This window comes from Lampris incognitus, chromosome 5 (genome assembly GCF_029633865.1).
Source record: "Lampris incognitus isolate fLamInc1 chromosome 5, fLamInc1.hap2, whole genome shotgun sequence".
Lineage (NCBI taxonomy): Eukaryota > Metazoa > Chordata > Actinopteri > Lampriformes > Lampridae > Lampris > Lampris incognitus.
In genome coordinates, this window is record NC_079215.1 from 21,859,081 (window position 1) to 22,003,259 (window position 144,179).

At 43.5% G+C, this 144,179-nt stretch overlaps 1 protein-coding gene across 1 annotated transcript; it reads right to left on the minus strand.

Moving 5' to 3' along the window:
* Nucleotides 1-5,095: 5,095 nt before the first annotated feature.
* On the minus strand, nt 5,096-84,718 carry LOC130112903 (zinc finger protein 721-like). Its single transcript, XM_056280426.1, has 15 exons — nt 84,473-84,718; nt 67,740-67,841; nt 67,499-67,573; nt 65,127-65,275; nt 64,358-64,609; nt 62,505-62,563; nt 62,271-62,399; nt 61,687-61,912; nt 60,720-60,965; nt 60,026-60,607; nt 42,998-43,096; nt 40,913-41,865; nt 20,401-20,575; nt 8,708-8,830; nt 5,096-6,148 (listed from the first exon to the last, which is right to left on the minus strand). Exons 1-15 carry the CDS (start codon nt 84,700-84,702, stop codon nt 5,457-5,459), a joined length of 4,092 nt encoding a protein of 1,363 aa, XP_056136401.1. The 5' UTR covers nt 84,703-84,718; the 3' UTR covers nt 5,096-5,456.
* Nucleotides 84,719-144,179: the final 59,461 nt, after the last annotated feature.

Sequence of the window (144,179 nt, forward strand, 5' to 3'; positions counted from 1 at the left end):
AGCGGCTCCCCTAAATGATTTTTAAGTACACTTTGCAAAGTTAAAATTAAACTTGTTAATGATAGGCAACAATTAGTAAATAAAAATCCTAGAGACCAACATCAGTGACCAGTCTGAATTGCATTGTCAGCAATATAGTTTATCACATATGACAATGTTGTTTACCTGCCCTGCAAGAGCCAGCTAGGCATCAGCTTATATGGCGTTTGTGAAGACTTTGCCCCCTCTCAAATGCAATATTTTGTTTGTTTGTTTTTTCCCTTTAGGAGCAGTATTTATCATGCTTTTTTGCCGGGTGACGAGGCTTAAACAAAATCCTTAGAGAGCAGTTATCAATCTGAGAATATCATCTGCATTTATATTTTGTTTATAATTGTATACCCTTGTTTAGAAACTAAACCACTTTCGACGGAAAACAATGATCCATTCTGAACGGAACTTCGCCCTTCTCAGTGCAGGCAAATCGGGTTTGTTTCTCAAGATCTTAAGAGACTGATCGCGCTGTTATTTGCGAGTGGATATGATCTGTCCTGACGTCACCAATACGGCTGCATGGGTTGCTGTGGTAACGACGTAGGCATCAGCAACTACGTACGCTGGTGACACTATTTACCAACACGGCAGCATGAGAAATGGAGATCCACCCTCTCGCCCTCCAAACAATCGCGCTATCAAGTCGTTGTGTTGAACTCTGTCGCACCAGACAAACTCAACGACGGAGGAGGCTGGTGTCATACATTGCGACGTTAAGTACCGAAGTCATGGCGGGCTTCACTGGATTGACCTCATTGTTGTGTGTCGCGTTGCGAGTGACGCAAAAGACAGTTTGAAATCCTATTTGGGCGGCCAGAACATGTTACTGAGACGCACCTGTAGAAATCCGATTGGAATAGTGTTTCAAACAATGGGGGGGCGGGGGGGTTGTTGTTGTTTTGTTTTTTGTTTTGTTTTTTTGCTTTCCAGACATTCTAAAATCAATCTGGATACGCCAAAAAACGGATTTGAGCTGGAAGTCTGAACAAGGCATTAGACGCTGGTTGCATGCCAGCACACATGTAACCTCAAATTCTTAACTATCTTAAAAGCAAATTCTTTAAAATTATTCAGCTTTCCAAGAAAAAAAAGGCAATACATTTTGATTGGACAGAATTATACAACACACTTATTAATGGCAAATTACAATCCTTAAAATCTTGACCAAAACAAATTCTATTTTGATGTTCTACCACTGACATAATCAAGATTTCTGGGATGTATGGCATTCCCTGAGAAAATGAGCAAATTAAAATCAATGATCTGAATCAAAATCTGAAAGTTTATAAGTGTTAATTAAGTACAGCAAATTCAAAGGTTTGCATTTTCTATATCAACATAAAAAAAGAAAGAAAAAAAGACACTGACATAAACTACAACCAAAAGAGAACCACGCAGTTTGGGCTTTTTGCATTTGTGAAAGTCAACATTTGTGAAAATTAGCAACTCTCCCAAAAAGTGAAGCAAAATTTCAGTGAGTCAAGACAAATCTACATGCTCCTACAATCACACTAACACAAATGAACATCCCACAAATGCCAAGCAAAATATTCAGCCCCACCTTTTTTATCCTTTTATTTTAAAGATCAATATAGCATGTCTTCCATGTAACTCGATAGAGGCAATGACGGGCAGATGTTAGCAAATTTTACCATGTACATTGGTTCCAATTCTTACCTTTGTATCATAGCATACTTAGACGGTTCTAGGGTCAATACAGTTGTAAAACCAGGTAAAACAGAAATGTATGGTTTGGTTCTTCAGTATTTGCTGGATAAACAAAAGCGATATTAAACCACAACTAATGTCCAAGTTAATAATAATCATAGCGTTTAATATTGAAATTAATCTTGAGTAGCCACGTTATTAGGTACACCTATTTAGTACCAGGGAGGACCCCCTTTTGACTCCAGAAGAGCTGAATTTTTAGTGACACAGGTTTAACAAGGTGTTGGAAACATTCCTTTGGGATTTTGGTCCATGTTGACTCAACAGCATCATGCAGTGCTTGCAGATCTGTAGATCACACATTCATGCTCTGAACCAGCGGTGGCTAACCATGTGCCATGGAGAGCCATGTGTATGCAGGTTTTCATTCCAACCCGACTCCACACCAGGTGATTTCACTGATACATTCTTCCTCTTTGGTTGAAGGTTGCTAATCAGTGAAATCACATGGTGTGGAGTCTGGCTGGAATGAAAACCTGCATACACATGGCTCTCCATAGCACATGGATAGCCACCCCTGCTCTGAACCTTCTGTTACTATTTATCGAAAAGGTACTCTACTGAATTGAGATCTGGGACTGTATAGACCATTGGGGAACACTGAACTCACACTCATGTTTGTGAAACCAGCTTGAGATGACATGTGCTTTGACATGAAACACAAAGTAGCCAATGGAAAACAGACTGTGGCCATAAAGGGATGAACATGCTTGACAACAATGCTTAGATACACTGTGTTATTCAAATTGGTATTAAAGAACCTAACCTAATGTTTTCCCTACACCATTACAAAACCACTACTAGCTTGTACCATTGACACAATACAGGATGGATTCATGCTGTTTATGCCACATTCTGACCTACCATCTGTGTGTGGGAGCAGAAATTTAGATTTTGTCAGACCAGGTGACATTTTTTGGAGTTCAATTGTCCAGTTTTGGTGATCCCACTCCCACTGTAGCGTCATCTTTCCATTCTTAGCTGACATGAGTAGTATCTGGCATAGTCTTCTGCTGCTGTGGCCAATTCACTTCAAGGTTCAACATGTTGCACATTCAGAGATGTTCTTCTGAACTGTTCTAAAGAATATTTTATTATTATTATTATTTGCGGCCTTCCTGTCAGGCCACTGAGTGTAAATATTCCAAAACTGATGACATCTTTTCATAAAGAGGTCTGATATATCTTGCTGTTGCACCTACCCTGATGAGCCAAAACATTTTGACCACCTGTCTAATATGCCGTTTGTCCACCGTGTGCTGCCACAACAGCACTGACCTGCTGAGGCGTGGACTCTACAAGACCCCTGAAGGTGTCCTGTGGTTAATGGCCCAAAACATTAGCAGCAGATCAAAGAAAGTTGAATCAGTTCATCTGGATACAACGTTTATTGACAGATACGTTTCATCACTCAAATAAGTGACATCTTCAGTCTAAACTGACTGCAGATATCCTCACCCTTATAAACAATACCGTACAATACAGTTGCCTAACGACCGAAACCAACGACCAGTTTCATATGTAAATATGGGTGTGACCTTTAACTAGAATTTCAAAGGCCATGTGTACCATTCACAGAGGATTAGGGATTGTTGCAATCACAGCATTGGAAAATGGCGACAGATGTATAATGACTGAAACCAACGACCAGTTTCATATGCAAATATGGGTGTGACCTTTAACTAGTTTCAAAGGCTATGTGTAATATTCACAGAGGATTAGTATTCAACCACATCAAGTTCACCTGGGAGGATGTGAAAAATGACAGGTTAGCCTTCTTAGACTGTGAAATTGCAATTGGTGATGGGGGACATTAAATTGTTGATGTTTACCACAAACCAACACATACTGATCAGTACTTAAGGTTTGACTCTCATCATCCACTGCAGCACAAACTAGGAGTCATCAGGACACTGTACCACTGAGCTGACAACGTCCCCACTGACACAGCGGCCGGGTAAGGGGAAAAATCCCACATTAAACAGGCCCTGGTTAAGTGTGGTTATCCTAACTGGGCATTTGTCAAAGCCAGGAAGACGCCCAAAGAGTGCATCAGCCAATCGAAGAGAGGAGGACAACAGCTGCGTAAGCATAAACGTAAACCAGTGGTGATTCCGTATGTGGCAGGAGTGTCAGAAAAGCTAAGATGCGTATTTTCAAAACACTGCATCTCAGTTGCTTTCAAACCCCCAAACACACTGTGCCAGAAGTTGGCCCACCCCAAGAATTGGGTCCCCTGGCATAAACAGAACAATATAGTGTATGCTGTTAAGTGCCAGGAGGATTGCTATAACTTGTACATGTAACTTGCCATGAAGGGGTGTACTTGGTCTGCAACGATGTTTAGGTAGGTGCCACATGTCAAACTGACGTCCACATGAATGGCCAGACCCAGGGTTTCCCAGCAGAACATTGCCCAAAGCATCACAGTCCCTCCACCAGCATGTTGTCTCCCCACAGTGCATCCTGGTGCCATCACTTCCCCTGCTAAACAGCGCACAAAGTCATCCACATGATCTAAAAGAAAATGGGACTCATCGGACCAGGCGACTTTCTTCCACTGCTCCAAGGTCTAGTTCCGACGCTTGCGTCCCCCATTGTAGGCGCTTTTGACACTGGAAAGGGGTTACCATGGGCACTTGGCAGCTACGCAGCAGGATGCGATGCACTGTGTGCTGTCTGTTCGGACCAGATAGGATAGCCTTCGTTACCCTCGTGCATCGATGAGCCTTGGGCACCCAACACCCTGTCGCTGGTTTGTGGTTTGTCCCTATTCGGACCACTGTTACTCAGGTCTTTAATCCTGCCCATTTCTCTTGCATCCAATACATTGATTACAAGAACTACTTGTTCGCTTACCATCTAATCGACCCAGACCTTGACAAGTGCCCTTGTTTGGAAATGAACGTTATTTGGTTTGCCTGTGAGTGGTCATAATGTTTTGGCTCATCAGTGTATAGTCACCATTTTCATTTCATGTTGAGTAAAGTTAGCAGTTGTTTGTATGGTTATAACCGGAGAACCAAACAATGAAATCCAGTTTCACTTATAACCTAGCCTACTTTCATTTCATCTCAATATCTTGCCTAAAAATCATTCTTTACCCAATTTCCACACACACAATTAAGTTTGAATGACAAATTTGGCAAAGAAAAAAAATTAAACAGACTGTAAATGATGGTAATTTGTACTACCACAGATCTTTATATTTGTGCAGTATTTCAATGCAACTAACGTAGATAAATGTGATAAACAGGAGATAATAGGACTGCTATTCTACTTGTAATTTAAAAACAGTTTCTAAGGTTTTAGAGAACTCTAGTCTTTGGTGGACATTTAATTGTTTTCTCTAATGCTGTTATTATTTGATTATTGAACATTAGCTAACCAAACAATTTAGCCAGACACATGGGATTTGCCTGCTGCCAGGTTATTGAGCCTTTTGACCCTTTTGGAGCATAACTAGCTAGCTTCCAACTGTTTTCTTTTTTTGGGTACCTCGTCTGGAAAAACATGTTGGCAAAGCATAATTTCCGGGCAAAACAGTGTTCTCTCGTTGGCTTTTCAGAGGTGCTTCTTGCAACCAATCCCTTTTTTTAATTCATATTCTTCTTATGTTTTGCCTAAAATCTTAGAAACTGTGATCTTTAGTTATTTGTGGTTCTAGTTTATATATCCTAGCCTAGTATTTTCAGTCATTTTGCTCTGTCACACGTCTCATCACCTGGAGAAGCAGTGTCACTCTGTGAGGAATCTTCTTCGTTTTTCATAATAAATGCTGAATCTTCCTCAGTCTGAACCAGGTCATGTTTTCGTTTGTGGAGTCTAAGGCTTTGAGAGCGACTAAAGCCCCTCCCACAAATGTCACAGCCATAGGGCCTCTCTCCTGTGTGGAGCCTGAAGTGGTTCTTAAGGCTTGATGCTCGAGTGAAACTCTTCTCACACTCAGGACAGTCAAACTTTTCCCCCAAGTGAATTTTCAAATGTTCCCTCAGGCGACCAGACTGGTTGAAACTTCTCTCACATACAGAGCAATGATAGGGCCTCTCTCCTGTATGTGTGAGGCGGTGCCTGTTCATTGCCCCTGAGTGTGCAAAACATTTCCCACAGTCAGGGCAAGAAAAAGGTTTCTCTCCTGTGTGGACTTTTTGGTGGCCTTTGAGCTGACCTTTCTGGGTAAACTGTTTCCCACAAAGGTTGCACTGATAAGGTTTCTCTCCTGAGTGAATTCTCATGTGTATTTGCAGTGCAGACAACTTGTGACAGTCTCTTCCACACAATCCACAGCAGTAGAAGCTCTTGGTCATAATTTTCTGCAACTTCTGGTGTGCTACAGGGGGAGGACTGCCCACCTCAGTATCAGCAACATCATCCGTAACCTCGGCGACTGTAGGAACAGAAATAGGAGTGTGAAAGCAATACATTAAGCAACATTTAACAGAAAATAAATCCATTATTTAGAAAATTATTCCCAGTTAAATGTCTGGGAAACTGGATTCCAATGGTAGGTACTATATCCCCCATATGTGACAATTCAGTGCCCTGTTAATATTTCTTGCACATTTTTAACAGAATGAAAACTATTAACCTGAAATAAACTTTGATTGTTATGATCTGCTCAGAAAAAGCAGACAGGTAGGTGCTGTGCTTAAGATGACATGCTTACCCAAAACATATCTTTTTAAAGTGCGTTTACCAAGGGCAACCCCCCTCTACTTTCTGTGACTCAGCTGTTGATCAGTTATGGGTTCTGTCATGTCAATGTGTTTCATTATCATTTTACATTTTTTTCACTCTATTAGGTTTAAATTTGTATTTTATTTTCACCCACATCACCCCCATTTTCTGCAAGTTTTCCTGTGCAATGTAATGATAAAAGACTGTTTAAAGTAACATGAGGAACATCAGTGAAAAGAGATCCTTACATTCATCCCTGCCCTGGGTTAGCTATTTAATAAACATCAAAACACATTAATGATGCCACATGTGAACTAATGTGTAAAACTGCACAAAAGCCCTCATTGACCAATGGACAGAGGTGCACATAACTGGTGCGCAGGTGCGCATGCATGGTCAAAATAAATGATGCACAGCAGATAATACAAAAAGAGGCGTTTTTGCATACCAACATTTTTGGGACACAATTACTTACTGAAACAACAGGATTTTCTCCATATATCACTGGTAAAAAAGTAATTGTGACAAATGTGTCAGTTTTAATAATCAGTTGTTAATCGTTCAACTTTTAGCCTTTGTTCTTGATTAAGTGGTGAGAAGTTGATTCGTTTTTTTTTCAAGTTAGCAAGGTTAACTGTTAAACGTTGAGGGCCAGCAAATAGTTAGCTTACGTTACAACTAGCTTAACATTACCTTTTTTGATAACACTTTCTATGAAGCTTGCATCTATAATGCTCTATAAGGGCATTAATAATATCTTATAATGTAGCTATAAGTCATTGTAAGATTCATTATAACCATGTATACGCCCTAACAACACCTCATAACCACCTTTATGATACATTATGTCAATCAATTATGAATGGTTATAATTTAAAATGGATTTATGCATTATAAATATGTCATCATTAGCCTGTTTATCTGTCAAATGTCATAATGCATCATAGCCAACTTGTTTTGCTGAAGTTTTGTAGAGATGCATAATGAGACTTCAGTGCTATTTCAGTCATATGCCATTCATAGTAAACCAGATTATAACCATGTACGTATGTCTATACAGCACCCAATAACCACCTTAATGACACATAAGGCATTATAGGGCATTATAAGGCATTATAGATGCAAGCAAGGCAAGTACAGGAAAGAGAGTTTCAAATGCTGATGCTGACAGGGAAAAGGCGGATGTATTGAGAAGTCTAATTCATGAGTTTGAAAACAGATGTGAATCACTTAAGTCATGTGATCAATTTTTAATTTTTGATCCTTCAACTTGGCTTCAAGAAATGCAAGCTCGCCACAGTTTTGGAAACACAACACTTACTAACATCCTCCAGAAATATGAGGTCAGCTTGTCTGTGGACAGAGGCTCCATTCTAAGAGAATGGATGTTTAAAGCAAGCAGGAAAACGTTTGGCATCCTCCTCTGTGTATAACTTGGTCAACACAGTGAAGATAAGTAATCCAGATAGTTACTCCAACATTCATAAAGTCCTTCTGTTGTCCCTTACACTGCCCTTGAGCAGTGCTGCACGTGAGAGGGGATTTTCACATCTCAATAATAATAAAAAGCAAGTACAGATCCTGCCTGTCAGACTCTCGCCTCTCATCCCTGATGCACATCCACTTGTCTAAGATGACAACAGAAACTTTTGACCCGAAGCCAGCTGTTGACTTATGGATGCAAACAGCTAATCGCAGACTCAACCAGGGAGACAGAAGTAGGCCTAAATCTTCATCTGCCTTGTTTGAAAGAGAGGAAGACGGTGAGAAGAGCAGTCAGGAGGGTAGTGATAACGACAGCTTGTAGGATAACCGTGCTGCGTACACTGATCATCTGCCTTGTTTGAAAGAGAGGAAGACAGTGAGAAGAGCAGTCAGGAGGGTAGTGATGACGACAGCTTGTAGGATAACCGTGCTGCGTACACTGAGTACCAAGCAACATCTCCAGGTGCTCCCTTGAGAACCAGACCAAAATAGTTATGTGCACCCCTGACAATGGAGCCTTTAAAATGTCAGCATTCATTGATCCTCAAGACCTGATGTAACTTTCCTATTAGCTTAGTTTAGATGTGACAGGAAATGGGGATGGGTAACCAATAGCCCAGCAACCTTTTGATCTTTCAATAACTACTACTGTCTAACAGCAGTACAGACCACATTTCACAGATGTGAAGGAGTAACTTGATTACATTGATAATATGTATCACTGTAATGCACAGTCACATTTAATATTAACAACCCTGTAATGTTTTTACTTTCTTCAGCTTACTATTGACAAGTTCTTCTTCTTCTTTCACTGTAATTTGAATTTCTGTGTTGCTCTCTTGGTGTTGTTCAAGCTCCCCTGGCATGGAATTTTCCTCACTAACTGGGATTTGGTCAAGAATTTCGGCTGTTGGGAAAAAAAAACAATCAGTCCAAGAAAGACGCAACCCAGGGATTAAAAAAAAAAAATCTGACTGACATTTTTTTTCAGGCCAAATGATTTTTTTTCTTCAAATTTTAAAAAAATGTAATTGATTTCGAAAAGGTTGGTACATGACAAGTTAACATATCAAGTGAGACATTTCACCGGTGACATCACTAATGGCTACAGCACTAGTCATAATCCAAAAAAGGATGCCCCCAGGCAAACAAACACAGGAATCACTTTTAAGGATCATCAAACAATGTAATATAATTTGAAAAAAATGATCCCTGATTGGTCCCTTATTATGGTTTCTATCAGTCATCCTATCAGCATGGATTCAGGCCAAGTCATACATACTCAGTGCATGTTTTTAATATATAATAATAATAATAATAATAACAATCATTACATTTATATAGTGCTTTTCTAGACACCCAAAGCGCTTCCAATGTAGCGAATTAAGGGGGCAACTAGGAAACCGCCACAGCCGGGAATCAAACCCGGATAACCCGGACCACAGGCGACTGCGCTAACCAGTCAACTAAAGGGTCCAACCCAAATTTTTTTATCTTATTTTAACACTAAACAAAACAATGTTTTTGTTTTACGTGAGCCCCTTATCACTCAACAGAAAAAGATTAAAAAAAAAAAAACTAACACCAGCTTCTGCAGGGCTTAGGCGCTGGGGTGGCTTGGGGATGGGAGTGGTTTGGTCGGGACGGGGAGTTTGGGCATTGTGCATTGTGAAAATATGCATTTTCACATCATCTTGGACGATTATCATTACAATATTTATAAAAACACAACATAGGTTGTTGTTTTTCACAGTAGACTCAGACATTAGTAAGAAAAGCAAAACAAATATGCTCACTGATGAACTAAGTGCTATATCCTAAAGTAATTCTTCACATTTTTGTCAGTGACTGGACTGTACGCCATGCAAAATAACACTGGTAAAAAAGATTTATAGAGCATGGATTTGAGCTGCAATTTTCTAGTCCCCCCATAGCCATTTGACAATGTAACAGCATTTGGCTGCTAACCAAAGTTTCTGTTCGGTTGGTCGTCTGTTGACAGTTCACTTTCCCAGTAGCCAGTAGTCAGCTGACAGTTACTGTAGTGAATCAATTCCTTTCTCACTCTCATTCCTCTCGCATAATTTAATTTTCTTAATTTTTTTATTTGATTTTCACAATTTAATTTTCTCTGACAGTTAACTTTTCAGGCTGTCTTTTTGAGCTCATCATCTGTGACAGACGTATTTCTTGGCTGTTTGACAGATTTTCTCCCTGGTTCATTTCCACAGTAAAGATGTCGGGAGACGCTAAGAACTCATTTTCACTTGTCATGAATTCATTTCCTCTGTAGTAGCAAAACACATTACAGCAGCCTTCTGAAACCCCTTCAGGTTAAACTGGACTAATGAAACAGTGTTGACAGACTGAAAGACACGGATCAAATGAAATGATGAAAGAAAACAGATTAAAAACACTAGCCTAGCAACATTAAGGCTACAAATAACCCATAATGCATCACTCTGTAAAATACCAGGTAAAATACACTACATTCAAAAACAATATTTGCTGTATTGAAGGAACATGTAATTGTCTAGTCCTGAAATATATGCCTCACTTTTTTAAAGCCAAGTTTCAGGAAAAAACATTTTTTTTGGTCTTTTAATAGGGTGTATCTTCTCTCTCCAGAGCGCTAGAGAATTCTAGGCATAGTTTTTGGCGGGGCCAGCCCTACACATGCGGTTGTCTGTCAGCGAGTGCCTGAAGGAGTGATTGGTCAGCCGACCAAAGACATCGCGGACATGCTAGCGAAGGTATTAAATTGCTGCTTGTGGATCAGAATCAGGATCAGAATACTTTATTCATCCCCAAGGGGAAATTGGGTTCTATTACAGACACTCACACTCTAATAACTAAAAACTAACAAGATACAAGATAAGAAAATAGAAACAGAAACAAATAGAAATAAAGATAAAATAAGAAATAGAAATAAGGATACTACTGACATGCCTCATTGCAAAAAAAAAAAGCCCAATTCACAAACACAGGCGCTAATAGCCACACAGTGTGAGTGAAGATTATTAGCGTCTTCAGACAGTTGGTGGTTACTGAAGCGTATTTATAAGGGGTGTCATACCCAGAACCCAGCCACTGAGGATGCACAAGCCAGTGCATTCTTAGTGCCGGTCCCAAGCCTGGATAAATGGGGAGGGTTGTGTCAGGAAGGGCATCAGGCGTAAAATCTTTCTGATCATAAATCGGATTTCCATACTGGATCGGTCGAGGCCCAGGTTACCAACGACCGCCACCGGTACTGTTGGCCAGCAGGTTGCCAGTGAAAACTATGCTACTGATGGGCGAAGAAGAAGGAGAGGGAGAAGGCATGTCCAGAGGTAGCAGGAGAGGAGGAAGGGTAGGAGTGTGGAGGTGAGAGTCGGAACTTTGAATGTTGGCACTATGACTGGTAAAGGGAAAGAGCTGACTGATACGATGGAAAGAAGAAAGGTAGGTATATTGTGTGTGCAAGAGACCAGGTGGAAGGGGAGTAAGGGCAGGAGCATTGGAGGTGGGTTCAAACTCTTCTACCATGGTACGAATGGGAGGAGAAATGAGGGAGGGGTAATTCTGAAGGAAGAGTATGTCAAGAGTGGGCTGGAGGTGAAGAGATTGTCAGACAGAGTGATGAGTATGAAGCTGGAAATCAAAGATGTATTGCTGAATGTTATCAGCGCACATGCCCTGTAAGTTGGGTGTGAGATGGAAGAGAAAGAAGAATTCTGGAGTGAGTTGGATGGCGTGGTGGAGAGGGTACCCAAGGAGGAGAGAGTGGTGATTGGAGTGGACTTCAATGGACATGTTGGTGAAGGGAACAGAGGTGATGAGGAGGTGATGGGTAGGTATGGTGTCAAGGAGAGAAATGTGGAAGGACAGATGGTGGTGGATTTTGCGAAAAGGATGGAAATGGCTGTGGTGAATACATATTTCAAGAAGAGGGAGGCACACAGGATGAAGTACAAGAGTGGAGGAACGTGTACACAGGTGGACTATATCTTGTGTAGAAGGCGCGATCTAAAAAGGATTGGAGACTGCAAGGTGGTGACAGCGGAGAACGTAGCTAGGCAGCATCGGATGGTGGTCTGTAGGATGACTTTGGAGACCAAGAAGGGGAAGAGAGTGAAGGCAGTTCCAAGGATCAAATGGTGGAAGTTGAAGAAAGAAGACTGTTGTGTGGAGTTCAGGGAGGAGTTAAGGCAGGCACTGGGTGGTAGTGAAGAGTTGCTGGATGGTTGGGCAACCACTGCAGAAATAGTGAGGGAGACAGCTACGAAGGTACTTGGTGTGTTATCAGGACAGAGGAAGGAAGACAAGGAGACTTGGTGGTGGAATGAGGAAGTACAGCAAAGTATACAGAGGAAGAGGTTGGCAAAGAAGAAGTGGGATAGTCAAAGAGATGAAGAAAGTAGACAGGAGTACAAGGAGATGCAGTGTAAAGCGAAGAGAGAAGTGGCAAAGGCAAAGGAAAAGGCGTATGGTGAGTTGTATGAGAGGTTAGACACTAAAGAAGGAGAAAAGGACTTGTACCAATTGGCTAAACAGAGGGACTGAGCTGGGAAGGATGTGCAGCAGGTTAGAGCGATCAAAAAGATGGAAATGTGCTGACAAGCGAGGAGAGTGTGCTGAGAAGGTGGAAGGAGTACTTTGAGGGGCTGATGAATGAAGAAAATGAGAGAGAGAAGGTTGGATGATGTGGGGTTAGTGAATCAGGAAGTGTAGTGGATTAGCAAGGAGGAAGTGAGGGCAGCTATGACGAGGATGAGGAGTGGAAAGGCAGTTGATCCTGATGACATACCTGTGGAGGCATGGAGATGTTTAAGAGAGCTAAATTGTTTAACACAATCTTGGAAAGTGAGAGGATGCCCGAGGAGTGGAGAAGAAGCATATTGGTACCGATTTTCAAGAATAAAGACGATATGCAAAACTGCAGCAACTACTACTACTACTACTAGACTGGAACGTAAATGGCGAAAATCAAAATTGGAAGTTTTTTACCTATCGTGGCATGAGTGTTTATTGAAATACAAGCGTGCTTTATCTACTGCAAAAACATCGTATCTCTCTCACTTAATAAATATTAATAAACATAACCCCAGATTTCTCTTTGACACTGTATCTAAACTTACTAAAAAGCAGTCGTCTATTAGCTGCTCACCATTCACAGCCCGTGAATTTCTAGATTTTTTCTGCAATAAGGTTGAGGAGATCTTAAACAAAATTAGTTCTTCAACTCCATCTACTCCTGCAGATCCTGTCATACTAAATTCATATCTACACAATGAGTCATTGTCAGTTCCAGTTATTACAGCTTTTGAGACTATCTCACTTGATACTTTGACTAAGTTCGTGTCAGCTTCTAAACCAACTGCTTGCCTACTTGATCCCTTACCAGCAAAACGTTTTAAAGACCTCTGGCCTTTTCTTGGACCTACAATGCTAGACATCGTTAATTTATCTCTTACTACTGGCATTGTTCCCAGCAGTTTTAAGACAGCTGTGGTTAAACCTCTACTTAAAAAACCGCACCTTGATCCAGGGTCTCTTAATAACTATCGGCCAGTCTCTAATCTTCCATTCTTCTCTAAAGTACTAGAGAGAGTTGTGTATCAACAACTTTTGACCCATATAAAAGAAAGCGATCTATATGAACCTTTTCAGTCGGCTTTCAGGCCCTGTCACTCCACTGAAACTGCTCTGACCAGAGTGGTAAATGATCTTCTACTGGCGATCGACTCTGATTCCACTTCTGTGCTTCTACTACTGGACCTCAGCGCAGCCTTTGACACCATTGATCACTGTATACTTTTGGATAGATTAAATTGTAATTTTGGTGTCTCTGGCTTAGCTCTCTCTTGGCTTAAGTCCTACATATCTGGAAGAACACATTGTGTCTGCTATAATAATATAATATCAAAATTTTCTGACATTAAACATGGTTTACCACAGGGCTCAGTACTTGGCCCTCTACTTTTCTCTCTTTACATTACACCTCTTGGCCAAATTATACGCAGTTACGGAATAAATTCCATTGCTATGCTGATGATACTCAGCTGTATGTGCCTATACGGGCTAGATGTGCCTAGAGGCCTGCTTGGCTACTGTGAAAAACTGGATGTCACTTAACTTTCTGCTTTTAAATTCAGATAAAACCGAGATGCTAGTCATTGGCCCTGCTAGACACAGACACCAATTTGATCAAGTAACGATAACAATCGACAACTCTGTGGTTTCACAAAGTGCGGCAGCCAAAAATCTTGGTGTTACGTTTGATCCCAGCCTTTCCTTTGATAAGCACAGTAAAGAAATCACCAAGACTGCCTTTTTCATTTACGTAACATATCTAAAATTCTGTCTTTTCTCTCCATGGCTGACACAGAGATTCTAATACATGCATTTGTTTTATCCAGACTTGATTACTGTAATGTTCTGTTCTCAGGTCTGCCACATTCTAGTACTAAAAGTCTTCAGATGGTTCAGAATGCTGCTGCAAGAATCCTAACTAAAACTAGGAAATTTGACCATATTACACCAATTCTTGCCTCCCTTCATTGGCTTCCTATCCATGTTAGATCAGAATACAAGGTGCTTCTGCTGACTTATAAAATCCTAAATGGGCTTGCTCCATCCTACCTGTCTGATCTCCTTAAACCTTACATGCCATCTCGAGCACTTCGTTCTCAAACTACAGGGCTCCTGTGTGTACCCAAAGTTAAAAAGAAGTCAGCTGGTGGCAGGGCCTTTTCCTATCGGGCTCCATTTTTGTGGAATAAACTGCCTGCTGCCATCAGACAATCGGAGTCTGTTGAGTCCTTTAAATCCAAACTTAAAACTCATCTTTTTGCCTTAGTTTACAATTAGTTGCCTTTAAGTTGAGTGCGTCACAACCTGTACTGGATGGCGGGTTGGTTTTCTGTCTCAATGAATTTACCAACCACTCTTCTGCCGACGAGATTATCGAGTATAGATTACAGAGTATAGATTATGACGAATTGATGACTTAATTGATTATGGCTAATGACTATTGCAAACTGTTCTCTTCTCTAACATGTCTTTTCTCTCTCTCTGAAAGATGTCTTCTCCTTTCTCTTTTTCTGTGTTGGAATGGTGTCATGTGAGTCTCTCTTGCATGCATGTGCAGTCGGTTCTCCTCCCAGGTCTCCGTGGTGATGGTGGCCGCCATTTGGATGCTGCCTGCCCTTCCACTCCTCACCTAAGTTTTTCTTATTACATGATGATGCTGGTCGCGTGGCTTGGGTCCTGGACTGCTCCGTTGGCACGTGGACATTGCTTGGCATCCTGTGCATCATGTTCTTCATAAATTTTATGTCCATTATAATTCTGTTATCCTCTTTCAATGTTGTATTATGTAAATTGCGTGAACACAACATCCATTGAACGCTGTCCATCTTGGGAGAGAGATCCCTCCTCTGTTGCTCTCCCTGAGGTTTCTTCCTATTTTTTCTCCCTGTTAAAGGGGTTTTTTAGGGAGTTTTTCCTTATCCAATGAGAGGGTCTAAGGACAGGATGTTGTGTTGCTGTTAAGCCCACTGAGGCAAATTTGTAATTTGTGATATTGGGCTATACAAATAAAATTGAAATAAATTGAAATAAAATACTTTCGGCTGCTCCCGTTAGGGGTCGCCCGGTGGATCATCTGTTTCCATTTCTTCCTGTCTTCTGCATCTTCCTCTGTCACACCAGCCATCTGCATGTCTTCCCTCACCACATCCATAAACCTTCTCTTTGGCCTTCCTCTTTTCCTCTTCCCTGGCAGCTCCACATTCAGCATCCTTCTCCCAATATACCCAGCATCTCTCCTCCACACATTAGCTGAATACTACTCCTTTGACAATAATTCCTTTCTTGAGCACAAAGAAAAGCCTCTCGTCAATGACAAAGCACCCCATATTTTTGAACACCTTTGGGGCATGGCAGGAGTCCCAGACAATTTTGGGAATAGATGTCTCATTACTAAGAAAGACCCGTTTATGGGATAACCCCAACATTCAAAATCTTATAGCTGATGGAACATTAAAGAAATGGGTCAATAATGGGCTGAAAACTGTTGGAATGGCAATATACTGTCTACATTTCAACAATTATCCATCCATTATCTGAACCGCTTATCCTGCTCTATCTCCCAAATTTAATTTGCCAAGACACAATCTCTTTAATACCTTCTTTAATAGCCTCTAAAATACCTTCAAATCAGACACTGGGTCCAAGATAATTCTATAGATTTTCCATTTATTCCAAATGAATCCCCCCTAAAGGATCATTTGCTTAACACACCAGCCTCCTCCGCTAGGGAACTGATATCCTCATTAAACAACATTCTAAATAGAAATCGACCAATCTATGATAGGTTGTCTATTAAACACAAATGGGAAACAGACCTAGAATGCAACTACAGTTACCCTGATTGGCAAAATATTTTGGAAAGATCTCAGACAGTTATAGTATCTACAAAACATAGGCAAATACAATTTTATATTTTTCACAGAACATATCTCACCCCACACAGGCTATACAGGATGGTGGGAATATATCCGCCATGTGCCAGAGGTGTAAGATAACTGAAGGCAACCTGCTCCATATGCTCTGGAGTTGCCCTTACCTGGAAGAGTTTTGGAAGTTCATTATAACCACTGTTTCAGATATCATAGTGTACAAACTACCATATGATCCCAGAATTTGGTTATTTGGTGATGTTGACATGCTAACAGTAACTCCCCATAAGAAGTATTTCATATTACTTGCCAGCAAAGCGGGGGGGGGGGAGATTATCCTTATAAATTGGAAATCAGAAAACTCACCATCACAAAAGCACTGGCTGAATGAACTTCCATCATATTGCACTCCAAAGAAGATTCTGTACAATGTCAGGAGAAAACCGGCAATATTTAATAAAGTTTGGGGCGCCTTCTTGTACTCTCTCCCTTCAATAAATCCACTTAGTTGATTCACTTATTAGAACTGCTGTAGTATTTTTCTTCCTTAACATATCTTTAAAGAACTTGATTTTTTTTCAAGAACAAGGGCGATGGGCAGAACGGCAGCAATTACAGAGGTATAAAGCTAATCAGCCACAGCATGAAGATATGGGAAAGAGTAATAGAAGCTAGGTTAAGAGGAGAGGTGACGATTAGTGAGCAGCAGTATGGTTTCATGACACAAAAGAGCGCCACAGATGCGATGTTTGCTTTGAGAATGTTGATTGAGAAGTATAGAGAAGGCCAGAAGGAGTTACATTGTGTCTTTGAAGATTTAAAGAAAGCATAGGACAGGGTGCCAAGAGAGGAGGTGTGGTATTGTGTGAGGAAGTCGAGAGTTGCAGAGAAGTACGTAAGAGTGGTGCAGGATATGAGGGAAGTGTGACAATGGTGAGGTGTGCTGTTGGAATGACATATGGGTTCAAGGTGGAGGTGGGATTACATCAAGGATCGGCTCTAAGCCCTTTCTTGTTTGCAGTGGTGATGGGCAGGTTGACAGACAAGATCAAGCAGGAGTCACCGTGGACTATGATGTTTGCAGATGACATGGTGATCTGTTGCAAGAGTAGGGTGCAGATTGAGGAGAGCCTGGAGAGGTGGAGGTACGCACTGGAAGAGGAATGAAAGTCAGTAGGAGCAAGACGGAATACCTATGTGTGAATAAGAGGGAGGACAGTGGAATGGTGAGGATGCAAGGAGTAGAGGTGACGAAGACGTATGAGTTTAAATACTTGGGGTTAACTGTCCAAAGTAACGGGGAGTGCAGAAGAGAGGTGACGAAGAGAGTGCAGGCAGGGTGGAGTGGGTGGAGAAGAGTGTCAGGAGTGATTTACAACAGAAGGGTACCAGCGGCATGCCGGCGCAGTGGTTAGTGTGGTCGCCTCACAGCAAAAAGGTTCTGGGTTAAAGCCCCGGGGTAGTCCAACCTTGGGGGGAGTCGTCCTAGGTCGTCCTTTGTGTGGAGTTGCATGTTGTCCCTGTGTCTGCGTGGGTTTCCTCTGGGTGTTCTGGTTCCCTCCCACAGTCCAAAGACATGTAGGTCAGCTAACTCGATCATACTAAATTGCCCCTGTGTGTGGGGGGGGGGGGCTGGCGGCCTGTCAAGGGTGTCTCCCCACCTGCCACCCAATGACTGCTGGGATAGGCTCCAGCATCCCCGTGACCCTGAGAGCAGGATAAGCGGTTAAGATAATGGATGGATGGATGGGGTACCAGCAAGAGTTAAAGGGAGGGTTTACAACATGGTTGTGAGACCAGCTATGTTATATGGTTTGGAGACAGTGGCATTGACGAAAAGACAGGAGGTGGAGCTGGATTTGGCAGAGTTGAAGATGTTAAGAATTTCATTTGGAATGACGAAGAAGGACAGGATTAGGAACGATTATATTAGAGGGACAGCTCAGGTTGGACGGTTTGGAGACAAAGCAAGAGAGGCAAGATTGTGATGGCTTGGACATGTGTGGAGGAGAGATGCTGGGTATATTGGGAGAAGGATGCTAAATATGGAGCTGCCAGGGAAGAGGAAAAGATGAAGGCCAAAGAGGAGGTTTATGGATGTGGTGAGAGAGGATATGCAGGTGGCTGGTGTGACAGAGGAGGATGCAGAGGACAGGAAGAAATGGAAAACGATGATCCGCTGTGGGGACCCCTAATGGGAGCAGCTGAAAGTAGCAGTAGCAGTAGTAGTAGTAGTTGACTCACCTACAGCTGCGCTCCCACTCATTGTTTTGACCCTGGCTTCCCATTATCCAACTCTATCAACAATGCCCAACACACATTTGAAACCACTGCTCCTTGCTAGAGTTGAATCACAAACCTTAAACCTTTGCAGGCAAAACAAGCTAGCCAGTAGGGATGGAGAAAACTCACAAACTTGAACTTGATCTGTAGCATCGCTTGCATACAATAGCTAGGGGCTTGCTGGAATCCTTTGCCTTTCCTGGATAATTCGCCTCAAATGTGAAGTAGCTGATATTTTCTGTTTTCTTTGTCAATCAAAATCGGTTGCGGAGGCAAGGCAATCCGTAGGCTACTTGCCGTCTTTAGTTTAATAAGCTACATTAACAACATGACAACAAGACCAAATGGAGCACGTGACGACTTGAGAAGTGGGAGCTCGATGTGGACTTCTGTGTGTGTGTGTGTGTGTGTGTGTGTGTGTGTGTGTGTGTGTGTGTGTCTCAGAGCAGAGCAGGTGAGAAATATGGGAAGTAATTGTTTTGGGGAGCTCTGATAGATCGCCTAGTAGTTAATTCTAAGCTAAAGGAAAATAGAAGAATGTTGAAATAATTTTCCAGGACAACACAAGATTTTCCAGGACATTCCTAGTTTTTCTCTAATTTTCCATGTGTTTTCCATGACTGGAAAATTGGTCAGCTATTTTCCAGGTTTTCCAGGACTCATGGGAACCCTGATAACATATTTGTTAAATGCGATCCAGAAACATCTCACTTTGGTAATAAAATTAAGAGCCAAGCATGGTGAGACTTGTATGTTACACCGGTCGCCAATATCCAAAACAAAGTTCAACATAAATGAAACGTTCAATACATATGTGTAATAGTGTTTGATGTTTTTACATTATTTATCATACATCATTCATCATACATCATTTGGCTCTTATTCCTGAGTTGAGCCAAACGACCTGGCTCACTAAAAAGAGCCGGATTTCCCGTCACTATAACTGGACTGTCTTCTATTTGGTCTAGCAAACTTGTTAGCAGCGTTGGTATAATCAAAAATGCTTGCTGTGACATGGCACAAAATTTGCTTGGTCATTTTTGAGGCACGCGATCAAACCCGCAAGGAAAGCAAAGCGAGATTTCGCTTCACGTTCGGTTAAAACACACAGTCAGGTGGAGCGACAAGCGGAGCACAATCTCGTGGAAGTGTCGCGGTCGTGCTCATCTCAAGCACAAGCCCGCACACCCCAGAGTTAAATTGTCTTGAACTTTTTTCTACGTGACGCGCAGTGGCACCCCTCAAAATGGATAGACTGATCCTTGCTGTGTGTGAGTTAGTTTTGTTATTTAGTTATAAACTCTTTCTTTCAATATTTCTATAAGATATATTGTAATATGTTACTAACCTATAAAAAAATACAGTTGTACCGGCAGGGATACACTAGACTACAGAAACCGTTTCCATGGTTACCATGCGTAGAGTGTCTGGTATTTACTCGCGGAGCGCTTCTGAGGAGCCTAGTGAGACCCCACGGACCATAGCGGGTATGCAGGAGGAGTGTCATTTATCGACTGAAAATATCATTAGAGGCTGAGAAAAAAATGCTTAGGCACTGCGCCTGGGTCTTGTAAGGAAAACCCTGCACTGATCTCATATACGGCCTCTCTGGAATCCAGCTGACGGAAATCTGTGGTAACGAAGGAGAACTTTAATCCCTGCGGAACCATTATTAAGATCTGAAGAAAATAAATTAAATTTTTTCCAGTACATAACAGAATAATTCATACATAGTCTCATTTTTACTTACCACATAAAGGCTCCTCTTCTTCCTCTTCTTTTACTATGACATTCATTAGTGGACTAGAAGAGTCATCCTCCATCAGGTCTTCTGGTTTATCATTCCATTGTGATGCTTTGTCACAGTTAGGAACCTCTGAGGAATGGGCCTCCGCTTCATTTGGTGCATTCTCATCAGCTGAGACCTACAGAAACAGATAAGCAAGAATTTGGTTACCGTATTTCCCGGACTACAAGTCGCACCGCAGTAAAAACAGTGTTGTTGCAAGGAAAACACACACACACACACACACACACACACACATTATATGTATAATCCAGTGAGTCAAACAGGCCTGTACTGTCTCATAAAGAATTTACTTGAATCACTGGATTATTTTGTTCCTTATTTATTGAGCTCTTTTCCTACCGTTGAGTGTTTTATATATATATATTCCAGTGAGTCAAGTAAATACTTTATGAGACAGTACAAGCCTGTTCCATGCCATAAGCAATCATCAGCTGTCAATAAAGCGACATGGGAAAGGACATACCATTTAATGCCTCATCGTGCACATCACATGCACAACGTCCAATGGGGAAGGAAGAGGTGCGACATTCAAAAATTCAAAAACACATGATGGCTAATGGTCCAATGGGGGGGGGGGGCGCTTGGTATTTGTCTACTGTCATGATTTATTTATAATTACAAAATAGGTGCTTATATCTATGTCAGCAACTGCTGGCCAATTCATTCCTGTTATTCAATGTGGACACTCCTGGTTTGCAAATGATAAAATATTTTTTCAGTTAGACATAGATTGCACATTTTACTGCTGGTTGAATATGCCCTGTTCTTTGAGAGGATTTTCCAGGTGGTTGAATAATTAATGTTTCTGTCCGCCAACGACCAAATATAATAGCTTAAAGATGTTACATTCTTTAAACGGTTGTTTCTAAAGCTACACGTGTGCATTAAACCTCTTTTTGAATGTTCCCTCTGTTAGGCCAACGTATGTCTATATTTTGCCATTGTCATTTCTCGTCACCGTAGCTTGGTAGATAACCCCTTTCGTCTGGCATTTACTTTTGAGGGGGCATGAGTCATTCACACGGCAGTTGCAGTTGGGGGAGTCCAATTGTGACGAAGGTGTCATTGATTTGTTCATGATTCTTGTGTTGTGGGACGACATTATTATTCCTGAATGTTAGGCATGCAGCTGTAACTAATTTTGATGGTGTTCCTATTGAATATCTTCCTCAGTTGATGCTCCGGGGTAAAGCACTTATCCAAAAGTTCAAAAAACTGCTTATTGATGTTTGTGGCCACGGTGTAACTGTAGGGTGGCTTGTACCAGGTGATGTTTCGTTTTCTGCTACGTTTGTTGATTTGTTGGTAGTCTGTTTAATGGTGGGTTGTACTTGAGCCTAAAATTGTAGCCGCTCTTTTGTAATGCATCTTGGTATGGGGGTGTAGCTTCATTGAAGATGGATTCATTAGGTGATAATTTTGAGTCTTCTATTAATGCTTTCTGGGATGTTCTGTATAGTACATATATATATATATATATATATATATATATATATATATATATATATATATATATACACATACATACATACACACACATATATACGTGTGTGTGTGTATGTATGTATGTATATAATATATATATATATAGAGAGAGAGAGAGAGAGAGAGAGAGAGAGAGAGAGAGAGAGAGAGAGAGAGAGAGAGAGAGAGAGAGAGAGAGAGAGAGAGAGAGAGAGAGAGAGAGAGAGTGTATATATGATTGCTTATGGCATGAAACAGGCTTGTACTGTCTCAAAGAATTTACCTGACTAACTGGCTTATTTTGCTTCGGTGTATAAGTCGCATTTTTATATGGTGGTACAGTAGTGATGCGCGGGTCAGGATTTTTTTAACACCCGCACCCACCTGACGCATTATGAAAGCCAATCCGAACCACCCGACCCACTAAAATATGCGTCAATTAACCACCCGAACCCGATCCGACCTGCAAACCTCCAAATTTAGCCCAGGCTAGCAAAGTGAGCAGTGTTGTACTAGTTCGTTTTGGGCTGTTTGCCCAGCATAATACACTGATTGCAAGGCATTGTATCTTAGCCTAATAGTGTCTGGGTCCAGGCTACTAAATAAACAGACGAATTGTTCCAAACGATGTTCTTTATTGCTGAATAGCAGTAAAACAAGTAACTCAAATAACGCTTGGATACAACGTGGATACAACGTTTACTGACAGATACATTTCATCACTTGCTTTTATTTATGCTGTTTTTGTTTTGCTCTTACTTGTTTGGTCTTACTCTTGTTTTTACTTTGTTGTGAAGCACTTTTTGGCATTGTTTTAGAAAAAGTGCTATATAAATAAATATATTATTATTATTATCTGTGACCTCTCGAGTCTAAACTGACTGCAGGTATCCCCACCCTTATAAACAATACGACATAACGCATAACGACTGAAACCAACGACCAGTTTCATGTGCAAATATGGGCGTGACCATTAACTAAAGTGTTAATGGCCAGGTGTACTTGTCACAGAGGATTTGGGAATGTTTGCAATCACAGCATTGATGGCGACAGATGTACGCTTAGCCCCCTGCCCCCAATTCAGGGACGATCGTCCCCTCTTAACATGGATGGCCTCTTAACATAGTCATGCCCATATTTGTATATGAAACTGGTCATTGGTTCCAGTCGTTATGCAATTGTATTGTTTATAAGGGTGGGGATACCTACTTATATGGTGTGCTATAAAGCCCCTTGAGGGAACGTTGTAATTTGTGATATTGAGCTACACAAATAATATTGACTTTTTTTTTGCTGTGGATCCCCCCCTTTTTTTTTCCCCCCCTAATTGTGTCCAGCCAATTACCCCGCTCTTCCGAGCCTTCCCAGTCACTGCTGTACCCCCTCTGCCGATCCAGGGAGGGCTGCAGACTACCACACGTCTCCTCCGATACACATGGAGCCACGAGCCGCTTCTTTTCACCTGACAGTGAGGAGTTTTGCCAGGGGCACGTAGCACGTGGGAAGATCACACTATTCTGTCCAGTTCCCCCCAACAGGCGCCCCGACCAACCAGAGGAGGCGCGAGTGCAGTGACCAGGGCACATACCCACATCCGGCTTCCCACCCGCAGACACGGCCTGTAGGGACTGTAGTGTCTGTAGGGATGCCCAACCAAGCCGGAGGCGGACTAGACCGCTACGCTATCCGCATGCCCCATCCATCCATATCCAAACCGCTTATCCTGCTCTCAGGGTCGCGGGATGCTGGATCCTATCCCAGCAGTCATTGGGCGCCAGGCGGGGAGACATCCGGGACAGGCCGCCAGACCATCACAGGGCCCCCACACACACACACACACATTCACACCTAGGGACAATTTAGTACGGCCAATTCACCTGACCTACATGTCTTTGGACTGTGGGAGGAAACCGGACCACCCAGAGGAAACCCACACAGATACGGGGAGAACATGCAAACTCTACACAGATGACAACCTAGGATGATACCCAAGGTCAGACTACCCTGGGGCTCAAACCCAGGACCTTCTTGCTGTGTGCCACCGTGCCGCCACCGAGACACCCTGACTTGACTTATTCTTTTAGAGAAAATGAAGATGAGATGAGAAAATATACCGTCCAGTTTGTCTAATAGTGTCGCAATAGTGGATCCAACAGACCGTTCCACATCAGCAGCAGCCAACGGCACTCCTCTGTATATCACTTCGGTATTTTTTTTTTCCACCCGCATAACCCTATTCCTAAACACACCCTAACCCTAAGCAACCTAACCAACGGAAGCAACGCATAATGGTCAATCAGAGGCAGAGTTCCCAGAATGTGGGTAGGAAAAAAAATTAGGTATATCAAACACATCTCATATTAGATAAATGGTTGTGATAGGCCCAATCCATGCCAAGTTGGCTGGAAATGTCTGAACGGGAGGGTGGCCAGAATGACTTGACATATACACTCACTGGCCACTTTATTAGGTACACCTTGCTAGTACCGGGTTGGACCCCCTTTTGCCTTCAGAACTGCCTTAATCCTTCGTGGCATAGATTCAACAAGGTACTGGAAATATTCCTCAGAGAGTTTGGTTCATATTGACATGATAGCATCACGCAGTTGCTGCAGATTTGTCGGCTGCACATCCATGATGCGAATCTCCCGGTCCACCACATCCCAAAGGTGCTCTATTGGATTGAGATCTGGTGACTGTGGAGGCCATTTGAGTACAGTGAACTCATTGTCATGTTCAAAAAACCAGTCTGAGATGATTCGAGCTTTATGACATGGCGCGTTATCCTGCTGGAAGTAGCCATCAGAAGATGGGAACACTGTGGTCATAAAGGGATGGACATGGTCAGCAACAATACTCAGGAAGGCTGTGGCGTTGACACAATGCTCAATTGGTACTAAGGGGCCCAAAGTGTGCCAAGAAAATATCCCCCACACCATTACACCACCACCACCAGCCTGAACCGTTGATACAAGGCAGGATGGATCCATGCTTTCATGTTGTTGACGCCAAATTCTGACCCTACCATCCGAATGTCGCAGCAGAAATCGAGACTCATCAGACCAGGCAACGTTTTTCCAATCTTCTATTGTCCAATTTTGGTGAGCCTGTGCGAACTGTAGCCTCAGTTTCCTGTTCTTAGCTGACAGGAGTGGCACCCGGTGTGGTCTTCTGCTGCTGTAGCCCATCTGCCTCAAGGTTCGACGTGTTGTGCGTTCAGAGATGCTATTCTGCATACCTCGGTTGTAATGAGTGGTTATTTGAGTTACTGTTGCCTTTCTATCAGCTCGAACCAGTCTGGCCATTCTCCTCTGACCTCTGGCATCAACATGGCATTTTTGCCCACAGAAGTGCCGCTTACTGGATATTTTCTTTTTCAGCCCATTCTCTGTAAACCCTAGAGATGGTTGTGCATGAAAATCCCAGTAGATCAGCAGTTTCTGAAATACTCAGACCAGCCCGTCTGGCACCAACAACCATGCCACGTTCAAAGTCACTTAAATCACCTTTCTTCCCCATTCTGATGCTCGGTTTGAACTGCAGCAGATCGTCTTGACCATGTCTACATGCCTAAATGCATTGAGTTGCTGCCGTTTGATTGGCCGATTAGAAATTTGCGTTAACGAGCAGTTGGACGGGTGTGCCTAATAAAGTGGCCGGTGAGTGTATATGTGTGGTTTTCATAGTATCTGCCAAACAATAAAAGGCAATACACTGTTTGCTGTGATTGATTGCACTCCCTCACAACATCACTACAGGTAAGCATACAAAAATAGTCAGTTTATTCAGTATTATTATAATAATTTTTACATAGTCACATTCACACCACAGAGTAGCCACAAAGACATGCAGTCACCTTTTTTTTTTCAACAGCACCACACTGGAGACATCAACACACCCCAAACTAACTCCTCCCCACTGAATGACCCTCATCATCAATTTACTACAGCCTCAGTTGAGTGAGAGTGAGAGTGAGAGTGAGAGTGAGAGAGAGAGAGAGAGAGAGAGAGAGAGAGAGAGAGAGAGAGAGAGAGAGAGAGAGAGAGAGAGAACGAGAGAACGCAGGGTGTGAAGAAACAGCCAGGGTGCACTAACAACCCATGTTTGTATTTTAATAAAAAACAGAAAAAGTAAACTGTGAATTGGACTGTCACTGAAATATCATGCAAAAAATAACCAAAAAGAAAAACACATATGTAACGTGCATGGATAAGTAGACACGTTGGTCCTTGACTAATGGGTCCGACCTGCAAACCTCCAAATTTAGCCCAGGCTAGCAAAGTGAGCAGTGTTGTACTAATTCGTTTTGGGCTGTTTGCCCAGCATAATACACTGATTGCAAGACATTGTATCTTAGCCTAATAGTGTCTGGGTCTAGGCTACTAAATAAACAGACGAATTGTTCCAAACGACATATGACTTGACATATATATTTGTGGTTTTCAGAGTATCTGCCAAACAATAAAAGGCAATACCTGTTGGCTGTGATTGATTGCACTCCCTCACAACATCACTACAGATAAGTATACGAAAATAGTCAGTTAACTCAGTATCATTATAATAATTTTTACACAGTCACATTCACAGCATAGAATAGCCACAAAGACATGCAGTCACCTTTTTTTTTAACAGCACAACACTGGAGACATCAACACACCCCAAAATAACTCCTCCCCACTGAATGACCCTCATCGTCAATTTACTACAGCCTCAGTTGAGCGAGAGAGAGCGAGAGAGAACACAGGGTGTGAAGAAACAGCCAGGGTGCACTAACTATCCATGTCTGTATTTTAATAAAAAAGAGAAAAAGTAAACTGTATCAAAAGACTGTCACTGAAATATCGTGCAAATAAGAACCAAAAAGAAAAATACACGTAAAAATCAAAAACCAAAAAATGGGCCCCAGACACACAACAAACTCACAAATAGGCTACTTTCCACACAAAACACACTCAAATATGCAGAGAGGACACGACGCGCACACAAGGCACTATTGAATAAAATTCAGCGACACACTCTTCCAGCCGAGAAATACAGACATATGCAACACTATTTAGGCTATTTATTTTTTCCCCCCTTTTTCTCCCCAATTGTACTTGGCCAATTACCCCACTCTTCCGAGCCTTCCCGGTCACTGCTCCACCCCCTCTGCCGATCCGGGGAGGGCTGCAGACTGCCACGTGCCTCCTCCGATACATGTGGAGTTGCCAGGCGCTTCTTTTTACCTGACAGTGAGGAGTTTCGCCAGGGGGGGTGTAGCGCGTGGGAAGATCACGCTGTTCCCCCTCCGAACAGGTGCCCCGACCGACCAGAGGAGGCACTAGTGCAGCGACCAGGACACATACCCACATTCGGCCTCCCACCCCCAGACACGGCCAATTGTGTCTGTAGGGACACCCCACCAAGCCGGAGGTAACACAGGGATTCGATCCGGCGATCTCCGTGCTGGTAGGCAACGGAACAGACCGCCACGCTACCCGGACGCCCCTTTATTTAGGCAATTTAAATGAGAAACCTGTTTTAGAGCTATACATTTTTCACCATGAATTAACACGCCCTACTTTAAAATGTAAGAACAAAATATTTATAAAGCAGTTACACAGCATGATGTCTCATACTATTATTACAAATACCTACGTTTAAATAATCAATATTATTTTATATGTATATAGCATATATACTTATCATTATATATTTTAATGTGAACCTATTTTTGCAGTTTTTAACACACAAACACAGATCTGGTTTATTCCTTAATTATTCAATTTTACAGCCTATGTATTTTATGTCAGTCCCCCCCCCAAATACACACAACTGTCATATACAACGTGACCACCAAATGGAGCGGTATTCTATCCTATTCTACTCTATTCTATACTAACAGGCCGTTCTAATTAACTCAATAACTGCATTTAGACATCTATCCATTCATTATCCAAGCCACTTATCCCAATCGAGGTCAAGGAGATACTGGAGCCTATCCCAGCAGTCATTGGGAGGCAGGTGGGGAGACACCCTGAACAGGCCGCCAGTCCATCCCAATCATGTCTAAATGACACATGGCGGCATGGTGGCCTAGTGGTTAGCACTGTCACCTCACAGAAAGAAGGTCCTGGGTTCGAACCCCGGTACTGTCCAACCTTGGGGGTCATCCCAGGTCGTCCTCTGTGTGGAGTTTGCATGTTCTCTCCGTGTCTGAGGTGGGTTTTCTCCAGGTGCTCCAGTTTCCCCCACTAGTCCATGGGCCAGACGATATTTCGGTACACTCAAGGTGGCAAAACTTACTTATAATTTTTGAAAGGATCCATGTCTGTAGATGATATTTTGGTATGATAACCATTCCTGAGTGGCAGCTGTATCACAGTTATCAGCTCATGAAGTTAACCACCCGCTAAACTAAATTGCATTTTAGACGCTGGTGCATATCCTGGTTTAGCCTCATGGTCAGGACATTTTTCAATGTTCTATAATATTGTCTTTGGTATCATTTTAAAGGGGACCTTCTTAGCTTTCATTCAAGCCCTGTTGTGGATATTTCTCACAAATATAGAGCTCACTTGAGCTCTTCAACCCGTCAATAACACACATCTTTCTGCAATTTTCGCTTAAACTATATACTTTCTTTTAGCCCTGTGGCATCTAGGAATATCAGGGACACAAAACACAAAAACTGGAATACTAACAGGACTGTAAAGATTGAGGAAATGTATAATATACCCATACTATTTCATTGTGTGAGGTGATTGTGAGCCTTAAATGAGAACTAGACCAAAGCCAGTTAGGTCACAAACTGGTCTCTATACATTTGTTTAAATACACAATCAAAATACATGATAAAAAGGAATACCATAGTGAGGTAATGAACTATTTTAATATTTTAAACAACATTGACATTTACATATACTTAGTCAATGATACATGTAATCCCATATCATTAGTGGGTATATGTAATGGTAATGGGTAGGGTAATGGGTATATGTGAATATGGTTACATTATTTTTATCAAGCTCTGGGTAACCAAGTCCAGAATCAACATCCTGTGCATCAATAGACTACTACCACAGTAATACCATCAGAATCATCACACTGTCATTCATCAAACTGCTCGTTTCTCTCATCATCTGACTCCCCAAGTTCAAAGTCCAGTTCTGGACCATCCTGCTGTTTTTGGTTACTGCAGGTCTGTAACCTGCACATGTCTGTGCATGGAAGTCCATTTGACAGGCACATGCAACTTGGCATTTTGCATGAATGCACACACTTGCATGTTAGCATTTCCAAGACCACATCTGGTGCAGGTGGGGAGCGCATCCAGTAAATGGCCAGCTTGCCTTCATCGTCTGTCCATCCATACTCAGTAGGGCTTGGCACCACAGGGTTAGCCTGCAGACAGCACTTCCATATTGCTGCCTGATAGTTGGCTCGTTGAACATGCATAAAGAGACAGTCTCTACATGGTGGCAGCTGGCTGGACTCAACCTCTCCCCTTTTGGTGCAGAAGAGCTGGTAACGCAGTTTGTTCACCTCAGCAGTGCTGCTATTAGCAACATACATCCGACAGGTGAACTGCTCAATTTTCTGGAACAGCTCATCACTCACATTCCATGTCTGTCCCAGTTGACTAAAAGTCTCTTGGCAGGAAGTGTGCTTTCTCACTATCTTCAGGGCATTCAGCTTCCCTCGACCAGCGAATGCACTGACAGTGTCGCAGCCTGTGAAGGCATGTAAGCCAATTAGGCTGTCACAGATGCTGTCTCCAAGTGAACTTGCCAGTTTGGTGATGTCGACAAACCGTGTGCGGTTCTGAGTCCCACGCTTCTGGTAGATGGGACAGGTGATGTCCTTCTGGAAGCCAAGACAAAGCACCATGACATCAGTGTCCTCAGCTGTGATGATAACTGACTTTGAGCCCGCATTTGCTGCATGCAATGCATGCAGGAGCAGACGGGTGTCAGCTTCTTCATGTGTGGAGTGCAGTTCTGCTGCTTCCTCACACCCATCTTCTGTCAACTTGTAGCAGGTTTCCTCACAGGTCATGTACAACACCTTGCCATGCAGCATAGCTCTGTATCGTGGGAGTTTCCACTCTTCCACCAGAAACTTGATGAGACTGGTCTTGTTGGAGGAACTGCAAAGAAATTTTCTCCACTGCTGGACGTGGTGTCCCCCTGCAAGATTCTTGTACTGGAGAGTGATGTCTCCACCCCGGTTCAGTCGTTCAGCATCTTTGATCGAAGTCTGGTGATAGACATCAAAAACAACATCAATCCTCCCACTCTGTGCTACCTCATGGAGGACCTGGGCTGACTCTGCCACCTGTGCAAAGGTTTTGTTGTTGCCATTCATTTTTTGGACCAGGCTCATCCCATCAATGATGGAAGTAGATGGGATTGGGATGTCTTCTGCAGGAGATACATTCTTTTCAAGCTCTCTGGCAAGTGCAGCCTTGTTTGTTTTTCGTAAGGACCCATCAGCATTTGCCAGTGCCCATGGTAGTGGGCCCAATGGGTAGGCAAGGACATCCTTCAGATTCACCTCCCTGCTTTCAGCCACCAGGATCATGTGACTGAAAAGGTTTCTATCTGCCTTCAGAACCACATCCTGTGCTTTCTTTCCATGAGCTTGTTTTGTGCTGACATTGGAGAATGTTTTCAGACTTTGCTTGGTCATCTTGTCGTGGAATTTCACAGGTGGTGGGTCTGCATCTAACCTTGTTTGCTGGAATGCTTGGTAGGCCTCTTCTCCTTTCTCAAGAGCTCTCAAGAGATCTATGGTCACATCAGGTGGAGCCATGTTGCCAGTGGAGAGGCTAACCAAATCAATCTCATCAGGGGACATAGGATTGAGCCAGTTATTCTCCATAAGGTCCATGAGAGACTGGACATCTGCTTCATCTCTCTTGATCCTTGGACTCTGTAGATCTGGATGAGACCATTTGCACCTGCCTTGACCTGTCAGGTCTCTCAGCTGTCTGAGGTACATGCTTCTATACTCAGCTGTGAGATAATATTTGGTCACAGCTCCTGGCTTCAAGCTGAATCCCTTTGTCCCTCCAGCTGTTTGGGTGTCTTTGTTCACCGTTTCTTCTATAGCTTGGTCAACAGGGATTCGGCCAAAGGGATTGGTGGAGCCCAGTTGGACTGAGAAGCCTCCTTCCATGAATTCTGTGTACACATCTGGGTGTGTGATGGGCAGCTCAGACATCTGGGCGTAGTAGTAGGGGAGGTAGCGTGCATAATTCATCCTGTCATAAGCAAAGCACCATGGGATCATTGCTCGAATGCTAGCCAAGTGTAGCATCCAGTCTCCCTCTCTGGATGCTCGGATGAGCCCCAACAAGATTTCAACCATGTCCAAATAGGACCTCCAGAAGTTCGAGAGGCTGCCGTTTCCACCTCTAAGGAACTCACGGTAGACTTCAAATAGATCCATGATGCGTGTACAAGAGCTGTTCTCGAGGACCTCCTTCAAAGCATGTTGTGATACTTCTTTCCCAAGGCTGTCAATGGTCTTCAGTGTCTCATTCAGGTGAACCATGTCATTCCTGTGAGTTTCTTCCAACCAGGACAGGAAACCATTCAAGGTCAGTCGCATGAGAGCCTCATACAGGAGCTTGTGTAGTCGCACTGCCCTGTTGTACTTGCGGCCATCCATAACACCAGCAATTGAGCCTTCTGCAATCATGCCAGACTCAATGCAGAGGTCTTTGAGTCCAGCATCTTGGAAACGCTTTCCTATTATTGCCAACAGTGTGCAGATGGTGTGGAATACCCCAAGCCTAACGATGATATCATGGAACTTGTCATGGTGTTTCCATGTGATCTCGACAGCCTTCGCATACAGGGCTTGGTCAAAGACACAGACAATCTTCCTCAGGCCTAAGCACTGCATGATGCTCAGTGACTGGTTAAGCACCTCGTTGACAGTAGACATTTGTGTCGCTGGAGCATTGATGGTAGGCAGATAGCCTATATTGTCGGGGATGACCGTCATCTCTCCTCGAGTCAGGATGTTGAAGCCTGTCCAGCTGCTGACTGACTGTTCTTCTTGTTGTGACATGCGTGCTAGGGTCCAAAGGAGTTTTTTCTCTCTGGCAAGCTTAGTATTGGCTGCAGTATCGGCATCTGACTTTTTGCTTTGTGGTGGCCCTACCCGTTGTCCAGCATTGTAAGTTGGTAACATTGGTGGGGGTCCATCAATGCTTCTCTTCTTTGTTTTGGGAACAGTGGGCATGGGTTGGACAGGAAGTGGGTTGACTGGCTTTGCTTGCACAGCAATCCCATTGACTCTGTGAGATGTTCCCTCACCACTGACAGTTTCTTCAAGACGGTCGATATTGTCCCAGGCTAAAGTTGTGAATATGCCAGGATGGATGTTAGCTGGAAGGGCAATGCCACTCCCTGATGACGAGAGTTTCTGGAGACACAGGGCAGTGTTGATCTCTTCCATCTGTGAATAGGACACACTGTGACCAAGTCGGTTGAGGATGTTTATCAACTCTACATTTCCTGTCAACGATTTGACACTGAATGGCAGAACAATGCGCTTGGAAGGCTTGGTATTTCCACATGTCACTGCATATACTATGTCATGGCCAAATGACTGCAGAAGGCACTGCACTCTCTGGGATGCATGATCAGGATCATTTGAGCCTGCGAGTAGAGAGTACAGGAAGATAATGAGCGACTCTGGAATGGTAGGACATTCTGCTTCTGGTTTGACTTCAGGCGGCCAGGTTTGAGGAACATCTTGACTTTTAATGTCTGCTCTCAATTTGATGGCTGCTTTGGCTATAACATCTTGTGCACTGACACTTTTCAGGGTCTGCAGCTCCCTTTTGAGAGACTGATTTTCTTTGGCAAGTTCCCTCATGGACAAGTTATCGGGATAGAGGAGGAATTTTCCTTTCTCATCAGGGAATATCTGCAAGGCTCCAGCAAACTCACTCTCCAGGTTTCGCCTTATGTGCTTCTTGGTTGATTCCTTGACTTGGGCAATGCCTTGGGAGTTCATTGAAGCTACCAGTCTAGAAGAGAGATCAGTCATTGTCATCACTTGAGGATTGCCAAAAAGCTCCATCCTGATGAAGAGGAACAGCTCTTTGTATGCCTTATTCACAGCAGCTTCATACTGGGCTGCAGCATCATCATCTTCATTGCTGGCAACCTCTCCTTTGGAAACCTCTTCTTTGGTGTAAAGTCTATAGCATGACCTGTGGTAGTGCCCTTCAGCTGCTACAAGGTCTCTACTCACAATGGCAAGGATTCTGCTGTCCCTTTTCTTTGTGGCTGCACTCCTGATCTTTGCATCAGCTCGCAGTTCTCGACACTGCACCAGTACTTCTCTCGTATTCTGTCTCTTGGAATATTTGCTGTTTTTATGACAAAATATGCACTCTGCATCATAAGTCCTAGATGTACTTGGAGCATGTCGAGCTACTCTCTTAGATTGTTTCTCTTCAGCAGAGACACAACTTTTCTTTTCTTTTGCAAGGAGGCCATCAAGAATTTGCTTCATAGTGAAGATACTGCGACACTTTCTGTGGTAGTAGATTGCTGGAATCTGTCCCTCAGGAATGTCTTTTGCCAGTTTCAAAACTGGTGCATGATTTCGTATCTGAGCTGCCCTGAGCAGAGTTCTCCATGAGTCGACACTTTGTAGTGAAACCAGCTTATCTGTATCATCAGAACAGTGGATAATGCACTCCACCCGTGGGCGCTTTGGTATTGGGTAAAAACTTGCTTGTTCACCAGTGGCCATATTCAGTCAGTTTTCACCTGCCACATACAAACAAATACATGTAACTTAGGTGTATGAACACTACTAAAACAAAGTTTACTTTGCTTCACCAGCATCATATTACCATTATTTATCTTACATAGCCACAAATAGATACATTACCTAGTTGCTATGCAACAGCTGTATTTTGTCCACATGAGGCCGCTAAAATCAACACAAGATGAAAGTTCCTCGTAGCCACTTTAACTAATCATATTAACATATACATTAAAAGAACATGCTAACATTATGGGAAATTAGCTTACAGTCTTCTCCATAGTGAGACAAGAAGATAGATACCAGTTGCCTCTATATGTGTTGAGTAGAAAGCTATCTGGCTGCACGTTAGCCTAGCTTAGCACAATGAATGGAAGTACACAGTATTGGTTATCCTTGGTTGTTGGCCAACTAAGAACTGTCCCAGAGTTTAAGCTAGGCTAATCAGTACCAGGGGTGTTGAAATGCTATATTTGTAAAAATCTGGGGAAATACACAATCGTGAGAGGCACAGAAACAGGTTTCCTGAAAGAAAAATGAAATAGCTGCTCATTTGGAAAGGTTATCATGTATTATTTTACTTCTGTTAGTGTACCAAATAAAATGGCACCAGTAAAGTTGTGTCACCTTGGGTGATATCGATATCTGGTCTGACCCATGGACTAACTGGCTTTGGTCTAGTTAGTTTCTTAGTAATAATGCCCTTCTAATTTAAGGTTCACAATCACCTCACACAATGAAATAGTATGGGTATATTATACATTTCCTCAATCTTTACAGTCCTGTGAGTATTCCAGTTTTTGTGTTTTGTGTCCCTGATATTCCTAGATGCCACAGGGCTAAAAGAAAGTATATAGTTTAGGCGAACATTGCAGAAAGATGTGTGTTATTGACGGGTTGAAGAGCTCAAGTGAGCTCTATATTTGTGAAAAATATCCACAACAGGGCTTGAATGAAAGCTAAGAAGGTCCCCTTTAAAATGATACCAAAGACAATATTATAGAACATTGAAAAATGTCCTGACCATGAGGCTAAACCAGGATATGCACCAGCGTCTAAAATGCAATTTACTTTAGGGGGTGGTTAACTTCATGAGCTGATAACTGTGATACAGCTGCCACTCAGGAATGGTTATCATACCAAAATATCATCTACAGACATGGATCCTTTCAAAAATTATAAGTAAGTTTTGCCACCTTGAGTGTACCGAAATAGGAAATTTTGGGCTCTGGCCCATGGACTACACCATCAAAAAGACATGCATGTTAGGGTTTATACTCCTGTCTGTGCCCTTGACTGAGGCATGACAAGACGAACTGGAGTTGGCCCCTGGGTGCTGCACGGCGGCTGCCCACTGCCTCTAGCTACACAGCTAGGATGGGTTAAATGCAGAGTGTAATGTCCCCATGGGGGTCAATAAAGTATCTCAAAATAATTATTTTTTTTAAAAATCAACAAAACACGACATCAGTACAGAGTATCTTTTTTCATTATTCAACTTCACTTAATCCATTTTCCATATCTAAAAAACTATCCTATAGACCTAATATCTCAAAACTCCACTATCCTTTGTTAACAACACTTAGAATAACACACTGTCCAGATTACCAACAATACCTAAAATAAAACGCTGGCCAGCAATACAAAAACAACAGTGCTTTAATCATTCCTCACAAACCACAACTCTCACCGTCATCACTCGAGAGAGACCCGGACCACACACAGAACAGAGTTAGGCCAGACTCGACCACAGACAATAAAAAAGAGACTAAAAACGCCTCTTTACCTTACTTTAAATGCCGCAGCGCCAGTGGATCAAACCAGACCCCGCCACTGTGGCTGTCAGCCTTTCCGGAGATATGTCTTGATGCATGCTCAATAATCCAGGTAAGAAAACCAAAGAAGGTTGAATCAGTTCATCTGGAAACAGCGTTTATTGAATAATAATAATCAATAAACGTTCAACCTTCTTTGACCTCCGGAGATACTGACATTTATCACACTGGGTGCCAATGAAATGTGGAGGAAAAAATCTGGGTTCTTTGAGAGTTGTGGAAATTGAAGAACAAGCAAACACAAAATGAAACTTTTAGTCAATCTTTACTGAAATTATTCAATTACGAGGTTAGTTTCCCAAAATAATACAAAACCAAACTGTTAAAAAAAAATCTGACAAGTTTCTGGTGCACACCGGGGAAGATCAGATGAAATTCCAAGAGCAGTTTCTAAGGCAAACCTTAAATACATTTCCAACAATCCTCTTTCACGTTCTTTCAACTTTTTGGCCATTTGCCAAAGTATGTCTTGAAATCTATTGTGTAATGCAAAGTTTCCGTTTTAGGTTCTGAAATATTTCCTGTTTCATGTAGTTTCACCTAAAAAGAGATAATTTGTACATGCGTGCACGTGTTTGTGTGTGTACTGAGCTTGTATCTATATGTGAGTGTATTTGAGACAGATATACACAGGTCTTGTGTGTGTATGTGTAAAATGTATGTGTGTGTATGTGTATGTTAGTGTATAAGATGTGTGCATCAGTGTCAAGTCAATTTTACTTGTATAGCCCAATATTACAAACTACAAATTTGCCTCAAAAGTGTGCATGTGATGACGGAATGGAACTTGATCTGTGAGGAAATGACCACAAAAAGTAAGAGTGTGTGTGTGTGTGTTTAATTTACAAGGATGTTTATGTGTAGTGTGTCTGTGAGAGAGGCAGAGAAAGACCATTTTAGGGATGTCCCGATCCGATCCACGGCATCGGTATCAGGTCGATACTGGCCCAGAATGCTGGATCAGATATCGGAGTGGAGAAAAAAATATGATCTGATACCTATCCAATTTAAACAATGGGGAAATCTAGCTTAAACCATCGCCTAAATGCTTGCATAGTGTATCTTCTTCTTCGTCGTCTTTTTCTTATTCGTCTTCGTTTTGGCTTTCTTCATATTAGTGCTTCCTGTGCCACGTACTTCCGGTTAAGCGGCGAAGCGTGTCAAGCGGTAACAACAGTGGTAGCCAATTAGTCGCATGTGTATGAGCGTTCAACCTAAAAGAGGGGGAAAAATCCAACAGTCGAATGTAAAATTTGCAATGCAAATATTTCGAGAGGTGGCAGCACTGTTGGTCGGTTTAACACCACAAACTTAATTATATATTTGGAAAAACACCACACGGAACAACACCAGGAATCTCGGCATGCAGCGGCTGTAAAGATAAGCGAAACGCTGCCCCCATACAGCAACAAGGCGAAATCGATAACGGACAAATCAGTTCAATTATTGTCCTGGACGACCAGGACAATAAACTGATCTTTCGATGATTGAAAATGTGGGGTTTCGACGCTTAATTGAGCACCTGGAGTCTCGCTACACTTTGCCCAGTCGCCATTATATAACAGAAAAAGCCATCCCTCATGCACAACGAAGTTTGCAATTTTTTTCTCCAAACTCCTGGAGAATGTAGACGCAGTTAGTTTCACAACAGAGCTCAGACTCAGACGTGAGTCCAACGTCCTTGTTGAGTCTGACCGCGCATTGGATAGACTCGGATTTTACCTTTAAAAAGGCGAAGTTGCATGCCCGAGAGTTTCGTGGCTCACACACGGGATTCCATTACAACTGCCGTTGATGAAATGCTGCGTGAATGGAAGATTAATTTAAACCAAATGCATGTAGTTTTAAGGGGTCATGCAAAAAATATGAAGGCGGCTATGGATCAACATGGCGTGGCGAGTTTAGGATGCTTCGTGCAGCTAATTAGAGTATGACAGACTGTTGTCGTAGCGCAGTGTTAAGGGACGCATTGGCCAACGGGAGAAAATTGGGCCACTTCAAACACTTGCCCCTTGCTTATTCACGGCTAGAGGACGTCCAAGTAGAGCTAAATATTTGTAGCTAATTGTCTGCAGCAGGAGAGCCAAACTAGGTGGAACAGCACCCAGTGATCGAAAGCCTCATTGCACAGAAACGGGGAACTGTCAGCGTATATAGCTGAATACGACCTGAGAGCCACACTTAACAGCAAACCGGTGGGGCCTATAGGAGAAGGCTTCCATGGTTCTGGTACCTTTTGAGGAGATGACAAGGGAGGTGAGCGCCTCCTCCGCATCTGCAGCTGATGTCATCCCCACTGGGTGTGTCCTGAAAATGTATTCTCAGTTGGGAAAACGAGGCTGACCAGGGGATTGAGACAATGAAAAGTACCCTCCTTGACGCAGTCAACAGACATTTTAACGACGTGGAATCTGAGCCATCATACTCGGCTACAACTCTGCTGGATCCACGTTACAAAGACAGGTAAGGGAATTTCTGTTAGCCTAATCTGATTCAACGGTGTGTGTGTGCGCGCGCGCGCGCGTGTGTGAGAGAGGGAGAGAGAGAGAAATGAGTAACAAATTCCTCACACCTCTATATGGAATTTCCACTATTATTTCATTATTTTCACAAAACACATATCAAGAGCAGACAAATAACTTGATATTATAGAAATTATTTGACTATTGATATTTGATATATTTTATCATACCAGGTACTTCACAAATGGAAAGGAAGTATTAATGGCAGAGGTAGGGAAGATGGAGGATGTGTTGAAGACTACACCTGACTACACCTGAAACTACAGCCTCCGAGCCAGCAGACCAGGCTGCAGGCACAACTACCAGCAGCTTTGGCAGCGTCTGATGAAATCCTGGAGGAAAGCATGGTATTACCTACCAGGATAATACAAGTGCTGACCTACCTCAGTGAGGCAACTACTCCACAGCCGGACAATCCCTCGCTTTACAGGAAAGCCAACCAACTTCGACTGCCATTCTTGGCAGCCATGGCAGCTAAAATTCTCTGTGCTCCCTGCACAAGTGTAGAGTGAGAGTCTCTTTAGCACAGCCTCAATTATTATTGATGTAAGAAGGAGCAGGCTGACAGCGGAGACCGCTGAAAAGCTTATGTTCCTAAAGAAGAATCTGCCCCTCATGGTTATGTGAGCAAACTTAATATGTTCAAGAGCTTTGCTATAGAGAAATAGCACCTGTGAAAGTGATTTGTTTTATTTTTACTACAATTGTTAAAAATAATGCAGCTAGGTCAGTACGGTCAGTTTAAACCGTGTTTGTTAATGTTATGTTATTTATTTGGAATGATACATATTTAAGTTGTGTTTTACAGTGCCATTTGCACATAGCTGCACTGTGAGGGATAGTTTTGTATGTTTTTTTACAATGCTGAAGTTTAAATTGTTTTGACTTAAAACCTGTTGGTCACTTAAGTACTGCAATACCTGTGTTTGTTTTTTTTTCGTAGTGTTTGAATAAAGGGTGGCAGTCTTTCATAACCCACTGTTGTTATGGACTATATACTGGGGAAGTATTTGTTTGTTCTCCATTTGAGTGAGATGTTTTTAGGTTGGTAATTGGCTATCATAAGCATGGCATGACAGATGAAGATGCAGAGGACAGGAAGAGGTGGAAACAGAAGATCTGCTGTGGCGACCCCTAACAGGAGCAGCTGAAAGTAGTAGTAGTAGTGCAAGAGTAAAACAAAATATCGGATTGATATCAGTATCGGCAGATAGCCAAAGCTGTGGTATCGGAAGGGAAAAAGCAGTATCAGGACAGCTCTACTAACTACAGTAACTAAATAACAGATCGATTATAAATCTAATATGCATAAACCATAAACCGATCCTCTTCATATGCCAGAGCAAATGTAAAACGGAGCTTGCTGCTTCGCCTGGTTCCCAGACTAAAAATCAAGTATACAGCCATGCAATCTCCGTATACAAACATTGGCAGTAGGTCATACTGAAGAGCTCAGCGACTTTCAACGTGGCACTGTCGTAGGATGCTACCTTTCCAACAAGTTAGTTCATCAAATTTCTGCCCTGCTAGATCTGCCCCGGTCAACTGTAAGTGCTGTTATTGTGAAGTGGAAACATCTAGGAGCAACAATAGCTCAGCTGCAAAACGGTAAGACACACAGGACCACAGAACGGGACCACTGAATGCTGAAGTGCATAATCATCTGTCCTTGGTTGCAACACTCACTACTGAGTTCCAAACTGCCACTGGAAACAACGTCAGCACAAGAACTGTTCATCTGGAGCTTAATGAAATGAGTTTCCATGGCCGAGCAACTGCAAACAAGTCCAAGATCACCACACTCAATGCCAAGCATTGACTACAGCTGGTGTAAAGCACATCACCATTGGACTCTGGAGCAGTGGAAACAGTCTTGACGGATGAATCTGGGGCCAGGGGAACGCTACCTGCCCGAATGCATAGTGCCAACTGTAAAGTTTGGTGGAGGAGGAATAATGGTCTGGGGCTGTTTTTCATGGTTTAGGCAAGGCCCCTTAGTTCCAGTGAATGGAAATCATGCACACAATGATATTCTAGGGAACTGTGCTTCCAACTTTGTGGCAACAGTTTGGGGAGGCACTTTCCTGTTTTACCATGACAATGCCCTGGTGCACAAAGTGAGGTCAATAAAGACATGATTTGCTAAGTTTGGTGTGAAAGAACTTGACTGGCCTGCACAGAGCCCTGACCTCAACTCCATCAAACACCTTTGGGATGAATTGGAATAGCAACTACGAGCCAAGCCTTTCCACCCAACATCATTACCCAACCTCAATAATGCTCTTGCGGCTGAATGGGAGTGTATCCCCAAAGCCATATTCAAAATCTAGTGGAAAGCCTCCCTAGAAGAGTGGAGGCTGGTGGAGTTAGGGATTTTATGTGGAGTTTGGTGTGGAAGAGCTGGATTGGCCTGCACAGAGCCCTGACCTCAACCCCATTGAAAACCTTTGGAATGAATTGGAACACCAACTGCAAGCCAGGCCTTCTCGCCCAACATCAGTGCCCAACCTCACTAATGCTCTTGTGGCTGAATGGGGGTGAATCCTTGCAGCCATGTTCCATAATCTAGTGGAAAGCCTTCTCATAACAGTAGAGGCTGTTATAGCAACAAAAGGGGGGACCAACTCCATATTAATGACCATGGTTTTGGAATGAGATGTTCAACAAGCACAAATGGGTGTGATTTTTGGATGTCCACATACTTTTGGTCATGTAGTGTAATAAAATACATAAATAAGTAAATCAAAAGTAAGACAATTGAAGAAAATCTTTCCAGCCAGGCAGTGCCCAGTAGAGAAGTGAGCTGCAGCTGAGAATCTCACATTTAACACTGATAGAAAATCACATGTTCATTACCTCAGAGCTAATGTCCTTGGCCACCTCTTGCTGAGAGGATTCTCCACGAGTAGCTTGAGTTGAGCTTGAAATGGGGCTTGTGGCGGGTCCATTCTTGGCGTGAGTACAGGACCGTTTGTGGTTTCTTAGAGTTCCTGCTAAAGAAAAGTTCCTCCCGCAGTCTGTGCAGGTGTAAGGTTTTTCGCCTGTGTGAATCCTGGTGTGCCTGCGTAGTTCTCCCGGGGCGATAAAAGACTTGTCACACTGGGTACAAGAATAAGGTTTTTCTCCTGTGTGTGTCCGCATGTGTGTTGTTAAGGTCCACTGCTGCGCAAACGTCTTACCACAGTCAGAACAGCGGTAGGGTGTAATTCCAGTGTGGAGACGTTCATGTCTCACCAGCGTACCTGACAAGGCAAATTTTTTGTCACAGTAGGAGCACTGGTAGGGCCTCTCCCCTGTATGAGTTCTTATATGATCTCTCAGCTCTGCTGCTGAGTTACAACTCTTGTCACACTCAGAACAAGGAAACTTTTTCCTCGTGAAGCCAGCGACAATTTCGCAGTGCATTGCATCTAGGTGTGTTTTCAAGTGCCAATGACGAGAAAAGCTCTTCGGACAAATGGTGCATTGGTAAGGCCTCTCGCCGGTGTGTGTCCGCCGGTGTAGTCTCAGTTCCCCTTGGCTGGCAAACTTCTTCTCACAGAAAGTGCAAGGGAATGGTTTTTCTCCTGTGTGAACACGTTCGTGAATCATGAGCAGTCCTTTCTCTGGAAACCTTTTCTCACACATAGAGCAGGGGAATGGTCTTTCTCCCGAGTGAGTCCGTAAGTGGCGCTGAAGTTTAGAGGCGTAAGGGAAATCTTTCCCACACACAGAGCAGGTGTGTGTTGACTGTGCTTTTCCATTCTCACTTTGACCAAATGTCTTTGATGATGGTGTCTCCTGATCCCCGTTGCCGGAGGTAGCACTCTCTTTTAGGGAGAAAAAAAAAAAAAGACAAGTGAGCAAATGAACATTAGTATGTTCTTGAGAGCATGCAAACAAGGAAGATAACTACAAAAACTAACCAGTGCTTCCTTAACCACAAATAAACTTCATATTCATTGCCACTCTTCAGCCGGTAATTCTTCCCTGGCATTGGCATAGTTTGTTTCCTTTTTCAAACTTTATTCTCCAACAATAAATGTTTTAATGATTTTACCTGCGGTTACTTCCCCCCGCTGCTCCAGAAATTAATAAGTTAATGTTTGGTGTACATTGCAGTAAATATTTGTAGGTGCTGGCCCCTGTCAAATACGTGCTATCTGTCTCTGGCCAGGTAGCCTCATAAATGTAATGTTGTGAGACTGGGAATACATCAAAATGCAACTTTTCTAACTGATCTTATTCTCTCTTTAGTCTGCATCATAAATCTAAATGGCTGCAAATTTGGGTCCCTGATAGTTGCCATGCCTGCAAACAGACCTAGCAAATTATGAGACCAAAGAATTGAACTAAATTATGTTATATGTGCCATAAAATTACAGCTCGTGTGAATCAATGCTCTTTCCCCTCCCCCTGACATGCGTGCACACACGCACGCACGCACAAACACACACACACACACACACACACATTAAAGTGTTGACAAGTTGATACACACCTTAAGAAATTAACAAAAGACTAAAATAAGGCAATTACTTGTTTCATTTACTTTTGTTTCATGAAGAACATTCTAAAGGGGTTCGTAAATCTTATTTGCAATTGTCCAATTAAAATAAAGTTCAAGTAGTTATACAAACTGATGAGAATGTTTTGACAGAGCTTTTTTTTTTAAAGTTTGAATTCCATTGGATTGTATGAACAGAAGTGTATTTTTGGAATGCTGAAACAACTGCAGGATTATTTCCATGGTAACCTTGTTAGATAAAGGCTGCTCCAACAGTTAATTAGCACTGCACAATAATCTACATTACTGACATAGAACCAAGTTCTTGCAGTCAAAATTCAAGTAATTTCTTCACTAACCATTTAATTGCCCATTATCAATTTCATAAAAAGCTTCCATTAAAATGACAAAAAACTGGAAATATTGACCTTTGTTGTTTAACTTGAGTTACTTACCGAGATGGGAAAATTCCACCTCCTCTCCGTCAGAGTTGATAAGGCCTCCTATTTCTTGCTGATCCTCTTCAACCAGCACCAGAGCGGGGCTTAATTCTTCTGGGTTTTCAGAGCTCATTTTTCAGATTATGAACAACCTTGTAGAGTACAAAGATAAAAGTGAATGATCATGAGACACGGTGTAATTTGAAATAAATGGCCTGAAATTAGATTTTGCCAAAAATCATGTAGTGGCATCAGAACTCTCCTGCCAATCATCTTGGACATGTTAAGACTCACTGTTAGAGCATTTATTCACTTGACTGTTTGCCAAGTAACAAATAATAATACAGCTGAGCAAAAAAAAAAAAAATACACAGGGTCCAGGTACCTCTACAAAGAAACATCATAACTATGATTATGCTTTGATTATTTGGGTTTATTTAAAAATTTATGTTACTGTGACTTAGAGCAGCATTTTCTCTTCACACTAGCCCCTAGTATAATAAATTTAGGAATGTCCTTAAGATTTCTTTGCTCACATTACCTGATCAAAAACCAGATGGTTTTTAGCAAGCTGGTTAACCAGCAAGCTAACTTGGCAAAATAAGTGATGTTAATGTAACAGCCAGCAAAAAAAAAAAGACCTCCAAAAAGGTTGCTATTGAGAGCTGAGAAACTTAATTTGCTGAGTCTTTTCTCTGAACATCAACATAGTTCAACAGGGTTATCATTTAAGCCTTCAAAAACCATGATCTTTTTTGAAAACAGGAAGGTCACAGTGTTCTTCATTTGTTTAATGTTTACTCAGAATGTTTTTTATCGGACCAAATTTTGATTTGATGTGGAATTGCTCTTTGCAGTTGACACAATAGACCCTAACCATCTGTTAAATCCCATTTATATATGCCACCTAACCTGTAAATCTCCTCACTATTGTACACGTCAGGCTCATGTGTGAACACAAGCCAGAACAGATGTTCTGTACAAGTTGTATGGGCAATTTGCAAACTCAAGACCTTGCAACAAATGCAGCAATGTAACCAAATGACAACAGTTTGAACATAAACTGTCAAGACTGCCGGGTTAAAAAGCTTTTACGGGAGAGAGTGAACCAATCACATGGCATGTATTCCCAACTTGCCCAAGGCCCATACTGGTTACCCGTATTGGTTATCACTATCTGTATACATGCACACAATAGTCCACATAATCGCGCATATCTTAAATCAGATTTTCTTTTAGGTAAATTGATTAGAATTATCTTTATATCCCAATGACTTTACCTGCATGTATAAAATTTATTTTAAATAGTATAATTAAAAGATAGCTCAAAAGAAAACTAATGGATAGAGGAAATAAAGGTCTATATTCTTCACTATTCTGGATAATACCCCAGTGTCTCGGCTACTAAAACCAGGCTTTTGATAAGTTAGGCAATTATCAGGGTTACAGAAAAGTGCATGTGGGATTTACTAGTACCAATTCTTTATAACATTATTTCATTATCAAGAATAAGCTCTGAAAACTGGTATGCATGCAAAGACTGCTTTGCCATTAACATGGGCAAGGACCATCAGCTCAACTTGGGGAGATTCAGAGCTCTGAATCTAATTCCTTTTAGTGCCCTGCAGTCATCCATTAGCAAAAAAAAAAAATCATAGCTAAAAAAAAAAACGTCATTTTGCAATAAAGACTTTTTTAACTACCAATGTACTGTGCCTTCCAGCACGGTAGATGGACTAAGATCAATTTAGCTAAATGAAACAGGCAAAACTAATAGGCAAACCTTCCCTGTTTATTAAACTCTTCTGTCTTCTAAATGGGCCCCAAATTTATTTTTTTTCTGGATATTTGAAGTGAAATATGATAATTATCAACCCATAACTGAAACTGAAATACAATGGGTTTTTTTGTTTTGTTTGTTTTTTTAATTGCATAGGGTAACTAGTTTTCAATACTGCCTTTTCTTCACAAATGTGCAACTGCAACCATTAGATTAGGCCTAGAAAAAGGATACACTATAACAGAAGAATACTTGTAACCTCCATTATCAACTGCATCAAAGAGGGATCTGACCAAGGATATAGTTCACATTATGGAGAGTGAATGATTAGTTATGGCTATCTAGCTTGAATAAACTGATACATGGTTTAAAGCTACATCATTTTAACAAATCTTTAAACATCACCAATGTGCTTCATATTTTTCCAACAGCTTGATAGGTTATGATGAAATAAACATAAAATCCAAACTATAGCAACACCAGGGTGAGCAAACGGGGGGGGGGGCAGTGAGCAGTGACAGATATTTCAAGCCCTTCTATTTAATTTAGAATGGTTATCATTGCATATTCAAGCTGTATGAAATGTTGGGTTACATGATTCTTATGTTATTCCTATTGCCAAGGACAGTAAAATTAAAATATCTGTGAGCATTTAAATAGTCACTCCTAATGATGGAACAATAGTGAAACCTGCAATTTCATCATTCACTATGCGGGGCTGTTGTGTTACTTGGTAAGTTATGACAGGGGAAGTGTTAGTTGACTCAGAATGTCTGAGTTTACATTGTGAGATGGTCCACATTTCATATTGGCGTTATCAGTTACAAATCAATAAACTGTATGCTGAACATGCCAATGGTGACTTATACCCAGAAGTGCACATAACTGGTGCGCAGGTGTGGTCAAAATAAATGAAGCGCAGCAGATAATACAAAAAGAGGCGCTTTTGCGTAACATTTCTGGGACACAATTATATACTGAAACAACAGGATTTTCTCCATTTATCACTAGTAAGAAAGTCATTATGACAAATGTGTCAATTTTAATAATCAGTTGTTAATCGTGCAAATTTTAGCCTTTGTTCTTGATTAAGTGGATGCTGTTTTTTCCCAAGTTAGCAAGGTTAACTGTTAAACTTTGAGGTCCAGCAAATAGTTAGCTTACGTTACAGCTAGCTTAAGTTAAATTTTTTCTCTGGTTTAAGGATTTTCGTCCAATCATCAAAATGTCCAAGAAGCAAACTACATTAAGTAAAGCCTTTGGTGTTGCACCACCTCCCAAGAAATGCCAGACTGAACCTGTACATAAAAAAAATGTGCATTCGCGGAAAAGTGGCTGCAGAAAGTAGCCTGGCTCCAAACAGATGACGACCGCACAGAGATCCATCCATCCATCCATTATCCAAACCACTTTTCCTGCTCTCAGGGTCGTGGGGATGCTGGAACCTATCCCAGCAGAAAATCCCAATCTTGCAGATAAAAGCAGCGCCTTTTATAAAGGGAGAAAAAAAAATTCAGTCATCCATCTTTTGAAAAGCACGAAACAAGTAAAGAGCACATGAACATGGTGCAAACAGGTGCAGCCAAGATCAGAAATCCACTTGTCCTCTTGACATGTGGCAGGACAAACTGAACGAAGAACAGCATCAAGCACTGTGTAATATTCTTCTGTTGGCCTTTCACAACGTGAAATATGCATGCCCGCAGCATTCATATGAGGAGGATATTGCGCTTTTCAAGAGGCTTGGAGTTAATGTTGGGAGAGCACATCATTCACGTGAAGGGGGGACCTGCATCACGCAGAGCATCGCACGGACAATAAGCTTAGAATTGAGTGACAAATTGAAGGCAGCTGAATTTTGGGGTGTGCTCTTTGATGGATCAGAAGACATCAACACAAGTGGAGCAGGAAATTGTGTACATTGTGTCTGTGTCTAGCTACAGAGAGTTTACCTCACATTTCCTTGGATTAATTAAAGTGGGTGTGAGCCGAGCGGCACAGGACATAGTGAACTGACTGGAGCAGCTCTTCCATACTTGTGGTATAGGGGATCAGTGGAAGACGAAGTTGGTCTCGGTGTGTACAGACAAAGCAGCAGCCAACGTTGGGAGTTTACAATGGGGTCGTTCCCAAATTATGTCAGATGGTCGCAATTGGGGATTCCCTTGTGCATATTCTGTGTACTGCCCACACCCTCAAGAACTGCACAGTCAGCTGATTGCATGGTACCATACTGTGACATTTCATCGCTCCGTTGTCAAGTTGCTGAGCTTTTATTTAGGGAGGGGGCGCAAAAAATAAAACAACAAAACAGAACAACTAAAGAAGATACGTGATGAGAATGGCACTGCTTTTGTGAAACTAGTCAAGTTTCACAACATCAGATGGTCTGCATGGAGGCAGCAGACTCTTGAAAATATAGAGGCTACTACCTGCCATTCAAATTCAAGTGGCTACAAGTGATGACAGTGACCTAAAACATATCTGCACAAAGCGTTTTCAGTGTTTCCTAGCCAACATGCTTGACACTAGAAACATTTTACAGTTCACCTCTCTCAGGTTCCAGCAAAATAAATTGACTATTGTTGAATGCAAAGATGAGCTCATGGCAGCTGCTGGACAGCTGACACTATTGCTCGACAGTGAAGGCAAGTACAGGAAAAAGAGTTTCAAATGCTGATGCTGACAGGGACAAGGTGGATGTACTGAGAGGTCTAATTCATGAGTTTGAAAGCAGACGTGAATCCCTTAAGTCATGTGATCAATTTTTAATTTTTGATCCTTCAACGTGGCCTCAAGAAATGCAAGACCTCCACAGTTTTGGCAACACAACACTTACTAACATCCTCCAGAATATGAGGCCAGCTTGTCTGTTGACAAGAGACTCCATTCTAAGAGAATGGATGTGTTTAAAGCAAGCAGGAAAACGTTTGGCAGCCTCCTCTGTGTATGACTTGGTCAACACAGTGAGGATAAGTAATCCAGATAGTTACTCCAACGTTCATAAAGTCCTTCTGTTGTCCCTTACACTGCCCTTGAGCAGTGCTGCACGTGAGAGGGGATTTTCACATCTCAATATAATAAAAAGCAAGTACAGATCTCGTCTGTCAGACTCCTGCCTCTCATCCCTGATGCACATCCACTAGTCTAAGATGACAACAGAAACTTTTGACCCGAAGCCAGCTGTTGACTTATGGATGCAAACAGCCAATCTCAAACTCAACCAGGGAGAAAGAAGTAGGCCTTCATCCTCATCTGCCATGTTTGAAAGAGAGGAAGGCAGAGAGGAAGGCAGAGAGGAAGGCAGAGAGGAGAGCAGTCAGGAGGGTAGTGATGACGACAGCTTGTAGGATAACCGTGCTGCTTAAAGACTGAGTACCAAGCAACATCTCCAGGTGCCGCATAAAGACTGAGTACAGAGCAACATCTCCAGGTGCTCCCTTGAGAACCAGACCAAAAAAAGCTATGTGCACCCCTACTTATATACCATCTTCCCCAATCTATTAATTTGCAGTTGAAGACTTTATTCTAATCTTTTACAATATTTGCGCCACAGTACGAGTTCTTATATGATTTCTCATTTCTGTTAGTTATTCTGATCCTAGAACCCTGCAGACTTTACTCATGTCTGTTTCAAACCTTAGTTCCTTTGAGATGCTAAATAAATCCCTTTAGGTAAACTTTTTCCTCCACAAAACAGTGTGCCTGGTGCTGATTCTGTGTCTTGCTTAGGGGACACTCAAACAGAGCTAACGCTCTGCTGCGACTGGGGCTTGATCCCAGGCCTTCTTGTCTTAAGGACAGTACCTCTTTCTGCTTTAAAAAAATATTTTCCTCACCAATAACTCAACTCTGAAGAGGAGTTATTGCTTCTGTAATTAACAGAGTAAAATGCCTCAAGACGGCTGATTTAATGGGGGATAGGTCGTCTGAGGTAGCAAGCACACCTGGAAACCTCAACAGGCATTTTCAACAAGAAGCCTTACGCCTATGCCTATCTATGTTCAGCTGGCTATGGACTGGTACAATCTCATATTACGCATCATACATCGGACTGCAAGTTAGTTGACTAATATGTAGGTTATGATTGCACCATAAGAGAAATAACAAGGAGGACCGCACCGAAATAGATCAGTGTGTGACCTTTCAATTCTGTCTCATTCATGATGCAGCGTCGCTGACCAGCAACTACAGTAGCTGCCCAGTGTCTTTGAGCAAAATGGCATTAACCTGAGATGCTATAGTCGCGCTAACAAGGTTCGCTTACTTAGCTGCTTTTATCAATTTTGTTTTGCCATCAACCACATCAACTGTCATTGTCCATTACTAATAAGCGATAAGACACCGATTTACCACAGTCAGAGCCGAAATTAGTGTTAGATTTGTTCTACAGCACTGCAAATGTCGAATCTTGACTCCTGATAGCTACGTAACATCAGCTACGAAGCTAACTAGCTAACGTTTTACAAGACAATAGATCGCAGACCAACCTAAATGTGGATATCCCTTAGATGGAGAGTATTCGCTCCAAATAAGCGTGACCACAAAGTACACTGATATTTCTACTAATTTATCATTCGTTACTCAAACAACTTGTTAAATCTATATTAACCAAAGAACGCGTTCACTAGCTAACTAGCGTTAACTGTCACATCTGACCAGCTTTACCAGTTAGCCAACGCCAAAATCGCTTAGGTACTTCCGGTTAACTTTTTTCCCCTCTCAAATTAAAAGTCCCACCCATACCTTTATTTAAGCATGAACATTTCATTGCAAATAACTTCGGGAACTATTTAGGCACACATAGCCGTCATTCCCATAGGGAAAACCTTGATGTGATGTGTTTAACCTGCTGACCAGTCTTGAAATCACGCTATGTAAGCATTCATACCTGACTATTTTAAAAGTGAAATTGGTTCTGATGCAGAATCAGAAATCAGGGCCAACAATTCTTTTTATTGCCATATGCATTACATGCAGTAAACCCTGCCGCTGCAGTGCATTCTTAGTACCGGTGCCAAGCTCGGATAAATGGGGAGGGTTGCGTGAGGAAGGGCATCCTTTGCCAACCTTTACGAAATCAAATATGCGGATCATAAATCAGATTTCTTTACTGGATCGGGCGAGGCCCGGGTTAAAAACGACCGCCACCGGTACTGTTGGGCAGCAAGGTGCCGGTGGAAACTGTGCTATTGTTGTCAAAAGAAGGTTGAATCATCTGTATACGTTTATTGACAGATACGTTACAGCACTCATCTAAGTGACCTCTTCAGTCTAAACTGACTGCAGTATCCCCACCCTTACAAACAGTACAGGTGCATAACGGCAGAAACGTTACGGAATCACCACTGGTTTACGCTTAGGCAGCTGTTGTCATCCTCTCTTCGATTGGCTGGTGCAATGTTTGGGTGTCTCCCTGGCTTAGACAAACACCAGATTGTATGATTAACTCGGTGACATATAACATCTCTTCTTACATCTTAAGTTTCTTGCATCTATTCTTAACCCGTAGATGGGCAAAGTGAGAGACAAAGTGAGAGACAACGTGAGAGACATCATTATGGAGAGGGATGAAACAATGGTCTCTTATGATGTTACGTCTCTCTTCGTGTGCGTTCCTGTTGATGAAGCAGTGGACGTAGTCCGTATGAAATTACAGGACGACCCCACCCCTAGCAACAGGGCCCCCTTAACACTGACCAAGTGTGTCTGCTCCTGAAGCTGTCTTCAGTCCACATACTTCACATACAGGGGGCAGTACTATAGGAATAGACACGGGTGTGCTATGGGTTCCCCAGTGTTTATGGAAGAAGTGTAAAAGAGGGCTCGGATGTCCTATCCAGGGACACCACCGAGCCATTGGTTCGAATTTGTGGAAGACACCTGGGTTAAAATTAAATCTCAGGATGTACCACATTTCACCAACCACGTTAACTCTAGACAACCACATCAAGTTCACCAGGAAGGACATGAAAAATGACCGGTTAGCCTTCTTAGACTGTGAAATTGCAATTGCTGATGGGGGACATTTGATTGTTGATGTGGACCGTAAAGCAACACACACCGATCAGTACTAAAGGTTTGGCTCTCATTTTGAATCTCATCACTGGAACACAAACTAGGAGTCATCAGGACGCTGTACCACCAAGCTGACAATATTTCCACCGACATAGCGGCTGGGAAAGGGGAGAAATTCCACATTAAACAGGACTTGGTTAAGCGTGGTTATCCTAACTGGGCGTTTGTCAAAGCCGGGAAGACACCCAAACAGTGCACCAGCCAATCGGAAAGAGGAGAAGGACAACGGTTGTCTAAGCGTAAACCAGTGGTGATTCCGTATGTGGCGGGAGTGTCGGAAAAGTTGAGAGGCATATTTTCCAAACGCCGCGTCAGTCAGTTGCTTTCAAACCACGGGGCACTCTGCGCCAGAAGTTGGCCCACTCCAAGGATCGGGTTCCCCAGCACAAACAGCACAATATAGTGTGCGCTGTTGAGTGCCAGGAGGATTGCCGTGACTTGTACATTGGGGAAACCGGACAGACACTGGCCAAGAGGACGGCACAACACAGGAGAGCCGACGCGTCAGGCCAGGACTCCACAGTCCACGCCCATCTACAAGCCAGTGGCCGCTCTTTCAAGGATAAGGATGTGCACATCCTTGATGGGGAGGAACGCTGGATTGAACGGAGAGTCAAAGAGTCCATCTATGTTAAGAGGGAACGACCATCCCTGAACCGTGGGGGTGCTAAGACTACATCTGTCGCCATCGTAGAATGCTGTGATTGCAAACATTCCCAAATCTTCTTTGAATAGTACACATGGCCATTGAAACTCTAGTTAACGATCACGCCCATATTTGCACATGAAACTGGTCGTTGATTTCTGTCATTGTGCAACTTATCGATTTTCGAATAAATGACCAAGTATATTTTTGTCTCAATTGTTTAATTGGTTCTCTTTATCTACTTTTAGGACTTGTGTGAAAATCTGATGATGTTTTAGGTCATATTTATGCAGAAATATAGAAAGTTCTAAAGGGTTCACAAACGTTCAAGCACCATCTTATGTAGGAGGCACGATCTGAAAGGGAGTGGAGACGGCAATGTGGTGACAGGGGAGAACAAAGCTAGGCAGCATCGAATGGTGGTCTGTAGGATGACTTCGGAGATCAAGAAGAGGAAGAGAGTGAAGGCAGAACCAAGGATCAAATGGTGGAAGTTGAAGAGGGAAGACTTGTGTGGAGTTCAGGGAGGAGTTAAGACAGCCACTGGGTTGTAGTGAAGAGTTGCCGGATAGCTGGGTAACTACTGAAGAAATAGTGAGGGAGACAGCTATGATGGTATTTGGTGTGTCATCTGGACAGAGGAAGGAAGACAACTTGGTGGTGGAAAGGGGAAGTACAGCAAAGTATACAAAGGAAGTGGTTGGCAATGAAGAAGTGGGATAGTCCGAGAGATGGAGAAAGTAGACAGAGTACAAGGAGATGCAGCATAAAGTGAAGAGAGAGGTAGTAAAGACAAAGGAAAAGGCGTATGGTGAGTTGTATGAGGTTGGACACCAAGGAAGGAGAAAAGGACTTGTAGAGGGACTGAGCTGGGAAGGATGTGCAGCAGGTTAGGGCAATGAAGGATAGAGATGGAAATGTGCTGACAAGTGAGGAGGGTGTTGAGAAGGTGGAGAGAATACTTTGAGGGGCTGATGAATGAAGAAAACGAAAGAGAAAAGGTTGGGTGATGTGGGGATAGGATGGTAAGTCAGGAAGTGCAGTGGATTAGCTAGGAGGAAGTGAGGGCAGCTATGAAGAGAATGAAGAGTGGAAGGGCGGTTGGTCCAGATGACATATACCTGTGGAGGCATGGAGATGTTTAGGAGAGATGGCAGTGGAGTTTTAACTAGATTGTTTAACACAATCTTGGAAAGTGAGAGGATGCCTGAGGACTGGAGAAGAAGCATACTGGTACCAGTTTTCAAGAAAAAGGGCGATGTACAGAACTGTAGCAACTACAGAGGTATAAAGTTGATCAGCCACAGCATAAAGATATGGGAAAGAGTAATAGAAGCTAGGTTAAGAGGAAAGGTGATGATTAGAGAGCAGCAGTATGGTTTTATGCCAAAAAAGAGCACCACAGATGCGATGTTTGCTTTGAGAATGTTGATGGAGAAGTATAGAGCAGGTCAGAAGAGCTTACATAGTGTCTGTGGATTTCGAGAAAGTATACGACAGGGTACCGAGTGAAGAGGTGTGGTATTGTATGAGGAAGTCAGGAGTGGCAGAGAAGTATGTAGGAGTGGTGCAGGATATGTATGAGGGAAGCGTGACAGTGGTGAGATGTACGGTAGGAATGATGGATAGGTTCAAGGTGGAGGTGGGATTACATCAAGGATCAGCTCTGAGCTCTTTCTTGTTTGCAATGGTGATGGACAAGTTAATGGATGAGATCAGGCAGGAGTCTCTGTGGACTATGATGTTTGCAGATGACTGTGATCTATAGCGAGAGTAGGGAGCAGGTTGAGGAGAGCCTGGAGAGGTAGAGGCATGCACTGGAGAGAAGAGGAATAAAAGTCAGTAGGAGCAAGATGGAATATATTTGCATGAACGAGAGGGAGGACAGCAGAATGGTGAGGATGCAAGGAGTAGAGGTGACGAAGGTGGATGAGTTTAAATACTTGGGGTAAACTGTTCAAAGTAACATGGTGTGTGTTAGAGAGGTGAAGAAGAGAGTGCAGGCAGGGTGGAATAGAGTGTCAGGAGTGTTTTGTGACAGAAGGGTACCAGCAAGAGTTAAAGGGAGGTCTACAAGCGGGTAGTGAGACCAGCTATGTTGTGTGGTTTGGAGACAGTAGCACTGATGAAAAGACGGGAGCCACAGCTGGAGGTGGCAGAATTGAAGATGCTAAGATTTTCATTGGGAGTGACAAAAAAGGACAGGATTAGTAACGAATATATTAGAGGGACAGCTCAGGTTTGACGGTTTGGAGACAAAGCAAGAGAGACAAGATTGAGATGGTTTGGACAAGTGCGGCGGAGAGATACTGGGTATATTGGGAGAACGATGCTGAGTATGGAGCAGCCACGCAAGAGGAAAAGAGGAAGACCAGAGAGAAGGTTTATAGATGTGGTGAGGGAGGACATGCAGGTGGCTGGCGTGACAGAGGAAGATACAGAGGACAGGAAGAGATGGAAATGGATGATCCGCTGCGACGACCCCTGACGGGAGCAGCCAAATCTAGCAGTAGTGGTAGTGGTGTATTACATCCATTAGGAAATTAGCTTGGCGTTGTTGGTACAATTAAGAGTACAAGAAAAATACGCTGTCTTAAATAAAATGAAATAAACTATGCCTTTATTCCCAGAAAAATGCCCCCTACTCATATCCGAGATCCCAAACCATAGGGACTGCCAGTCATTTCTTGCAATAGGGCTTGGTGGTACATGTTCACAGCCGCAAATTAAAACTATTTCAAGGTATAGGAATATCTGAAATTCAGGGGTATTCCTATTCGATAGGTCTGATCTTCTGTTCTGTGAGGTAATGTCAGTTGTGTCTGACTAAGTTTCCTTTCTTTTTGGTTTATTCAGGTCAGATGCAGGATGTACAAGTACAAATAACTTTTTTTTCTCCATTTGACAAGGCAAGCAACATTCAGTCTCTTCATTCAAGTAAATATATCAGAATTCTGGTATGACTCACGAAATGTTTTTGATTAGTATTATTTCAATACGGAAATAGTTTTAGTGATGTAAGCATACTTTCATTCATTTGGCCATGATTTCACAATACCTGACAGGAATTTGGTATTCATATAAATCTTGATTAAAATATTAATTGAACATATTTTGCCTCTGGAGAGCCATAGCCTTCCATGTTTAATAATGCATAAAAATGGTTAAAAGCATCATATCCCAATTTGGTTAAAAGCATCATATTCCAATTTTCCTGTGCAAAAGTATCTTAAGGCCAAGAACAAATAAACAATGATAGGTGAACACCTTTTACAGTACAATTGTAAGCAACCCATAGAATATATAATGTAAATAAGGTATGAGGGAGCTTAAAAAAAACAAAAAAAACAAACCACGATAATTGTCATTTATGGTCCAGGTACACTGATAATTCTCATAACAATTAACAAAAATCTCTACTTCACTCATAGGTGTTCCTATGATTGGATAAAAGTTGCGCAAACCTTTTTACTTTGCTGTTGCTTAGCTTAATGCAGCAGCCTCAATCCATAGAGCAAGGTATCAATGGAAGAATGCACCAGGTTGTCACCATTACAATATCAAAAAGCTGCCATTAGTTTATAACATGCAAAACGTAGGAGTGCCACTATTGCAATGAGTAGTTTGATCAAGTTGATGATCAGTATTCTTCAGAAACAGATACAATCAATCATGTTAACAGAAAAAAGAAAGGATTTATATAGATGTCTAAAAGTAATTTCATGATACACCGATCAGCCAAAACATCAAAACCACTGACAAGTAATAACATTATCTCATTACAATGGCACCTGTCAAGGGGTGGGGTATATTAGGCAGCAAGTGAACAGTCAGTTCTTGAAGTTAATGTGTTGAAAGCAGGGGAAATGGGCAAGCGTCAAGGACCTGAGCGTCTTGACAAGGGCCAAATTGTGATGGCTAGACAACTGGGTCAAAGCATCGCTAAAACAGCAGGTCTTGTGGGGTGCTCTCCCAGTATGCAGTGGTCAAGGCCTACCAAAAGCAGTCCAAGAAAGGACAACTGGTGAACTGGCATTAGGGTAATGGGTGCCTAAGGTTCACTGATGCGCATGGGGAGCAAAGGCAAGCCCGTCTGGTCCAATCCCACAGAAGAGCTGTTATAGCTCAGATTGCTGAAAAAGTTAATGCTGGCTATGATAGACAAGTGTCAGGACACAGTTCATTGCAGCTTGCTGCGAATAGGGCTGCGTAGCCACACACTGGTCAGAGTGCCCATGCTGGCCACCACCGAAAGCGCCTACAATGGGCACGTGTCAGAACTAGACCACGGAGCAATGGAAAAAGTTGGCCTGATCTGATGAATCATGTTTTCTTTTACATCATGTGGACAGCCGGGTGTGTGCATCGTTTACCTGGGGAAAGAGATGGCACCAGGATGCACTATGGGAAGAAGGAAAGCCAGCAGAGGCAGTGTGGTGCCTGGGCAATGTTCTGCTGGGAAACCTTGGGTCCTAGCATTCATGTGTATGTTATTTTGACATGTACCACCAACCTAAACATTGTTGCAAACCAAGTACATCCCTTCATGGCATCAGTATTCCCTGATGCCAGTGGCCTCTTTCAGCAGGATAACACACCCTGCCACACTGCAAAAATTGTTAAGGAATGCTTTGAGGAACATGATGAAGTGTTTAAGGTGTTGACCTGGCCTCCATATTCTCCAGATCTTAATCCGATGGAACATCTGTGCTAGACTGGCAAGTCCGATCCATGGCGGCTCCACCTTGCACCTTACAGGACTGAAAGGATCTGCTGCTAATGTTTTGGTGCCAGATACCACAGGAAACCTTCATGGGTCTTGTAGAGTCCATGCCTTGGCAGGTAGAGCTGTTTTGGTGGCACGATGGGGACCTACACAATATCAGGCAGGTGGTTTTAATGTTTTGGCTGATCGGTGTACGTTATAGATAAGATGTAGTATTTTTGTTTCATTCGATCTAACATTGGTAACCAAAGTCATATTTCTTTCACAAAAATTAACCCAATACTGGGTTACTCTACACAGAGGACGGTAGCGGGAATCTGTATGGCTTTGATGGAAAGGCTAGACGAGTCTGTCAAAAACAAATCAGAAAACAAACATCAACCAATGTTTTGAAGACAAACGTTAAAATGATAAAGTAAAATGGAAAATACACCAACATTACAATAGCGATCTTCTAACAATGGAACAGAAAAGCCAGCAGGGAAATCTACCTAAAAGCGAAGGTTATTCATATTTACTAGAACTATACTATATAGGAAAATTGAGATATAACCCAAAGGTACAAAGAAAGGAGAAAAAGAGGAAAAAATATCGTATTGGGACACATTGCTAAAGCTAGTCCCTTAAACAGCGAACATTTGAATTCTTTTTCCCCACAACAAAGCATGTTATCAATTTGAAATTCCTCATTTCAAAACACTTTGACTCCAAGTGTCTTGACGCACGTTCAATAATCCATTTAAGAAAATCAAAGAAGGTTGAATCAGCTCATCTGGATACTTTTATTGAAAGACGTTTCATCACTCAACTCAAGGTTTCCAGCAGCAGGAGCATCAGCAGTAAGCTGTCCAGCGGAACAGGCTCTGCCCCCTCTGCAGGAGAGAAGAGATGGACACACCCACAGTACAGGGGGCCCTGGTGTGGAGGTGTTCTCCAGGGAGGCTGAGGGCCAGCAGTGGGCAGCTTTCTGCCCTGGACAAGCCAAGCAGTGCTGGCCGCAGCAGCCTTGACATGTTCTCTCCTGCATGGGAAGACATCAGGATACCAGGGACCAACGGGGGTAGACTTCCAGGCCAGGGACAAGCCATGACTGTGGACGGCTCGTCCAGAGAAGGAGAGGGACAGCCGGTCAGAGGACGATGTCTTCTCTCATCAGAGACGACTCATCTTATCCAGTTGCCCCCCCCCCCAACCGTAAAACGCCTGTGGGAACACCAGAGACACGATACTAACGTCCTCTTTCAGTTTTCCAAACCACTCCACCAATCAAAGAGGATCAGCCTATCACCTCTGCTGCAGCTCAACGATACGACTCCACAAAGAATGCTAAGGGCAGTGGTTCCAGCCCACAGGGGGAGGAGCAGATCACACCCACCTCATCTGCACAGGCCAATCACAACCAACCAGCTCCACTGGAGCCCAGCCTCAGGACACCCAGTGGAGTTCAGGACCAGCTAAGCTATGGCAAATCTCTCAATGGAGCACTGCCGCCTCAGTGGCAGGTGACATGAGCATATCACAGAGATATTAGGGCTTCCACTTCATGTCACTACAGCAGTACTTGAATATTACTATTGCTCTTTGGACCCAGATCGAACTGAGAATGAGAATTTGCGTTTTCTTTGACTCTAAGAAAATGCCTCTTCCTCACCTCTCTTTGGATTATACACAAATACTAGTTTAATTGGGGATTTCACAATTTGTCATAGAAAGCCCTCTATCACTTACCAATACACAGGATACTCCAAATTAAGTATATAATTCAGGTTTCATTGTGGCGACATAGGCAAACCATGTGCCCATTACTTGCCATGTTTACATGCACAACTTTACTGTGACCTAGTTCAATTTTGAAAATGCTGTTAAGGTCTATCTTTATGCATGCTCAATAATCCAGGTAAGAAACTCACAGAAAGTTTAATTAGTTCATCTGGACACAACGTTTATTGAGAAACGTTTCATCACTTATTTAAGTGAATGACCTCTTCAGTCTCAACTGACTGCAGGTATCCCCATCCTTACAAACAATACAGTTGCATAACGACTGAAAACAACTGGTTTCATATGCAAACTGCCGTGGCCATTAACTAGAGTTTCAATGGCCATGTGTACGATTCAGGGAGGATTGGGGAATGTTTGCAATCACAGCATTGTAAGCTGGCGACAGATGTACTCTTAGGCCCCATAGGAAACGTATCCGTCAATAAACGTATCCAGATGAACTGATTCAACCTTCTTTGAAGAACCATATCTTTACTAAACCAAGATAAAGCAAAGAGGCAAAAGAAATATCACAGGTTAGATCCCTTAACTTAACCTCTGGCTGTGTGTAGTAAAATACACATTTTTGGCAAAAACAGATTTTGTAATAATTGAATTGGATACTATTCTGTGAGCTATATTTAATATTAACATAATTACACTTTGACGAGTTGTTGTCTCAAGTGAAGGAGTTCAAGTATCTTGGGGTCTTGTTCACAAGTGAGGGTAGGATGGAGTGGGAGATTGACAGGCGGATTGGTGCAGCATCAGCAGTAATGTGGACATTGTACCGGACCATTGTGGTGAAGAAGGAGCTGAGCCGGAAGGCAAAGCTCTCAATTTACCAGTCAATCTTCGTTCCAACCCTCACCTATGGTTAAGAGCTTTGGGTAGTGACCGAAAGGGTGAGTGCATGGATACAGTTGGCTGAAATGAGTTTCCTCCGTAGGGTGTCTGGGCTCAGCCTTACAGATAGGGTGAGGAGCTCGGACATCTGGAGGGAGCTCAGAGTAGAGCTGCTGCTCCTTCGCCTCAAAAGCAGCCAGTTGAGGTGGTTCGGCATCTGATTAGGATGCCTCCTGGGCACCTTCCTTTGGAGGTTTACTGGGCACGGCCAACTGGGAAGGAGACCCCGGGGTAGACCCAGAACTCGGAGGGATTCCATGTCCAATCTGGCCTGGGAACGCCTTGGAATCCCCCCAGGAGGAGCAGGAGGCCGTTGCTGGGGAGAGGGACGTCTGGAGTGCCCTACTTAGCTTGCTGCCACCGTGACCCGAACCCAGAGAAGCGGCTGATGATGAATGAATGAATGAATGAATAATTACATTTTCAACAAATTCCATGTTATTTTCTTTCAAAGCCACAATCCATCATCTACAGCCAGATTAAAGAGGTACTAAAAACAAATGAGTTTTTTTGAGCTGTAAATTGAATGACGGTGATGTAACATCAATGCTGGTGTTAATATTGATATTTCTTACCAAATTTATAAAAATTGATATTTCATGGTTTGAAAATGGCTCAACACACCGTCTACCGTTTCAAATCAGCCCTGAACCTTGCAAAGCCAATGCTGACGTAGAGTCGACCAGTTGGGACTTACCTATGTCATGAAAAAAATAAATAAATAAAACCTTTACTTAAAACAAACTGTTCAGGATATATAAAAATTAATCCAGTTATTAATTAATAACAGGATTTTTAACTAGTCTTTGCTAAAAATGTATGGAAAAAGGGAAAATAAAAGGATAAACAGAGATTTTAAGAATCATCAACCCATCAATATAATGATAAATCACATCATTATGATGTTTTACCTAAATATTGATTCTGCGATAAGTGTTCTATACTCTACCACATATGAATACTCTGATACATGTTTCCAATACCTCAAAATTATTACTTCACAAATAGAAAGGTTGGTAAACTGTATATAAGAGTTTTTATATTTTACCATATACCTGACTTTAGTAGTTGCACATCTAAATACATGACCTCCCAAATGAATGTTTTGTCAAACATTTGCCACTACTGGTTGTTGTTTCGGTCTACCCAATGGTTTTGTTGGCCGCTTTGGCTTCTTATCGTGAGTCTCCAGGTGTGCTCGGTAGCCTTGAGAATAATAGAAACACTTCCCACATTTCTCACAAGAATAGGGTTTCTCTCCACTGTGAACGCGTGAATGGACTTTGAGGTGATATGCTTTGGAGTAACTTTTACCACAAATGGAGCACAGGTGAGGCCGCTCTCCAGTATGCGTTTTGAGGTGCATATTCAAGTGCGATGACTGTGTGAATGCCCTCCCGCACAGGTCACAGCGGAAGTTCTTCTCTCCAGTGTGCGTGAACTTGTGTTTTTTAAGAGTATCTGCTGTGACAAATCTTTTTCCACACTCTGAACACAGAAAAGGGGAGTCTCCAGAATGAATGCGCTTATGCAATTTAAAATAATATTCGTTTTTAAACCTCTTGTTGCAGTCAGCACAGGCATACGGTTTCTTGTGGATCCTGTGGTGTTCCTCGAGCTGTTCTTTTTGAGGAAAGTCCATTCCACACTCGCCACAAACATGGGTTTTTACCTGGGTTTCTTCAGATTTAGAGGAACTTTGCACCTGAACTACGATGGGCATCTCTCCTGTGGGGAAAATAAAAGGTGTTCACAGTCATTCATTGTGAAATCCTTCTTTTATAATAGCATGCTTTGAAAGCGACTTCAACAGTTAAGTTTGATTATTCTCAGTTCTAACCTCTGTGAACCTTCATGTGGGTTTTGAGGTTTCCACTCTGGGTGAATCCTCTCCCACATGTCAAGCACTTGAAAGGCCTTTTTCCTGAGTGTATTACAAGGTGTCGTTGCAGGTCAGCATTGTGAGAAAACACTTTTCCACATGTGGAACAATCATAGATCTTTCTAGGTTTGCCTGTTCCCTGGGAACGCGGCTCCTCATATGTGTTGGTTTCCTCTTTGGCCGGCATTCCACTACAAGCCTCTCCTGAATGAGAAAGGATTTCTATTATTACAAATATAACAAGGCTCTGTTCAATCAAGCCTTGCTGATCAATCCAAACATAGACCATTGGACCCCACCCCCAATCTCTCACAGGCACATGCATGCGCACACACACACACACACACACACACACACACACACACACACACACACACACACACATTTACTGCCTGCTATCTGGGAGAATTTCAATGGTGTCTTTATAATAGCACTGTAAATATTAAGTATAATTTCATTTTCCTCAGAAAATTAAGATGCAGAAAAAGTTCAAGCAATGGCCATCAATTTCTTAGTGAATTCTATTTCTTCTTTAAAGTCCCATTGCAGCAACTTAAAACTAATTTGAAAGTTGCAGGCGAGCTGCCATGGTAGGAATATGAGTGCCTACAACAGTTATTTTCAAAATGAATGATGATGACTTTGCCCAGTGGCTCTCCATGCATCTCACAACACTAGGAACAGTGTCATACAAGCAGGAGACTGGGGGAAAATATGGAGAAGAACTTAAGTTGAATAAATAAGAGTTCGATATTTCACTGGAATGGACATTTGAGTCAAGGTACGAAGATTATTTATCTGTAAGTATATCCATCTAAATTAGACACTTTCTCACAAAGCCAGGAACCTGCAAATAAACAACTATGCTGCCCCAGCAGATTTTTTAATTGAACAATAGCTTCCCTTAAAATCAAAGTTAAGTCACCTGTGGGTGATGTGCTGTGATCCTGGACCTGCCCTGTGAGTCTCTGTTCATCATGGTATTTCACCTCAGTATCCTTGTTGCTGAAGTGTGTATTCGGTGATATGGTGTTATTTGGATGAGATCGACTCAACCCAGGTTCAGATGGATGTGTTGGTGCCACCAGGGAGGTCTCAGAAGGACAAGGGGCTTGTTCTGTTAAACAACTCTCCTGAAGGTGCTCACCATTCTGTAATCACAATCAGATTAACATTTTTCTCACATGGATACAGATGTGTACAGTGCATTGAATTTGTGCAGTATATAAAATAAGACTTAATTTGAGTTTTAACTATTTTAAGCTGCTACATGTGGTGCCTGTTGTAGGAGCCGAATTCCACATATTAGAATATCGTCACCTTCTTAAAATAATGGCCTAAGTCATATTTTGAAGTTTTTCAAAAAACAGAATAAACTGAAACTGAAACAAAATTTGTCAGTTTATTCTGTTTTTTGAAAAACTTGAAAATATGACTTGGGTCATTATTTCAAGAAGGTGACGATATGGTCAAAACTATCTTTACTGCCCCATTCTTGGCATCACTTACTGTTGTCCCCTTGTGCTGGGAACTACAACTCATGCCAGGTCCTGCAGCAGTGTTGTAGGGCTGGTGGCCATCCGTTTCTTTCCAGTAAGATGAGTTTGGGTGTGTGTCCCAGTGGTTCCACTGAGATACCTGGAAAAATAGAAGAAAAATAAACATGAGAGCAACTTTAACTTCAGGAATTTATGTAAAGTAAAGAACTGAACAAAATTCACTTGGTGATAACACTTCCCTCACCTGGTTGTTAGATACTGCATGATTTTCTTGGTTATCACGGTGATGGTTTGGACTGTTTCCTGCAATTGCCAATGACATATTAGTTAGGACAGATCATTTGTACCATACTTAACAAAATTGTCACTTTTCCAGGGGTGTCAGGGTAGAGTAGTGGTCTATTCCATTGCCTACTAACATGGGGATCGCCAGTTCAAATCCCCGTGTTACCTCCGGCTTAGTCGGGCATCCCTACAGACACAATTGGCTGTGTCTGTGGGTGGGAAGCCGGATGTGGGCATATGTCCTGGTCACTGCACTGGCGCGGGGCGCCTGTTCGGGGGGGGGGGGGGGGACTGGGAAGAATAGTGTGATCGTCCCATGTGCTACGTCCCCCTGGCGAAACTCCTCACTGTCAGGTGAAAAGAAGCAGCGGGTGACTCCACATGTATTGGAGGAGACATGTGGTAGCCTGCGGGCCTCCCCGGATCAGCAGAGGGAGTGGAGCAGCAACCGGGATGGTTAAGAAGAGTGGGGTGATTGGACGGATACAATTGGGGAGAAAAAGGGGGGGAAAGCCAAAAGAAAAAGAAAAGTCACTATTCCAATTGCACTTCCAACAACCATGTATGTTAAGAAATACTAAAACTGAATGACTTTTAATACTAATAAACCTTTGAGATAAGCCTTATGTTTTACTTAATAAAGTCATGCGGGGAAAAACTGAATATAGATGCCATTTGTTTTTACACTGAAATATTTTTGTTGTATTTAAAGGGGGCGTTGTCTTGGGGCAGCTAGTACAGTGACTCAAGAGATGGTACAGTTTAGTACCATGCTAATGGATATTTTGACACTATGGTCGCACAGGATTAAACTATGAGACCTCCAGCTAGGCTACAGCCTCTCTGACCATTAAATCTTATTTTCAACAAATGAGTGAATAACTAATTCATGCAACAATAATATAGGGCTGGACGATAATGACAAAATCAAATATCACAACATATTTGATTGAATACCTCAATATCAATAATGTGGTGATATTTTGCGTTAGATTGGTGCTTTCATAAGATAATTACACAAAACAAAAAACAAAAAAACAAAAAAACCAGAAATCTGAGAAATGATCCTTAGTAATACAGACGTGATGATCAAGCAGGTACAGGCATTTAATTGTTAATTTCACAGAATTAAAACAGTCTAATAAGTTCAGAAAATTGTATCACTTTAATGTAATGCAGCTTTTAAGACCAGGGAATAACAACAACCAAGTTTACGATAACTAAAATGCCTGATGATATCTAGTCTCATATCACAATATCAATATATCAATATACTGCCCTGCTCTGCTACAGAATAGATTAAAACTCCATTATTTATTATTAATATTCCAAGTTCAAATTCAACTTTATTGTCATGTGTATGGAATACATTGAAATTCTTGTGCTCTGGCTCTCTCTCTGCCTTAACACAAAGGACACACTATCCAAAAAAAACAAAAAACAAAAACCTTTTCAACCACCTTGTCAAATTAAAAAGGTTGGGATAGACATAAAATGTCAAAGGTCTAGCATGGTGTAAGGTAGGTAACATAATGCACCACAACATCCCACTTCTAAGTTACTGCATGATTAATAGTGAAACAACAGAGTGCATACCAAAAACTAGTCCATGGTGACAGCATCATCATATGTGCCACATATTAGGATCCACTTGTCTTATGGTGATTATGTAATGCTGGTGCAACAACCCACTTTCCCTACAGAAATTATTTAATTTTCATCTAATCTGATAAGTACCTCAATACTCAAGGTGTTTAAGCATAATGGCTCTTGTTAAGAGAAGTAGTTAAATCAGGTAGCCAGCCCACATACCAAGGTTGGGAGGATCCAAGGTCAGGTCTTCTCTATCCGAGTCAGTCAAAGGGATCGTCTTGGTCTCGTTTGCCTTCTTCCGACCATTCAGCTGCCTGGGTCTGCCTAACTGTCTGGTGGGTACTATTGGCTTGGCATTGTGGGTCTTCTTATGGTTGTTAAAACCCTGTCTGTAGCAGAAACTTTTGCCGCATACGTCACACTGGTATGGCTGATCTCCAGTATGAGCCATTAAAGGTGGAGTCAGTGATTCTGGAAAAAGATCGTTGATATTTGAACTCAACAGCCAAACAAATACACCCTCCCTTCAGTGCTCCTTCAGATGCTCTGCCACCAAATTCATGGACGAGCATCACCAGTGCAACAACACTAATAACTGGGCTAGTTGACCAAACAAGAAATGTGGCAGAATCCAGAGCATCTGCTGCCCGAGTGTAAGTTAGCCTCAATAAGGGGAAGCATTTTTATCGCTATTAAAATACAGGTGGCTTATGTTTTTTGTAGAACTGTAGAAAGCTTGACAATAAACCTGTCAATATTTACATAGATGTTGAAGCCAAATACTTATCCAAGCCAAATTCAAAGCCGAGGAGTAGCTTAGCCTATGTATTGGTAACATAATCGCTAGTAACTTCAACAGTAACAGTAAGTTACACTCTACCATCAGTGATACATGCAGCAACGTTGTTTATTGAGAATTCTAAAAGAACAAGGAAGAAAATAACATGGAAGGGTGTTATCTCTGACATTATTTAGATTTTCTTCTTACCATGGTGTAATTCCACACAAATGTGTGGTATGTAGTCTGGATCATCACTGTCAGTGTCGCTATCCATTTCCTCAGTGACACCCTCCTCTAAAGAGGACAAATCCTCTGTGTCCTCATCCGGATTCCATGTTATATCCACCCAGTCAATGCTACATGAGGATAAAAAAATAAAAGTTACAAAAGCCATACATAAGGTATGCTTAGAAATGGGAAACACAAACACATGCATGCACGCACGCACGCAAACACACACACACACCGACTTACGTGGCATTTCTAATGCCATTGAAGTCATCTACACTGATTGTGTCCTCATTCAAATCAACTGATGACATACTGAAAAGAGAGAATAGTTGGCTGTCATTTTATATTACTAGTACAATGGAAAAAGGAAATCGAACAGGCACAGTAATGTCTAAGCTTGAGCAGCCAGAGAAATTGTCCATCCATTATCTGAACCGCTTATCCTGCACTCAGGGTCACGGGTATGCTGGAGCCTACTCCAGCAGTCATTGGGCGGCAGCCGGGGAGACACCCTGGACAGGCCGCCAGGCCATCACAGGGCCAACTCACAAACACACACCCATTCTATACCTAGGGACAATTTAGTATGGCCAATTCAACTGACCTACATGTCTTTGGACTGTGGGAGGAAACCGGAGCCCCCGGAGGAAACCCATGCAGACACGGGGAGAACATGCAAACTCCACACACAGGACGACCCAGGATGACCCACCAAGGTTGGACTACCCCGGGGCTCAAACCCAGGACCTTCTTACTGTGAGGTAACTGTGCTAACCACTGCACCACCATGCTGCCCTAACCACTGTGCCACCGTGCTCCAAAAAGTCATGTCTTGCTAAAATAAAGTACAGGTTAAAAAAATAAATTAAAAAAAAAAATTTAAAAAAGGATTTCAGGGTTTGAGAAGAACAGCAGCCATGTTGGTCAGCACAAAAGACTTGAGCTGAGGAACGAGACTGATCATCAGTTTGCTGCTTGAATACTTGCTCTTTACAGCCTGGAACTTTGTTTTCCCCTCATTCACAATCACAACGTTTTTAGCAATGAGCTGCCCGATTGGCTTCAGGTGGTTTTCATCGTATGTTGTGTAGTGCCCCTGTGTGGCAGACCAAGGCAGTTCATCAAGCATCAGCTGGGCAAAGTACAGGGAGGCAGCAGCGATCTCTGAGGGTCGGTAGTGTATCATGTCATCGTCACGGAGGGTCAGCTCCATCAGATACTTGACAAGCATATGCTTCTCTACATTACAGTTGGATGCTTTTGAAGCCCTCCTCAGAAAATATAGTGGCAGAGGGCGTCCCAGGTCAAAGTTGAGTTGCTGCAAAATAACTCGCTCCATCTACAGGATTTCTCTGCTTTCCGTCTAAGTGGCAACCAACTGGCTCCCAATGAAATAAGGCATTTGATGGAAGTCAACTTGATATGGTAGACAGTAGCAACCAGTAGCATAACACCACACTTTTCTGACAGCTTTACCCAATGTCTCGGCAAGGAATACAAGGTGCGTGTCTTGGGAAAATGGTGAAAATACAGGTGTTCCTGCAACCAGAATACACAACATCAAATGAAGAGGGTGTGGGTTGGGTTCTGTCTGGGGCCCTCAATGTATGAACCCAACCTCTGTATACAAAAGATCTAGTGTCCATGGCACACTTCTCTGTCGATGACACGATGATTTGCTACTGCTGCAATTGCTTTGACAGAAGCATCTGAGAAAATGTCAAGTTCCTTTCTCAGAACTGTAGAGGGTGGCAGTGGCATATAGTCTGGGAATCTTCAGCTACTTGAGATCTTGCAGTGATTTCGTCCACGTGCTCCATTAGTTTTCCTTATCTTCAGGAAGGCGGGAATCCCTGTCAAGAGCCTCACTTGATAATTCTCATAGCAGGAACTTGCCCTGGATGGTGATGGGTGCGCCGAACCTGAATGGATCAAAGAGATTGTTGATCTTGGTGTCAGCTACACAGAAGATAAATATGTCCTTCTTCAGATCCCAGCTAAGTCCGAAGCTGCGTTGGATAGGAATAGGATCAACATCCAAGTCAAAGTCCTTGGGTCCTTTCGCATGATCTTCGGTGGGGAACACTTCCATTACTTCCTCGCTGTTAGAGGCAAACGTGAAGTCTCAGATACCAGGTGGTGAGCAGCTCCTGTGTCTGTGCTAACAGGTTGACCTTTAACCTATGAGACATTATCTGAACTGACCACTGAGAAAACACTTCACAGTTATCACCTTTTTTTTCTTCTTCTTTTTTTTTTTACAACAAACTGCCACAAGGGGTGCTAAAGAATAGGAATTTGGGGACAGTGCCATGACAGTTGTAGTGGTTATTCTACATCTAGTATACCTGTGTTCCAACTGTTCAGTAGCAGACAAGGTGCTCTTCTCAAGCTCCTCTACTTCTTCCATGGGAAAGTCATCGCTGTAAAACAAAAAAAAAAGAAACGAAAAAAAATTTCATGTTCTGCTCTCTAAACAACATTATAGACCATGTAAAAAATCCATTACTTTGAACAGATTGTGAGGTTTAAGCGGTCACAAAAAGAGGAATCAAACGCCAAATATCTAATTGGAACAGTTTACCTCACCTTTCAGACAAAGACTGACAGTCAACACTTGACACAGGTGGTGGAGATGATGTAGACTTTCCAGCTTTATACGACATGAAGGTAGATGTCTCGTTCTCATAGCTGAAGCAAAACAAACATAATATAAAACGTCTAAAACGAACGACATGCACACAAACACAGCATCCAAAACACAACAGAGTAAAAACTAGCAAGAGTTAGCTGTTCCGATTGTTTTAACAAAACTACAAGGACCAAAGAGTTGACCGTAGGTTTGTGACTAAGCCCAACAATGAAGGTAACTTTACTTAGCATTAGGGGTTTCACAGAATAGTTGACTAGCAAAACCACTAGTTGACACTGCATAGTTGTAGACTTATCACTCATCTGTGGTTTAAGCACTGTGCAGTAATAAAGCATTGGCAATGCATCTACAGCAGATATGGAGCTGGGGACACTGGTTCCAACATAGATTTGTTTGGTTTGAACAATCATTTTCAACATTACGCTATATTAAATAAACAGAATTTATGGTATTTAGAGAAGGAAAGACTCCCCCTATCCCCGTGTTTCTGTTTAACAAGTGACCATGTTAACTGGTGACTTTAGTGTCAGGAGCTGTTGAAAATACAGCCAGAACATGTAGTGTCCTGCTAAAAGCCTTTAGTTTATTTTAATCAATTTTAAATACACACTCGTCTGTATTTAATATCTACACTAACCATTTATCTGAGTTGAATTGTGTTCAGCAAGACTCATTCACCTCTCGTAACATTTCTCATGTGGGAAAGAAACCACAGCTGGCAGTGCAGTTGTATTTTATACCATTATTATCAATCGGAAAGTGACCCATATTCAGTCATTTCACCTGTAATATTATGTCACATTCCTCATTAGATGCTAGCTACTCTGCTAATATATGTTTTTCCCCACATTAAAAGTGACTTCAAGAAATGTGACTGCTTCTTGGTGGCAAAAAGGACAAGGCGAATATATATTGTATTGAATATTCAACTTAAGATAATTTTAGGTTTTTAGAATTTTCAACGGCTGCCGTCACCATGACAACTATGGATGTACTCGGCTGAAAGTCACTAGTTAAAGCAACATTATGCAACTTTTTTACCTTAAAATAACAGCTTCAAAATCATTTTGATGGGACACTGACTTCACAATCTTAGAAAAATAAAATAACGCTTGCAGGACATCATACCCGCTCAACCCAACTTACATAGTGCAAGAACAAGAGTTTGGGACGTGGAGTGGAAATGAAAGCGCCACTCTCCCCATTACAAGTTAGTTTACCATCATAATTATTTTGAAGTCATTATTTTAAGGTAAAACAAAAGTTGCACAATGTTGCTTTAACACGGTCACAAGTTAAACTGAAACACCTCCAAGAAAGCAGTCGCGTTGTTACTGCAGTCAAATGCTCCGGCTCAGACAGGCTTATTGGAGAGGTTTAGTTCAATCAGATTGTGGCTCATTTGTTAACAGCCTCTCAGAGCCAATCGAGGACTCTGCTATTTCATCTACCCCTAGGTTGGTCTCACCTACGTTAGTTAACCCTTTACTGAACAAACAAAGATGGCGCCACAGACGGTAGCCTCAGTTCTGCACTCTTTTGTACGGTTTCTGTTTGTTTGTTTAGTTTCCAGTGCCCACTCACTGATCCCACACAGCAGGGAAGAACTTTTAAGCCCCCAACTGTCCACTGGACAAACTGAACAGACTTGTTTTAACTGGCTTTAACTGAATGTTTTAATGAAAGTCTTGCCAAGCTTTTGGCTGGTGCAGCTCTGTGTGGACTCCAACGGAGAAGCAGACGGGGTAAGTGATCCGGCAAGCTCATTAAACTGCAACAACAACGATTTAGAACAGCGCTACAGTTAATTCCCCTGGTGAATGACTGCTCTCTGGCCAACAACACAAACAAACTCCTACTCATAAACAGGGGGGAGACATTTCCAGATCTGTCGCCCTGTGCCTCACTGAAACCTTGCTTAGTGAGCATATACTGGACAGTACACTTCATCTGCCGCAGTTCCAACTCCTCCAAGTGGACTGCAAAACGGAGCTATCAGGAAAAAAATAGGGTGGCGGCATATGCTTCTACATAAACGAAGGTTGGTGTACAGATGTCACAGTGTTGACGAAATAATGCAGCCCTCACTTAGAGACCTTTTTCATAGACAGTAAACAATTCTATTCACCGCAGGAATTTTCATAATTTATTCAGGTTGATGTCTATATCCCACCCCATGCCTGTGTTAAAGAGGTGTTAAAACACCTGGCTAATCAAATTACAAACATGGAATGCACACTCCTTTCTCATTATCCTTGGGGATTTTAACAGAGCAAATCTCAGCCAAGAACTGCCAAAATACAGACATCATGTTAAATGTCCCACCAAGGACAAAAACACTGAATCACTGCTACACAATATTAAAGAATGTCTATCACTCTGTCCCTCATGTGACCCTGGGACTCTCTGATCACTGTCTATTCATCTCATCCCAACCTACAGGCAGAAACTAAAATGTGCAAAGCCTGTGGTTAAAACTGTGAGGAAATGGACCAATGAGTCAAAACTGGAGCTCAAGGCCTGCCGTGACTGCACTGATTGGAATGTATCTGAGGCTGCATCTACAGACCTGGACGAACTTACTGACAGTTGTGACAACCCCGGTGTCAGCCCAGCTTCTGCAACATGGCCAGTGACCCAGCACAGCCCAGAAACACACCTGTACCCACTTCCCCCCTCAACGGGAGGGAGACTGAGTGACACACCTGGCCCCAATCAGAGGCTGAGGAGGAGCCCAAGGATAAAAGGGAGCCAGAGACAGCCGCCAGGGGGGGAGAGAGGTAGCGATAGTTGTGTTGGCTGCCCAGCGTAGGAGCCAAGGAAGACGGGAGCCAGCCGGCTGAGACGAGGAGCAGTAGTCGTGTTGAGCGTTTTTTCGATTTGTCTTGTGAATAAATGCCCACAGCGGGCCAACCTGCCGACGGTCTCTGTTTCGTTGTTGGGTCAGGTGCTAAAGTTCCCCCGTGGTTGTCACAGTTGGTGGAGAATGCGGGCAGCGTGAAACCACTACCAGAGCACCCGATTCAGTGAAGCAGACCGTGGACAGCTGAAGCATGGAGGCAGCAATGCAGATACTGATCCAAGCCCAAACCAAGCAGGCTGAGGGCATGGCCACTCTCCAGACGATGGTGGCGCAGCTGGGCGCCCGACACACCGCGGCGCTGCCCGGAGTGACACCAGCCAGCCGTCTCACCAAACAAACACCGGAGGACGACGTGACGGCGTACCTGGAGATCTTCGAGTGGGTGACAACGCGAGAGGGCTGGCCCGAGGCACAATGGGCGAATATCATCACCCCCGTTCCTGATGGGAGATGCGCAGCGAGCGTACCAGGACTTGGACACTGTAAGTTCAGCAGATTATAAAACTGTTAAGAAAGAGATTCTGAACATTCATGGACACAATTTGGCTACTAGGGCCCAACGGGTTTTTTCGTGGGAATATAATGGCACCGAGCTGGTGCGCAGCCAGTTGGCTCAATTGCGAAGGCTGACATGTAATTGGTTGACAGAGGGGGATGGCCCGGACGTGGTTGACAGGGTCGTACTTGATAAATGTGTATGCTCTCTGCCGCCGGAGGCCCAAAGGTGGGCCACCCAGAAATCCCCGACCTCAATTGATGAACTAGCTCAAGTGCTGGAAGCATACCAGGTAGCCCAGCAGATGAAGGGCGCGGCCGCCCAAAGCGCTCGCCCTAGGGAGGCGCAGCCCGAGAGACAGGTGAGGGTGGGGAGCGGGGCACACCAGCCCCGCCCACCACCTCCCAGAGAAGAACCCGAGCACCATCACCCCGAAAGGACTGGCACTGCTATTCCTGTGGACAGAAGGGACATCTAGCTCGCCAGTGCCCCGGCGGAGGCGAAGCATCCATGCCCACTGCCAGCGCCCCAGAACCCCCTTCAGCCGGACGCTGTTTATTCTCTGACTGCCTGCCCTCCGAGGGGTCCGAAGCGCCCCGCCTACCAGTAAAAGTGGGGTGTCAGGATACGTGGGCTCTTCTCGACACGGGCAGTCACCTGTCCCTGATCCGACCTCGTCGATGGCCCCCCAGGGGAGATGGTGGAAGTGACCTGCATACATGGCGATGTCCGCAGCTACCCGACTCATCACATCGTGATCCAGACCCCAAAGGGTACGTATGCGGTACAGGCGGGGGTGGTCCCAGAGCTGCCGGTTCACCTCCTCCTGGGCCGAGACTGCCGCCTGCTGGAGAAGTACTGGGGTGAATGCCGCGACAGAGGCCGAGGCCGGCCACGCGCCACCCGGAGGCACAGGGACCGTCGTCCCGCTGTGTGCGCAGCTCTGAGGTCCCCCACACACTCGACTGATGAAGGGCCTGGAGGAGAGGATGACGTAGCCCAGCGTGAGCAACAGGCCTCCCTGGAGACACCGGAGACCGCAACCGCCAGTGAGCAGGCCCGCCCACCGCCCGCCATGGACAGCCCTGACACCGCCGCAACCTCGCCAGCCCCAGCTCAGCAGACAGGTCTGGACCTGGACAGCTCCCCCCTCACCACGCTGTCGGACTTCCCATTTGCTGCTGGGGATGGAGCCGCCCGAGAAGGGCGATTCGCAACGGCACAGCTGGAGGATGAGGTCCTGAGGAATGCCTGGGCGCAGGTGCAAGTCCACGATGGGAAGCCCCTAGATCCGGCGAGTCCCCTTGTTTATCCTCACTTCGCCACTCGGCGCAATCTACTGTATAGAGTAGTGAAAAGCAATGGGGACGTGGTAGAGCAGCTGGTCGTACCCCGGCCATATGTAACCAAAGTACTGTACATGGCCCACACCCACCTATTAGGGGTGCAACTAGGAATGGAGAAGACCCGGGAGGGAATTGAGGCAAGGTTTTATTGGCCTGGGTTGAAGAAGGAAGTCTGTGATTATTGTAGGGAATGCCCCGATTGTCAGAAAAATGCACCCAGGCCTACCGTGCGCAACCCCCTAGTCCCATTGCTGATAACTGAAACCCCATTTGAGAGACTGGCTATGGACATAGTGGGGCCCCTCCCCAAGACCAGCAGAGGCCACAGATATCTACTGGTGATGGTGGACTACGCCACTCGGTATCCTGAAGCCGTGCCACTGCGTGCCGCCTCTTCCAAGTCTGTAGCCAGGGAGCTGATGCTGCTGTTTAGCCGGGTGGGGATTGCCAGGGAAATCTTAACAGACCAAGGCTCCTGCTTTATGTCCAGGGTCTTAAAGGATCTCCTGAGTCTCTTACAGGTGAAGCAGCTGAGGACGTCTGTGTACCACCCCCAGACAGACGGGCTGGTGGAGAGATTTAACAAGACCCTCAAGAGCATGTTGAAGAAGGTAATCAACCTTGACGGGAAGAACTGGGACCAGCTCCTGCCACATGTGCTGTTCGCCATCCGGGAGGTACCCCAGGCCTCCACTGGGTTCTCCCCGTTCGAGCTGCTGTATGGGAGGAGACCGAGGGGGCTGCTCGACCTGGCCAAGGAAGTCTGGGAGAGCTGTCCCTCCCCCCACCACTCCGTCATCGAACACGTGGAGGGGATGAAGAAGAGGCTGGCCCAGATCTGGCCGGTGGTGCGGACGCACCTGGAACAGGCCCAGCAAGCCCAGGCCCAGGTGTACAACAGAGGGGCCCAGGTGCGTACCTTCCAGCCAGGTGAGAAGGTACTGGTCCTAATCCCCTTATCTGAATGTAAGTTCCTGGCCAAGTGGCAGGGGCCTTACGAGGTGGTTGAGCAGGTGGGGAAGGTGAACTATGTGGTAAGACAGCCGGGGAGACGGAAACCTACGCAGCTCTACCATATCAATCTGCTTAAAAAATGGCACTCTCACCCTGTCCCACAGGCCGGTCCAGTGTTTCTAACCCACTCTCCCCCCCCTGAGGTTCCAATGGGAGCCATGTTGGGGCCCAGCCAGCAGCAGGATCTCTGTGAAGTGGTCCTGCAGCACCAGGATGTCTTCTCAGAGCTGCCTGGGCGAACTACAGTGACGACTCACGACATCCACACCGAGCCAGGGGTGACCGTTTGGGTGAGGCCGTACCGGGTCCCAGAGGCGAGGTGGACAGCCATTAAGGAGGAGGTGGAAAAGATGTTGAAGTTGGGAGTGATAGAGGAGTCTCAGAGCCATTGGTCTAGCCCCATAGTCCTTGTACCTAAGCCAGATGGGACTTTTAGGTTTTGCAACGATTTCAGGCAGCTGAATGCAGTGTCCAGGTTTGACGCCTATCCCATGCCCCGGGTAGATGAGCTCATTGAGCGGCTAGGGCCAGCCCGTTTCATTACAACCCTGGACTTAACTAAAGGCTATTGGCAGGTTCCCCTGACGCCGGCTGCAAGGGAGAAGACGGCGTTTGCGACCCCAACCGGGCTGTACCAATACACCGTACTCCCGTTCGGGGTACATGGGGCCCCCGCCACCTTCCAGCGGATGATGGACCAGGTCCTGGGTCCTCACCGGGCCTACGCCGCGGCCTACCTGGACGACATTGTAATCCACAGCACCACCTGGGGGGTCACCTGACCCACCTGCGAGCCATCCTGGGGGCCCTGAGGACCGCGGGCCTCACAGCCAACCCGCGGAAGTGCCGCCTTGGGGTTGAGGAAGCCTCATACCTGGGCTACCGAGTGGGACGAGGCAACGTTTGGCCCCAGGAACCGAAGCTGGAGGCCATCAGGGAGTGGCCCCGCCCTGTGACGAAAAAACAGGTGAAGTCGTTCCTGGGACTGGTGGGGTACTACCAGAGGTTCATCCCCCAGTACGCAACCCTGGCCGGCCCGCTCCACAACCTCACCAAGAAGAACCTACCTGACCGCGTTCTCTGGACCAGAGAAGCGGAGGAGGCCTTCACCATGCTCAGGCAAGCCCTCTGCTCTGATTCTGTACTGGTTACCCCTGATTTTGCCCTGCCTTTTGTGGTCCAAACTGATGCTTCAGCCATAGGGGTGGGAGCAGTCCTCTCCCAGGTGAAGGATGGAGAGGAGCATCCGGTGACCTACGTAAGCCGCAAGTTCCTGCCCCATGAGCAGGCCTACTCCACGGTAGAGAAGGAGGCATTGGCCATCAAGTGGGCAGTGGAGAAGCTCCGCTACTACCTCCTGGGGAGACGCTTCGACCTCGTCACGGACCACGCTCCGCTCCGGTGGATGGCCGCCGCCAAAGACACGGACGAGCGGGTAACACGATGGTTCCTTATGTTGCAGGATTACAGTTTCTGAGTGGTGCACCGCCCGGGACGGGAGAACGCCAACGCCCTGTCCCGCCGTGATGCCTGCCTCTGGGCCATACGTGGAGACCCTGGTTTCCTTCTTGGGAGGGGGAGTTGTGACAACCCCAGTGTCAGCCCAGCTTCTGCAACATGGCCAGCGACCCAGCACAGCCCAGAAACACACCTGTACCCACTTCCCCCCTCAACGGGAGGGAGACTGAGCGACACACCTGGCCCCAATCAGAGGCTGAGGAGGAGCCCAAGGATAAAAGGGAGCCAGAGACAGCAGCCAGGGGGGGAGAGAGGTAGCGATAGTTGTGTTGGCTGCCCAGCGTAGGAGCCAAGGAAGACGGGAGCCAGCCGGCTGAGATGAGGAGCAGTAGTAGCATTTTTTCGATTTGTCTTGTGAATAAATGCCCACAGCAGGCCAACCTGCCAACGATCTCTGTTTCGTTGTTGGGTCGGGTGCTAAAGTTCCCCCGTGGTTGTCACACACTGACATCTTTTGTGAGGACACATGTGTGCCCCCCAAACCTTTCTGTACCTTTAACAACAATTAGCTCTGGTTCACAGCAAAACTCAGGCAGCCTCATCAGGGCAAAGAGGAAGCCTACAGGGGTGGAGATAGGATTCGGTACAACCATGCCAGAAATACTCTCAAAAAGGAGATCGCAGTGGCACAAAGGTGCTGAAAAGTTGAAAAAGAGGTTAACAATCCAGTATCAGTCTGGAGAGGTTTGAAAGATATTACCAACTACAGGAGACTATCCCCCCACACTGGATGGGTTTTTGCATGAAAACAAGATTCATGATAAATTTCAGTCCGGTTTTAGGAAAGGACAAGTGTTGAAACAGCGCTTGTACAAGTAGTCAACAATCTCAGAGTGAGTGCTGATAATAAAAATGTTTCCATTCTTTTACTCTTTGATCTGACAGCTGCCTTCGATACAGTCGATCATGATATACTTCTAGACTGCCTTGAGAATTGGATTGGCCTTTCAGGCACTACCCTATCATGGTTCTACACTTGTCTTACTGGTAGAAGCTATTTTGTTAGTCTTTCTGACCATGTCTCAGACAAACATGTAATTTTCTCAGGTATTCCATTCTAGGTCCTTTATTGTTCTGCCTGTACATGCTGCCGCTTGGGAAAATTATCTGTGATCATGGAGTGAATTTCCATTTTTATGCTGATGATACTCAGTTATATTTATCTGTAGTGCCAGATGACCCCAATGCTCTCAATCCCTTGATGAATTTCCTGTCGAGTATTAAACAGTGGATGAGTGAAAATTTTCTCAAACTGAATGAAGACAAGACAGAAATTCTCATAATAGGTACTAGTGCACAGAAAGAAATGATAAAGTAGAATGGGAAGTCTGGCTGTACAGAATAAGACTGTAGTAAAAAACCCAGGTGTCATCATTGACTCTGAGTTGGATTTTAAATCACGTATCAACAATGTTACAAAGGGTGCCTTTTTTCACCTAAAAAATATTACTAGAATTAGACCCTAGCTCTCCCTGGAAGACGCCAAAAGGTGACGCATGTTTTTATCTCTTCACTTCTAGACTACTGCAATGCACTTCTTACTGGTTTTCCCAAAAAAGTATTGATAGGTTGCAACTAGTACAGAACGCAGCAGAAAGGGTCTTAACAAAAACCAGGATGAGAAATCATCAGATTACTCCAGTTTTATGCTCTTTGCACTGGCTTCCTGTAGCATTGAGGATTGATTTTAAAATTCTTTTACTTGTGTTTAAAGCTCTACATTGTTTAGCACCCTCATAACCTATCTGACTGCTTATCTGATTAAGTTCGAAGCTGCTCTCTTGGATCCTCTGGTGCTGGCATGCTTAATGTCCCTAGAATGAACTACAAAAAGTATGACGAAGCAGCATTGATGGCTTGGAATAAACTCCCCCAACAAATAAGAGAAGCAACATAAATAGTTTTAAGAACCAGCTCAAGACCCATTTTTATGCTCTTGCCTTTAATTAATTCCACTTTATATTTGTTTTTATTCTTATTTTTTTATCTTGTAATGTGGTTGTATTTCTTGCATTGTTTTATGTTTTTTTGCCTAGATCTGTGTTTTATTGTTTTCAACTTAGTTTATCTGTATTGTTGAGTTTTATTGTTTCCTCTGTTTTTAATGTAAAGCACTTCGAGCTGCATTTTATGTATGAAAGGTGCTATACAAATAACGTTTTTTATTATTATCATTATTATTATTATTATTATTAGTGCAGGGAACCATCAACTGGCTGACGATCTAAATGGGTTTTACTGCAGGTTTGATAAGTGCACTTTCACACCCCTCACCCTCTCCGGCCACAACATACAACCAACTGCACCCCCTGCCAAGCCCCTCTCCCCTCCCCGCCGACCCCCCCCCCACCCGCACTCAGGATCTGTGTTGAGGACGTCCGCCAGCGCTTCCTGAGACAGAAGACCAGGAAGGCACCAGGCCCGGATGGCGTGTCACCCTCCTGTCTGAAAGTCTGTGCTGACCAGCTGGCCCCCATTTTCACACTGATCTTCAACACATCACTGGAGTCGTTTTTTTTTTTAAATCACATGGTGACTGTATCCTCCAGTGGAGAATACAGTCACCATGGGATTGCGCTACATCTTCCAACACCTCGACTCCCCGGGAACACATGCATTTAAAACCATCATCCCAGCTATCCTCCACTCCAAACTCACCCAGCTCACTGTACCAGCCTCCATCTGCCAGTGGATTAATACTTCATGACACACAGGAGGCAGCAGGTGAGGCTGGGAGGGGAAAAAAAAGAAAAAGGATCACATCCTGCACCCAGACAAACAGCACTGGTGCCCCCAGGGATGTGTGCTCTCCCTTCTACTCTTCTCCCTCTACACAAATGACTGCACCTCCGGAGACCCGTCTGGTAAACTCCTGAAGTTTGTGGAAGACACAACCATCCTTCATTGGCCTTATCCGGGATGGTGACGAGTCTGCATATAGACGGGAGGTTGAACAGCTGGCCCACTGATGCGGCCATAATAACCTCGAGCTTAACATGCTCAAAACTGTTGAGATGACAGTGGACTTCAGGAAGAGCCCCCCCCCCCAACACTGTTCCCCCTCACCACACTTAACAACACGGTGTCTGTGGTGAAAATCTACAGATTTCTGGGTTCCATAATCTCCCAGAACCTAATGTGGGCATCCAAAACAGACACAATCATCAAAAAGGACCAGCAGGGGGGTGCCCCGGTGGCTCACCTGGTAGAGCGCATACCACATATAAGGCTGAGTCCTTACCGCAGCAGCCTGGGTTCGAATCCAGCCTGGGCCCTTTGCTGCATGTCATCCCCTCTCTCCCCTGCCTTTCCCATCTCTCTCTACTACTGCTATCAAATAAAGGTGGAAAATGCAAAAAAAAAAGGACCCGTAGAGGATGCACTTTCTCCACCAGCTCAGGAAGTTAAATCTGCCTCAGGAACTACTGATTCAGTTCTACACTACAATAATCCAGCCTGTCCTCTGCACATCCGTCACTGACTGGTTTGGCTCAACCACCAAACAGGACAGGGGCAGACTACAGTAGACAGTTAAGTCTGCAGAGAAAATCGTTGATGCCAACCTGCCCTCCATTCATGACTTGTACATCTCCAGAGTCAGGAAATGGGCAGGCAACATCACTGCAGACCCATCACAACCTGTTCCAACTCCTCCCCTCTGGTAGGCGCTACAGAGCACTGTACACAAAAAAACCAGATATAAAAACAATTTCTTTCCATGGGCTGTCATTCAAATGAATGCTCAACATTGTCAAATAAATCCAACCATTTTGTATATACTATACATTGTACATATACTGCTACGCTCTGTCATCTCCATCTACCTTAGGCATGTATGCAAGTAACCTGCTAACAGTTATTTCAGCATCTTTGATATATTCTCTGCACCACTGCACTTCATCACCTCTTATTTCACCTCTATATAGTCAATCCTTGTGTATATAGCTGAAGATTTTTGTGTTGTTATTCTATGTTGGGTACACTGTGAGAACCATGAAACTGGAGTCAAATTCCATCTATGTGCAAACCTACATGGCCAACAAACTTGACTCTGATTATATTTGAGACATTTTTGACGAGAACTGATAATTGTTATTGGGTGAAAATAATATGCTATATCTCCCGCGATTACTTGACTAATTTTTGGGAGTAGTTGATGACTACTACAATTGAGCAGTTGTGAATGCCCAACCTAGCAGAGTATTTTGAATTATGCATAAATCCAAATAATCCCACTGTGCTAGCAAACTTGGGTTTTAACGTCTTTGTGGCTATAAAACCCTTCACAACCACAATACGGACAAATACAAATACAATAATATAGCGTGAACAATGACACAGCAAATAATGTAACTAACATTTACTAGGTTGTGGGTTAGCAAGCTGTCCCAACAATTGCTGCTGTCAATCTATGCAGAGAGGATGAGACAGTATCCCAGAGCCAGCACACCAGTTCCAGACAAAGATACTCACAACTCACCTGCTACTATAGCTAACATCTTAACAGCAGCATAACTTGGCAAACTAGAAAGTAAGCTAAATGTCTGAAGGCAAGTAATTTAACATTACCTGCCACACCAATGTGACACAGGTTTCTGCATGCTTGCTAACTGGTTGGAATTAGCTATCACAAACATCAGAAAATGGGACAAAACAATACTGACTGACTGGTTCTGTGAAACAGCAAAACTAATGTTACCCACCTGTCAAGAAGAAACAGAGTAACCTCCGCATCAGTCTTCATGACTTTCAACTCTATTTACAGAGCCAGGGCTGTGTACAGACAACGGATTTGTTTTCAGCACACATACAGAACGGACAGTTAGTGGATCATGAGGAGATATTCGGTGAATTTGACAAAAAGTGTACTGGATTAGAACTGCTGACTGCAGATGTCAGTATATTTCACTGCAAATCAGTAAATTACTTTGGGAACTATTGAAGCACACGTCGCCGTAATTCCAATGGGGAAAACCTTGATATGATGGCTTAAACCTGCTGTTCATTCTTAAAATTACTGTTTATTTAAGCATCCATATCTGACTATTTTAGAATATTGATTCTGATCCAGAATCAGAAATTCTTTTTATTGCCATGTGCATTACATGCACTAGGAATTTGGCTTGGCGTTGTTGGTACAATTAAAGGTGCTGTATGCGATTTTGGCTAACTTCCTGTCCGTTCTTGCAGTTAGCAGTCCCCTCCCTCCTCCCCACATCACCACATGAACGCCCAGCGATTTTCAACACAGTACCTTACAATTTTAGGCACAGCAGTGATGGAGAGCAGTGACTCGTCTACCTTAAACGAGCAAGTAGAGACCAATTGTGTTTTAAGGGAAGATGATGCTTTTGAACAGCTTTTCTATTGCCAGTTTTCTTTTTTGTCATTTCAATGCCATTTTAAATCTATGAAATGAAACAGATGCTCGTTTTTTTCTGCGAAGCTTGTCTCAGTTTTTACTATCAAATAATCAACCATCTACACAACTTTTCAGTCAAAACATATTTAGTTATATTATTACAACATCAAACTGAAACAAAACAATGTTAACAATGTGAGCCTCTTATCACTTAACAGAAAAGAAGAAATCCTTGGTATATGTATTCCAGAAGTCATCTGTAGTGTAATGAAACCAAAGTGACCACGAGTGTTTCTGTACCCCCCCCTGTCATTCAGGAAGACTTCAGTTAACATCCTGGAGTGCTTGGCACACAGTTGTCAACACCCATGTCTAGTGCTGCAGCTAATAAACATAAACATCTTTCGATATGCTCCAAAATTTAGGCTTTGACACATGTTCTATCATTTATCAACTGTATACAGCTAGAATGTGATAAAATAGGAAAGATGAATGATTACATACTGATACTGGCCATGAAGTGAAAAAAGTACTTAAATCTTAAAGAGAGACTGACATGCCCTTTCTGAACACATTTTTTAACATTGGGAGTTTGAATCATAACTGAAAATAGGTGTAGTTTTATTAATTCAAAGCTTTTGGCTACTGTCTCCCTGGGTGTTCGCATGGGTGGGGCTCGGTACCGCTCGTCACTTGCAATAGAAAAAAATGGTGGTAGGCTTACGGCACGGCAGTGATAGATCTACTACTACTACTTTCGGCTGCTCCCGTTAGGGTTCGCTACAGCGGATCATCTGTTTCCATCTCTTCCTGTCCTCTGCATCTTCCTCTGTCACACCAGCCACCTGCATGTCCTCCCTCACCATCCATAAACCTACTCTTTGGCCTTCCTCTTTTCCGGCAGTGATAGATATTTAGATAATAAATAGATGGATAGATAGATAGATAGCTATATAGATAGATAGCAATACGTCGTAGCAAGATCGATAATAAAGTCTCAGCAAAATAGCACAAACTCAAGCCAAGTAGCTATCAGGAGGGGGTGAAAGAACGGCTTCTCCTTGGTTTTATAGCATCTCGCTATGACATACCTTATATGCAAATTGCCTGGTGTCTACGTATCCACCGGCACAATTTGAAATTGGACACCATCTACAGTCAATCGCAGATCTCTCTCGAGCGGCCGCAGACACACTGTTTTGGCCACTTAATTTCTCTGCGGTCACATTCCAACTCGGAACACAGCTTATCAATACGAATTTTCAGATTTTGATGTCCGTATCCCTTTAAGGACAATGGCTAGGAAAAGATATTCCAGCAAGGTTACACATTCTGCTACAGCCTGCAAGGCCTCTGCTAGAAGTAGTGATAAAAGAATAGCTTGTTTGCAGTCACGTGATTCTGATGACGTGCAAGATTCAAATGGAGGGCAGGAAGTGAAAAGCAGAATGGACGAGATGGAGCTAGTTTAGCCTGAACTGTGCTAGTTTAGACGATATTATGAGAGAAAGGTATAAACAGAAAGTAAGATATGTTGGACATGATCCTTATGTTATGAAGAGTGATTTTTTCGTGATGAGGTGGTCACTACACAGACAGGCGTTAGCTGACTCCGCTCCTCCCAACCGCAGACGACAGTTGGCAAGCCATTTTTTCTGGCGTTTTCAGTCAATTTCTTGCATTCCCCCCGCCCCCCCCCATGAACAACAACTTTTGGTACTCAATAAAAACTCCTTGTGGTTTCTCAGTTAATGACACCAAACATAGGCATTTCGAAAGTTTGTGATAATGCTTCCTATGTAGAAAATCACTTCCTGCCCTCCATCTGCAGTTCGTGACGTCATATGCAAACAACCTCTTGAGACTGCCGCCTTTTAAACCATTACAACATCTTCATGACCAGTCACAAGAGGCCATTCATCCCAACAGGTTGCCTAATGATGACTTCAACTTCTCCTACCACTTAAATATAAATACCCTGGCTCACAGCTCACATTAGACCCAACATAAGTTACCTTAGTGTTTCATTTTTACAAGACAGATTCAGTATTCTTTTTTTTTTTTTTTGTATTACAGGTCCAAAATATGTATCTATGTGTATCTTAAACCCAGCATGAAATAATCTGAGTACATAAGGATCTACGGTGACATTTTTTTCAGTGCTGATGTTCAGCCATGTGCTCTGTTGTTAGTAGGCTAATAAGCCTACTGTTATTACTCTTTATTACTGCTATTCATTTATTACCTTACCATCAACCTTTATTATCACAAAATCTTTGACAATCAATTGTACTTCATTCATGCCTACTACTACTACTTTCAGCTGCTCCCGTTAGGGGTCGCCACAGTGGATCATCCGTTTCTATTTCTTCCTGTCCTCTGAATCTTCCTCTGTCACACCAGCCACCTGCATGTCCCCTCTCACCACATCCATAAACCTCCTCTTTGGCCTTCCTCTTTTCCTCTTCACTGGCAGCTCCATATTCAGCATCTTTCTCCCAATATAACCAGCATCTCTCCTCCACACATGTCCAAGCCATCTCAATCTTGTCTCTCTTGCATTGTCTAAAAACCGTCCAACCTGAGCTCTCTCTAATATACTTGTTCCTAATCCTGTCCTTCTTCGTCACTCCCAATGAAAATCTTAGCATCTTCAACTCTGCCACCTCCAGCTCCGTCTCCTGTCTTTTCGTCGGTGTCACTGTCTCCAAACCATATGACATAGCTGGTCTCACAACCATCTTGCAAACCTTCCCTTTAACTCTTGCTGGTACCCTTCTGTCGCAAATCACTCCTGACACTCTTCTCCACCCTGCCCGCACTCTCTTCTTCACCTCTCTGCTGCACTCGGTTACTTTGGGCCGTTGACCCCAAGTATTTAAATGCATACGCCTTCGTCGCCTCAACTTGCATCCTCACCATTCCACTGCCCTTCCTCTCGTTCACGCATATGTATTCCGTTTTGCTCCTACTGACTTTCATTCCTCTTCTCTCCAGTGCATACCTCCACCTCTCCAGGCTCTCCTCAAGCTGCACCCTACCCTCGCTACAGATCACAAATAGAGTGAGAGAAAGAAAGCAAAAGAGAGAGAGAAAGAACACGAGAAAGAGAAAAGAAAGAAAAAGAGCTAGCATTACAATACCTTCATCCCTTTGCTAGGTAACGCTTCCTCCTTCAATGGCATTTTAGGCACATGCGCATACACAAACAATACTGTCCAGTTCGTCGTAAAAGGGGCATGCGTCAAGCGTCTTCTGTCAGAGGATTCTCCGCATTTTTCTCATTTTATCGCATGTGGTAAAGTACTTTTACCGCATTTTTCTCGTTTACTTTTACGCGGCACTGCGATCCTAATGAAGCCCCTCGTTTCCATATGAACTGAAAATTGGAGGAGAACCTGAGCGTCTGTTTCTGTGCGTTGCAGATAGTTGCCGTTTGGTGTGTCCTTCGTTCTATTATTCGGAGAAGCGCTGTAGTTTCCTCCTCAGACCAAACTCGCCCGTAGTCTTGCTAGCGTTACCAGTGGCCATGGTTCCGTATGTTTTTTTCAAACGCCCCAGTGCAACGGCATGTGATCTGTCTACGGCAAGCCTAGAGGGCGAAACTACTACAACAACAAAGGGCGGAGTAAACTGGAGAGCTTTGTTGATCATAATGCACAGGTCAAGCGAACCGCGACGCGGACTTCAAACGAACCGTACTCCGGAGGAGGTCGGAGTACGTTCGTTTCAGAGGGGTCTGGATTATTTTGGCGTGTTCACGTGCACGCAAAATAAATATATAAATAACGGGGAAAAATGCTGACTAATCTCACAGAGTTCGTGTGAAAACACCCCGAGTTTCCTTTCGGCTATACACAAGCACATATAACTACAGCTAATATTAGCTACCAAGCAAACAACGAGCGTCGCTGCTATCGTTACACAGCAAACCAGGCTTGAGTACGCCACAAATGACGAGTATCTAGGCAGTTAATAAACTAACGTTAGCTACCAGAGTCAAAACCAACAACAAACCGAGCTGGCCCACAAATATCCGTATAGCCGCTGCGAAGTTAAACATAGTTTACCTGTCCAGAAGCAGTACGGCTAGCTGCGCATCGCTTTTCAACCCCTTCAAAACTTTCAGATTTTTCCACCGATCGAAGGCCACTCCTATATAAATGCGGGTCTTGCAAGACTCCTGGCTGCTTTTCCTGGCAGCTTTCTTTTCTTCAGCCGTCTTAATTCTCTTCGTGTATTTGGTTGTGTAAGCCGTTCCTGGGAGCGCTGGAATCGGTAGCTTCACCTGTTCCGCCATGGTCAGTCAAACTGAAACCCTGCTGCCGGCCCGGGGACGCGCAGAGAGGACTGCCTTTTGTGGAGTCCTGTCTCCCGTACATCATTAGATAATGTAGGAACGGGACACCAGAAAATTCATTTTCTGATTACTGCAGAGGGAGGGACTGGGGACCCATGTTAGTGACCAAACACTCAATATCGGTACTGGCTGTCGGAAAGTAGAGCTATTTAACTCATTTTAACAACAAACAAAACAATCGCTTATTGCTTATAGCAAACTATGATAGCCTCCTCGCCTTGCTAACTTACGTTATGCAAAGTGACGACGGTGTGTTGGTCTACTCGTTTACATCTATTCACATGGCCTTGTGGAGACAGGTACATAATCTTAATTTGGTGCTTTTATTTAGTCAAGTTTCAGTCGTTGAGGTAAACTAGCTAACGTCAGTACACAATCATAATCAACGCAAGCAAACAAATATATACGTTAGGCTTCATATTAATAATATAGTCAAATAACTTCTGGACTAGTTACCTGTCCAGAAGAAGGGTGGCAAGCTCTGCGTCCGACTTCAAACTTCTGAAATCCCGAAGTGCTCGCCATCTTTCCAAAAACACGCCGAGGTTGACTCGGGTTTTATTCCTTGCTCGGTCCACCTCCTTCTTGGACGCCTGTTTTTGTGCCAGTGTCTTCGGTATTTTTACTTTTTTTTGCTTGAATATGCAGTAGTTGGCAACGGAGGAATTGGAAATTTACTTGGAGTCGATTCCAACACTGCCTGAGCTTCGTTGTCCGCCATTGTTATGGATTTTTTTCATACTTTTTTTTTTAATTGACAAGAATACAAACGATACAGGAACATTGCACTGTAGCGACAGCCGCCAACGTGTCTACTTATCCATGCACGTTACAGTACAGATATATCATCAGACCAATCAACTATAAGCAACCTTACACCTTTACATTCGATGGTCACAACAAAAGTAAATAAAGAAAATGAATGAACTTTATTGTTATGGATTCCTCGTGAACGCTCAGGAAACTCAGATAGCAACATGATTGACAAGAAGTAGGGACAGCCCTTCAACCTATCACGGCGGAGAGGCCAGAGAGAGGCTCTGATTGGTCAAAGCTTACGGGAGCGGCAGCATTTTCAGATTCCTGAATACAGAGGCAGCACTAAACTCCCGATTTATTCTTAGACCACTTATATTACTGATAGCTGAAAGGGTATTATGGCATTTTTACCAAATAAAACACAAAAAGTTACCAACTGTGGCTTTAGTGACAGAAAAGTGCCCTCTTAAATAAAATGAAGTAAGATTATGCCTTTATTCCCAGAAAACCACCCAGGGTTCTCATATCTGAGATCTCAAACCGTAGGGACTGCCAAAGTCTTGTCTCTCATTTCTTGATTTCCCTGATTTTCCGTTTTTCAGGCCTTCAATGCTTAACAATGCATCAGAATGGTTAAAAGCATCATATCCGAATTTTCCTGTGCAAATATATCTTAAGAAGGCCAAGAACAAAAAACAGAATAACAGGTGAACAATGTTTTAGCTTTTACAGTACTATTGTTAGCAATCCATAGAATACATAAAAAGTATGAGGGAGCTAAAATAAACATGATTATTGTAAGATGTGGTCCAGGTAGACTGAAAATTCTCATAACAATGAATTGATTTAAAATGAAAATCTCTACTTCAATCATAGGTGTTCCATTTTCAATTGCATAAACGTTTCAACGGCTGCTAAAACCTTTTTACTTTGCTGTTGCTAGCTTAATGCAGCAGCCTCAAACCACAGAGCAAGGTTATCAATGGAAGAATACACCAGGTTGTCACCATTAATATCAAAAAGCTGCCATTATTATATTACATGCAAAAAAATTGCAGTGCCACTATTACAATGAGTAGTTTGATCAAGTTGTTCAGAAAAATATAGACTATCAATAACCCAGCAAACACGCCTCTTTGGGGCCCATGTGGGGCCACTGCGGGCAGGAACAGAGGGCCCACTGTGGGCAGCCCACTGTTAGCCCTGTTACCGGCATGAAATGCGGGGCACGTGTGGGCCCCACACTAAAGGCCCTTGGTGGGGCCCCAATGGGCAGCCCACACTCAGCCCACACTAAGTAGAGTGGGCCCTCAGTAGGACCCATTGTGGGCCCGCAGCATGCCCATAGTATGCCCACACATTGGGCTGGGAGCAGTGGTCCCACACAGGCCCATAGTGTCCCATGTGTACCTGGTATGCTAGTGACATTTTTTGACAGCCAGCTCAAACAAAAAAATGAAGAAAATATAAATTATACGAAGAAAGAATTAATTGAAAATTGGAAACAATTGGAATTGAAAAACAAAAGTATATACCAAATTAAATTATTTTATAAAACATAACAACAAACATAGAACCACATTTGAACACAATAAGAACATTAAATCTAAAAAAGGCCCGAACATTAAATCTATTTGTTTTTTGCTCCTTCTTCTCCTTCCTCCGTCTCTATCCCTGGCATTTCTGAGCCACGTTTTGATGGCAGCTTCCACCTCGGATGCTGTGGCCCGACTGCTTTTTGTCACAGCATCTGAAGAAAACAACAATTGAAATGTAAGTGCACAGTATGAGTATGAGTTAGCCACAGGTGGAGCATTTAATCTAGCCTGGGATCAGAAGTTAAAATCAAGTTAGAAGTTAGATTAAGATTAAATTAGATTAATTTAGCTAGGCTAATCTGTCTTTCTTTGCCTTTTTTCCCTAGGGAATCAGAAACAAAAATGATCACAAAATACTCTCATTTGGCCTTTACAACTAAATTCAAACTTTTGATTTTGTTCCCCTTCTTAGGTCTTATTGCATATGAACATTACATACCGTACCTATGACTGCTCAGCACACCAGCATATCCCCAAAAGCCAACTTCTGGCCAGAGCCCCGCCAGCACAGTTATTGGGCCAGTGGGGTGGTTAGCAGGCTAAATTTCTGATGGTTCAAAATTATCAAAATTGTAAAGTTATGAGTAATAGTTAATCTGTAATTAAGTTGGTTAAAAAAACAGCATGAGCTGCTCTATGGGAACATTTAAGGGACAAAAATTAACAAAAAACTAGTGTTCTTTCTCTTAACTATAATATGAAACAGCTGCGACAAACCAAAAAGTTGAGACGGTACTTGTCTTGTTGGATGGGCAGTTTTAGTTAAGTATGGGATGGACCGGTTATACCTTGGACAACTTGTTTACATTTTACTGTCATTTTTGCAGAGGTCTGACTATATGCAGCATTGGGCATGGGTGGTAAATAAAAAGTTTGAGTACCGCTTACCCTAAAGCAGTTCTAATCTTAAAACGTTTTAACTGTACTGTCAACAGGGGGTTGACCTCAAAGGTCAAAACTGCTGTGGGCCCCGCATGGGCTAACCCACAGAGGGCCCATGTGGGCTTACTGTGGGCAAGACCACAGTTGGGCTTGCCCACAGTAAGCCCACATAGGTGCCTCAAAGGACCCCTGTGCTGTTTTTTTTCTTCATAAGCTTTCCCCCGCAGACAGGAACTATGACGCCGGGAACTCCTGGCGGTGAAGATGGCACTGGAAGAGTGGCACTATTGGCTGGAGGGCACAGAACACCCCTTTATGTCTGAACCAACCACAAGAACCTGGCCTATATTCAGACAGCCAAACACCTGAACTCCAGGTAAGCCAGGTCGGCTTTATTCTTTGGCTGGTTTAATTTTATTCTTAATTATTGTCCAGGGTCGAAAAATATCAAGCCCAACGCTTTCTCCTGGCAGTTCATCACGGACGAAACCTATCACCAACCTGAACCTATTATGCCCCCCTCGTGCGTTGTGGCTGTTGTTTCTTGGGAACTCAAGTCCTACATCCGTCAAGCCCAGGAGACCCAGCCAGATCCCAGCGCCAGACCTCCCAACACCCTGTTTGTCCACTCTGACGTTCTCCAGTGGGGCCATTCCAGCAAGCTGGCCTGCCATCCTGGAATCTATCGGGCACTCTCTTTCCTTTGGTGATGATTCTCATGCCTCTATGGAAAAGGACACACAGGGCTTTGTCGTGGCGTGCTCGGTCTGTGCCTGGGGTAAATCCTCCAACAAACCCACCTCTAGGCTGTTACACCCTTTGCCCATACCTAGTCGCCCATGGTCGCACATTACCCTGGACTTTGCCACTGGTCTGCCCCCATCTAATGGCCCCACGGTCATCCTCGCCTTAGTTAACCGTTTCTCCAGGTCAGTGCATTTCGTCTCACTGCCAAAGCTCCCATCTTCCTGGAAGACCGCCAATCACCTGGTTCAACACGTCTTCCACCTCCATGGCATCCTGGTGGACATTGTTTCAGACAGAGGCCCCCAATTCATATCCCAGGTGTGGAGGTCATTCTGCACTGCCCTGGGTGCCACAGTGAGTCTGCCTTCTAGATACCACCCCCAGTCCAATGGCCAGACTGAGCATGTCAACCAGGAACTAGAGGCGACCCTGCATTGTACAGCCACCTCCAACCCTTTCTCCTGAAGCCAGCAGCTGCCTTGCAATGCCTCTTTGGGGATGTTCCCCTTTGAGTGCGCCCTGGGCTACCAAGATAGCCTGTTCCCTGCCCAGGAGGTTGAAGTCGCGGTGCCATCGGTGCAGGCCCACCTACGATACTGCCGGCGCATCTGGAACCAGACCCGCGCTGCCCTGCTCTTCGCGTCCACCTGGTCCCAGTTCCAGGTTAACCATCACCGCACCCCAGCTCCTGCCTAGGTCAAGAGGTGTTGCTTTCCACCAATGACATGCCACTGAAGGTGGAATCCAAGAAGTCCGCTCTCTCCTGTCTTGGCACCCTGTCATATATTTTCTCTAAAGCCACAAAGACACAATGTAACTCCTTCTGACCTTCTCTACTTCTTCATCAACATTTTCAGAGCAGACATCGCATTTGTGGTGCTCTTTCATGGCATGAAACAATACTGCTGCTCGCTAATCGTCACCTCTACTCTTAACCTAGCTTCTATTACTATTTCCCACATCTTCCTCTTTCCCTGTTCCCTGGCAGCTCCATATTCAGCATCCTTCTCCCAATAAACCCAGCATCTCTTCTCCGCACATGCCCAAACCATCTCAATCTTGCCTCGCTTGTTTTGTCTCCAAACTGTCCAACCTGAGCTGTCCCTCTAATATATGTGTTCCTAATTCTGTCCTTCTTCGTCACGCCCAATGAAAAGCTTAGCATCTTCAACTCTGCCATCTCCAGCTCCGCCTCCTGTCTTTTCATCAGTGCCACTGTTTCTAAACCATACAACATAGCTGGTCTCAATACCATCTTGAAGTGGGGCGGCATGGCTCAGGTGGTACAGTGGGTCGTCTAGTAATCGGAAGGTCGCTGGTTCGATCCACGGCTCCTCCTGAGAGTGTGTTGAAGTGTCCTTGAGCAAGACACCGAATCCCTAACTGCTCCTGATGAGCAGGTTGGCGCACTGCATGGCAGCCTCTGCCATTGGTGTATGAATGTGTGTGAATGGGTGAACGTGAGGCATACATTGTAAAGTGCTTTGAGTGGTCAGTAGACTAGAAAAGCACTATAAAATTGCGGTCCATTTATCGTAATGCTTTGGCTGATCAACTTTATACCTCTGTAGTTGCTACAGTTCTGCACATTACCCTTGTTCTTGAAAATTAGTACCAGTATACTTCTTCTCCCGTCCTCAGGCATCCTTTCACTTTCCAAGATTGTGTTAAACAATCTAGTTAAAAACTCCACTGACATCTCTCCTAAACACCTCCATGCCTCCACAGGTATGTCATCTGGACCAACCGCCTTTCCACTCTTCATCCTCTTCATAGCTGCCCTCACTTCCTCCTTGCTAATCCACTGCACTTCCTGATTCACTATCCCCACATCATGCAACCTTCTCGCCCTCATTTTCGTCATTCATCAGCCCCTCAAAGTACTCCTTCCAATTTCTCAACACACACCTCACTTGTCAGCACATTTCCATGTCTATCCTTGATCGCCCTAACCTGCTGCACATCCTTCCCAGATTGGTCCCTCTGTCTAGCCAAACGGTACAAGTCCTTTTCTCATTCCTTAGTGTCTAGCCTCTCATACAACTCACCATACGCCTTTTCCTTTGCCAACTCTCTCTTCACTTTACGGTGCATCTCCTTGTACTCCTGTATACTTTCTTCATCTCCGACTATCCCACTTCTTCTTTGCCAACCTCTTCCTCTATAAACTTTGCTGTACTTCCCCATTCCATCACCAAGTCTCCTTGTCTTCCTTCCTCTGTCCAGATGACACACCAAGCAAGTACCTTCCTAGTTGTCTCCCTCACTACTTCTGCATTGCTTGCCCAGCCATCCGGCAACTCTTCACCACCCAGTGCCTGTCTTAACGCTTCCCTGAACTCCTCACGATAGTCTTTCTTCTTCAACTTCCCCCATCGATCCATGGCTCTGCCTTCACTCTATTCCTCTTCTTGGTCTCCAAAGTCATCCTACAGACGACCATCCAATGCTGCCTAGCTACGTTCTCCCCTGTCACCACCTTGCAGTCTCCAATCCCTTTCAGATCATGCCTCCCCTCCTACATAAGATATACTCCACCTAGGGCTGGACGATTACCCGAATTTCAATTTCAATTACGAATTTGGCTTCCCACGATCATAAAAACAAGATAATCGAAGTAAAACGATTATTATGCCGCATGCCGCGGCGTGTAGGCCAGTGTTGGGTTGTGGTATAAATACAACGGACCCGTCTTTTCCATCTAGTTGTGTGCCCCTCCCCTCCCCTAAAGCTCAAACAGTTTCACTTTTCCCGTCCGTGTTAAGAGGTCGGAGGGGCGGCGTGCGTTTTTCAGTCTTCATGTGAAACAACGTGTAGAAGAAGGCAGAAAGGCGCCCCCTGGTGGAGAAAAAAAGGTAAAACCAATTCAGTCGTCTGGAAGCGTTTTGGTTTCGAGGAGTCGGACTTTGCAACAGACTAAAACAGTGTAACGTACACGAATGAAGTAGACACGTTAGCCCTTGGCTAACGTGTCGAACCCTTTAGTCGACTGGTTAACGTTGTTGCCCGCGGTGCGGCAGATACGGGTTCGCGCCCCGGCTGTGGTGGCGGTTCCTGGGCTGCCCCCCCCTTAATTCGCTACAATAGTGTGCAAGATTTGTCACACGGTCGTGTCTGCGCCCCAAAGCAATACGACCAATTTGTTTAATCACCTTAAGTCCACCCACAAAGTGGTCTATGACGAAGCTATAAAGGAGCAAAAGAGACAAAAAAAGTAAAAGCTCGTCGATTTCAGTCAGTGCCACCGCAACACAGTCTTATATTAAGGACACTCTCTACAATGCCACCGCATACCCCACCAGCTCCCATATTTATATATTTATTTATATATTTTTTGTCAGCGTGTGTTTGCAGTGTTTCTTGGAATACTCATTTTGGCCACAAGTGCGCCACTACCTCAAATTATAGTTTACATGTTAACAGTTTTAATATTGATACTGATTATAACAAATCGTGTCGAGTAGTTTTTGCAGTAGGTTGTGGCTATGAGTGCACTAAAGCGTAGTTTGTGATATTCTTTTTTTTTGTTTTTACATATTACTATTATTTTTTATTTATTTTTTACTTGATTTTAATTTATTTCTTGTTTTTCAGTTCAATTATATTTTAAGTTCAAAGTCATCATGTTTTAATGGTTCAATAAACGCATGTTTTAAAATCAATGAATAATCGTGCTTAATAATCGGGATTTCAATATCAATCAAAATAATCGTGTGATTATGATTTTTGCCATAATCGTCCAGCCCTAACTCCACCTGTGTGCACTTTCCTCCACTCCTATACGTCACCCTGTGTTCCTCCCTCTTCTTGAAATATGTATTCACCACAGCCATTTCCATCCTTTTCGCAGAATCCACCAACATCTGTTCTTCCACATTCTTCTCCTTGACATCATACCTACTCATGACCTCATCACCTCTGTTCCCTTCACCAACATGCCCATTGAGGTCTGCTCCAATCACCACTCTCTCCTCCTTGGGTACAATCTCCACCACTTCATCCAACTCACTCCAGAATTCTTCTTTCTCTTCCATCTCACACCCAGCTTGAGGGGCATATGCGCTGATAACATTCATCAACACACATTTGATTTCCAGCATCATACTCAAATGTACAAATTCAATGTATAAAGAATGTATAAGAAAGAATAAACTGTTGAATACTCTTTGGGGTTTCTGGGCGTCACCCTTGCAATATGTAATAGATATAGCCACATCGACTGAGACTTTGTATTTAATGCATGTAAGCACAGTATTTAATCAATCTGAGAGCAAGAATCATATCTTTTTTTTTACTAAACCAAGACAAAGCAAAAAGGCACACAGAAATGTCACAGGTTGGATCCCTCGACCTCTAGCTGTGTGTAGTACAACACAAATTTTTGGCCACTTCACAATAAGACAATTGTCAGTTGTACACTGCAATAATCTAGTCTGTCCTCTGCACATCCATCAGTCTGGTTTGGATCGGCCAACAAACAGGACAGGGACAAATTTCAACGGACAGTTAAGTCTCCAGAGAAAATCATTAATGCCAACCTGCCCTCCATTAGGAACTTGCACATCTCCAGAGTCAGGAAACGGGCATGCAAAATCATTTGCAGACCCATAACACCCTGGTCACAACCTGTTCCAACTCCTCCCCTCTGGCAGGCGCCAGAGAGCACTGTACCCCTTAAACAACCAGATATAAAAACAGTTCCTTTCAGCGGGCTGTCATTTAAACGAATGCTTAACATTGTTAAATAAATCCAACCATTGTGTATATACTGTACTGTACATTGTACGTATACCGGTACGCTCTGTCATGTCCATCTACCTCAGGCATGTATGTAAGTAACCTGCTAACATCTATTTCGGCATCTCTCATATATTCTCTGCATCACTGCACTTTATCGCCTCTTATTTGGCCTCTTATTTCGCCTGTATGAGTCAATCCTTGTGTATATATCTGAAGATTTGTGTGTTGTAGTGTTATTAATTCTATGTAGTGTTGTTAATTCTATGTTAAGTACACTGGGAGAGCCATGAAACCGGAGTCAAATTCCATGCAGTGCAAACCTACATGGCCAATAAACATGATTCTGATTATGTTTTGGTCTACCCTTATGAAGGATTTATAAATGGTTTATAATTAGGTTATTAGGTTATAAATACTTTAGAAATCATTAATAAACTATGAACAAGTTATAACAGTTTTCACACATCAACGCAAGCTCCCTATTTGAAGACCAAGTTACTGCTGCACTTTATCTGTCTAGTCTGTTAAATCTCAGCTCTTGCTGGTTGTTAGCTGATCTTGCTAGTTGCTAGCTAAGTAACCAATGAAACATGAGGCTTAAAAGTACAGATAAAAGTGGGTTCACTATTTGGCAAGCAATAGATCACTGTTGCCCTTTTTATCTGATGTGTTATAACAGCTTAATGATTTATAGTGTTCACAACCTAATAAACTCATTATAAACCATTCATAAACCCTTTATGAGGGTAATCTCATCGTAAAGTGGTACCAGATTTTATAATAATTGAAGTGAATACTATTTTGTGAGCTATATGGAATATTTAAATCATTACATTTTCAACAAAGTAAATTCCATGTTATTTTCTTTCAAATCCGCCATTGATCCATCATCTACAAGCAGATTAAATTGGAATGCATCAAAAATAAGGTACAAAAACCTTGAAACATACTTAAAAAATGTGCTTGAAAAAGAACCCATCCAGAATAAATAAAACTATAAATGGATTTTTAACTAGATTCTTTGCCGCAAATTTATGGAAAAATTAGAAAATAAAAGGATAAACAGATTTTAAGAATCATCAACCCATCAATATAAAGATAAATCCCATCATTATTATAATGATGTGATGTGTTTTGGTAAATATTAATTCTGCAAAAAGTGTTCTATAAACTTAACACAAATACGTTTATACGTTTCTAAAATACTTCAAGATTATTACTTCACAAACAGAAAGGTTTACCAATGAATGAAATTAATGTTTTGTTAAATTTGTACCACTACTGGTTGTTGTTTCGGTCTACCCAATGGTTTTGTTGGCCGCTTTGGCTTCTTGTCGTGAGTCTTCAGATGTGCTCGGTAGCCTTGATAATAATAGAAACACTTCCCACATTTCTCACAAGAATAAGGTTTCTCTCCACTGTGAACGCGCAAATGGACTTTGAGGGTACATGCTCTGGAGTAACTTTTACCACAAATGGAGCACAGGTAGTGCCGCTCCCCAGTGTGCATTTTCAGGTGCAAATTCAGGTGTGATGATTCAATGAATGCCCTCCCACACAGGTCACAGTGGAAGTTCTTCTCTCCAGTGTGCCTTAACTCATGTTTTTTAAGAGCATCTGCTGTGACAAATCTTTTTCCACACTCTGAACACAGAAAGGGGGAGTCTCCAGAATGAATGCGCTTATGCAATTTAAAATAATATTCGTTTTTAAACCTCTTGTTGCAGTCAGCACAGGCATACGGTTTCTTGTGGATCCTGTGGTGTTCCTCGAGCTGTTCCTTTTGAGGGAAGTCCATTCCACACTCTCTACAAACATGGGTTTTTACCTGGGTTTCTTCAGATTTGGAGAAACTCTGCCTCTGAACTACGATGGGCATCTCTCCTGTGGGGAAAATAAAAGGTGTTCACAGTCATTTATTGTAAAATCCTTTTATAATAGCATGCTTTGAAAGGGGCTTCAACAGTTCGGGTTGGCTATTCTTAGTTCTAACCTTTGTGAACCTTCATGTGTGTTTTGAGGTTTCCACTCTGGGTGAATCCTCTCCCACATGTCAAGCACTTGAAAGGCCTTTTTCCTGAGTGTATTACAAGGTGTCGTTGCAGGGCAGCATTGTGAGAAAACCCTTTTCCACATGTGGGACAATCATGGGTCTTTCTAGGTTTGCCTGTTCCCTGGGAATGTGGCTCCTTAGAACTCTTTTCATGAGGCTGCTCATATGTGTTGGTTTCCTCTTCGGCCAGCGTTCCACTACAAGCCTCTCCTGAATGAGAAAGGATTTCTGTTATTATAAATATAACAAGGCTCTGTTCAATCAAGCCTGGCTGATCAATCTAAACACCCACTCAACACACACACACAAGTATTTACTACCTATCTTAGAGCATTTCACCTTGTGTCTTTATAATAGCACTGTAACGTGTAAGTATTATTTCATTTTCCTCAGAAAAATTATTAAGATGCAGAGAAAGTTTAAGATAGTAAATTCTATTTCTTCTTTAAAGTCCCACTGCAGTAACTTAGGGTGTTTTCACTTTAGGATGAATGCTTCATTCCATGCCTGAGTACGACTGCTCCCACCCCACTGGTCAGCTTTCACCATTAGTAATATTGTCCTGTACCCGAGGACATTTGCATATCTGCACACGAGATCAGCGCGTGCTGCATGTATATGCAGATTTTGGAGGAGACAGGTGGATTTGAGAAATGCCTTTGTAGCATAGCAGTCTACTTCCGTGTTTTGGTATAATTGTTTTCACACCAGATGCGAACCATACACGAGTACACATGAACTGTACTCGAGACCACCTTTTCAAGTGGAACTGAGCACAGTTCGTTGATCCGAATCCAGGTACGGTACACAATCTTCACTCTACTCAAACAAACAAGACTTTGGGGTCAAGTGTACTTGGATCCGGGCCCAGGTCCCTAGTATGGAAGTCCCCTTCAGCTCATTTGAACATTGCAGGTGAGCCGCCACAGTAGGAATATGAGCGCCTACAGCACAATTATTTTCAAAATGAATGATAATAATCATTTTGGCCAGTGGTTCGGGGGCAGTGTTATACAAGCAAATTAGGGGAAAATATGGAGCAGAACTTCAAGTTACAACGAGTAGGGTTGGTCTGTTGGAGTTTGTAAACACAACATTCAAAGTTGGCCTCTCCTCCCTGGCTCATTGACACCAGAAGCACACGCCCCCTGACTGCAGTTGCCAGGACACATCCCAGTATACAGGCCAACTCCGTATCGCTCTTCATTCCCATTCTCTCCTTGAGTGCTCGCCAGCGGGTGAAAGCCAACCCCAGAGTCACTCTCGCTTTTTGAACGAGCTTTGTCCACTTGGCGTTTCATCTCGTGATATTTGCTTTTTGCTGTTGTGTCCGTCATTGTCGTAGCTTCCTCTTGCATGCATTCGTAAGATCATGATCTGGCACCTGGTTGTTACATTTTTATAGAGTTCTGCTGCCAAAGGTTAATGTCCAGAAACGTCATGCACACAGCAAAAAGAAAAGAAAATACAGGCAGAGGACAGGGTCTCTGCAGATACAGACACGGCCAAACACATCTAGTAGGTCATAAGTGATAATTGAGGGATTATTTTTGTATGAGTCTATACACTGAGTTTTAGGAAAATCCTACACGTTCTACCTTTAGGTTGAATAAATATAGTTCGACATTTCACTGGAATGGGCATTTGAGCACCAATACTAAGATTATTTATCGTAAGTCGTACATGTACCTAAATTAGAAACATTCTCACAAAGCCAGGAACCTGCAAATAAACATAACTATGTTGTCCTAGGCCAAAGAAATAAATGTAAATTTTGTAATCAAGTAATAGCGTCCCTTAAAATCAAAGTTAAGTCACCTGTGGGTGATGTGCTGTGATCCTGGACCTGCCCTGTGGGTCTCTGTTCATCATGGTGTTTCACCTCAATATCCTTGTTGCTGAAGTGTGTGTTCTGTGATATGGTGTTATTTGGATGAGGTAGGCCCAACATAGATTCTGATAGTTGTGCTGATGGAACCAGGGAGGTAGCAGAGGTACAAGGAGCTCGTTCTTTTAAACAACTCTCCTGAAGGTGCTCATCATTCTGTAATCACAATCAGATTAACATTTTTCTCACATGGTTACAGATGTGTACAATGCATTGAACTTGTGCAGTATATAAAATAATACTGTTTTAAACACTTTTTAAAAGTTAAATTGAGTGAAACTGTTTTAAAATTCTACATGTTGTGCCTAGGGCTGGGCGATATAGCAGAAAAAAATTATCACAACAAAATGTTTCATTTGAGTCAATATCGACATTATTGATGATTTTTAATTACCTTTGTTTAATTAAGACCAGGAGAAAAAAAAGTTGAATTTAACCACCTTATTATGAATTTTACCACATTATAAAGGGACACAGGTAACAATTATAATCCAAAAGGGTGGAAGAAGCTAAAAATAGGTGATAAAATACATTTGTTGTATTCCCGCCTTTGGTTGGGATGGTTTTCCTTTACTGTTTATACACAACAGTGTTTTGATATCAGTGAGACTTAAAACAAGCACAAAACCATCCAGACCATTATTATTTTCTCACTCCACACCATTTTTGTTCTTGTGTGACATGTTGATGGTGCAACCGAACAACACATCTGTGAAATTATTGGCTGTTTGCGTGTCACTCGTAGGCTGTTTATGAGCCAGGGAGGGAAGAAAAGGGGCCAATGTAAAGATCACGGATGGATAGGCTCGGTAGCCCTTGGCTAAGGGGTCAGACCCGTTAGTCAACTGGTTAACGTTGTCACCCACGGTGCGGAATACATGAGTTCGCGTCCCGGCTGTGGTGGTTCTTGGCTGCCCCCCTGAATTCGCTGCAATATGTTAGCATGTCTGTTATGAAACTAACTGACACCAAAAATTAACATTTTAACATCTTTTTTTCAAACAACTTAAAATGGCCGCTGTCCAATGCCTGTAAACACTGCAACACGCTGGTGGTAGTCACGGTGTGTCTGTAACGGCGTCTGTAACCAGCCATGTTGGCAATAATCAAAAATCATCATCTCATCTCATCTGCTTTTCCGGGGTCGGGTCGTGGTGGCAGCAAGCTACGTAGGGCACTCCAGACGTCTCTCTCCCCAGCAACACCCTCCAGCTCCTCCTGGGGGATCCCAAGGTGTTCCCAGGCCAGATTAGACATGTAGTCCCTCCAGCGAGTTCGGGGTCTACCCCGGGGTCTCCTCCCAGTTGGCCGTGCCCGGTAAACCTCCAAAGGAAGGCATCCAGGGGGCATCCTAATCAGATGCCCGAACCATCTCAACTGGATCCTTTCAATGGAAAAGGGCAGTGGCTCTACTCCAAGCTCCCTCCGGATGTCCGAGCTCCTCACCCTATCGCTAAGGCTGAGCCCACACACCCTACGGAGGAAACTCATTTCAGCTGCTTGTATCCGCGATCTCACCCCTTCGGTCACTACCCAAAGCTCATGACCATAGGTGAGGACTGGAACGAAGATTGATTGGTAAATTGAGAGCTTTGCCTTCTGGCTCAGCTCCTTCTTCGCTACAACGGCCCGGTACAACGTCCGCATTACTGCTGATGCTGCACCGATTCGTCTGTCAATCTCCTGCTCCATCCTACCCTCACTCGTGAACAAGACCCCGAGATACTTGAACTCCTTCACTTGGGGCAGCAACTCATCTTCAACCTGGAGGGAGCAATCCACCATTTTTCAGTAGAGAACCATGGCTTCAGACTTGGAGGTGCTGACTCTCATCCCGATCATTTCATACTTAGCTGCAAACCGCCCCAGTGCGCGCCAGAGGTCGCGTTCTGATGAAGCCAAGAAAACCACATCATCTGCGAAGAGCAGAGATGCTATTCTGAGGTTCCCAAACAGACACACTCATCACCTTGGCTGCGCCTTGAGATCCAGTCCATGAATATCACAAACAGAATCGGAGACAAGGGACAACCTTGGTGGAGTCCGACATCCACCGAAAATGTGTTTGACTTTGTGCCAAGAATGCGGGCACAGCTCTCACTTTGGTTATACAAGGACCAAATGGCTTGTAACAACTACCCCGGTACCTCATACTCCCACAGTACCCCCCACAGAATGCCCCGGGGTACACAGTCGTAAGCCTTCTCCAAGTCCACAAAACATATGTAGACTGGCTGGTCAAACTCCCATGCCCCCCTCAGCACTTCCACATTGTTCCTCCTGGATCTGAGGTTCGACAATCGGTCGGAGCCTCCTTTTGAGCACCTAGAGTAGACTTTCCCAGGGAGGCTGAGCAATGTGATGCCCCGATAATTGGAGCACACCCTCAAAAATCAAATTTAGACTATTTCCCTGCACTGCGGAATGCTAGTTTTTTTTTCTAGGGAAAGAGCAATGAACCTCGAGAAGGAAATAATGCGACCAAAACACGTCATAAATAGTGACATGACACGCACGATCACGCGCAAATTACGAGACGGTCCATGGTCGTTTTATGTAGATTTTATCGTAACTTTTTTGTGCGATTGATCTAAAACTAATTTTAATGCAAAGTTATTAAACTTTGAAAATCCAAAACGGCCACGACTGTCTTGGTCGTTCTAGTCAGCTGATCTGAATCAGCTGCATGTGCCACACTGCACTCAGAGGTTGCCATGGTAACTGCACATGCTTAACAATGACTAATTTTCAGGCACATTTTCAGGAGACATGACGCATTTTCAGGAGACAGCGACAAGAGCGAGAATTGGCTTGGCGGACCCTCTCAAAAGTCGTCCCTTGAGTAAAAACCGTAGCTCATGTCACCAAAGTTACCAGACCATCAAAACCACAAGAGCTTCCTGCAGATCTTTGTCAAGTTTGGTTGCCGTCTCTGAAGTACTTAAGAAGGTCCTCAGTGGCAAGGCACCAGGTGTGGTTGAGATTCGCCCTGAGATGCTCATCCTCCCTGAGAAAATCTACTCTAGGGTGCTGGAAAGGAGGTTCCGACCAATTGTCGAACCTTGGATCCAGGAGGAACAATGCGGTTTCCATGCTGGCTGTGGAACAACGGACCAACTCTTTACCCTTGCGGAAGTGCTGAGGGGGGCATGGGAGTTTGACCAGCCAGTCTATATGTGTTTTGTGGACTTGGAGAAGACTTACGACCGTGCACCCCGGGGCACTCTGTGGGGGGTACTGCGGGAGTATGGGGTACCGGGGCAGTTGCTACAAGCCATCAGGTCTTTGTATAACTAAAGTCAGAGCTGTATCTGCATTCTTGGCACAAAGTCAAACACGTTTTCGATGGGTGTCGGACTACGCCAAGGTTGTCCCTTGTCTCTGATTCTATTTGTGATATTCATGGACAGGATCTCAAGGCACAGCCAAGGTGAGGAGTGTGTCCATTTTAGGAACCTCAGAATTGCTTCTCTGCTCTCCGCAGATGATGTGGTCTTGTTGGCTTCATCAGAACATGACCTCCAGCAAGCACCTTGGTGGTTTGCAGCTGAGTGGGAAATGGCTGGGATGAGAGTCAGCACCTCCAAGTCTGAGGCCATGGTTCTCTACTGGAGAATGGTGGATTGCTCCGTCCAGGTTGAGGATGAGTTGTTGCCTCAAGTGAAGGAGTTCATCTCAGGGTCTTGTTCACAAGTGAGGGTAGGATGGAGCGGGAGACTGACAGGCAGATTGATACAACATCAGCAGTAATGCGGACATTGTACCAGACCGTTGTGGTGAAGAGGGAGCTGAACTGGAAGATAAAGCTCTCAATTTACCAGTCAATCTTTGTTCCGTCCCTCACCTATGGTCATGAACTTTGGGTAGTGACCGAAAGGGTGAGATCGCGGATACAAGCCGCTGAAATGAGTTTCCTCCGTAGGGTTTCTGGGCTCAGCCTTAGCGATAGGGTGAGGAGCTCGAACATCCAGAGGGAGCTCGGAGTAGAGCCGCTGCTCCTTCGCATTGAAAGGAGCCAGTTGAGATGGTTCGGGCATCTGATTAGGATGCCTCCTGGGCGCCCTCCTTTGAAGGTTTTCTGGGCACGACCAACTGGGAGGAGACCCAAAACTCACTGGAGGGACTACATGTCCAATCTGGCCTGGGAACACCTTGAGATCCCCCAGGAGGAGCTGGAGGGTGTTGCTGGGGAGAGGGACGTCTGGAGTGCCCTATTTAGTTTGCTGCCACCATGACCTGACCCCGGAGAAGTGGCTGAAGATGAATGAATGAATAAAAAATAAATGAGCAGCTAGTTTCATGTCATATTTTTAAATATTTTTGTGATATTAAAAATCCTTGAATTTAATTTAAATTTATTACACCCTTGTTTCCCTGTTTGCCTCTACTGTTTCCGATCCCAACAACAGGAACTGAGAGCCAACTGGGCAGAGAGATGTTGCCCAGCCACAGCAAAGCATAGTTGGAGACCCTTCACTTTCTGGAGGACCCCAGAAAGGATCCTTCTTGCTGGATTCATATCCACTGATCAAACTACTCTTTGTGAAAGTCAACACCACTTTGCCATAATCAGCAGCAGTTGAGCGTCTCTTCTCCTTTGCAGTCATAGTTTACCACCCTCAAAGAAGGCAATTAACAGCTGAACTGATGGAGAAACTAGTTGTGCTGAAAAACAAGTAAAACTGAAATGTAAAAAAAATTGTTAGATATTAGTTGTGCTGAAAAACAACTAAAATGGAAATAGAAGGACTGCAGTGTTAGGGGGTACACAATGGAGTATACTCTTTTTTTTAGATTGTTGGCATTGGGGGGTAAAGGGGGTTGCTTCTCTTTCTCTTATTTTGTACTGTATTATACTCTGCTGTAATGGTACTACTGTTACGTGTCTTTTGAACTCGTTCAATTGGTTGCTCTTAAAAGTTGGAGATCTCAGAAATGTACTTACGCCAATGCACTTATATTTATTGCTCTTAAAAAAGGCATCTGCTAAATGCCCAATCCTACTATCTTCTGAAAGAACTAGTGCATCACTGTGGCCAAACTATTCAGTTTCCACAGTTGCATTTCAATTGGCTGTTCACTCAGCCAGTTAATGGTCGCTTTGACTGACAGAAACCACCCAAGCATGCACCTCTGAATTCGCAACCTCCCAAGATATCCTGAGCCATAGTTTTCACGTGACGTCACTTTCATATTCGAACGCCCACCTGGCAGGCAAAACACTTCCCAAACGGCAGCATTATTGACCCATACAGAACGAAAATACATATAACTGTCTGTACTTTTGTTTTTGTTTAATACATTTTTTCTAGTTTTCCTCCTTATCCCACCCAATTAACCCAATGGCATATGGCCGGAACTCTTGTCGAATATCTCCCCTGGCTCACGTTTCCACAGGAAGGAGATAGTCATAACACCAGCTTCCTTCAAACTCGTGTCGGCTGCTCTCGTTATTTTACACGCTGAAGCCTCGCATGGATTGCATTACCTTCAGGCCGTGAGGGAGACGTAGAGGGAGAAAGCTTTCGGTTGCTTGGCTGCAGGCGCCCAGATGGACCAGAGGGGTCGCTGGAGAACGACGAGTCCCCGAACACTACACCGATCTACACCTACTATCCCTCGGGTAAGGTTGGCCTAATGAATGCCTTACCCTGTGGACGCTCTGGTCGTGACCGGTTACGGCGAGTCTGGGATACGAAACTCCCAGCCACATGACGAGTGGATTGCAAGAACGGCGGTTTATTCCGCTTGGCCATCAGAGCGGCCTGTACTTTTGTAAGCTTTCATCCTGGCGGCAGTGTAAGGAGAGGGATTCTCCACAAGACATAGTATGTAAACATTGCCAAACTGGAGCTCTGGCAGGGACTTCACTGTTTTTAAAGACTGAAATACTGTGGCAGGTGCTGTATATGGATTGCAAGTGCCCAAAACTTGTAGTTTGTTAATATTTTCTTCTTTCATAAGGTGATCCAAACAGCCATCGCTTGGAACAGCTGGAAAATTGACAGGTCTGTGTTGGTGCTCTACAGAGGTCCACTGTTGGCCGCCATGCTGGAACTTTGTTTTTTCCCGCCACTGTCACGTGACTGAAAACTATGGATTGGGCGCTTCAAATCTATGATGTCGGGAATTTAGTAGAGCTCATCTTTTCAATGTAGGAGGGTTAAAGTCAGTCACATATTGAGGCTACTAAATGCCTAAAATGTGAGATCAGTTTGTATAGAATGTATTTTTGTATTTTCAAATTACAAATTACTTGTATTTCAATTAAATACATTTTCTCATACCAGTATTTTGTATTTTATTTTGATACATTTGATGAGCAAATATTTGTAATTTGTAACAAGATGCCTTTTGATGTATTTGTGCCCATCTCTGGTTCTATGTCAGAGGCAACAGATCGACATACGTACATGGACATATACACTACCGTTCAAAAGTTTGGGATCACATTGAAATGTCCATATTTTTGAAGGAAAAGCACTGTACTGTTCAATGAAGATAACTTTAAACTAGTCTTAACTTTAAAGAAATACACTCTATACATTGCTAATGTGGTAAATGACTATTCTAGCTGCAAATGTCTGGTTTTTGGTGCAATATCTACATAGGTGTATAGAGGCCCATTTCAAGCAACTATCACTCCAGGGTTCTAATGGTACAATGTGTTTGCTCATTGGCTCAGAAGGCTAATTGATGATTAGAAACCCCTTGTGCAATCATGTTCACACATCTGAAAACAGTTTAGCTCGTTACAGAAGCTACAAAACTGACCTTCCTTTGAGCAGATTGAGTTTCTGGAGCATCACATTTGTGGGGTCAATTAAACGCTCAAAATGGCCAGAAAAAGATAACTTTCATCTGAAACTCGACAGTCTATTCTTGTTCTTAGAAATGAAGGCTATTCCATGCGAGAAATTGCTAAGAAATTGAAGATTTCCTACACCGGTGTGTACTACTCCCTTCAGAGGACAGCACAAACAGGCTCTAACCAGAGTAGAAAAAGAAGTGGGAGGCCGCGTTGCACAACTGAGCAAGAAGATAAGTACATTAGAGTCTCTAGTTTGAGAAACAGACGCCTCACAGGTCCCCAACTGGCATCTTCATTAAATAGTACCCGCAAAACACCAGTGTCAACATCTACAGTGAAGAGGCGGCTGCGGGATTCTGGGCTTCAGGGCAGAGTGGCAAAGAAAAAGCCATATCTGAGACTGACCAATAAAAGAAAAAGATTAAGATGGGCAAAAGAACACAGACATTGGACAGAGGAAGACTGGAAAAAAGTGTTGTGGACGGATGAATCCAAGTTTGAGGTGTTTGGATCACAAAGAAGAACGTTTGTGAGACGCAGAACAAATGAAAAGATGCTGGAAGAATGCCTGACGCCATCTGTTAAGCATGGTGGAGGTAATGTGATGGTCTGGGGTTGCTTTGGTGCTGGTAAGGTGGGAGATTTGTACAGGGTAAAAGGGATTCTGAATAAGGAAGGCTATCACTCCATTTTGCAACGCCATGCCATACCCAGTGGACAGCGCTTGATTGGAGCCAATTTCATCCTACAACAGGACAATGACCCTAAACACACCTCCAAATTGTGCAAGAACTATTTAGAGCAGAAGCAGGCAGCTGGTATTCTATCGGTAATGGAGTGGCCAGCGCAGTCACCAGATCTGAACCCCATTGAGCTGTTGTGGGAGCAGCTTGACCGTATGGTACGCAAGAAGTGCCCATCCAACCAATCCAACTTGTGGGAGCTGCTTCTGGAAGCGTGGGGTGCAATTTCTCCAGATTACCTCAACAAATTAACAGCTAGAATGCCAAAGGTCTGCAATGCTGTAATTGCTGCAAATGGAGGATTCTTTGACGAAAGCAAAGTTTGATGTAAAAAAAATCTTATTTCAAATACAAATCATTATTTCTAACCTTGTCAATGTCTTGACTCTATTTTCTATTCATTTCACAACATATGATGGTGAATAAGTGTGACTTTTCATGGAAAACACAAAATTGTTTGGGTGATCCCAAACTTTTGAACGGTAGTGTACATACAAGGGAACAATGAAACAACAAGAAGTAGTAGATAAAATAATATGTTACAGGTCATATAAATAATTGAGTTTAAAAGAATGTAACAGTCATTTAAAATTACTACTATCAGTGTTTAATAGCCTGATAGTGGAAGAAATGAAGGACTTAATGTAGCGGTCTGTTCTCCCAAGGGGTACATTACAACATTGGCCTGAGGGCATTATGGTGAATTCACTGGACATAACATGGTCAGATTGGCTGATAAATCTTTTTGCTATCTGGGTCACACGTTTTTCCCTGAGGGAGCACAGATCTTTTTGCTGGACTCCAATTATCTTGGAGCAGACCTTAACAATACCATTTAGGCTATTCTTGTCCTTCACAGGCAACCCACTAAACCAGCAAATAAATGAGAAAGACTTTCAATGAATGATTTTTAAGAATTACATCTAATATTGTTGCAGACATTAAGAGTTACGCTTCCGCATTAAATTAATTTTTTGTTGGCCACGCTTGACAACTGACTGTGTTCACATCAAATTTGAGTTGAGTTGAACACTGCTCCTAAATACTTATGTGTCGACAACTTGACCATCCTCTCCATGTATAATTCTGGCTTTTGGTTTATTACTATTCTGCTTGTAATCAATAATTAAGTTATAATCACACCATTTAACAAAGGCAGGTAGAGCAGAACGATGATCTGGCTCCAAGCCCTGGAGAAGAGACAATAGGGCTGTATCATCAGAGAATTTCACAAGATAGCTGCCCTCTTGAGATGTCCTGCAGCTGTCAGTGTACATGATACAAAAGCGGAAGGGGGGGGTATAATGCAGGGATGAGCCCATATTTGAGACCTTGGTGTTGGACATACTATGTCCATTCACCAACACCTGCTGGATTCTATCCGTTATAAAATCTAAAAGAAACATCAAAAGCTGATCAGGTAATATAAAATAAGAAGCAAGTAAATCAAAATATGAGGCTGCATCTTGTTAAAAGCCGAAGAGAACTCAGAGAATAAAAGTCTCATATGAGATTTGGGTTTTTCAAGGTGCTTGTACACTCTTGTCGAGGATGATGAGTTTTGCATCCTCCACACCTTTTCCACCTTGATAAGCCAACTGCAAGGGGTCTAAATTTCCATCAGTGAGGGAGTCAACCGAATCTTCTAAAATCTTTTCAAAATTTTTCAAAACAAGGGATGTAAGCGTAACAGGTCTAAACTCATTTTGTTCATTGGGATTTTTTGATTTTGGGATGGGTGCTGGATGTTTTCCAGATTGTAGGTATCTGGCCAATTTCAGCACACATCTGGAAAAATTTAGTGAAGACCTCAGTAAGCTGGTCAGCGCAATCGCGCAAAGTGCACTGACAGATGAGATCAGGACCAGCAGCCTTTATCATCAGACTCAGAATCAGATTTAATTGGCCATGCAAGTTTGCACACACATGGAATTTGACTCTGGTTTCATGGCTCTCACAGTGTACTTAACATAGAATAACAACACAACAATCTTCAGATATATACACAAGGAATGACTATACACAGGCCAAATAAGAGACAATAAAGTAGAATGGTGCAGAGAATATACCAGAGATGCTGAAATAAATATTAGCAGGTTACTTACAAACATGCCTGAGGTAGATGGACATGACAGAGTGTACCAATATATGTACAATGTTATATTATATTCAACCTCTTAAATAGGACTGTGACACATTCTGGAGGTGTTGCAATATCATTCTGAGGTACAAGAGACCTCCGAAGCATGAAAATATTGAACAGTATTCACTTGGTGATAACATTTCCCTCACCTGGTTGTTATGTACAGCATGATTTTCTCTGCTATCATGGTGATGGCTCGGACTGTTTCCTGCAATGGCCAATGACATATTAGTTAGGACAGATCATTTGTAACATCTTTAAAATTGTCACTTTTCCAATTGCACTTCCAACCATGTATGTTAAGAAATAATAAACTGAATGACTTTTAATACTAATAAACCTTTGAGATAAGCCTTATGTTACACTTAATATCTGAATAGACTTCATTTGTTTTTACACTAAAACATTTTGTTGCACCTAAAGGGGGTGGGGGTGGGGGTGGAGTTGTCTTGGGGCAGCTAGTAAGGGACTCAAGAGGAGGTAGAGTTTAGTACCATGCTAATGGATATTTTGACACTATGGTCGTTACAGGATTATACCATGAGCCCTCTAGTTAGGCTACAGCCTCTCTGACCACTAAATCTTATTTTTAGCCACTGAGTGAATAACTAATTCATGCAACAACAGCATAGGGCTGGGCGGTATTGACAAAATCAAATATCACAATATATTTGATTGAACACCTTGATATCAATATGGCGACATATTGGGGAAGACTATTGGTGCTTTCATAAGATATTTACACAAAAGAAATTTCTGAGAAATGATCCTTAGTAATATGGGTGAGACGATCAACCAGGTAGAGGCATTTAATTGTTAATTACACTCAGCTAAAACAGTCTAATAAGTTCAGAAAATCATATCACTTTAATGTAATGCAGCTTTTAAGACCAGGGAATGACAACAATTAAGTTATATCACAATAACTAAAATGCCTGACGTTATCTATTCTCATATCACAATATCAATAATACACTAATATATTTGCCTGCTCTGCTATAGCACAGATAAAAACTCCACTCACTGGGCAACAAATTGCTTTCTAACGTTTCACATCCTGAATTAAAAAAATAGAGATTATGATAGACAATGTCAAGCTGAACACAAAAATAATTTCAGATTTGCTGTATCATATAGGATTTTGGAAAAACATTAAAATAACTTATTGAAATTAACATGTTTAATCGCATAATGATGCTGACACATTCTGTTACTTCAACTGAGCTTAAAATGTTTTACAGCAGGCATCTGGGTGGCGTGGTGGTCAATTCCGTTGCCTAACAACATGGGGATCAGCAGTTCGAATCCCCGAGTTGCCTCTGGCTTGGTTGGGCGTCCCTACAGACACAATTGGCTGTGACTGCGTGTGGGAAGCTGGATGTGGGTATGTGTCCTGGTCACTGCAACTACTGCCTCCTCTGGTCGGTCGGGGTGCCTGTTGGGGGGGAGGGGGAACTGGGGGGAATAGCGTGATCCTCCCATGTGCTACGTCTCCCTGGTGAAACTCCTCACTGTCAGGTGAAAAGAAGTGGCTGGTGACTCCACATGTATCGGAGGAGGCATGTGGTAGTCAGCAGCCCTCCCCGGATTGGCAGAGGAGGTTGAGCAGCGACTGGGACGGCTCGGAGGAGTGGGGTAATAGGCCGGGTACAATTGGGGAGAAAAACGGGGAAAAATCTAAATAAAAAAAAAAAAGTTTTTCAGCTGATTTTCGTTTGTACTCAGCATCTGATGCCTCTCGTGTCAGTGTCCAACAAAAGTCAACCAGCAATGATGGATTCCAGTTGCCCTGATACCTCTTTTCCATGGTTGCAATGTCCTGGTGAAACCTTTCACCAAGTTTGTCACTGACTGCACCAAGCTCAGCAGGGAAAAAGTCCAAGTGTGAATGCAGAAAATGAATTTTCAATGACATGTTGCACTTCATGGTTTTGTATGTTTTACGCATGTTGTCAAGCAGCTCAATGTAGTTTGGTGCTCTGTAGTTGTCAAGAAAATTCTCAACAACATCCTTAAATGGCTTCCATGATATTTACTCTGGCCCCACTAGCAGATCTCCCAACTCCCTGTCATTGATGACCTGTCTGATTTGTGTACCAACAAAAATGCCTTCCTTAATCTTGGCATCGGTTATTCTTGGAAAAATCCGTCTCAAATAGCGAAATCCATCACTTTCTTTGTTCATTGCTTTCGCAAAATGTTCCATCAATCTGAGTTTTATATGAAGAGGAGGCAGAAATATCTTTGGTCGACAAGTGGTTTATGCTCCACACTTTTCTGACCTGGAATGAAATGATTACGGAGCAGCCACTTCTTTTTAATGTAATGTGACTCTTGGTAGCACGGCTATCCCATTCACAAAGGAAACAACAGTACTTTGTATATCCAAGCTGCATTCCAAGTGGCAGTGTCAATACTTTTAGATCACCATAGATGTTCCAGTCGTAATTGTTGTACTGAATTTTTTTCAACAAGAGTTCCATGTTATTGTAAGTTTCTTTCATGTGAACTGCATAGCCAATTGGTACTGAAGGGGGGACATTGCCATTGTGTAACAGGACAACTTTCAGGCTTAACTTTTGACAAATCTATAAAAAGATGCCATTGTTGTGGGTCATGCACACAACTCTAAGCCATGAACAATCCATCAATGTCAGTGCAGAAACAGGTTGTCAACCTGCGTAAAGAGGTTTATCAAATGTTCTTAATGGTTCCAAAAGACACACATTTTTGTACCTGGTGACAGCAAACCCCATTCTTGCAATCTTGAACCAAGTAGTTCTGCTTTAGCTTTTGACAAATCTAAGTCCCTGACCAAGTCATTTAATTCTGGCTGTCTTATCAGATGAGGATAACCAGGCATAAATGTTCAACATCTGGATCAGTGTCATTTTCCACAACTGGTTCATGCGTTGTGGCATCTTCATCTGCCTCATCTAGGCTCCATGTCTCTGGTGGCTTCGGTACCGGCAAACTGTCATCATGTGGCACTGGTCTCATGGCTGAAGGCAGATTGGGGTATTCAATAGATTTCTTATTTTTAGTAGAGAAGCCAGATACATTGGTCACATAGAAGTAACAGTCCGTCAAGCGATCCTTCTGTTCTCGCCATGTCATTGGGACTGCAAATGGCATTGACTTCCGAGTACCTTTGAGCCAAGCTCTCAGGTTGACTTCACACCTCCCAATTTATCCGGGCATGGGACTGGCAGTAAGAATGCACTGGCTTGTGTATCCTGTTGCTGGGTTGTATACTAATAGACAGATTAAATTGTAATTTTGGTGTCTCTGCCTTAGCTCTCTGTTGGCTTAACTCCTACTTATCTGAAAGAACAAACACATTGCGTCTGCTTTAATACTATTACATCAAAATTCTCTGACGTTAAATATGGCATACCTCAGGGCTCAGTTCTTGGCCCTCTACTTTTCTCTTTCACCTCTCGGCCAAATTATATGCAGTTATGGCATACATTTCCATTGCTGGGCTGCTGTGAAAAATTGGATGTTACTAACTTTCTGCTTTTAAATTTGGATAAAACTGAGTTGCTGGTCATTCGCCCTGCTAAACACAGACAACAATTTGATCAAGTAACACTAACAATCGACAACATACTAGTACTAAGTCTTCAGATGGTTCAGAATACTGCAGCTAGAATCCTAAGTAAGACTAGAAAATTTGATCATAATACACTAATTCTTGCCTCCCTTCATTGGCTCCTTATCCATGTTAGATCAGACTTCAAGGTGCTTCTGCTGACTTATAAAATCCTACATGGGCTTGCCCCATCTTACCTGTCTGATCTCCTTAAACCGTACATTCCATCTCGAGCTATTCGCCCCGTTCTTGTGGAATAACCTGCTTGCTGCCATCAGACAATCAGAGTCTGTTCAGTCCTTTAAATCCAAACTTAAAACTCATCTTTCTGCCTTAGCCGACAATTAGTTGCCTTTAAGTTGAGTGCTTCACAACCGACCTGCATGAATTTGAATGTCTCAATGAATTTACCAAGCACTGTTCTGCCGACGACATTATAGCGTATAGATTATTGACTACTGCAAACTGTTCTCTTCTCTCACATGTCTTTTCTCTCTCTAAGTGATGTCTTCTCTTTTCTCTTCTTCTGTGTGTGTGAATGGTGTGATGTGAGTCTCCCTTGTGTGCACGTGCAGTTGGTCCTCCTCCTAGGTTTGCATGGTGATGGTGGTCGCCACCTGAACAATGCCTGGCATCCCCCTAATCACATTTTCTTTTAATACATCTTATAAATCCATATAATTTTGTTATCCTGTTTCAGTGCTATCTCCTTCTTACTCAGACGTGTGACTAATTTTTTTTTTTGATCTACATGGTGATGCTGGTTGCGTGGCACGGGTCTTGGGCTGTTCCAGTGGCGTCTGGACACTACTTGACATTCTCCTCATCGTATCCTTCATATATTTTTTAATTCCGTTATTATTCTGTTATCCTCTTTCAATGTTGTGATCTGTAAATTGTGTAAACACAACATTCACTGCACGTTGTCCGTCTTGGGAGAGAGATCCCTGCACTGTTAATCTCCCTGAGGTTTCTTCCTATATTTTTCTCCCTGTTAAAAGGTCTGTTTTTTTAGGGAGTTGTTACTTATCCGATGCAAGGGTCTAAGGACAGGCTGTTGTGTTGCTGTAAAGCCCCCCTGAGGCAAATTTGTAATTTGTGATATTGGGCTATACAAATAAAACTGACTTGACTTGAGATGGTTTGGATATGTGTGGAGGAGAGATTCTGGGTATATTGGGAGGAGGATGCTGAATATGGAGCTGCCAGGGAAGAAGAAAAGAGGAAGGCCAAAGGGGTTTATGTATGGGGTGAGAGAGGACATGCAGGTGGCTGGCGTGAAAGAGGAAGATGCAGAGAACAGGAAGAGACGGAAACGGATGATCCGCTGTGGCAACCCCTAATGGGAGTAGCTGAAAGTAGCAGTAGTAGTAATAGTAGTAGCCTGAGTTCTTATTTATTGTTATGGTTATTATTTATTTTGTCTTATAATTAATTTTAAGGGCTGAGAGAGCCATAGCATATGCATTTCATTACATTTGAAGGCATATGGTACCTTTTATATGTACACTACCGTTCAAAAGTTTGGGATCACCCAAACAATTTTGTGTTTTCCATGAAAAGTCACACTTATTCACCACCATATGTTGTGAAATGAATAGAAAATAGAGTCAAGACATTGACAAGGTTAGAAATAATGATTTGTGTTTGAAATAAGATTTTTTTTACATCAAACTTTGCTTTCGTCAAAGAATCCTCCATTTGCAGCAATTACAGCATTGCAGACCTTTGGCATTCTAGCTGTTAATTTGTTGAGGTAATCTGGAGAAATTGCACCCCACGCTTCCAGAAGCAGCTCCCACAAGTTGGATTGGTTGGATGGGCACTTCTTTGAGCAGATTGAGTTTCTGGAGCATCACATTTGTGGGGTCAATTAAACGCTCAAAATGGCCAGAAAAAGAGAACTTTCATCTGAAACTCGACAGTCTATTCTTGTTCTTAGAAATGAAGGCTATTCCATGCGAGAAATTGCTAAGAAATTGAAGATTTCCTACACCGGTGTGTACTACTCCCTTCAGAGGACAGCACAAACAGGCTCTAACCAGAGTAGAAAAAGAAGTGGGAGGCCGCGTTGCACAACTGAGCAAGAAGATAAGTACATTAGAGTCTCTAGTTTGAGAAACAGACGCCTCACAGGTCCCCAACTGGCATCTTCATTAAATAGTACCTGTTAGAGCCTGTTTGTGCTGTCCTCTGAAGGGAGTAGTACACACCGGTGTAGGAAATCTTCAATTTCTTAGCAATTTCTCGCATGGAATAGCCTTCATTTCTAAGAACAAGAATAGACTGTCGAGTTTCAGATGAAAGTTCTCTTTTTCTGGCCATTTTGAGCGTTTAATTGACCCCACAAATGTGATGCTCCAGAAACTCAATCTGCTCAAAGAAGTGCCCATCCAACCAATCCAACTTGTGGGAGCTGCTTCTGGAAGCGTGGGGTGCAATTTCTCCAGATTACCTCAACAAATTAACAGCTAGAATGCCAAAGGTCTGCAATGCTGTAATTGCTGCAAATGGAGGATTCTTTGACGAAAGCAAAGTTTGATGTAAAAAAAATCTTATTTCAAATACAAATCATTATTTCTAACCTTGTCAATGTCTTGACTCTATTTTCTATTCATTTCACAACATATGGTGGTGAATAAGTGTGACTTTTCATGGAAAACACGAAATTGTTTGGGTGATCCCAAACTTTTGAACGGTAGTGTATATGACAAAGTGAAACTTGAACAAGGAAGAAAACATGGCAGGGTTATCGCTCTGACGTTTAGATTTTCTTCTTACTATGGTGTGATTCCACACAATTGCATGGTATGTAGTCTGGATCATCACTGTCAGTGTCAGTATCCAGTTCCTTAGTGACACCCTCCTCTAAAGAGGGCAAATCCTCTGTGTCCTCATCCGGATTCCATGTTATATCCACCAAGTCAACACTACATAACACACAAAAAAATTTTTTTTTTCTAAAAGCCATACATAAGGTCTTAGAAATGGGGTAAAATACAAGTAATACACACACACACACACACAGGGTGCAGTCATACAGAATAGGGCAATGCGTGAAAAATGCAAGTCCTTCCATTCATTTTGAATGGGGGTAATGCATTTAGGCTGTGGCAGTGCATGCCGCAGAGGGTTCAACAAACAAATAAATAAATAAAAACTACCCTATGTCACACTGCAGTAGACAATTAAAACAGCCAGCGATCAGACTCACAATAGGCAGGTGAACAAACCACAAATGAGTCATGTAGTGACACGCCCACACCTCCACGCAGCTTAAGGCAAGGCACTGCATTGCCTGATTCTGTGTGAATGACATTTATGTGGCATTTCTAATATCACTGAAATCATCCACACTGATTGTGTTCTCATTCAAATCAACTGATGACATAATGAAAATAGAGTGAGACTAGTTGGCTGTCATTTTATGTTGTTAGTAACAAAGGAAAAAGTAAATCGAACAGGCACAGTCGTGTCTATAATTGAGCAGCCACTGAGAAATTGTGTGACATAAAGTGTCTTTATGCATGCTCAATAATCCAGGTAAGAAAATCACAGAATTCAATCAGTTCATCTGGACACAACGTTTATTGAGAGAAACGTTTCATCACTCGTCTAAGTGACCTCTTCAGTCCCAACTGACTGCAGGTATCCCCACCCATATAAACAATACAGTGTCATAACGACCAAAAACAACCGGTTTTATATACAAATTGCTGTGAGCATTAACTCACGGCATTAACTTCAGCAATGTGAAGGTGTCGCCATCCAACATCAGTAGAGATGAGAGGAAAGCTGTCATGACTCTCAGTAAGAACAAAACATCATCGTCTATCTGACAGACAAAGGCAGATGCACTGTTAGATTAAACCAGACAGATTATCATGACAAAGTTATGACGCTACTGAGCGACTTAAATACTTATGAGCTCCTGAAACGAGATCCAAGCAGTGGTTACAAGAAAAAAGGTGATAGACTGTCTGAAGCTATTACAACAGGACAATGCTATTGACAGAATTTTGTACCATAGATTATACCTTGGGGAAGCCACACCTAATCTGTATGGGTTACCTAAAATACATAAACAGGATGTGCCATTATGGCCTACTGTTTGTATGATTAATTCAGTGATCTATAACATCTCCAAGTTTTGGGCATCTTTCTTAACCCGTTGGTAGGCAGTAATGAACATCACATTCAGAAAACTATGGATTTTATGGATAAGGTAAGGGAGATGAAACAATGGTCTCTTGTTACGTCTCTCTTCACGTGCATTCCTGTTGATGAAGCAGTGGTGGTAGTCCGTATGAAATTACAAAATTACCTCACCCTTAACACTGACCAAGTGTGTCTGCTCCTGAAGCTGTGTCTTCAGTCCATGTACTTCACATACAGGGGGCAGTACTATAGGCAGAAGCATGGGTGTGCTATGGGTTCCCCATTTCACCTATAGTGGCCAACTTGTATATGGAGGAAGTGAAAAAGAGGTCTCTGATGTTCTATACAGGGACACCACCATGCCATTGGTTCAGATTTGTAGACGACACCTGGGTTAAAATTAATTCTCAGGATGTACCACATTTCAATGACCACATTAACTCAGTGGACATCCACATAAAAATCATTAGGGAGGATGTGAAAAATTACAGATTAGCCTTCTTAGACTGTGAAATGGGAATTGGTGATGGGGACATTTGTTGCTGTTTACCCTAAACTAACACATACTGATTAGTACTTAAGGTTTGACTCTCATCATCCACTGGAGCACAAACTTAGGGCCCTTTCACGCTTATGTTGTTTAATCCGGACTTTCAGACTTTCCAGAAAAGTCCGAACCAGATTGCCAGGTGTGAAACCTCTTGGACCAGGGTACAGGGATCAAAGACTCGGTCTTTGGTCCAAGCTCAGGAGGTAGTCTCGGTTCAGACCAAGGTTCATGAATGTCTAATGTGAAATCAAAGGTTCGGCCTTTCGGATCAATCATAGGAAGTGATAAAACAAACACAAACAGTCACACCTAGCAACAGCGAACGCGCCTGGCAACAACGAGCGCACCTGGCGGTAACAACGAGCCAAAAGTTCAAGTCAAGGTCCGCTGGTATGAAAGCAAAAGTCCTGAACCTAATGACTATAAAATAACAGATGTGAAAGCACCAGAACCAGACTCTGGTTCAGACCTTGGTTTGGACTTTCAAGTGTGAAAGGGAGATAAGAGTCATCAAGGTGCTGTACCACAGAGCTGACAATATCCCCACCGACAAAGTAGCTGGGAAAGGGGAGAAATCTGATGTCCTATCCAGGGACACCACCGAGCCATTGGTTCGAATTTGTGGAAGACACCTGGGTTAAAATTAAATCTCAGGATGTACCACATTTCACCAACCACGCTAACTCTGGACAACCACATCAAGTTCACCAGGAAGGACATGAAAAATGACCGGTTAGCCTTCTTAGACTGTGAAATTGCAATTGCTGATGGGGGACATTTGATTGTTGATGTGGACCGTAAAGCAACACAAACCGATCAGTACTAAAGGTTTGGCTCTCATTTTGAATCTCAGCACTGGAGCACAAACTAGGAGTCATCAGGACGCTGTCCCACCAAGCTGACAATATTCCCACCGACATAGTGGCTGGGAAAGGGGAGAAATTCCACATTAAACAGGACTTGGTTAAGTGTGGTTATCCTAACTGGGCGTTTGTCAAAGCCAGGAAGACACCCAAACAGTGCACCAGCCAATCGGAGAGAGGAGAAGGACAACAGTTGTCTAAGCGTAAACCAGTGGTGATTCTGTATGTGGCGGGGATGTCAGAAAAGTTGAGAGGCATATTTTCCAAACGCCGCGTCTCAGTTGCTTTCAAACCACGGGGCACGCCGCACCAGAAGTTGGTCGACCCCAGGGTTCGGGTTCCCCAGCACAAACAGAGCAATATAGTGTGTGCTGTTGAGTGCCAGGAGGATTGCCGTGACTTGTACATTGGGGAAACCGGACAGACACTGGCCAAGAGGATGGCACAACACAGGAGAGCTGACGCGTCAGGCCAGGACTCCACAGTCTACACCCATCTACAAGCCAGTGGCCGCTCTTTCAAGGATGAGGATGTGCAAATCCCGGATGGAGAGGAATGCTGGTTGGAACGGGGAGTCAAAGAGTCCATCTATGTTAAGAGGGAACAACCATCTCTGAACCGTGGGGGGGCTAAGAGTACATCTGTCACCATCTTACAATGCTGTGATTGCAAACATTCCCAAGTCCTCTGTGAATAGTACACATTGCCATTGAAACTCTAGTTAATGTTCACGGTAATTTGCATATGAAACCAATCGTTTTCAGTCGTTATGCAACTGTATTGTTTATAAGGGTGGGGATACCTGCAGTCAGTTGAGACTGAAGAGTTCACTTATGCCCCTTTTCCACTACATGGTACCAGCTCAACGACTCAACTTTTTCGTTTCCCATTACAGGAAAGTACCGGCATTTTGGTTACTGTTACCACTTTTCTGGTACCACCTTCGCTGAGGCTCCAAAAAAACTGAAGCGGATACCAAAATCCATGCAAACCAGCTACACTGAGGGGGTACTGTTACGGTAATGGAAAACGACACTGCGAGTTGAGTTGAGTCGAGACGTGTGGGGAAAAAGGGGCATTAGATGAGTGATGAAATGTTTCTCTCAATAAACGTGTCCAGATGAACTGATTCAACTTTCTGTGATGTGTGATGGAAATATTGTTCTTCATTTTCAAGAATTTCTCTGCTTCCTATCGAAGTTGCAATTAATTTAAAATAAACCAACTGGTTCCCATTGAAATAAGACAATTGATGGAAGTCAACTTGATAGGGTAAATAATAGCAACCAGTAGCATAACACTGCACTTTTCTGACAACTTTATGGGTACCGAAACCTGGTATTAAATGGGCACCGGTGCTAAATTATTTAAGACCGTAGTATTGATAAATTCCGACATTAACGATTCTGCTTTCTGCATTGGAGAAATTAAGAAAATAAATTTCCTATTTATTTAGGCTACATAAACGTTATCTTGCACCTTTTATCTCACCAACTCATTTCTAATTTGCAACAAGATTAAGACATTCATCTATAATGCATTTTCACTTTGCAATCCAGAAGAGAGCTCTCGGGGCCTGTCGTTTGTGCGAGCCGAGGGGTGGGGCCAGCTCCCTTTGCCCCTCTCTCAGACGCATGCAGACACACACACACACACACACACACACACACACACACACACACACACACACACACACACACACAGACACACACACACACACACACACTCACACACACGCACACACACACACACACACACAGCCTGCTCTTAGTGACAATGGTGGAGAGAGAACTAAGTGGTCATAAGTCTGGTTATATACTTCATTAGAGTCGATGCTGACAATGCTCGCTGCCACAAGTGCAACAAGTCTTTTGCATGTAAAGGGTGGAAACACAAGAAATTTTCTGAAACATCTAGCGAAACTGCATCAAATACAGGCGTAGAAATGCAGCTTTCGACGGCCTTGCTCGTAGTTTATCCCTAGTTGCTCCATCCCCCTCAGGTTTGTTATGAATGCTAGCAGCCTAAAGCCCACACAGACTTAACTAATTTATACAAATAAGGGTTAATGATTAAAAGTAATGCTCTGTCCAGACATGAGAAAATAAAGCAATGGTAATTCTGTTCTTGATTTGTTTTGTTTTTTCTCTTAAAAATGAACAAAAAGAAGCGATGAAAGTATCGTCAAAGTACCGGCTCAATAAGCAGTATCAGTAAGAGTAGTACTGCTAAAATCTTAACGTAGTCATTCCTAGCTCTATCTAATGTCTCAGCAAGGTAAAACTTCACATGAATGAGAGGTGCATGTCTGGGGGTTAATGGTGAAAATACTGGTTTTCCTGTAATCAGAATACACAACTTCACATGAAGAGGGTGTGAATTGGGTCCTGTCTGGAGCTCTCAATGTGTGAACTCAACCTCTGTATACAAAAGATATTTTGTCCACGGCACATCAGCCAACCATCAAAATGCAAATAAGTTAGATTCAGGAAAAATAATGGACTGAGAAACCAAGGGGATGCAATCACTGACATCAAAACCTTATGAGGTAGATCTCATAATGGCAATGAGTAAACCAGGCAATGATGTAGTGGTTGTTCTACATCTACTATACCTGTCTTCCAACTGTTCAATAGCAGACAAGGTGCTCTCTTCAAAGTCCTCTACTCCTTCCATGGGAAAGTCATCGCTGCAAAAAATAAAAGCAAAAACAAAAAAAATTCATGTTCTGATCTCTACACTATAGACCATGTAACAAATCTATTACTTTGAACAGCTTGTGTGGCTAAAGCGGTCACAAAAAGCGGGACCAAAAGTCAAATGTCTAATCAGAACAGTTTATCTCACCTTTCAGACAAAGACTGACAGCCAACGCTTGACACGGGTGGTGGAGATGGTCTAGACATTCCAGACTTATACGGCGTGGAAGTGGATGTCTCTTTCTCATAGCTGAAGCAAAACGCCATGCACAAAAACACAGCATACAAAAAAACAAAACAAAAAACAACAAAAAAAGAAAAACCACAATGCGGTCACGCCATCTGCACTTCGGAAAAGCTTGATCACATTACATGCACTATTACAGAAAGCCGAATCAGTTCATCTGGACACAACATTTACTGGGAGAAACGTTTCATCACTCATCTAAGTGACTTCTTCAGTCTCAACTGACTGCAGGTATCCCCATCCTTATAAACAGCACAGTTGCATAACGACCAAAACCAATGATCAATTTCATATGCAAATTTCCATGGGCATTAAGTACAGTTTCAATGGCCATGTGTACTATTCATGGGGGACTGGGGAATGTTTGCAATCACAGCATTGTAACATGGCGACAGATGTACTCTTAGGCCCCGTAGGAAACGTATTGTCAATAAACGTATCCAGAAGAACTGATTCAACTTTCTCTGAAGAATAATATATTTACTAAACCAAGATAAAGCAAAGAAGCAAAAGAAATATCACAGGCTTGATCCCTTAACGTTACCTCCAGCTGTGTAGTAAATACACATTTTTGGCAAAAATAGATTTTATAATAATTGAATTGGATACTATTCTATGAGTTGTATGTATCAACAATGTAAATTCCATATTATTTTCTTTCAAATCCACCATCCATCATCTGCAGGAATTGTGTAATGTCAAAATTCTCCTAAATGGCAATTCAATTGTATATATGCCACTTTTTAAAAGCCAATACAATAACAAATTGTTAAGTTTCAATACATTCTTGAAGACCAGCTTCCCAAGTACTACTGTCATAAATTCCATACTTTTTTACTGTAACAATTTGGAATTATGAGATGCCAAAATCTTCCATAGTGGCCAGTTATTTCAATGTACACAAGTTTAAAAATAGATAAAATAAATAAATCAAAATGTTTCCCCAGTCTGCACAAAATTCTTGAAGATCAGTGTCTATGTGTGGTGTGGCCAAACGCCCATTCAATTGAATGGACATTTTGGATGAATTTGGCATCCAAATTCATACATGAATTTGGCATTCCAAATTGGCACAGTAAAACATATGAAAGTCACACCATGAACACCTGGGGAGTGGTTCCTCAAAAATGTATTGGATTTTTCTGAAATGATTTGATAAAATTATTTAATGGGCTTTAAAAAAAGAGCATGTACATAATTGAATAGCCATTTGGATCCCATAATTCCAAATTGGTACAGTAAAAAAGAATGAATTTCATGTCATGCTACCTGGGGACCTGTTCTTCAAAAATGTAGTGGAGTTTGCTGAAAACAATTTGATTTGCAGATATTATGGACTTTTAAATAATAGCATGTACAAAACTGAATTGCCATTTGGGAGGATTTTGCATCCCATAATTCAAAATTGGTACAGTAAAAAAGCATGTATTTCACAACTCATTTTATGGATGTCTTTATGCATGCTCAATAATTGTTCGGCGAGCAAATGGCATGTAAGATGGCAGACTACAGGAACCCCCTGAGATTCAGCCTCAGGTGCAGACAGAGCAGGATTACACCTAAGAGCCTGCAAATGAAATCTTCGGTCAAGGGCCAACGAGCTAGCGAGAGTCTCCAGGAGGCAGAGCCAACTGTATAACGAATGGGTGAGACAACCAAATGTTACCATCGATGCTTTGAAAGCCAAAGAGGAGCAGATCCAACACAGATGCCTAGAAGAAACCACTTTCTAGGAGTGGGAATCGCTCTAGGCACTTCAGATTCGATTTGATTCCGATTCAGAAGGCTACGATGCGATTATAAAACGATTATTGATGCATCAACATTTTTGATTTCTATACGATTTATTTTTTCTCACTCTGACTACTTGCTACTTTTAAAACAGCATATTTGTAATGATCCATAATTAAACTAAACAGACGAATTTACGTCCATTATTATTATTAGTAGTAGTAGGATGTCAAGACGACCATTAGAGTCAGTCAGTGTAACCATTATTATCATTATTATTAGAATGTAAAGACGACCGTTAGCATGTCAAAGGGGCATGATTGAAGACATTCTTGCATAGATAGAGAGGCGCCTGCTCCACCAATATGTTCTGATCAACAAGGTCCCTGATTAAAAGTAGGATGTTGATTAACACAAGTAGGTTATTCACTAGAGTTGTAATGGTATAAAGAGGGGAAGGCATTTGTTTGAACTTCAGTTGCTCTACAGACCAACTCAGACTTTGTTGATGCGTCAATAAAAGTCTTATTTGAAGGATCCTTGTCTCACTGATTATTTTGTAATTTCTCTGTATCATTGGCCACCACAGATTCACTAGCAGAGAAGATGAAGCCTTTCTTTCGGGAGCAGAGGGGCTTTAGTGTTGCTCCTCAGTGGTCTTGGGATGAGGGGTGTCCTCCTCACTCACAGTGTTGTGCTCTGGGTTTACCTCTTCTTCTGCTTTCACCTCTTGCTGTATGTAGATAAACACAATAAGAACAGGTAAACACAATGTCAATATCTTCAACCCAAACTGCATTTGAACAAGAACATAAATTTACTTTTTCTATTTGATATCAAAATTCTTGTATTGTTTATGGAATATGTTATTTTGTCAATTGGATAAGTTAAATGTCTTAAGTCCAAAGTGACATTTTACATGTTTTACATTGATTTTTACATAAAATGGCAGAATTACCTCTAGTGATGCAGCCTCAGCGATCACTCTTCCACACGTCTCTACTCTCTCCTCCTCAGAAAGGAAAGGCAGTCCCTTAAATGCGGGTCAAGAGCGGAGGCTGTGTGAAGAGTGTTTCTCTCCTGCTCACTTGTGTACCTCTTGCTGAGGTCCCCATTGATGGCCTGCTTTATCTCCCGGACCATTGATGACTCTCCAATACAGTCCTTTGTGCAGGGCCAGTTCTGCGGGGGTAGCAACGGGAGCAACCGCACCGGGCCCAGGTCTGGAGGGGGGCCCAGAAAAAAAACAAAAAACCTTTCTGCGCTGATTCTGCTGTAAGTGCAGTGATTGTTAATTGTGTGTCTCAGCAGTGCAAAGAGGCCCTGTATGTTGCTCCTCCTGGCAGTTTCCCTATTGGCTGTTAACGATTTATTTTCAAAAATGTATCAAAAGTTGTGTCGTCATCCCCCTCCCCCATGAGTTAGTATAGCCTATGGTGAAGATGTGAAATTTGGTTCTACTAACCAAAAAAATGTCTGGAAACAAATCTGGTTGTAAGAAAAGAAAATTACAGAAATGTAAGGTAGAAAATACAAAAAAGAGGCAGAAAACGCAAAGAAGGTATACGGTGCTTGGCTTAACGTTCGGGCAGCAGAACATTTGGAGGATACTGTGGATAGCAATGAAGCTAGCAAATCCACCACATGTGCTAACTCAGTAGCAGAGGATACCGGAGAGGACAGGCTTGCCAGGTGTATCTTACAATTCCATTCTCAGTCGCAAGTGCAGAGCGCTCTTTCAGCAAATTGAAATTGATCAAGACATATTTGAGATCAACGATGTCACAAGAAAGACTGTCTGCATTGGCTGTGTTGTCCATCAAGAACCGTGTGGCAAGACAGGTAGATTACAATGACACAATTGCAACATTTGCAGCGGTCAAGACACGACGCGTAAAGTTTTAAGGTAAGATAATGAGGAGGACTTTACAATAGCCTGCTGTGGCATGGTTGCTTGTAATTGTGTCCTGTGGTTGATATTATTTTGAATTGGTTGTTTCTTCTGGTAGCCTGTGCTCACCCCACACACAGCTGTGTGGTGTATGCGTGCGTGCGTAGGCCTAGGCTTTATGGATGTTGGTGGTTGTCATGGTTGTGCATGTTTGTGTTTTTTTTTTTTGGGGGGGGGGGGAGTGCGCGGTGAGCAATGGTTGCTCCCCGGCCCAGAATAGTATAGGACGGCCCTGCCTTTGTGTCCTGGATGAGTTGAGCATGCAATGGGGCAATCAAACACACTTTGGGGGTGCTCTCCTCTGATATGAGAGTAGTCACATCTTTCATTGGCTTTAGGGTCTTAATTACATCCTCTGCATTTGAGACATCTGCTTCACTGAGAATGCAAAGGTCAGCCTCTCCTCTCCTCACCTGAGCAGGGCGTAAAGTGACACAGATCACAGGCTGTTGCTCCAGAAACCTGTCAACCATCTCATAAACAACTGTTCCACCTGCAGCTGATGTACGTTTTCAGCTTGTGACACAGCAGACCAAGTAGCTTCTGCTTCTCCTCAAGCTGGTGTTTTGCAGTGGTGCTGCGGTGGAAAAACTTTTGTCAGAATTGTCTAGAGATGCTACCAAATGCCGAGAATTTATGCTGCGGTCAGCAGCCGCTCTGGTGCATAAACATACAAGAACAGCGACTAGGTGTCAAACCTACTACAGAGATCACATTTAATGAACACATTTTGGTAGTGGTCACATTGAACCCCTCATGACATCAATGAAATTCAAAATCAATATAAAGCAGTAAATGATTTGGAGGAGAGAGTGCCACAAAAATACACTTAGGGTGTATTTTAGCTAAAACAGTAATAGTCACGGCAAACAAATTGTAGATTATAATACTGTGGAAGTTATTGAATAACTATATCAATAAATATTCACGCTCATGTTGAACTGCAATTTGTCATCAACATTTGAGTTCACAGCTGTAGATGAGAAATTGTCTTTATCACCTGATTAAAGATGGCAGAAATTGTAACCTCTATTAGGAGTTAGCTATTCACTCAGAATCCCCTGAACTAGAACGATGGGTGTTTTGAGGCCGTCATTCACGCCTGGTTTTTTTTAACAATATTTTTTGGGCATTTTCTGCCTTTATTTGGTAGCGAGAGCAGGATAAGTGGTTTGGATAATGGATGGATGGAGTAATGAGTGAAAGGAAAGGCAGGGGAGAGAGAGGGAAAGACATGCAGCAAAGGGGCCGGGCCAGATTCGAACCCAGGCCGCTGCGGGAAGGAGTCAGCCTGATATGCGGTATGCACTCTACTAGGTGAGCCACCAGGGCACCCCATTCACTCTTTTGTTGACCTAGCCAGCTTTGTGTGTGAGACGCCAATGACCGAGCAAATAGCAATTTCTTTGTTATTATAATCAAGGGATTGTCACAAAGGCCACGCCAATATAAAAGCGGGTCTCGCATGACTCCTGACTCTTTTTCCTGGCAGCTTTCTTTTCTTCACCGTCTTAATTCGCTTGGTGTATTTGGTTGTGTAAGCCATTCCTGGGAGTGCTGGAACTGGTAGCTTCACCTGTTCCATCATGGTCAGTCACACTGAAATTCTGCTGCCTGTCTGTGAACACGTAGAGGGGACTGCCTCTTTGTGGAGCTCTGTCTCCTGATTAGATAACATAGGAACGGGATACCAGAAAATTCCTTTTCTGTTTACTGTAAAGCAGCGGGACTGGGAGACCAATTTTATTGGTTAAACACTCTGTATCAGTGATGGCTGTCGAAATGTAGAGCTATTTAAGTCAAGTCAATTTTATTTGTGTAGCCCAATATCACAAATTACAAATTTGCCTCAAGGGGCTTTACAGCAACACAACATCCTGTCCTTAGACCCTCGCATCGGATAAGGAACAACTCCATAAAAAAAACCTTTAACAGGGAGAAAAAATAGGAAGAAACCTCAGGCAAAGCAACTTTAACACTTATTTTAACAGAAAACTATCGCTTACGGCACCTATAACATTTTAGTGTCACCAAATAACCTTGTGTGCGCAGCAGAGCTATACACATAATCCAGCTGTAGAATGGAATGTCATGAGCAGACAAATCATGGGCATTTCATGTGATCTGCTATTATAATCTCTTACACTGTTGTATGCACATATTGGTAATGTTGACATTGGCACTGACTCATCTTCAAAATTAGAAATTGAAAACAAACTAACCGGTCAGATTCTTCTCCAATTGTTGATGCTGGATGGACAAAAAAAACTGGTTGCTTAATTGGTGTTGATGAAGTTGGGCCTTGACTTGTCATTGTTGCGTTTAGTTTCTTATGATAGCTGGAACAAAATACAATCACATTTAGAACGCTGGAAAACAAATTACAATCATATTTAGAATAAATTTACCATTTGTAATGTTCCTATATTTTATCTGGCCCATTGGCCAGATACTAACTAGCTTGCCATTTGCAAACTACTTTATCAGCTAACATTACTAAGTAACCAATGCCAAATCTATGCTGTGTAGCTAAATTACAGCTAGCTGGCTAACCTTAGCTTAGGTTACAGTTAGCAAGTTGGCCGCTCCTGCCTGGCATCTCTCTTGGCTAGAAGAAAGCTATTGTTAGCTACACACCTTTGCGTTGTACCGTTAAAGCACTTATTGTTGGCTAAAATCAACACCATAATATATAAGTTAGTATCATTGATCACGTTAGCTGGTGAAGTAATTTGCCAAGCTAGCCAACTATCATCCACTCATCAAAAAAGACACGCATGTTAGGGTTAATACTCCTGTCTGTGCCCCTGACCAAGGCGATGGGAAGAAATAAACGGAGTTGGTCCCCAGGTGCTGCATGGCGGCTGCCTATTGCTCCTAAATACACAGCTAGGATGGGCTGAATGCAGAGAGTAAATTTCATTTGTATGTAAGTACAAAATGACTAATAAAGAGTTTTCTATTCTATAATATTTTTGCCAGCGATAATGTTAGCGAGCAAGCAGTCGTCCACGTTAGCAAGCGTTATGGGTCTTGGATGGCACGTTACTGTCATCTATTGGAATTTAACTACTGCTTTACTGGTTGTATATCGCTGTAAGGGCGTTGTGCCCCGGATTTTGTTGTGCCCCGAGCCAGTTAAAAGAATATGTCAGCACTCATGACTTGTCTCATCATTTAACACCGAAAAATGGTGTCAGAATGAGTGAATGATAGCAACGCTTACCCTTTTCTCCTAAGGGGGCATGAATATTAGCTTACCAGTTTCAGTGTGGTAAAGTTAAAGTTAGAGAGTATAACAGAGCTAAGTCATGGCAGCAGTGAACGTGATTCCTCCTCCCGCTCCAATGAAGCTTAGCAGAGACTGGAGTGCTAACTGGGGCATTTTCAGGGCAGAATTTGAGGATTACAAATTTAGCAACAGGACTGCATGAGAAACCAGCAGAGGTCCCAGCAGCTACTCTGACAAGTATGATGGGCCCTGAATGCAGGCATGTATACAAGCACAATCTGGAATTAACTGAGGAGGAGCAGAAAGAAGTGAAGAAAATTCTGGACATGCTGAAGGCATACTTCAAAAACCCACCAAGAAAGTGATTTATGAACAATACAACTTTGGCTGTTGCAAACAGGAGGACAGTGAATCCATCGACAGTTTTGTTACTTGCCTTAGGGAGAAGGCTGCTATTGGGGTGCTGAGAGATGAACTGATCAGGGACAAAGTTGTACTTGACATTGCAAATGAGGCCATAATAACATCCAGGGCACAACGCCCTTACACCGATATATAGACAGTAAAGCAGTACTTAAATTCCAACAGATGGCAGTAACATGCCATCTTCCCTTTCTGAAATAAGAAACACCTCATTAAGTTCAAGAATTACACTGCACTTAAGTATTTGTGTACTTCGTACTTAGCCCTCCATTACTGAACATGACATAAATATTACAAATCTCAAAAATTATTATACTGACAAAATTATATCTAAAATTATTATACTGTTGTCAGTATTCAACAAACTTGTGCGTTTTTTTTTTTAATAACAACAACAAAACTGGTAGAACAGTCTGACCCAACTACAAATTAAGCCTAACAGGTGCCCGGAACCACCGTTCAGAGCACAACTGCATCAAGGGCCTTGGTAGGGTATTTGCAGGAGAATGGGCAGGCAGAACGTCAGAACACCCAAGTGGAGTATTGGGGGACAGAGCAGCGCATACTGTGTGACCACTCGGCTCTTCGCCCAGTTAGTCCATGGGCCAGACGATATTTCGGTACACTCAAGGTGGCAAAACTTACTTATAATTTTTGAAAGGATCCATGTCTGTAGATGATATTCCTGAGTGGCAGCTGTATCACAGTTATCAGCTCATGAAGTTAACCACCCGCTAAACTAAATTGCATTTTAGACGCTGGTGCATATCCTGGTTTAGCCTCATGGTCAGGACATTTTTCAATGTTCTATAATATTGTCTTTGGTATCATTTTAAAGGGGACCTTCTTAGCTTTCATTCAAGCCCTGTTGTGGATATTTCTCACAAATATAGAGCTCACTTGAGCTCTTCAACCCGTCAATAACACACATCTTTCTGCAATTTTCGCCTAAACTATATACTTTCTTTTAGCCCTGTGGCATCTAGGAATATCAGGGACACAAAACACAAAAACTGGAATACTCACAGGACTGTAAAGATTCAGGAAATGTATAATATACCCATACTATTTCATTGTGTGAGGTGATTGTGAGCCTTAAATGAGAACTAGACCAAAGCCAGTTAGGTCACAAACTGGTCTCTATACATTTGTTTAAATACACAATCAAAATACATGATAAAAAGGAATACCATAGTGAGGTAATGAACTATTTTAATATTTTAAACAACATTGACATTTACATATACTTAGTCAATGATACATGTAATCCCATATCATTAGTGGGTATATGTAATGGTAATGGGTAGGGTAATGGGTATATGTGAATATGGTTACATTATTGTTATCAAGCTCTGGGTAACCAAGTCCAGAATCAACATCCTGTGCATCAATAGACTACTACCACAGTAATACCATCAGAATCATCACACTGTCATTCATCAAACTGCTCGTTTCTCTCATCATCTGACTCCCCAAGTTCAAAGTCCAGTTCTGGACCATCCTGCTGTTTTTGGTTACTGCAGGTCTGTAACCTGCACATGTCTGTGCATGGAAGTCCATTTGACAGGCACATGCAGCTTGGCATTTTGCATGAATGCGCACACTTGCATGTTAGCATTTCCAAGACCACATCTGGTGCAGGTGGGGAGCGCATCCAGTAAATGGCCAGCTTGCCTTCATCGTCTGTCCATCCATACTCAGTAGGGTTTGGCACCACAGGGTTAGCCTGCAGACAGCACTTCCATATTGCTACCTGATAGTTGGCTCGTTGAACATGCATAAAGAGACAGTCTCTACATGGTGGCAGCTGGCTGGACTCAACCTCTCCCCTTTTGGTGCAGAAGAGCTGGTAACGCAGTTTGTTCACCTCAGCAGTGCTGCTATTAGCAACATACATCCGACAGGTGAACTGCTCAATTTTCTGGAGCAGCTCATCACTCACATTCCATGTCTGTCCCAGTTGACTAAACGTCTCTTGGCAGGAAGTGTGCTTTCTCACTATCTTCAGGGCATTCAGCTTCCCTCAACCAGCGAATGCACTGACAGTGTCGCAGCCTGTGAAGGCATGTAAGCCAATTAGGCTGTCACAGATGCTGTCTCCAAGTGAACTTGCCAGTTTGGTGATGTCGACAAACCGTGTGCGGTTCTGAGTCCCACACTTCTGGTAGATGGGACAGGTGATGTCCTTCTGGAAGCCAAGACAAAGCACCATGACATCAGTGTCCTCAGCTGTGATGATAACTGACTTTGAGCCCGCATTTGCTGCATGCAATGCATGCAGGAGCAGACGGGTGTCAGCTTCTTCATGTGTGGAGTGCAGTTCTGCTGCTTCCTCACACCCATCTTCTGTCAACTTGTAGCAGGTTTCCTCACAGGTCATGTACAACACCTTGCCATGCAGCATAGCTCTGTATCGTGGGAGTTTCCACTCTTCCACCAGAAACTTGATGAGACTGGTCTTGTTGGAGGAACTGCACAGAAATTTTCTCCACTGCTGGACGTGGTGTCCCCCTGCAAGATTCTTGTACTGGAGAGTGATGTCTCCACCCCGGTTCAGTCGTTCAGCATCTTTGATCGAAGTCTGGTGATAGACATCAAAAACAACATCAATCCTCCCACTCTGTGCTCCCTCATGGAGGACCTGGGTCAAGGCTGACTCTGCCACCTGTGCAAAGGTTTTGTTGTTGCCATTCATTTTTTGGACCAGGCTCATCCCATCAATGATGGAAGTAGATGGGATTGGGATGTCTTCTGCAGGAGACACATTCTTTTCAAGCTCTCTGGCAAGTGCAGCCTTGTTTGTTTTTCGTAAGGACCCATCAGCATTTGCCAGTGCCCATGGTAGTGGGCCCAATGGGTAGGCAAGGACATCCTTCAGATTCACCTTCCTGCTTTCAGCCACCAGGATCATGTGACTGAAAAGGTTTCTATCTGCCTTCAGAACCACATCCTGTGCTTTCTTTCCATGAGCTTGTTTTGTGCTGACATTGGAGAATGTTTTCAGACTTTGCTTGGTCATCTTGTCGTGGAATTTCACAGGTGGTGGGTCTGCATCTAACCTTGTTTGCTGGAATGCTTGGTAGGCCTCTTCTCCTTTCTCAAGAGCTCTCAAGAGATCTATGGTCACATCAGGTGGAGCCATGTTGCCAGTGGAGAGGCTAACCAAATCAATCCCATCAGGGGACATAGGATTGAGCCAGTTATTCTCCATAAGGTCCATGAGAGACTGGACATCTGCTTCATCTCTCTTGATCCTTGGACTCTGTAGATCTGGATGAGACCATTTGCACCTGCCTTGACCTGTCAGGTCTCTCAGCTGTCTGAGGTACATGCTTCTATACTCAGCTGTGAGATAATATTTGGTCACAGCTCCTGGCTTCAAGCTGAATCCCTTTGTCCCTCCAGCTGTTTGGGTGTCTTTGTTCACCGTTTCTTCTATAGCTTGGTCAACAGGGATTCGGCCAAAGGGATTGGTGGAGCCCAGTTGGACTGAGAAGCCTCCTTCCATGAATTCTGTGTACACATCTGGGTGTGTGATGGGCAGCTCAGACATCTGGGCGTAGTAGTAGGGGAGGTAGCGTGCATAATTCATCCTGTCATAAGCAAAGCACCATGGGATCATTGCTCGAATGCTAGCCAAGTGTAGCATCCAGTCTCCCTCTCTGGATGCTCGGATGAGCCCCAACAAGATTTCAACCATGTCCAAATAGGACATCCAGAAGTTCGAGAGGCTGCCGTTTCCACCTCTAAGGAACTCACGGTCGACTTCAAATAGATCCATGATGCGTGTACAAGAGCTGTTCTCGAGGACCTCCTTCAAAGCATGTTGTGAGACTTCTTTCCCAAGGCTGTCAATGGTCTTCAGTGTCTCATTCAGGTGAACCATGTCATTCCTGTGAGTTTCTTCCAACCAGGACAGGAAACCATTCAAGGTCAGTCGCATGAGAGCCTCATACAGGAGCTTGTGTAGTCGCACTGCCCTGTTGTACTTGCGGCCATCCATAACACCAGCAATTGAGCCTTCTGCAATCATGCCAGACTCAATGCAGAGGTCTTTGAGTCCAGCATCTTGGAAACGCTTTCCTATTATTGCCAGCAGTGTGCAGATGGTGTGGAATACCCCAAGCCTAACGATGATATCATGGAACTTGTCATGGTGTTTCCATGTGATCTCGACAGCCTTCGCATACAGGGCTTGGTCAAAGACACAGACAATCTTCCTCAGGCCTAAGCACTGCATGATGCTCAGTGACTGGTTAAGCACCTCGTTGACAGTAGACATTTGTGTCGCTGGAGCATTGATGGTAGGCAGCAGCCTATATTGTCGGGGATGACCGTCATCTCTCCTCGAGTCAGGATGTTGAAGCCTGTCCAGCTGCTGACTGACTGTTCTTCTTGTTGTGACATGCGTGCTAGGACCCAAAGAAGGTTGTTCTCTCTGGCAAGCTTAGTATTGGCTGCAGTATCGGCATCTGACTTTTTGCTTTGTGGTGGCCCTACCCGTTGTCCAGCATTGTAAGTTGGTAACATTGGTGGGGGTCCATCAATGCTTCTCTTCTTTGTTTTGGGAACAGTGGGCATGGGTTGGACAGGAAGTGGGTTGACTGGCTTTGCTTGCACAGCAATCCCATTGACTCTGTGAGATGTTCCCTCACCACTGACAGTTTCTTCAAGACGGTCGATATTGTCCCAGGCTAAAGTTGTGAATATGCCAGGATGGATGTTAGCTGGAAGGGCAATGCCACTCCCTGATGATGAGAGTTTCTGGAGACACAGGGCAGTGTTGATCTCTTCCATCTGTGAATAGGACACACTGTGACCAAGTCGGTTGAGGATGGTTATCAACTCTACATTTCCTGTCAACGATTTGACACTGAATGGCAGAACAATGTGCTTGGAAGGCTTGGTATTTCCACATGTCACTGCATATACTATGTCATGGCCAAATGACTGCAGAAGGCACTGCACTCTCTGGGATGCATGATCAGGATCATTTGAGCCTGTGAGTAGAGAGTACAGGAAGATAATGAGCGACTCTGGAATGGTAGGACATTCTGCTTCTGGTTTGACTTCAGGCGGCCAGGTTTGAGGAACATCTTGACTTTTAATGACTGCTCTCAATTTGATGGCTGCTTTGGCTATAACATCTTGTGCACTGACACTTTTCAGGGTCTGCAGCTCCCTTTTGAGAGACTGATTTTCTTTGGCAAGTTCCCTCATGGACAAGTTATCGGGATAGAGGAGGAATTTTCCTTTCTCATCAGGGAATCTCTGCAAGGCTCCAGCAAACTCACTCTCCAGGTTTCGCCTTATGTGCTTCTTGGTTGATTCCTTGACTTGGGCAATGCCTTGGGAGTTCATTGAAGCTACCAGTCTAGAAGAGAGATCAGTCATTGTCATCACTTGAGGATTGCCAAAAAGCTCCATCCTGATGAAGAGGAACAGCTCATTGTATGCCTTATTCACAGCAGCTTCATACTGGGCTGCAGCATCATCATCTTCATTGCTGGCAACCTCTCCTTTGGAAACCTCTTCTTTGGTGTAAAGTCTATAGCATGACCTGTGGTAGTGCCCTTCAACCTCTTACAAGGTCTCTACTCACAATGGCAAGGATTCTGCTGTCCCTTTTCTTTGTGGCTGCACTCCTGATCTTTGCATCAGCTCGCAGTTCTCGACACTGCACCAGTACTTCTCTCGTATTCTGTCTCTTGGAATATTTGCTGTTTTTCTGACAAAATATGCACTCTGCATCATAAGTCCTAGATGTACTTGGAGCATGTCGAGCTACTCTCTTAGATTGTTTCTCTTCAGCAGAGACACAACTTTTCTTTTCTTTTGCAAGGAGGCCATCAAGAATTTGCTTCATAGTGAAGATACTGCGACACTTTCTGTGGTAGTAGATTGCTGGAATCTGTCCCTCAGGAATGTCTTTTGCCAGTTTCAAAACTGGTGCATGATTTCGTATCTGAGCTGCCCTGAGCAGAGTTCTCCATGAGTCGACACTTTGTAGTGAAACCAGCTTATCTGTATCATCAGAACAGTGGATAATGCACTCCACCCGTGGGCGCTTTGGTATTGGGTAAAAACTTGCTTGTTCACCAGTGGCCATATTCAGTCAGTTTTCACCTGCCACATACAAACAAATACATGTAACTTAGGTGTATGAACACTACTAAAACAAAGTTTACTTTGCTTCACCAGCGTCATATTACCATTATTTATCTTACATAGCCACAGATAGATACATTACCTAGTTGCTATGCAACAGCTGTATTTTGTCCACATGAGGCCGCTAAAATCAACACAAGATGAAAGTTCCTCGTAGCCACTTTAACTAATCATATTAACATATACATTAAAAGAACATTCTAACATTACGGGAAATTAGCTTACAATCTTCTCCAGAGTGAGACAAGAAGATAGATACCAGTTTCCTCTATATGTGTTTAGTAGAAAGCTATCTGGCTGCACGTTAGCCTAGCTTAGCACAATGAATGGAAGTACACAGTACTGGTTATCCTTGGTTGTTGGCCAACTAAGAACTGTCCCAGAGTTTAAGCTAGGCTAATCAGTACCAGGGGTGTTGAAATGCTATATTTGTAAAAATCTGGGCAAATACACAATCGTGAGAGGCACAGAAACAGGTTTCCTGAAAGAAAAATGAAATAGCTGCTCATTTGGAAAGGTTATCATGTATTATTTTACTTCTGTTAGTGTACCAAATAAAATGGCACCAGTGAAGTTGTGTCACCTTGGGTGATATCGATATCTGGTCTGACCCATGGACTAACTGGCTTTGGTCTAGTTAGTTTCTTAGTAATAATGCCCCTCTAATTTAAGGTTCACAATCACCTCACACAATGAAATAGTATGGGTATATTATACATTTCCTGAATCTTTACAGTCCTGTGAGTATTCCAGTTTTTGTGTTTTGTGTCCCTGATATTCCTAGATGCCACAGGGCTAAAAGAAAGTATATAGTTTAGGCGAACATTGCAGAAAGATGTGTATTATTGACGGGTTGAAGAGCTCAAGTGACCTCTATATTTGTGAGAAATATCCACAACAGGGCTTGAATGAAAGCTAAGAAGGTCCCCTTTAAAATGATACCAAAGACAATATTATAGAACATTGAAAAATGTCCTGACCATGAGGCTAAACCAGGATATGCACCAGCGTCTAAAATGCAATTTACTTTAGGGGGTGGTTAACTTCATGAGCTGATAACTGTGATACAGCTGCCACTCAGGAATGGTTATCATACCAAAATATCATCTACAGACATGGATCCTTCCAAAAATTATAAGTAAGTTTTGCCACCTTGAGTGTACCGAAATAGGAAATGTTGGGCTCTGGCCCATGGACTAAGTGCCTCTGGGCTGGCGTGGCACGCGGGGGAGATGGTTTGGGCCAGTCTATTCATTTCTTCTTTTTTCTCCAGTCTCTTCAGGGTCATGGGCGAGTGGCATGCTTTCCAGATGAGTTCCTGGGTTCTGCAGCAGTACTGGCTCTGCCACCTGCAGGTCAACTCTGTTTCAGCGGCACAATGATCTCACCACTTCTACCAGGTAGGACCGTGGAGCGACCTTCTGTACACAGAATCTGTGTTTCCAAATGCCTGTTCGGTCTCCTGGTAGCAACTTCATCTGGACTGCTTCGTCCACCGTGGGTTCAGGTAGATCCCTTGCTGATTTGTCATAGATCACTCTGGAGACCTGTCTTCTGTGACACAGCTGGTCCATTAGGGCCAGCAGCTTGGTATCATGGTATTGGTATGCCTCCTCATCTGTTTCGCCACAGCCCACGACGAGAATGTCATCAGCTATGGGCTCCACCCCATTGAGCCCGACCAGCAGCTTGTGTTGTTTCCATTAGTACACTATTGGGGCCACAGACACACCAAAGGGAAGCTTCCACCAGCATTTTCGACCCCTGCTCGTCCAAAAAGTGGTCAGGTAGTTGCTGGGCTCATCAAGCTTGCATTGAAGGAAGGCATCCCTGGCATCTACGAGAGTGAAAACCCTTGCCTTAGGAAGCTTGTAGAGTACCTCCTCTAGTATGGGCATGACGTAATGTGATTGCCTCAGCGCTTGGTTGAGGTGCTTTGGACCAATGCATATCCACAGCTTGTCAGGTCGCTTAACAATCACCATATTGCTAATTCAGTCTGTTAGCTCTGTAACTGGAGTGATATGGCCCTCCGCTTCATATTGGTCAAGCCGTGCCTTCATTGCTTTCTGCATAGTGACTGGAACATTGTGAGGTGCACTCTGGACTGGCCGAATCACTGCATCTAACTCGAAATCCACCTCACCTGGCACGGAGTCGACTGGGCCAGTGAAAACATCTTGGTATTTGCTAACATGCATGTCCTTAGTCAGGGGTCTGGCCTGAACATTGTCCACAGCATTGAGGTCTGCTGGAATGGTAAAATGCATGAACTCAAGGCGCTCACAGATAGACCCTGAGAGCAATGGCTGCTGACTGGCCTTCATACCCGAAATCTAGTGTATATGCGGCCGCGCACAACACACTGTCACAAACAGGCCCATGGAGGGTTTGGTGCTACTTGGCACAAGATTGTCTCTGGGTGCAATCCGCATTTTGTCTTTGAAACTCATAACATTACACGTGGCTCCTGAATCGAGTTGATATTGCTGCTTCTTGTTGTTCAGTTGAAGAGTGACAAACCACTTTTCTCCTTTTCCTCCCACAGCCCCAATACATTCGTTTGAATAAACGTAATTTTCGGCGCTGCCGCTGTCCTGGCCTGGAATTAAATTGTCCACGGAATGAACTCATGCTTCCGCTCTCTTGGTTTTGATGCACATTCTTTCAAAATAGCTAGCCGTACCACAGGCTCTGCACACCATGCCATACGCTGGACATTGCTCTTTTCCCCGCCCATGCGAAGCGCCACAGTAGCTACACGCGGAAAGGCTATCTGTAGCCGTATTGTCTCTCTTGCTTGTCTACGACCGGGGAATTTTTCTTGAATGGCTGCCTGAATGTTGCATTGACGCCGTCTATGCGTGCCCTTTCTTGGTCAATAGACCTCAGCCTCATACCTGTCAGCTCCGCAACACGGCATGTCTCCACCGCAGCCGTCAGCGTTAACTCTTTCTCCCTCAACAAACGTCTGCGTGTAAGGCACGCAGCAAGCTAACGTTAGCTAACATTAGCCAGCTAAAACCACAAGATCACATATTTCACATACTTTGCAGTAATGTTAACTTACCCGTCCAATAGGAAGAAAGCCAGCTCGGGGTCGGTTTTGATCCCCAAAACCAAACGAAGGTCCCTCCATGCTTCAAATGCCCTGCCGATGTTGACTCTAGTTTTCCCTCGACGTCGGTCACGTTCCCGTTTGGCCGGACGGGTTTCACTAGATAAAACGTTCTTTTTATTGTGCTTACTTGGACTTTTTGTTGGACTCTGTGTTGTAGTGGGAGCTAGTCGTTTGTTGACATTAGCGCACTCCGTTTCTAAGCTAACGCTAGTGTTGCACACTTCTGGCACTGTGGGGGAGCGGGAAAGGAGATAGTCACTCGGGAACGCGCATAAACGTCACATCCTTTAGATTTCCCCGGCAAAACCGTCCCGAGTCCTCAGTCGACAGGCTGTTCAGGCAACCGAGAAAGTCTGGGAAGGTCTCCTTTTTAAAGTTACGTTGCAATCCTTTTACACATTGGCAATACAAAGTGATTACTAAATGATAAATCCTATCCAGTGGCTTTATCTCAACAGGGATGATTTTCTATGGAGTTGGCAGCTGAAAATGAAGGAATTAATACGTAGATGCTGGAGAGGTGGGTTTGTTGAGAGAATGGAATGGAGAGAATTGTGGTTGTTTGGGGTGACTGGTACGGTGAAAGGATGTAATGTTAATTTATTGAATTATTTTTAAACCATGTAAGGTTTGCTGTCAAGTTAAGGAGGAATATAGCCCATTATGAAAAGAGGAAAGTTGAGGTGTGGAATGTTTTAAGAGGTTAATGGTGTGTGTAATGGTAGATGTAAATATGTTGTATAGTTATGTTAGAGAAGAAGAGTTTATTAGAGGATTTGCGGAGGGGAGCACTTTTATTGTGATTGGGGGAGGAGGGAGGGTGATGTTGCATTTTGGTTCAATAGTGTAGTGTGTGGGGTAAGATGTATTGGGGATGGATGTGCATTTATTTATTTATTTATTTGATGGGGGGGGGGTCTGTAAGCTGGAAGCCCTGCCAAAGCCTGCAGGTTACCTCACTATTTTCTGTCTTGTCTGTCTGTGTTTTAATTTTTAATTCTTATCCTCTTTGGTTCTGTTGGATTTGATGTGTTGGAGAGCTTTTATTTCACTATTGGTTTAAAATGCGTGTATTGTATTTTGATTTTCTTTCCCCTATAAAATAAAAGAGAAAAAATAGGTAAGAACACCGACTTTCCGCTGACGATTTGGGGGTTCAAATCCCGTTTGGGTCGACTCTCCACTAAGACTCCGTGGCTTATGATGTGTTCCATTCAGAGTTCGAGGTCGGAATTTCCCAGTTGGAATTTCCGGATCAACTTTATACCTCTGTAGTTACTACAGCTCTGCACATCACCCTTATTCTTGAAAATCGGTACCAGTATGCTTCTTCTCCACTCCTCAGGCATCCTCCCCCTTTCCAAGATTGTGTTAAACAATCTAGTTAAAAACTCCACTGCCATCTATCCTAAACATCTCCATGTCGCCACAGGTATATCATCTAGACCACCTGCCTTTCCACTCACTTCCTCATTGCTAATCCACCGCACTTCCTGATTCACTATCCCCACATCATCCTACCTTCTCTCTCTCTCTCTCTCTCTCTCTCTCTCTCTCTCTCTCTCTCTCTCTCTCTCTCTCTCTCTCTCTCTCTCTCTCTCTCTCTCTCTCTCTCTCTCTCTCTCTCTCTCTCTCTCTCTCTCTCTCTCTCTCTCTCTCTCTCTCTCATTTTCTTCATTCACCAACCCCTCAAAGTATTCCTTCCACTTTCTCAACACACTCCTCGCTTGTCAGTGCATTTCCATCTCTATCCTTCATCACCCTAGCCTGTTGCACATCTTTCCTAGCTCGGTCCCTCTGTCTAGTCAATTGGTACAATTCATTTTCTCCTCTGCTACCATAATTTCAAAGCCCTTAATAAAAGCTTTAAAATGTGTTTAACCGTCGCAGTTTTCATGATATAAAATGAATGAAGGCGAATGAATGGCTGCTCTGCTGACTGATTTTCATTCATAAAACAACTGTAAGAAAACATAGCTCAGCCATGGGAAATATTTTATTGTAGCTACTAAGATGATTTCCAGCTGTGACTGTGATTAATCTTCGAGTGGTGGAAAGAACACTTTAAGGAGCTCCTGAACCCGGCTAACACGTCCTCAGTGGAGGAGGTAGAGTCTGAAGACTCAGGTGAAGCCCCACCCATATCCCTGGCAGAGGTCTCTGATGTAGTTAAAAAGCTCCTCAGTGGCAAGGCGCCGGGTGTAGATGAGATTCGCCCTGAGATGCTGAAGGCTCTGGACATTGTTGGACTGTCTTGGTTGACACGCTTCATCAGTGTCGCGTGGAGGTCGGAGACAGTACCTGTGGAGTGGCAGACTGGGGTGGTGGTTCCCATATTTAAAAAGGGGGACCGGAGGGTGTGCTCCAATTATCGTGGCATCACATGGCTCAGCCTCCCTTGGAAAGTCTACTCTAGGGTTCTGGAAAGGAGGTTCTGACCAACTGTCGAACCTCGGATCCGGGAGGAACAATGTGGATTCCGTCCTGGCCATGGAACAACGGACCAACTCTTTACCCTTGCAGAAGTGCTGAGGGGGGCATGGGAGTTTGACCAGTCAGTCTACATGTGTTTTGTGGACTTGGAGAAGGCTTACAACCGTGTACCCCGGGGCACTATGTGGGGGGTACCGCGGGAGTATGAGGTACCGGGGCAGTTGCTACAAGCCATCCGGTCCTTGTATAATCAAAGTGAGAGCTGTGTCCGCATTCTCGGCACAAAGTCAAACACGTTTTCGGTGGGTGTTGGACTCCGCCAAGGTTGTCCCTTGTCTCCGATTCTGTTTGTGATATTCATGGACAGGATCTCAAGGGGCAAGGGGAGGAGGGTGTCCATTTTGGGAACCTCAGAATTGCATCTCGGCTCTTTGCAGATGATGTGGTTTTGTTGGCTTCATCAGAACGTGACCTCCAGTGCGCACTGGGGCAGTTTGCAGCGGAGTGTGAAATGGCCGGGATGAGAGTCAGCACCTCCAAGTCTGAGGTCATGGTTCTCTACAGGAAAATGGTGGATTGCTCTCTCCGGGTTGGGGATGAGTTGTTGCCTCAAGTGAAGGAGTTCAAGTATCTCTCGGTCTTGTTCACGAGTGAGGGTAGGATGGAGCGGGAGATTGACAGACGAATCGGTGCAGCATCAGCAGTAATGCGGACGTTGTACTGGACCGTTGTGGTGAAGAGGGAGCTGAGCCAGAAGGCAAAGCTCTCAATTTACCAGTCAGTCTTCGTTCCAACCCTCACCTATGGTCATGAGCTTTGGGTAGTGACCGAAAGGGTGAGATCGTGGATACAAGCAGCTGAAATGAGTTCCCTCTGTAGGGTGTCTAGGCTCAGCCTTAGAGATAGGATGAGGAGCTCGAACATCCGGAGGGAGCTCGGAGTAGAGCCGCTGCTCCTTCGCGTCGAAAGGTGCCAGTTGAGGTGGTTCGGGCATCTGATAAGGATGCCTGCAGGGCGCCTTCCTTTGGAGGTTTTTCGGGCATGGCCAACTGGTAGGAGACCCCGAGGTAGACCCAGAACTCGCTGGAGGGATTACATGTCCAATCTGGCCTGGGAACGCCTTGGGATCCCCCAGGAGGAGTTGGAGGGCGTTGCTGGGGAGAGGGACATCTGGAGTGCCCTACTTAGTTTGCTGCCACCGCGACCCTACCCAGGAGAAGCGGCTGAAAATGAATGAATGAATGAATGAATGAATGAATGAAAAAAAAACTTCCAGTGTTCCTCCAGTTCTCCTGTGCTGAGATCAGCTGTGAATGAATTGCTGGCTTGCAAATACGATCGACTTCTCGTTTACTTTCAAGACTCCTACCTGTATACATAATGTTTTGGATTTGACACTGCCACTGCCCAATCTGCCTCAACTGTAGATGTGAGTTCCCCATGCACATAGTTGACTCAAATCCAGCAGCAAAAGAAAACAGCATCGGTCCAGCGAACTAGAGATTGAATGAAGAGAGGGGCGTGATGATAGTGAGAACAAACATTTTTCAAATGTTTTGAATCACCACAACCACGAGAGGTTATTCATCATAGTCATAACTGTGCACAACATGTTTTAGGCTGATAGGTCCAGTAGTTCGTGATATTAGCTGTGGACACACACACCACACACACACTGTACCAAACGCATAATGAGTAGTGTACCAAATGCATAATGAGTAATCTCCTGCAGGCTACTGCCAGGCAGAGATAATAATTAGCATTGCAAAGGGATCCAGTATCTGGCTCAGAGGGGTCCAGCGTTTTCCAATCAAAGATGCACACAGCATGAATTTTCTCCTTTGGGAATTTTCATTTTCATGGTATAATTTATTTGTACACATCTTGTAGTTTAAGCTTTATATATTAATCAATGGCTGCTGATTTCTAGCTATGGCTGGAAATCAGTAGCCATACCTGTTCTTTCCTGCTGCTGCAACAACCAAAGTGCCATTTTATAACTATCATTACTTTTAAGATAAGCTGACACCCAGGTATTTTGTAATGATGGACATCAGCCATGTCTGAGTTATGACTTTTATTCACATAAATTGACACCTTGAATGCACCAACCTCCCAGAGAACAGAAAGGTTGTATTTATTTGCACTGAAATGGGTCTTAAATATACAATTTCACACACATTCTTTAAATGCGGTTTCATGCTACTGTCCAGGCTTCAGCAACTTGAGTATCAGTTGATAGAGAGGTTAAAGAATACTTTTGACCTTGGGTTGTAAGCTAGTGAGTAAAATGTTCTCAATCAATGTAAAATGATGTCAGATGCAGTGGCTTGTTTGCACACACTGGAAGTAAGTAGCTTGAGTCCATCTTGGAATTTTCCCAATACAATCACAAAACAGTGATGACAACGCTTTTACAGATCAGATGTCCTTTGGATTTCAGGTTTTATTATCTATTCAAATCACTGAGGTGTAAATCAGAAGTGATTTTGTACACTTGTTAGCGTTACTTGGCCTTGTGCTACTTACATTTGTAATAGGCTCTGGCCTTTATTAAATAATATAAAATAAACACAATTGTTGTACAATATGGTCCAGGTAGACTGGAAATTCTCATAACAATGAATTAATTTACAACAAAAATCTCTATTTCAATCATAGGTGTTTCATTTTCAATTGCATAAAAGTTGTAATGACTGCTCAAATCTTTTTACTTTGCTGTTGGTAGCTTAATGCAGCAGCCTAAAGCCACAGAGCAAGGCATCAACTGAAGAATGCACCAGGTCATAATCATTACGATATTAAAAACCTGCCATTATTTTATAACATGTAAAAACTAGGAGTGCCACTATTGCAATGAGTAGTGTGGTCAAGTTGATGATCAGTCTTCTTCAGAAGGAGCTAGATCCGATCAGTCTTGTTAACAGAAAAAAGAAAGGATTTATATAGATGTCTAAAAGTACTTTCATGATACGCCAATGAGCCAAAACATTAAAACCACTGTCAAGAGAATAACATTATCTCATTACAGTGGCACCTGTCAATAGGTAGGCTATATTAGACATCAAGTGAACAGTCCGTTCTTGAAGTTGATGTGTTGGAAGCAGGAAAAATGGGCAAGCGTAAGGATCTGAGCAAGTTTGACAAGGGCCAAATTGTGATGGCTAGACAACTGGGTCAGAGCATCTCCAAAACGGCAGGTCTTGTGGGGTGTTCCTGGTATGCAGTGGGCAGTACCTACCAAAAGTGGTCCAAGGAAGGACAACCGATGAACCAGCATCAGGGTCATGGGTGCCCAAGACCCATTGATGTGCATAGGGCGCAGAGCCCAGCCCATCTGGTCCGATCCCACAGAAGAGCTGCTGTAGCTCAGATTGCTAAAAAAGTTAATGCTGTACGATAGATAAGTGTCAGGACACACAGTGCATCACAGCTTGCTGCATATGGGGCTGCAAATGCTTGCAAAAAGTAGCAGTGCCACCATTACAATGAGTGGTTTGATCAAGTTGATGATCACTATTGCTCAGAAAAAGATAGATACTATCAATCATGTTAAACATAAAAAAGGATTTATAAGTACTTTCATGATATCTTATAGATAAGATGTAATATTTTTGTTTCATTCCATCTAAAATTGGTAACCCAAGTCATATTTCTCTAACAAAAACTAACCCAATTCTGCTTAAAATGAATACTAGGTTACTCCACACAGAGGAAGGTAGCGGGGATCTGAATGGCTCTGATGGAAAAGCTAGACGAGTCTGTCAAAAATAAATTGAAAAAACAAAAAACAAACAAACCGAATATTAGGAATCAAACGTTAAAATGATAAAGTAAAATGGAGAAACAAAAGCATTACAACAGCGACCTTTTCTGTGAATGTTCTCATTCATCCAAGTCATGGTTATCCAAAGGAGTTGAATCAAGTGCAACTGGACTTGGTATATATCCGTGAAGACGTTCCTATTGTATTTAGAAATCACGTCAGGACACAGCGCTGTCGCTCGACACAAACTCTCCGTGGGATTCTTTATTTAGACTGACACAGCATCAAAGGCAGACCCGATCAAACAACCCAGAGCCCGCAGGCATCACCAATCGATCCCAGCACAATAGAACAGCACCAAATCAAATGCAGCACTGTCGATGTGTGCAGACATAACATTCCCCCCCCCCCCCCGGCAGGATTTCAAACATGAAAGGTTGACACAAAGTCCTCTAGGTGGCCAGGGCGTAAACGTGTGTGAACAGGTCGCGGGGCGGCCTGAGGCTGGGCAGGCCGAGGTGGGGAGGGAGAAGGCAGGGGAAGCTGAGGCCCAGGAATGTCTGGGGCCCGTGTAGGAGCTGCATGAAGCCCCGGGGCGTCTCGCCATGCTGAGGGAATGGCTAAGGTTGTGTCACCAGCTGTGTGTGGCGGAGCTGACACCTTCCGTAGATGACTGGAGTGCCACTGAGTGCCATCGCTGAGGAGGTAAGTGGCTGGGCCCAGCTGACGGGTGACTTGGAGAGGAGAGGACCAGTATGAAGCCATTTTATTGTCCCTGTGGGGCCTGCGGACCCTGACCCAGTCTGACACATTGATGTCTGGCACCCTGGTTCGTTTTGACTGGTCAAACCATTGCTTCATCCGCATCTGCTGACGAGTGACTGAGGCTCTGACCCCAGAGGGAGGTGCCTGAGGTGTGGAAGGGCGGAGCCTGTCAAGGGGCATGCACAGTTCCCGGCCTAGCATGAGAGAGGCTGGGGAGACGCCTGTTGTCGAGTGCTGTGTGGCCCGATAGTGCAGCAGAGTGTGACGGATGGCCTGCGTGAAAGAGCACCCTTGGGCCATGTGTGCTCTGAGGCCGTTCTTCAGTGACTGGTGAAAAGGTTCAACGCCGCCATTGGCCTGGGGGTGGTAGTACGCAGTGCGTATATGACGGATGCCCTTGCTTTCGAGATAAGCAGTGAACTCAGCAGAGACCAGCTGAGGGCCGTTGTCAGTGGTGATGGTCTTTGGGAGGCCCCAGAGAGAGAAAAGAGAGTCCAGGAAGTCGATGATGATCTGTGAGGTCACAGTGCCAGAAGTGGTGAGTTCAGGCCATTTTGAGTGTAGATCGTAGGCGACCACCATGAAGCATTGGTGGTGGGGAACTCCATGGATCTCACCACAAATGTCCAACTGCAGGTGTTCCCAGGGCTGAGAGGGCCAGGCGAGAGGTTGCAGGGCTGGGGGAGCCTGGTGGCCAGTCTTGCCACTCACAAGGCAGGCAGAACAGTCCTTCACCAGAGCCTCAATATCTCTGTCTATCCCCGGCCACCACACCAGGTCTCGGCAGCGCTGTTTCAGTTTCACAATGCCCAGGTGGCCTTCATGCGCCGTATTCAAAACACGTGCACGGAGAGCAGCTGGGACCACTGTGCAAAACCCACGTGCCACGCAGGTGTCGTTCCAGCAGGAGAGCTCCTGTCTGACTTGGGCGAATGCAGCCAGCTCCTCTGGGACCTTGTGAGGCCAGCCGTTCTGGATGTAGGTGCGGAGCTGGGAGAGGACAGGGTCCTGTTCGGAGGCTGCCCTCAGCTCCTACAGAGAGACAGTGGCCTGGAGGGGTGTGTGTAGCATTTGGACAATGTCCTTTTCCACACAGTCAGTGTCCGTCTGTGGAGCTGGGGTGGAGACAGAGCGAGAGAGCAGGTCGGCGACAACATTGTCTCTGCCTGGGGTGAACTGCAGGCTGAAGTTGTACTGGCGGAGGCGGTCAGACCAGCGGTGCAGCCTCAGGGGTTTGTGGCCTGTCCCAGATGTGGACAGCAGCGCTGTCAGGGCCTGGTGATCTGTCCTGAGGGTGAAGGAGCGGCCATAGAGGTAGAGGTGCCACCTTTCACAAGCCCAGATACAGGCT

What these genes read in the sequence shown, in the direction of transcription:
- LOC130112903 (XM_056280426.1), bottom strand. Translation starts at nt 84,702, where the DNA reads ATGGCGGAACAGGTGAAGCTACCGATTCCAGCGCTCCCAGGAACGGCT. An exon ending in TGTCAGTCTTTGTCTGAAAG is followed by an intron (nt 67,574 to 67,739) that starts GTGAGGTAAACT and finishes TTTGTTTTACAG; the next exon opens with CGATGACTTTCCCATGGAAG. An exon ending in GGTGGAATTTTCCCATCTCG is followed by an intron (nt 41,866 to 42,997) that starts GTAAGTAACTCA and finishes TCTCCCTAAAAG; the next exon opens with AGAGTGCTACCTCCGGCAAC.